We start from the raw sequence: 144142 nt of genomic DNA on the forward strand, positions 1-144142 counted from the left end.
CGATTAAAGTAAGTATTTACAGCTTTAAGTTATTAAATTGTAGGGTTGGGGAATATTTGAAAAATGACAAGTTTATGTCTTTTGCATGTGATGATTTTATGTTATCTGAGCTATTTTTTGTACCTTTCTAGATTTATTTATGTTACTTTTATTTTTGTGGTCCTTGTCGTGTTGGTCCTCCATATTAAAGCTAGGATTTTTATCGATTTGTATAATTAATTGATGGTGGGGTTTCATATCTTTATATTTTTATTGTTTAGGCCTTGAATACTGCTGATGTAGTCCCATTTTACCTTTTTTATTGTTGTTGCATGTGATTTTATCCAAAGAATGGTGGATAAAGTGAACTTGTATTTTAATTATGGGGGTGAGTGGGTATTAGAACATACACTGTCTTATACTAAGAAAGATGTGCATCTGTTGAGTGGTTATGAAGTAGACCACCTCTCTTATATTGATTTGTGTAAAAGAATACACTGAAGTAATAGAATTTGTTGAGGTAAAGCAGTTAATATTTATTGACCCATCTGAGAGGTATTTTTTATTGGATGGGGATGAAGGAATAGGAAGCTTCAAGCCCTAATTAATAATGGTTTCACTAATGTATAATTATTTGGTGTTGACCTTTTGGATGATACTCTAAATGTTCCTGTATTTACCAGTTTACAGCAACAGATAGTGTACCTATTGCTGTAGCTTCTGACTGTGATAGTAGTGAAGATGATACAGATATTGAAAGTGTTGATAGTGATTATGATAGTGATGCCCTAGGTTTATTTGAGAGGCAGAAGAAGTGTGAGGTAGCTGACCAACTTGATAGGTATAAAACATTGGAAAAAGATATGACTTTCAAAGATCTTGCTGAAGCTAAGGAGGTTATTAGTTATTATATTGTTTCTAATAAGAGGGGCCTTCAGGTAGATAAGAGTTATAGGAGAAGACTTAGATACAAGTGTCAGATTTGGTGTCAACTTTTTCTTATTTTGTAGTAGGATTATTTAATACACTTCTATTTAGTTTTTCGTGCAAGTTGAGATCTTTTTTTTAGCTAGTTAGTCTTTCTTTTGGTTATGAATTTTTCTGAAAAATTGAAAAGAAAACAAACCATATGTGCGCATATCATCAAAAATGGGCATAATTGCGTAACAAACTCACATGCGCAAAAGGATCCATTCTCCCCCCCCCTCCCCTTCACTAATCCTTACCCAAAGGGACAGTTCACGCACAACACGCTCCTGACGAGAGCTTTTCCGTTTGATTCCCCAATCTTAAAAAGAGAGTGCACACACAATTAGAAAGGGGAGGAACACAAAAAAACAGAGGGAAAAACAGATCTGAAAAGAGAGCACAATAACGTAGCCCAGATCTCCTTCTTCACTCATCTTCCTCAGCCTCTAAGTAGGGGTGTCAATGGTTCGATTCGGTCGGTTATTTTATAAAATTTGTATCATACCAACTTTTCGGTTATTCTATTATGTATAACCAAAATTAGACTTTCTAAAATCGTCCTAATCATGTTGGTTTCTCTTCGGTATCGGTATCGGTACGGTTCGGTTAATTTTCGATATTTTTTCAATGTCCTGTGAAAAGTCATTAGTAGAATGCAATAACATAGGTACTTTTATAGGACTTAGCAAAACTCTTTAGATATTTTTACTGTTTAAAGGGTGGTAAATTAAGAAAACATGAAAGATGGCCAGAGTATAGATCCATCAACTATTCTACAACAGCGTAAAGGAACCTAAGCAAAGACACAAAAAATATAAATCACACGAGTGGAAAGATACTAACCAAGTTAGAACTCAAAAATAAAGTGTATAGAAGATTAAATATTAAAAACAATAAATCTAAATTATACGAAAGGAAATATATTCAATACATTGTAGTTTGCTACTCATAATCGCTATAATACTTTGTGTCTTGCTAGTGAATATGCTGAAAATAATTTAGTCTCAGTAGGAGTAGCATAATAGGTTTGAGAATTATGATTTTGAGTTTAATTACTTATTGGCTTATAATCGTTCTCATAATTCCAAGGCCCAAGGAAAATATTTACAGCTTTATTATTCTAAAACTTAACATAAAATGTATTTTTCACATGTAAATTTATTCGGTACGTTTCCGTATTTTTTTGGTTTATTTTTATAAAATAAAAAAGCTACCCGAATTAACGAAATGATTATAGATTTGTATAAAAACCTATGATTTTATTTAAAGGAACCTAAAAATCGGTTCGGTACGGTACGATACGGTCAGTTTAGTCGATTTTTAAATATACATTTACACCTCTAAGGTCACAAAAAACCAGCCATGAATTTCCTTTAAACTGCCCAAAACGCAGCCTAAACATCCACTGAAAACAAACCCCAAAACCACCAAAACTCAGCTCCTTTCTTCCAGCAAAAACTACACCAAAACACCTTGAAATCAGTCCAAAATAAAGTCACAAAAATCCCAGCGAAAATAAGCCAAAAAGACCTCAAAATATGCTCCAAAAACGAGCTGAAAACTTTCCCCAAAACGAGCAGCTGCTTAACACTTTAACCCCAAAGTAATACTAAAATCTCCCGTGAAACAGTCCTAAAAAGCAGCAATATCAGCCCCGAAACCCGGCTGGAATTGATCCCGATATCAGCTCCAAATATCCACCAAATCTTGTTATAAACAGTTTCTCTCTTCTAGTTTTCGTCGCTGGTCGAGATTCGAGTTTTCCGGCAGGTTTCGAGGTTGCCGGGGAGGTCCTGTTTGAGTTCGACAGTTGTTATATCTTTTTTGCTGCAACTTTTGAGTGATTTGCATTTTGTTCACTATTTTTTGCTTTGATAATGTGTCATGTTAGTTCATTGCTTTCTGTACATTAATTGTATAGTTGGTTAATTAATTTTTCAAAACAAGTTTAGTGAGGTTTGATTAGTAGAACTTAGAAGAATTTTTGGGTCCATGTGATTTAAGATTAAAGAAGGTAAAAGATGAATTGAGAAATGGACGGTTAAGGCTAAGGGTGGCAAGTGGGCCAGTCCAGGCCTGAAATCGCGGGCCAAACGGGCTGAACGGGCCAGGACCGTTTGGCCCGATTTTAGTGGATCTGGGCCGGTCTCGTGGGCCGGTCCTATGATTTGGGCACGCTAGGCCCCGGACCGGTCCCTTAGCGGGCCAAACAGTCCCAAATTTTTTTTCTTTTTTTAAAAAAAAATATAGTCGTTGGGCTGTCAAAAATAGCCGTTGGCTATTTATAAAATAGCCATTTAACCCCCAATATAAATAGCCATTTAACCCCCTAACTTTATTTTAACCCCAAATTTTTTATAATTATACTTTTTTCCTATTTTCAACTATAAATACCCCCTCATTTTTTCTTACAAAATCATCAATCTATCACAATCTCTCTCTAATTTCCTTCTATAATTGCTACTATTGCTTACTTTATTGTTACTAAGTGTATAATATATAAGATATATTCGATACATATATATATATAGTATATATATATATATATATATATATATATTATACAGCTTATATATTATACACTTAGTATATATATACTTTTTAGTAGTAATATGTAATGACCAAAGTATGGTATTTTTTAGCTAGTATAAATATGGAATGATAGAAGATCAAGTTTTAGCTCAACTCAGTTTTAGTTGAAACTGTAATCTGAGTTGAGCTAAAACTTAATCTTCTATCATTCCATATTTATACCAGCTAAGAAGTATCATACTTTAGTCCTTTAATGTTACTACTAAAAAGTATATATATATATATATATATATATATTATATATATATATATATATACTAATATATATATATATATATATATATATATAAGCTATATTCGATAAGCTATATATACATCTTATATACTATATATAAGATGTATATATAGTATAGTATAGTATATATGCTAAATGAGATGTATATATAGTATAGTATAGTATATATCCTAAATGTATAATATATAAGTTATATATAAGTTTTTTATATATATATATATTTAACATCCTTTTGTCTCTAATATCTATTTAATTTTTTTTTAAGAAAAAAAATCCGTTGGGCCCACTTAGCCCATTTAGCCCGCGGGCCGGAACCGTTTAGCTCGGGACCAAACGGTCCCGGTCCCGGTCCCGGGCCGGTCCCTACAAAAAGACCGTTTAGCCCGGAACTGTTTGGCCCGTTTAATTTGGGACCGGCCCGGGACCGGGACCGTTTGGACCGGCCCACTTGGCCCGTTTAAGTCCGGAACCGGCCCACTTGCCACCCTTAGTTAAGGCAAATGAGGTCGTAGAATATTTGGGTTATATCGAGAAGCAGATTATGAATTCGGGATCTGTTTAGTTACATATGAATTAAATTTGGACTCGAATGAGTTCATTAAATTTGGCGCAGCCCGACAATAATAAGAGGCATGAAAGCTGGCCCATTTTCTATAATAAACTTCCATAACTCTGTGCCTCACAATAATCTCAAAACTAATTTAGGAAAATAATTCATGAACACAGTTAGTGTGATGACCCAAAAGGTCATCTTATGTTTTAGAACTCGAATCTGTGCTCTTAAGCCTTAAAAAAATCTCATTTTACCCTCCTCGATTTGCGTGCGTAGTCCGGGCAGATTTTCGGAAAGCTTTTATGTTTAAAACTAATGAAAATAAGAATTTTTGCCTTAAAAGTTGATTTTAGTTGACTTCAGTCAATATTTTTGGTAAACGGGCCCAGATCTGTGCTTTGACGGTCCCACTAGGTCCGTATCGAATTATGGGACGTGGGCGTATTCCCGGGATCGAATTTGGAGGTCCCTAGCTTGAGTTATGATTTTTTGATGAAAATTAAAAGTTTGAAAATTATTTATTTTTAAGAATTGATTGATATTTGACATTATTAGTATCGGGTCCGTATTTTAGTTTCGGAGCCCGGTACAGGTTCATTATGATATTTAAGACATGTCTGTGAAATTTGGTGAGAAATGAAGTTGATTTGACGTGATTTCAGACGTCCAGTTGAGAATTTAGAGGTTTTAAAGTGTTCTTGAGATTTTCATTTGAATTGGTGCTAAATTTAGAGTTCTAGGTATTATTTTGGCGATTTGATCGCGCGAGCAAGTTTGTATGATATTTTTAGACTTGTGTGCATGTTTGGTTTGAAACCCCGAGGGCTCGGGTGAGTTTCGGATAGGCCACGGGATGTTTTGGACTTTGGGAATCTGATTTTTTTCTGCAGAGTCTGTGTTCTGGCATGTCCTTCTTCGCGTTCGCGATGGTACTCTCGCGAACGCGAAGAGTAAATTGGGCAGCTGAGGATTTCTTCTTCGCGAACGCGAAGGCTTAGTCGCGAAGTGATGGGGGCGTTACCCTTCGCGAACGCGACAAGCCCATCGCGAACGCTTAGTATTAGGCACTGGGGAGGGGGGAGTCAGCCTTTTCCCCATCGCGAACGCGAGCAATGTCTCGCGAACGCGAAGACTAGGGAAGGGCAGCCTACGCGAACGCGAGCACTGCCTCGCGAACGCGAAGGCTTGGCAACCCATACACTTCGCGAACGCGGCAGTGTTCTCGCGAACGTGATGAACATTGTCGCCCAGCACTTAACAGAATCCAAAACGGAATTTTTTCCAAAAACTCATTTTTCTCAAAAACCAAACGGTGAGGGGCGATTTTTCAAGAGTCATTCCTTCCCCAAATTATTGGTAAGTGATTCTAAACCATCTTCTTTCAATTACCCATTACATTTCTTGAATTTTCAACCTAAAATCTAGACTTTTCATGGTAGAATTAGGGGTTAGGGTAGAAAATAGGGATTTCAGAAATTTGGGGATTTAGACCTCGATTTGAGGTCGGATTCCAAAACTAATTACATATTCGGGCTCGGGGATGAATGGGTAAATGGATTTTGGTCCAAACCTCGGGATTTGACCAAGTGGGCCCGGGGTTGATTTTCGACTTTTTGGAGGAAAATTTGGGAAATCTGTAATTATTCATTAAAGTTGATTCCTTTAGAAATGTTTGATATTATTGAGTCATTTTTGAATAGATACGAGTGGTTTGGAGGTGAATTCCAAAGGAAAAGCTGTGATTGAGAATTAAGTGGTCTTCAGAGTGAGGTAAGTGTTGTGTCTAACCCTGACTTGAGGGAATTAGGAACCTTAGACTACTTGCTAAATGAAATTCCTGTGAGCGGTGAATATGTGAGGTGACGAGTACTTATGCGCCGCCAATTTACCTGTTTTTTCATGTTTCTCAGTTTTTCTTATATTGTCTCATTCCTATGCCTAATTGCTATGTGTTAAATTAGTGTTGTTCAATTTATCGTTCTTATCATGTTTACGGATTTTCTGGTGATAATTGAGTTTTTATTTCAAAGTTGAGATTGATGTTATGGAACCAAATGTTGAAGTAAGGTTTGTACTTGTTATTCTATCTCCCTGTTGATATTTATGCATTGCATTATGGTAAGGGAGAGTGTTAATGCACGAAGGGTGATGCCGTGCCATATTGTGAGTGTTAATGCACGAAGGGTGATGCCGTGCCATATTGTGAGTGTTAATGCACGAAGGGTGATGCCGTGCCATATTGTGGGTGTTAATGCACGAAGGGTGATGTCGTGCCATATTATGAGTGTTAATGTACGAAGGGTGATGCCGTGCCATATTGTGAGTGTTAATGCACGAAGGGTGATGCCGTGCCATGTTGTGGGTGTTAATGCACGAAGGGTGATGTCGTGCCATATTGTGAGTGTTAATGCACGAAGGGTGATGTCGTGCCATATTGTGAGTGCTAATGCATGAAGGGTGATGCCGTGCCATATTGTGAGTGTTAATGCACGAAGGGTAATGTCGTGCCATGATATGAGAGTTAGTGCACGAAGGGTGATGTCGTGCCGTTTCTATTAATTTTATGGTGAGATTGAGAGTAAAAGCACGAAGGGTGATGCCGTGCATTTTTCTTTACTGTATTCACTATTCCTGTTGATTCATGGTATATTGACTGCTCCGGTGATCATTTTGTTGTAGTTCTTTATCTTGTATTCCCCTCAGTATGTCTCCTCTCCCCACATTTCCTGTTTAGTTCTTCATTCCTGTTATTTGCGTATACACTGTTAAATTGTACAGGTTGATTGTAGGTGCCTTGCCTTGGCCTCGTCACTACTTCGTCGAGGTTAGGCTCGACACTTACCAATACATGGGGTCGGTTGTACTGATGCTGCACTCTGTACTTTCTGTGCAGATTTTGATACCGGCTCAGGTTGATCGAGATTTGCTATTGGTCCGCTGTCCGGAGACTCAAGGTAGATCTGTCGGCGTTCACAGACCTTGAAGTCCCCGTCTATCTTTTTATGTCCTACTGTTTTCGTTCATTCGGACAGTTGTATTTTTTTCAGACTATTACTTGTAGTAAATTCTAGAATGCTCGTGAATTGTGACTCCAGATCTGGGTGGTAGTAATTAATACATTTTTATGATATTCCGCACTTATTATATTTTATTTTAGTTAATTATTGTTATTTACTGAATGGAAATAAGGAATTGGTTTAATGATTCTCTAACGTTGGCTTGCCTAGCAAGTGAAATGTTAGGCGCCATCACGGTCCCGTCGGTGGAAAAATTCGGGTCGTGACAGTTAGTTGTTCTAAGCGCGATTAATAAAATGATAATTGCAGTTGTGGGTTCGGTTCCGGTGTCACAATTGTGAGTTTCAAATAAACTCATAATTATTTAAAATATATAATTAGAAGAGGTAATGCATAAAAGGTTTTAAAATATGTATCCTTCGAATGAATCAAGCCAAGTGTAATTTGTTACGCGAAGAACTCGGGTGTGCCTCACATCTTCTTCCGGGTTAACAGAATTTCTTACCCCGTCTTCTGTGTTTCGCAAACTTAAAAACAGAGTCAAACTCCCTTGAATTGGGATTTAAAATAAATCGGTGACTTGAAACACCGTAATCAATTATTCCAAATGGCGACTTTAAAACATAAAATAAACCAATCCCATTTCAATAATGTCACTTTAATTGGAAAAACTCCTTTTTCCCGAAAAAATAAGGTGTGACAGCTTTGGCGACTCTGCTGGAGAAAAGAACTTAGGATCATCGGTTCAGGGTTCAGAATTCGAGCTTAGATGACTTTTATTCTTGGCTTGTTGTTTATTATTTGATTTTACATGTTTGGGCCTAATGTGCTAAATGCTGCTATTTACCGCTTTGATATTACCGTGAACTGTATTTAAATTGTTATGTCACCTTACTTCTCTCTGAGTCTTCTAAATCTTCTGGAAAGCGTGCGTTTCACGTGGCGTGATTTGCAATGTGTACAAAACGAGTGCACGACATCGTGACTTGTTTCAAATAAACTCTATAATTATTTAAAATATATAATTAGAAGCGATATAGAAGCAGTAACGCATAAAAGATTTTAAAATGTGTATAGTCCGAATAAATCAAGCCAAATGTAATTTGTTAAGCGTGCCTCACACCTCCTTTTTACGGGAAAAGGAGTTTTTTCACTTTAAATGACACAATTGAAATGAGATTATTTTAATTAGATTTAAAGAGTCGTCACTTGGAATAACTATTTACAACGTCTCAAGTCGCCATTTATTTTAAATCCCAAATCAAGAAAATTTTGATTCTCAAGTCTGCGAAATACAGAAGATCGGATAAGAGATTTTGTTAATCCGAGAGAAGACGTGAGGCACCCCCGCATTCCGTGGTTTTAGTACGGTCGCTTTATAATTACACCTGGCTTAATTACCGATTATTACATATTTTGAACTTATGTGCATTTTTACCTTTTACCATTTTTATTTGCATATTTTAATCCGTTTTAGGCATTTATGAAATTTATTTAAACAAGTCACGATGTCGCATACTTGCTGTTTTTATACACATCGTAAATCGCGCCACGTGAAACATACCCATGATTCACAACGTGCTTATTTCATTTATTTGAAGTTATTGGTCAGGTCACGCGAACGTGCACTTGGGTTCGGGATTACGTGTCGCAATTATGCCACATGAGCCGTACCCACAACTGCAACGATTTATTTAATTAGCGCGCCTAAAGCAACTAACATGTATGAGTTATTTTCCTAAACTACTTTGAAATTATTGCGAAAGACATAGATTACGGAATTATTGTAGAGTAGCATCAAGCGGATTAATTTTGGAAAAGTATGTTAGCTTTGTTATTAAAGAAGAAAGGGGCAACAGCACATTATCATGAAAGTGGCCTGGCAGATGACTTATTTGCCTCATCAGTCCATTTATCAAATTCGCTCAAACTAACAGACCATACTATTTTACGAAATGGGCCAGCAAGATTTCACTCATTTGAGCCCAATTGTTTCTTAGAGGCTTAAACCAACAGACGGCCCTCTAAACTTGAAAAACTAATCATTGACCCAATTAAAGTCTCGTGACCCCAATTAACTACCTCAAACTCACTGCTATCCAAGTTCTAAACAGAATTTAATTTACAATGAAGCATTCAAAAATTCAGAAATTTCGCATCAAAGATGCATTAACAGAAAACCAAACAAAACACATGGAAAACAATACATGAACAAACAAAAATTTAAAAAGAAAACGACAAAGAAATTCGAATAAGAAAGGTAAGAATGAACCTTTATACTCAACAAATAATCTTGTCATCAAAATACATGAATCCCAGATATTATAACCCGGATAAAGAACTCGAACAAGACCCGCGACAGGAACACTCGAACGGCGACCTCGACGGACTGAACGTGGGTGGTCTTACACAGCTGAAACAAAGTTCTGCTCGTCGACAAATATGGTGCGACGACTGTTTTCAGGGTGGTTTGGTGTTGCGTTTCAGCTGGTTTTTGGGTGACGTTTCAGCTACTTTTGGAGCTGTTTTTGCTGGTGGTTTGAGGTTGTTTCAAGGTGGGAAAAGAGCTGGTTTTAGGACTGTTTCGCAGCTGGGTTTGGCTGCAGTTTTTTGCTGGGTTTGGGGTTGTTTTCAGGTGTGTTTGGAGCAGCTTTAATGGCTGCGTTTTTGGGTTGTTTTAGGTGACGATTTTGGTGGTTTAGGGACTGTTTTTGGGCAGTTTTCGGGGCTGGTTCTCAGCTGGTTTTGGGATCGATTTTAATGGAGCTTGAGAGGGTGTTTTCAGGAGGTCACGGGGCTGTTTTAGGGGGTGCTTTGGAGCTCGTTTTGCAGCTGTTTTAATGGAGAAAGGGGGCTGGTTTCATGAGTGTTATGGAGCTGAGTTTTTGGGGTAAAGAGAGCTGGATTTTGGAGAAAAATGGCTGCTGATTTATGAAGCTTTTGAGGTGATTTAATGGAGGAAGAGTGAAGCTTTTCTCTGCCTGAATATGCAGCTGCGGCACTGCCCTATTCTCCTTGGATTTTTTCTAATCTCATCTGTCGTTGCTGTTTCCTACATCTTCTCTTCACTTTCTTCTACCGCAATTGAGGCCGCATCCACAATTTTTCCCACATCTTTTCTTATTGACTTTACAAGCACAACTATCAAATAAGCAACGACAATTCCACGAGCATACACATGTCACCTCAGATAGGTCTACTAGGCACACCCGTTATTTCTTTTTATAGTGATTTCTGCAGACTTTCTTGTTGCATCCACATGCATCCCTACACAGCATCCCTACACATCATGCCGACTAACTTACAGGACACCTCAGTCTGACATCACCCCACGTCATCCAACACGTACTCTGGTATCCACAATTACAATGAGATGATATCGAGCTCCCCTCTCCGACCGACTCTTGCAGTTTGTTGATCCTAGCATCTAGCTCTTTTTCTACTTCCTCAAGCCTCATTGGCTCCTCTCTTAACCTTTCAAGATCATCTTCTTCGTCTGACTCTGTTGCCTCATTGCTCTCCGCATATGATGAAAAGGGCATATGGATAGGTGGAGGAGAAGTCCAGTCATCATCATCGTCTACAGTTTCAATGGCTTTTCCCTTCCTTTTTGTATCCATCGAACCTAATCTACAATGGGTAATTTTAAAAGAAAGAAAAAGCGAGATAAAGGCTAAATTAGCTAGAAGAAAGGGTGACTTTATCTGGCTTTTCCTTTCTTCTAAAATCACCCATTGCAGATTAGGTTCGATGGATACAAAAGGGAAGGGTAAAGCCATTGAAACAGTAGAGTCAAAATCTTCCTCATACGATTATTGGACTTCTCCTCCACCTACCCATATGCCCTCTTCATCATACTGCAGTACGCCACTGCAGGTACGTGCCTTTCAATGCGGATCCAAGCTCTGATGAATGGTATTCTCTCGATGAAATTATCTACCGGAGCTAACCCACCTGTGGAAGTGAAAGCAGATTTTGGATCAGTCATGGGTGTGCTAAAGAAATATTTGTTGAGCAAAAATTCCAAGCACTGATTTGCTTTCTCAGTTTTTAACAGGGTAAGTTTGTATTATGTACTCCTATTGTTGGCTTTTGGTTCTTCTTCGTCATTAAGTTGCCATGTAGAAATGACCGGATGGGATTTGTTTGTTGGCAGAGTTGGGGAGAGAATGACTCTAAATTTCTTTTGAGAGGACTATGAATTTGAGTTATCTTATGCAACTCTTTGAGTGTAACAGTCTGCAATTTGAATGTTATTTTAGCATTTGCATTGCTTTAGAGCATCACAATAAAGCTTAGTTTTTTGAATAATGTTATAATCACTATCTTAATTAATAAGAAACAGTTTCTGTTATCTAAACTAACAAGCACTGTTTTTCAGTAATTTCAATGCGTTTCTAGACCTATTGTTCAGTATAGAGAACAGGAAAGCAGGAGATATAAAACCCTTTGATGGTATAACCTGTCTTTTGAAGTTCTTGTATTTCCAACACCAAGTGCTTGTAATAAAAGGCAGACCTTTCTCTGACAAGGAAATCATGTTTCTCTTAAAAAGTCATTTGCCACGCTGAACAAGATATTGCCACCTTAAAGAGGATTCACTTTAGATACTGCAGCTAGAACTGATATCTTATCTGATTTGTATTTCTTGTCTCTTTTATGTGTATACTCTTGCCATGCCCGGAAAGCTCTTGTTTGGCAATAGTTAGTAACACTACAAAATCCTAAATCTTGAACCGACACCGGTATTACCATTCACAAAACTCAAGTTTCTAGTGCACACTCTATGTCTCACATATGCCACGTTGGGTTGTAACGTATTGGATGTCGTGATTATGGGGCTGTAATCTGCATTGTCATAGGAATGTGTTTGAACTGGAAATCGGGTGTAGATTCCATTTATCTTCTCTTCATTTGTTTTGAGGTAACTTATTTAAAGTTGTCTCAAATTATATGACCATTTCTCAAAATCAAAGCGGATTTAGCTAAGATCGTGACAAATGGAAAATAAAGAATCTAAAATAGTTGAATTAAGGCTTAGATGTTATTTAACCTACATTTAGTCCCGTGTTTGTCAAGAATCTTCTCATCTGGTTAGTGGTTAGAGACTTGATTGACCGTGTAGGAATAAGTGGGATTTAGAGCACCCCTACTCTGAGGGAGCTTCTAATTTGTCTTAAAAGACAATTTATTTAGTATTGGAATGAAATGGACCTTAAATTTGCAGAATGAATATAGTAGATTCATATAGTAAATTTAGGTGCAGTTAATTGATTGACACACTTAAAAGGTTAATTTGTTTTTTGCTTAAGTAGTATTACGCTAAACCCAGAGTTAAATTGGATATAAGAAATTTCAATCTTGAAAGATCTACTGTGGAATCCATATTTAAAGATCTCAGAGAGTTTAATAAAGGTAGTTTGAGGAATGTTGAAGAAACACTTTTGTTCTGGTGATGGTTTCCACAAGTCAAATTGTATACAACATTGACCCGTATTGACTATCTTCAGGATTTTGTTTTGATGCAATATATTTCATGGTTTGGTAATAGTCAATCATATAAATGACCCAATTTGACATTCATGGGGTACTGTGCAGTAGGCCAGTTATTCTTATGCATTGTTACGTTCTATCATAATTTGTTCTGAAGCAATCCTTGTGAATGATTGAGGCCTATTTTCCTTTCTCATCTAAATCCAGTTCAGATGATGGTGGACTATTTGGTAAGATCAGTCTAACCACTATGCTGAACACCTCTTGCCTGCAAGTTTTACTGGATATTGCAAATTACAATTGCTTGGATCAAGAATGTGTACTTGATGACTTTTTAGGACTGCATATTGGAGTATTAGACTGAAAGTGCAGGCTGACAAAGAAGATGATGAGCTGAAGGGTAAGCATTCAAATCCCAACATGACTTTTTGTGTGAGGAAAAGTACCTGGTGTTCTAGCACCGAGCTATAGCCCTGTATTTTTTATCCTTCAACTTTCAGTTGCTGAAGGATCGAGGCGTGCTTAATTATCTGCACTTCATGCTGGAAGCTTGAAGTAGCTTTTTTGGTTTCCCTTCATTCCTACCTATATCTAATCCAACACAGCTGTTGGAGTATAAAATTTATGTTATTTTGCTTTTCAAAGCATCGCCATTGAGAATGGAAGGCTAATTACTCTTTAGTGTCAAATCACAAATGATTGCTGCTTTGCCATCATTTAGATAAAGGATAATAAAAAAGAACAGCAGAGCTGTCAGATATGAGGTTCTTTTTGTTGATCTACAAATAGCTCCTCGAAAGTTGCTGATGTACATTTAGGAGTTCCATTTTGAATTTATTTCTTTTCATGCCTTTTGTCTCTGCATAAATGCAGATTTCTCTCTACGGTGAGAAAAATATCAGACATTCTTGACGCACTGAGCTTGTTTTGTACAATAGGACCAAGCATTAGTTCCTCTCAGATCCAACTCTGGTCCCACAACTTTATGCTAAGCATTGATCTTATATTTAGCCTTATGAAGTTCCATTCACTTTTCGTTTTGCACATACATAAGAATAATGAGAAGGGCACATGATCTCAAAATAGCCTCATAATATCCTAACATTTGTTTTGGTATATTTCCAAAGCAATATCTTTCTCCAGAATTAATTGATAGCTGAAGACCACAATGATATTGTGTTCTGAACAAAATTGTGGCCATTGTACAAAGCCAGCTTAACGGCACTTTTGACATAGTTATCATGGCAATTGAATACGTAGTACTTCCTTTGACATCTAAAAAGAAGTTGTCTTTGATTTCAAATGTTATTATAACTGGCTTTACTTCAGTGCTGCATATAGTGCAGTATTAACTTCTTGTTGACAGGCTTTTCATGCAGTGCTATTCGCTTTTTCCAGGTGCTATAAGAATTGAATGTTGATATCTATCTGATTTTGGAATAAATGCACAAACAACAAATTAACGTGATGTGTTGACTGTTTTTTGAGTTTTCTTCGATGTCAACATTTGAAGAAATGAGTAAATTACTGTAATTTTAGACCCAATACTTTCATTTTGCTTATTATCTATTCATTTTGCAAGGTATATCTTCCCCTACATGCCTGGCGGAGAAATTGTGGGAGGAGGTGGGGCGGCGGGCGGCCTCTTCGCGAATATTTTCGTCGGCAGGGCGGCGGTGGTTTTGGGGAGGGATAACTGCGTCATTTGTGAGGCGGTAGCTTTGATTGGATTGATGAAATGAATAATGTGATTAGATTTAGAAGGGGATTGGTGATGTAGTTGGGGAGGAGGAGAGAGGAAAGAAGATCTGAGCATGAAAGAAGCCGCCATCAGTCCTTCGCAGGCCTATTCGAGATCATGCCACGTACCCGTGGTCCGATCTAGCGACTATATATATTTTGTATTTATTAATAAACTAGAGTGTTTACCTTTCTTTTAGAAGTGTATGGGAAGAGGGTATCGTACTGAAATGAAGGTCTCAATTAATTTTTTTTAGCTCTTTACAAATTTATTTTTAATTTTATGATCCTATCTATTTTTTTTTTATATATGAGAGATTTATTTTTACACGTAAGAGATCTATTTTTTACACATAAGAGATCTAAAAATATTATTTTCTTAAATTTAAAATTGTAAAGGAACATTATGTACATTTCTATAAAAGCAAGGTTTTTTTAACGCTTTAACAAATGTCTGAACGCCTTTATGTACCAAGGTGCCAGTGCGGCAAAGGGTGTGTTATCTCCGGAATCATCGGCATAGGAAAGTATATATTAAGTCACAACAATTTAAATTGTCTTACCATGGTCTCGTCGAGCTCCTGAATATAATCTTCCGTCGCAGCCATATCAGCATCGCACAAATGGGCCTCCGTGACGGGCGGGGATGAAGCCTTAATAAGAAAATTAATAAAGTTATGGAAAATAAATGAGAAAAGAACAAAACAAATTTAAATTTAATACTAATAAAAACATACATGCGCCTGTGATGATGAGCCATAACTCAGCCGGCGCCCACTATCCAAATCTCGGGTCGGCCGATCCTCAGCAGTGGTCGATGAACCTGGGAAGTATGCTTCCCAATCCTCTCCGGTAAGGTCTGTGCCCGTGATCAATAACGGACCTGACGGGGTCACCTGCGAAGTCCCTGGAGTGAGCTGCATCCCAAGGCTGTATGACGGCATGCTGGTGGGATACTCGTCCGGCTCATGTAGGTCACCCGGCAGATCAGCACCAACACCATAAATAGGGGCTTCAACGCCCCCTTGCTGGGGACCACCTCCTCGCCGCCCACCACGACCCCGTGCAGTAGCCCTGCCTCGTGGGGCAGCCCTACCTCGTGGGGTACCCCTACCTCAAGGGGTACCCCTGCCTCATGGGGCACCCCTCCCTCGTGCGATACCCCTACCTCGCTGGTATTGCTCTGGCGCCACATAAGCAGGGTCGTGTCCTAAGCGCTGATCCTCTCGAGCTTGCTGCAGTATCCGGACAGCCACCTCTGCAACCTGCCGGCCGTAATCGTGCAAAGCGGCCGCTCCCTTGCCAGCATGCTGCTGCATCTGCAGTCCCATCTGGTAGACTATATGTAGGCCAATAGCCTGCACAACGTATAAAATATAAACTACAGAACACTAAGTTATAGTTATATAATTAATAATAACAGAAAACATACCAGGGCCTCATGCCGCCCGGCGTATGGAACGTACCGACCGCTAGCTTGATGAATGGGATTCCCGACAAAAAGTCGGGTAACGCGGCGGTACCAGGGCATATAGAGCTGAATAGTCTCTGTCTGGATCTGTGAGGGGGAGGGGGGGATTAGGTCAGCTCGGTCATCCCAAGTATGGACCTACGCCTCTAGCCATGCTACATATGCATCGTCCGCCCTGGAACGATCATCCCGCTGATAATGTGTGGCCTCCTATGTAGGCCCCCTCGGTATATACTGCGGACGGCCAAACTGGTGAAGTACCCGCTCCGTGGCATGATGCTCCATAATATCAAGGCACATGAGCGGGACGGAAGTGCTCCAAATCAGTCGGCCGACTGAGCAATAATCGGGCAGGCCACCTATCAAGTCGTCGTTGTATGGCGTCCAGATGAACTATCAAATAACAATAGAAAACGTGAGTATGCGCAACACATGTGAAGCTATATCAAGTAAGTTTAGGTACACATTTACCTATGCGCCCTCCAGCATATACAACACATCCCTGCAAATAGGGGAGATTATGCCGAGCCTCGTAATCTCGTACATATCCACGCCGGAGAACACACCTCCTAGCTAGAGGGAGAAACGGAGGTGGTAGATCCGGAGGTAATGGTGGTAGAGGTGGCTGCAACTGCAGGAACGGCTCCCAGGCCCAAACCTAACATACAAAGTTGACGTAAAAATTAAGAAAAGTTTTGACTAGATAGAATTGGAAGCAATGAATAGAGTATTCGAATATGTTGTCGCCTGTAAAAGCGGCAAAAATCCACATACGTCATGCTGGGTGCCCATGCTCGCCCGGCACAGATGCCTGTACAAGTAGGCGAGAACAGCAGCACCCCAGCTGTACTGGGGTAAATCATCTAGCAGCTGAAGATGATGAAGAAATCGCAAGATGACTAGGTTCTCCAAAGTGTTCGGGAACAAGACCCCCCCAAACAGAAGGAGCAGCAGCAACCTCGTATACCAGTAAATATGCAAATCATCTGTCTCCCCGGTGATGTCGGGATGCAATATCTCCAAATGCTGTCGAATAGCTATCAAACTCATGCGACTGGCCCCTAAGAGTGCAGTCTCATCCTGTGGCCTGAAACCAGTGAGCTGCTGAAGCATGTCCAAATACTGCCCATGCGTCATCTCTCTCATGGCCTGAGGCAGTTCAACGGGTAGTCCATTAACAGGCATCCCATATAAAACCTCCACGTCCTGCAGCGTGATGGTGGCCTCGCCAATGGGCAGGTGGAAAGTATGCATCTCCGGTCGCACCGTTCTATCAGGGCCGTGATCAAAGGCCTGTCGAGTTGCAGCCGCCCGATCTCCAAAATCCTATAGAAGCCCGTATCCCGCAGGCGCTGGACTACACGGGGATGGAGATCTCTGTTGTGAGACCCCAGATGTTTCTCTCTTCTCTTACGTAATATACGTAACGTGACGTGGTTATATTAGGTATATATGATTGGGTATAGCACATTGGGAGAATAAGACTGAAAATGTGTGGTAATATCAAGGAACTAAACTAAAGCTTTAAGTTAAAGGAATCCCTTAAACAAAGGTTCATGGTTAAAGAAATGGCTCGGGTAGCACCCCGCGCGTTCGGAAGGTTTAAGTTAACTTGCACCTGTGGGTTAAGACTAAGAGTGTATAATATGCTAAGAATAATGTGTTATAAGGTATTATAATATCACACTGGTCACATGTTAAGTTTTGGAGTCAAGCAAGTTGCGAAATAAAGGTTGGCAAAAGTTATCGTAAATTTCTCTAATAAATTTTCTAAACTTTGGGTCAAATGTATCAGATCATTTCTCCCAATATATAAAGAGTTATAGGACCCACAACCTACCAAATAGAAGGTCTACGATTCTAGTTTTCAACCAAAGAAATCTCACATCAAACCGACATTGGAGTAAAATGTTATGTCGGTTTTACCGCGGACTGTCCGAGCTGAAATCGGGTCGCGAACCGGGTCGGGTCAAACAAGTGGTATAAGTCGGAAAATCCGACTTTTAAGACCCCAAAACATTTCATCTTCGTCCCAAAACAGTGAGAAAGCTTAAGAGAGGGTTTCATGGTGTTCTTGAGTGATTAAGGAGCGTTTTTAACGATTTCTATCGTTAAAGTTTGCCCCCGTGCCTAGAAGCGCAATCTCTACGCTTTGCAATCATTTTCCCCTTCTATTAGCTGTGTTTGGAGCTATTTTTGGAAGATAGGAAATTGTTGTTCTTGCTGGTTCTTCAGGATTTATACTTGGTTTGCCAAGATAATCATCTTGGGACTCTTTTATGATCGTTTTTACAAAGTTCTACGGGCGTTTCGTCAAGTTAGGGTCATATGGCAAATCTGCCGATTTAAACTCATTTATGAACTGTTTATAGGTGCGTATAAGCTGCATATATATAGTGGTTTTGAAGCTTAAGACGTAAGAAACAACTTTCATGAAGGAACTACAGGCATTCAGATATTCGTTGGAGAGGTATGTTAAGGCTAAGCTTCGTCCTTCCTTTTAGCACGAATTTTGGGAAATTCCTAAGACGCCAAATATGATATTTTACTATTCTGTTGCTAGAAAGACCTTCTGTGAAGGGCATTGGTATCGTAACTGAAGTATTTTCATGATGCTATTAGGTTGATATTTCACTCGTTCGGTTAAAAAGGGTATTCGACATCTATATATGTCATTTTGTCGGCTTTCTTAAATATATGTCCATATATATGAATTCTTATTCGTCTTTGGATTATGTGACTTAAAAATAAAGGCATTTAGTATTTGCGATCAGTCCTTCTTCCTTGTTAAAGTGTATTTTAAAATCTCTAAAGTGACACGTCGATTTCAAAATTCTCAAATATAATTTTTATGTTTAAACTACTAAAACATTTGATTTTTTTGAAATACTTTCTTTTACTAATTATCAAGAAATCAAGTATAAGGACTAAGTGAAGTACCTTAAGGTTTTTATGAACATATTCAGAGTTAAGTTATCTTTCTAAAAGTCGAGTTAAGTTTTCAAACTTATTAAAAAAGATATGGGGTTCCACGAGATATTTGTATGCGATACGAAGGTGATTATGAGATTATGAGAATAAGAGTACCAATGAGCCAAGGTTGGCTAAGTTCTTGTTATGGCCTATTATGTGCATTCAAAGTTCATATCATACATGACATATTATGCATGGACTTCGAGCTATAATCGGAGGTAAGGGGCCTATTTGCCTGAAAGACTATATATATTGTACAGATGGCCACAGGTTGGCAATATGATACCGGTTAGCTACCGGGAGAGACCGCCATTGCTAGCATTTGGTTGGGTATGTCATGCATTTACATCAATATATATGTATTCACGACATACGATTACACGAGCATACCATGCATATTTTATTACTATGAGGTCGGATGTCGGCCATGGAGGTTATCTGAGTTTCAGTGTCAGGTGGTATCTTTATTACCTTTTTACATCAGCTATGTATGATTCTAATTTCTGCCTTAGATACCAGTATATTTTTATTCGTACTGATGTCCCATTGCCTGGGGACACTGCATTTTTGTTTCGTGCGTGCAGGTCCAGGTAGGGACTCTGATCGACCCCTCCGCTAGGATTTCGGGGTTCAGCTGTGAGTTGGTAAGCTCCACCTCTTCCTGGAGCTTTCATAGGATGGTTACTTTTGTTGTACAGTTTGGGTATAGTTGGGGCCTTATCCCGACAGTGCTTATGACACTCTTAGAGGCTATTGTGGACATAATATTCTGGGTTTCTTTTTGCTGCTTTCAGTCTCCAGCCCATAGGCTTGGCATGTATATATAGGTGTGTAGGAATGTATGTCTTCAGTCGTGGCCTTGTCAGCCAGCTAGTATTTTATTATTTTGGCTTGTCTACCTATGTTTATATGGCTTATGGTTATTCATGTCATAACCTTACGGTCCAGGCTTAGTATTTCAGATGTTGTGCTGCCCGATCTGTTGAGCCCCCAGTCTAGATAGCTAGTATGTTTAGTGTCTAACTCGATCGAATACAGTATCGAGTGCCAGTCGTGCCTCCCCTAGTTTGGGACGTGACAAACTTGGTATCAGAGCAGGTCGTATCCTAGGGAGTCCATAAGCCGTGTCTAGTAGAGTCTTGCTTATGGGTGTGTTGTGCACCACACTTATAATCAGGAGGCTATAAGGCATTTAGGAATGGTTACATTTCTTTCAATTAATAGATCGTGCTATAGAGCGAAGTTATAAGAACATATGAAATCTAAATCGTGCTTTGTGTTTCCTATCTAACAGACTACCTATGCTCAGGAGATGGCACAGCGAGAGATAGGTATGGATTCGGGAGAAGGTACCAGTCGTTCCCCACCGGGTCAGAGGGATAGATTTCCCTTAAAGGCTCATAGTGAGTCTCCAGTACCCCTAGTTTCAGCTTCCCCAGCACTTGTTGGAGACCAGGGAGATGAAGTACCCCCAGCCTCACCAGTTCCATTGGTACCTGAGGCAGCTAGAGACACAATACCTCCAGCACCTATTATTCCCCCATCAGAGACTGGGGAGCAGGGGATGAGGGAGGCTCTTCAGTTGCTGACTAGGATGGTTTCTATTCATGAGCGACAGCTAGAGTCAGGAGCAGATGCCCGGAGAGATCGGATAGGAAGCTCGACGGTACGAGAGTTTCTTCACTTGGGCCCTCCATTATTTACATGATCCAGTTCCACAGAGGATCCCCAGGACTTTATAGACCATATGTATAGAGTATTGAGGGTGATGCATGCCTCCGTCACCGAGGCTGTGGAGTTGGCTTCTTTTCGACTACGTGATGTAGCCGTCCTATGGTATGAGGCATGGGAGAGATCTAGAGGACCTGATGCTCCGCCAGCAGAGTGGGAGGACTTCTCTGAGGCTTTTTAGCCCATTATTTGCCACGGGAGGTTCGGGAGGCTGTATAGAAAAAATAACACTTCATTTGTGTGTAATGTCGACATAAACCATGTTATACATGTATGAGGCAAAATATGTTTCTAGAATACCTAAACCAAGATAATATTATGGGAAGGATTCTCGAGTCGATGTTAGTCGAAGCGACCCAAGAAGCAGCAAAGTCCTTGGCCGAAGTGTCGATATGAGCCGTAGTCGAGATGTCAACAAGGGTCGAGGTCGAGGTTGAATATCGATGATAAGAATTGTAACAGCTAGTTTGTCAGGATAGGATATTAAAAGGGAATATTATAGTGAATATTCTCTGCACTTGTACTATTAGGGTTTCTTAGGAACATGTCCCATATATATAGAAAAAAGAGACAATGATAGGGGCATGTAATATTCATTTGTAAAAATACACTTTGACAAATAGATTTTCTCTCTCTTACTAAGATACAAATACCACATTTTCACTGAGATTCTTGTCTATATTATTTCATACTTTTCCATCTGATCCGAGAATAACTCGAATATTCAAGGATTTCTGTCACTCATCATTGTCATGAGGAACAACCATCTAGTTTATCCTTTATTGGGTGAACCATTCATCCCATTTACTTAAATATCATTTATTGTTATTCATTGCTATTAAATGCTACATTATTGCTCATGCTTTTTGGAACAACTATTGCCTATTGTTATCACTATTCGACCAAATTCATCTAATATTTATTGCACCATTGGAAGCTACATCTAGAAATATTATTGTTAACTAAGTTTAACCCATAATTACATAAATTTAATTATTTGAACTAAGAGTCATATTTTTGGTCAAACAATTTGGCGTCGTCTGTGGGGATTCCTTAGTTAAAACTTTTAGTTTCTTCTAGATCTACAACTAGCACGGGTCACTAACGTAAAAAAAAAAAAAAAAGAGCAAAAACAAGATCTCATTTCTTTGTGTACACAAATCCCAACATGGCAGGTAACTGAGAAGAAATGACGAGAATAATAAGTGACCTCCTAATTAACCTCATGAACGTCATCAACAAAAGCTGTGAAACGGAAGACGGAGACACGACGCCCAATGCTTCCACTAGGCGAGATGGGTCATCGCCCCCTCACTGCAGTATCACAAAATCTCGTGGTAAGGGAGCCTACACGTTTGTGGGTGAAGAGACGCCCCAACTGCAAAACATCTCCTCGAAGCGTGGCTAACTGAAATACTAACCAGCGTCCTCAACAAGCCCGCTCGGGATACGACAACAGAAAATGCAAGGACTTGCACAATACAACAAGCGGACGAGCAGTGCAACCAACCTTTTCCTCCAACGACATGTATTACTCACAATGTCATTGATATTGCAGGTGACACCATCCTTGCAGCCATTCTGAAAAGGATGGAAGAAATGGAGAATGAAAACTAGGCGCTCCGAGATCAAATGAAAGAACACCAAGAAAGGGTCGATAAAATATCGGGCGCCCCTAAGCTATTACCGAAGAGGGATGCCGGTCGGTTTGTCGAATAGCCATACAGTGATGACGCATCCCCACATGCTATACCAATAACCTTTAAAATGCTGCCCTACCTCAGGATATATGAAGGCAAAATCGACCATGAAGATCACGTGACTCGTTATGTCACAGCCGTAAAAGGCAACGACCTCGCCAAAGAACATGTATCTTCTATCCTGCTGAAGAAGTTCGGCGAAACCCTCACAGGAGGGGTATTAACCTGGTATTCGCAGCTACCAGCACGCTCCATAGAAACCTTTCAAGAAATGGCCAACAAGTTCGTAACGGCCCATGCCAGAGCCAAGAAGGACGAGGCGAGAGTGAACAACATATTTGCTATTAAACAATCTCTGGGAGAGGGACTGGGGGACTTCCTCGCCCAGTTCAACCGAGTAACTGAGTAAGGATGAATTTTCCAAACATGTCCGAAGGGATGACGGTCGCAGCTTTTCAGAACAGGCTGAGTAGGGATGGTTCAAGAGCAACGAGGAACTGTTGAGTCGGTTGATGAAGTACCTCCCAACCACTTGGGACAAAATCCATAATGCTTAATGTGCCGAGGTCCGTGCAGATGAGGACAATCTCAACGGGCCAACTTACCGAATAACCTCGGTACAAGCAGAATCAAGAACAGATCGAAGAGACAATGCCAGAAGAGATCATCCAATTCCTCGACCTAACAGGGAACGACATCAACCATATATCATAATGGACGACGCCCCCTCCATCCACTACGAAGAAGGTCCATCCAGACCAAGGACAGGAACCCATCAGAATGACATAGGTATGCCCCCTTATTATCTGCTCACAATTTTTGTGTGTCACCTACAGAGATAGTCTACACCCTGGAGAAGCTCGGGCCAAAAGTGAAGTGGCCGCCCAAGATGAGATCGGACCCTAACACCAGAAAATTTGACGTCCTCTGTGAGTTCCACCAGGAACGAGGGCACAAGACTGAAGACTACATCGCCCTGAGGCAGGAAGTCGTGAATATGTTACAACAAGGACACCTTAAAAAGCTGCTAAGCGATAAGGGAATAACCAATTTCGCCAGAGGACGCGAACATCAAGGGCCGCCTAAGCCACCCTCACCAGCTCGTACCATCAACATGATCCTCGGCGACGAAGCCTATATCAACAGTGTGAAGTTCACCACTACCCACAAAATCAAGCGATCTATCACCCGTGAACGGTACGACGAACTCGAAGAAAGTATCATCTTCGACAAGTCGGACACCGACGATTTGGCTTTTCCTCATAATAACGCCCTCGTTATTACTCTGCAAATCTTAGATACTGATGTTAAATGCATTATGGTAGATGACGGGAGCGGCGCATGCATTATCCATCCTCAAGTACTTACCCAAATAAAACTCGAGGATAAGATAGTACTGCGCTGCATCACGCTAACTGGTTTTAACAATGCTGTTGAACGGACGTCCGGGGAAATTACACTCCCCATTTTGGCCGGCTGCGTGACTCTGGAAACAACATTTCACATCATGGACCAAGAAACCGCGTAGAATGCCATAGCGGGGCGACCGTAGATACACCCCATGAAGGTCGTCCCCTCTAGCTTATACCAAGTCCTTAAATTCCCAACTCCATGGGGAATATTCAGCATACGAGGAGAGCAGCGTATGTCCCGGGAATGCTACCGCATTGCTTTAGACAGCACGACCACCCAACAAATGAAGGATAAAGAAAAAAGGCATAGCAATCAGCAGGGTCGAGGTCGGGGCATGACGAGATCGGAGAAGGCATCAAAGATCCCGACATAGTCGAAGCCGCAAGATCGACCACAGAAGACCTCGACCCCGTTCAATTAGATCCCAACAATCATAGCAAGAAGGCCTATATCGGTTGCAAACTTTAGGAACCAGGTAAATTCAGTCAATTCTTAAAAGCTAAAACAGATTTGTTTGCTTTCAGCCATGCAGATATGTCGGCATCCCAAAGGAAATTGCCATGCACAAATTAAACGTCGACCCCTTCCACCCCCCGGTGAGGTAGGTCAGGCGTAAATTCAACTCCGTAATCAATGATGCAGTGCGCGAGAAAGTGGAAAAACTATTAGAAAATGGTTCCGTCAGGGAGTCGAAGTACCCAAAGTGGGTCGCCAATGTAGTAATGGTTAAAGAGAAGAATGGGAAATGGAGGATGTGCGTGGACTTCACAGACTTGAATAAAGCATGCCCAAAGGATTCGTTCCCGCTACCTCACATCGACCAACTCATTGACGCAATGGCCGGGCATAAGCTACTAAGATTCTTGGATGCTTGCTCAGGCTATAATCAGATCTTCATGGAAGAGGAAGATCAGGAAAAAAACCATGTTCATCACCAACCAAGGAACGTACTGCTACAGGGTCATGCCCTTCGGACTAAAGAACGCGGGGGCGACTTATCAAAGGTTGGTGACAAGGATGTTCAAAGATCAGCTCGATAAAACAATGGAAGTATATATAGACGGCATGCTGGTCAAGTCCAAAAGGGGAGAAGATCACATCGACCATCTGAAAGAAACTTTCGACATACTTAGACAGTACGAAATGAAACTGAACCCGAAGAAGTGTGCATTCGGCATAGCCTCAGGAAAGTTCTTAGGTTTCCTTGTATTACAGTGAGGGATTGAGGTCAACCCTGACCAAATCAAATCCATCGAGGGGATACCTGAACTCTTGACCAACAAAAAAAGGTCCTAAGGTTGATTGGTCGCATCGTCGCCCTATCAAGGTTCATCTAGCAGTCATCGGATAGGTGCTATAAATTCTTTGGCATACTTAAGAAAGATAGCAACCTCCAATGGACTTCGGAATGCGTCCAGGCTCTGAGGGAACTAAAAGCATACATGTCGTCGTCGCCCTTGCTTTCAAAACCAAAGCCGAGGGAGGGTCTCCTCATTTATCTAGTTATGCCCGAGGTAGCTGTAAGTGAAGTCCTAATTCGAAAAAACAAAGGTACACAATCTCCCATATATTACATTAGCAAAATACTTGTCGATGCAGAGACAAGGTACCCGTACCTCGAAAAACTGGCTTTGGACATAGTCCTAGCTTCATGAAAGCTTACACCATATTTCCGATGTCACCCATCTCGGTTGTCACAACTTCCTCCCTAAGAAGCATTTTACATAAACCCGAGCTATCGGGAAGGCTGGCCAAATGGGTCATCGAGCTAAGTGAGAACGATATCACATATCAGTCGCAAACAGCGATAAAATCACAAGTGCTCGCTGACTTCGTCACCGACTTTAGCGCAAAAATAATGCATGAAGTCGAAAAGGAAGCCGTCCAAACTCCCCCCCCCCCAAACACAAGACCTCTGGTTTCTATACACCGATGGCGCATCCAACGCGTTGGGTTCTGGACTAGGACTCGTATTCGAAGTCCCAACAAGCGAAGTAATTCGCCAGTCTATAAGGTGCCCTGATATGACTAACAACGAGGCCGAGTATGAGGTCGTCATTGCAGGTTTGAGACTAGTGCTCAAGTATGGGGCAAAATGGTTAAAATTACGTTGTGATTCCCAGCTCATGGTCAACCAAGTCACAACGACCTTCCAAATCAAGGAACAAAGATTGCAAAAATACCAGACCGAAATCTGCAAGCTGCTGCCCGAGTTTGACGAATGCCAGCTCGACCAAATTCCACGAGCACAGAACGCCGAGGCAGATGACCTCGCTAAACTAGACACAGCCACCAAAAGCATCACAACAGGAGACAAAAACATGGTCCATCTCCTCAACTCATCGCTAGACCAAGTCGAAGTAAGAACCATTAACTTAACTTGGGAATGGCGCAATCGTATTATCGCATACTTGCAGGACGGCACACTCCCATGCGATAAAAAAGAGGCCAAGAAATTGAGAATGCAAACAGCTAGATATAGTATCCTCCACAACGACCTGTACAAGAGAACTTACGGCGGCCCTTTAGTGAAGTGCCTGGGCCCAAACCAAACTCGCCGCGTCCTTGAAGAAATCCACGAAGGTCATTGCGGAGCTCATTCCGACAATTGAGCACTGGTCAGATGCCTCGTGCGGGCGGGATATTACTTGCCCACTATGAAAAAGGAGGCCACAGATTTCGTGAAGAGATGTGAGCAATGCCAGAAGTACGCCCCAATGATTCACCAAGCATGCGAACACCTCCACTCGGTTATCTAACCTTGGTCGTTCATCAAATGGGGAATGGACATCGTGGGCCCCCTCCTAGTGGGGCGAGGTAATGTACGATTCCTTTTGGTTTTAACTGACTATTTCTCTAAGTGGGTGGAAGTAGGAGCATTCACCCAAATACCGGAACAGGAAGTAATCACCTTTATATGGAGAAATATTATATGATGGTTCGACCTTCCCAAAGAAATCAGCTGCGACAACGGACCCCAATTCATGGGAAAGAAAACCGCTGAATTTTTCGAGAAATGGCATATCAAAAGAATAATCTCAACCCCGTACCACCCCTTTGGAAACGGGCTAGCAGAGTCCTCCAACAAATCGATACTAAACATTATGAAGAAGAAGCTTGAGGATGCTAAGGGACTGTGGCCAGAAGTACTACCAGAAGTATTATGGGCCTACCGAACAACTCTGAAAATGAGCACAAGAGAGATGCCTTACTCTTTGGTCTACGGGATCGAGGCAGTAATACCAGTCGAGGTCGGAGAGCCTAGTCTAAGGTACTCCCATGAGAGTGGCGCAAGCAACGACGAGAGCAGAAGGCAAGAACTCGACGAAGTCGACGAACGAAGAGATATGGCCTATATAAGAATGATCGCCCAAAAATAGCAAGCAGAACACTATCATAACAAGAATGCAAAGGTTAGGCCGCTCAAAATCAGGGACTATGTACTTAAAGCTAAAACTCAAGCAAGCAAAGATCCCAGGGAAGGCAAGCTGGGAACAAATTGGGACGGCCCGTAAAACATCACAGCAAAAGCAAATAAAGGATCATTTCAACTAGAAACAATGGAAGGAAAGCTACTACTAAACAACTGGAATATCAGCCACCTCAAACACTTTAACTCCTTTTCATATTCAAAAAAGGAAGATGCCGTTTTAAAGCAAGTCACCTAGGTTCTTAAGAAAGATTTTTAGTTTTGTAAAGCGGAATTCTCCTTTGAATCAGGGTTCCAAACCTTCCCATGAGCTCTAGAATCTATAAATACCTTTTCAACTCAAGAAATACTAAAACTATTTAGAGTTGGTATTTCTAACTAAGTCGGAATGAGGGCTTTGGGCAAAGTGCAACTCGAAAGTACTTTACTTCAGTCCCAGTACTGAAAGACGTGACTTCAGGAGTGGATTTCGGCGATTCGTACTACCGAAAAAGTTTCGCTAACCGGTAGGCAATAAAATCAGCCGATAGGCCTTTCCATTCACTCAGATTTCTTCAGTTTCATCGATTTTGTCCGGATCCCACCTTTCTTCCAAAAAAAGGTAAGGAGAAGGATCTTTTTCAGTGGTTCCCTCTTGTTCCTGTTTAGTCCCCTTCATTTCGGAAGCTCTTTCTATTTCTACGTAGAGGGCTAAGGAAAAGCTAAAAATTCATTGGGATAGATGCAGTGCCAATTAATTTCTGCCAATTTCCGCGGTAAGTGCTAAGTACTTCGATTAATAGTTTGCAGGATTTCTAGAATAGGAATAAGCTTTTTCTTTAGAGTAAGACAAAATTCATTTTGACCCCGTCGTAGTTCTCAATTATTTCGTGGCACCGGGTGTGGCTGAACTACCTACGATGGGGGAGCTAATGCACATGGAAGAAGGTTAGATAAAAGAATATGTTCTTGCATCGCTTTTTTGTAGAAAGCTCGACCAGGGAGAAAAAGTATTTGTCCGAAGCCAAAAAGCCAAGCTTTGCTTTATCCAGTATCAAATGGAAATTGCAAGCAAATAGAACACCTTTCAAGAGTATCAATACCATCGCATGAATCGTAAATGCATGGTCTTCTTTGACCCGCGGGCGCGAATCGGTAGCTGTGAAACTAGCTCTGGCTTGATGACTACTTTACTTTTAGCTTTTTCCTGGGGCATAGAATCTTCCTTCTCTATGCATGGGTTATCCCTTGATCGAATAATTATAAAGTCAAAAAATAGAGTTCTTTTCACTTTAACAACTGTGCTTTTTCTAACAACTCGAAAGGCGATTCCCCCTACTATCTACAACTCCATACGCTCTCTCAATCTTATTATCTTAGTAGCATGGAAGTCACAATAGTTATATCAGAGTAAGCTAGAAGATGACCAATCCCACCCCATTGGTATCGAGTCTGATGTGAGAGGCGCTTAAAAGGCCGTTAAGGCATTAGACTCAGGGGTGAACTCTATGTTATGGCCAAAGCCATTGCTTCTAGCAATCTGCATGGAGCCAACAACTGGAGGGGACAATGACAAATCCTCAATTTCATTTTGTCTAAGATGCTCCATTGTAATCACATAATTGAATCGGGTCTCATCCCTTCGATTCCTCACTGCATACTATAATGACAAGGAAGAGAGCTTTATTGCGTGCTTCTTCGGGCCAAAACTGTTAAGGGCATTCCATCCAGCGTAAGCATCTGGATAATCTGGAATGCGACGTGGCATACCCGAAAGCCCTAAGAAATGCATAGGAAAGAAGGTCATATTAACCCCGAAAAAAATGATCCAAAAATGGATTTGACCTAAAGTTTCAGGGTATGTCCGACCAAAGATTTTACCTACCCAATAGTGAAATCCTGCAAATAAATCAAAAACTCTCAGTCGATCTAGAAAACTATAAAGAAAGGGAGGTTAAGGTTACTAAGTAAGGTCATCTGGTTAAGGAAAGCTCGGGTTATGAAATCGCTTAGCCGTTAATTAATTTAAAAATAAAAGAAAAATGAAAGTAGTAGTGAGGCGCCGGTACGGAGTTGCGTCAGCTGTGGATATAGACTAGGCTAAGTCTTGGCTCTGGTAAAGAGAAAGAATCTCTCCCTACCCTACTATGGGAAAAAGCACTTTCTATCCCCCCTCCCCCCTCCCTCGTGCTACAAAACAAACAAACTTTTCTAAGCATTAAAAGCAACAATATACCCTGAACCGGGAAAAGGCGATAACGACCCAGGAAATGGTGAAGTACGTGAATCAACACCCTCTTAGAGTCCAAACCTTTTAACATAAAAGAAAGAATAAGGGGCGATCATCCTTAGAGGAGAGGGGAGGCAACTTGGGATTCTAGGCAATTTTTCAATTGGCAGTGGTGCATATTGTGGTTGTTTCGGTACTTCTGCCAGCCTTGCACCACTATTGAGTAATTCCTGAGTCATAGCATCAATATGAGAAGGCCCTATGGAGTAAAGGGAAGCGTGTACGTTGACACACTCCCTGCCTTCCAAAGGTGCCTAGAGGACGGGCCAGATGCAGCAGAGCGACGATCGGGGAACGGGTTCCCCATGCTCAGCCTTAACCAGCTGGCACACTAAGCATTTATCCACATACTCAGTGACATCCCACTTCATACATTTCCACCAATAGTGTGGGTGGATCGTCCTGTACATCTTCGTGCTCCTTGGGTGCAGGAAAAAAAGTGAGCTATGCGCCTTCTCCAAGATATCATAGCACAGGTCATTGTCCTGAGGAACATATACTTGTCCCCGGAATAGAAGTGTGCCATCCCGAACGACCGCCCCCTAATTACTAGACCAACATGCTATAATAATGCTATAAACACCTATCAAAGATATGGCAAACAAATAAAGTAGCCATGTCTGTCGGTCTTCGTTAGTTAATTGTGTCAACAGAGGCAAGGAGTACCGTTGGACTATCCCACTAGCGATCCTACTTCAACGACCTTCTCGTAATACGTAAAAAAAAGTATCCAGGTTGAAACAATTATAGGTGTCAATGGATCGATTTCACTAGCAGGGCTCTTTCTAGAGGGGGACCCTTCTCATACCCGCCCTTACAGGAGCCTAACGGGGACGCAAGTGCAGGACTCCCCTATGCTGGGATGAAGTAGGGGAGAGACAGAATCTTGGGCCAGAGATTGTATAGGAGACCTCTTCCTTTGGTCAGGTTAGTACACGATTTCATCATTTACCTTGCGAGGATTCATCCTCGGTAAATGCGATGCAGTGAAAGACATTGCAGACTATGTGGCCGGTGACGAAAAAAATATACAGGTAGCTATCCAACTCCACTTTCTAACGAGGTTAAGGCATGACCTAGAAAACAGAAATAGCAAGACCTGGGGTCTCAAAGAACATTTGATAATAAAGATCCACTATTTGCGTTGTCGATGCTAAACTCACCGTTGTTGATTAGACTCGAAGTGGTTCAGATCGGCAAAGTAGGCATTAATACCTCCACAGGTTGACATCCGATCCAACCTAGTAGTAAACAATCCGCCAAAAACAACCAAAATATTCCTTGGTGAATCGGGCGAAAACTTGAACTATGTACATACATACTTTTAAAAAAGGGAACCTTCGATATCTAATCCCACGTGGAACCTGTCCTAAGAGTGGTTTTCGAGACAAAAACTGGTCATTCTGTGGGATCCGCGAAGGCAATCACTCGATGTTCCCCTAACCCAACCCGAGAATCGACCGAAGGGAATCGCAACATAGGAAATGTCCGCGTCTCATCGCAAGGCTCATTTTGAGTTGTAGGTCATAAGGCAGGCAGATTTATCTGATCAAGGGTCGGGGCATAAGGGTCCTGCTACTATCCAGGTGCGAAGAACCCTGGAGGCTTAGTTGCTTTTGCAGTTTATTCTAATCCCGGTTTTAATCCGACGCAAGTAATAGTCGCAACACCAGGAGCTTTCAAGGGAGGGGGCCAGGATCTCTCAGTTCTTGAGCATGTTGGGGGATTAGGCGGCAGTTGAAAGAGCTGCTCGAAAGCTTGACGAACAAGCGAAAAAATCCTATATATTCTATTTTCTTAGTTTAGTAAAGGGGGGAATACTTGCTCTTCTTTCGTTCTTGCATGATCATGAAAATATGAAAAACTTGGGCCTTCTCCACTACTTGACGAATTCATTCAATTGAACCCACACTCAAAGGAGGACCACAAGCTCGGGGCTCGTGTGGAAGGGCTCTCGCTCAACGGATCAAAGGTATGCCAGGGATAACAAGATGATGACTCCCAAGAGCTCTTATCGACAGAGTCATTTGGCACGTCGATGTCGACTCACCACATCCTGGGGTTGAAGAATGTCCCAAGGGTTCCTTCGGGTTTTCGCCTATTCAAGTGGTACGTGAGTTGGGTTTAGAACTTTGTGAGACATTTCGGTTCCTATCTACCGTTGGTGTTAAAGGGAGAATTATCTTTCCCGCTGCCATCTTCGGTGGATGCGCCCCTTAACTTAAAGGCGGATAAGGCACTAAGCCAACCTTTTAGATTGAATAAAGTTACTAAGCTAGTCACCTCACCTCTCTTTCTTACGCGCCATTATTAGTAGTAAATTATCAAACATGATGACTTATCGGCTTGAGGCTTCTTTTCATTTAAAGGTGAGTGGAAATTTCATAAGAGAAGAAAAGCTCAGAGAAGGTTCTTCAATAGTATGCCCGGTTCACGAGGTTCTACCATTGCAGGGCCGAGTTTCCACTTAGTGATCGGTCCGCTAGTTCACGCAAATCTGAAGAAGTTATCACGGACGATTGACTGAGTTCCCCTTTTTAGTTTGCCTTTTCCAATATGTGAGATGTGGGGATAAAGCTCCGAAGCAGGAGCTAAGACTTTCTAAATCCATATGGTATGATATGGATTTCAAGCTTCCTAACATGGGTTTGTGTGAAGCATGAGAACATGAGCAAGCTCAGCCTTTTGCTACTTGTGTGACCCTACCTCATGGCTTTCAGAAGGGCCTAAAGTGCACGATGATTTAATTTCCGACGTCCAATCAGTCTACTCTGCTTTACTACGCGCTAGGGAAAAAAGCGAAGCTCCTTCTTGTTGTGCCCGATCCCCAAAGCATTGAAAAAAATCAATCTCCCCTATTTGTTCCATTCTCAATGGTTAGTCGGTTGGCCAGGATGCTTTGGGTAATAGTTCGAGTAATACTTGAATGAGCCCCCCGAAAGCTTGATGCAAATAAACAAATTTTTGTTCTACGTCTCCGAGCTATATATCCCCGTTTAATTCTGGTGTTGAGTCTCCGCCACATCTATTTCATACCCGTTTGTAGCGGTTGGTTAGGACATGCCGGTTAGAACCTCTCTGTAGTTCTCGATTCTGATTGAACTAGGGAGGATCAGCATTGTTAGGGAGATTCTGTCTGTCGGAGGTTCGAGAATCTATGAAAGGACATCTAAGGCTAAGGTTACGAAGTAAAGGAAGTCCATTACTGAGAGAAGTGGTGATCTCATCTTGCTTGCTGGGAGAGGGGAAGCTTCCAGACCATCTTTTCCAGGCAGATAGCGAACGATCACTCAGCGGAATCGATCCTCTTTGACTGTACAAGAATGTGTGGAGCTCATCATGTCTGGAAGCATAAGAAAATGCTTACTTATCTCTTTACTCAGAGAAGTCCCTCTCAGAGCTATTCCCCGGAGATGTGTCTTCTTTCTCCTTAATCTGGGAATGAAGCCGTAAGCCGAACAGAATACAGACTTGATTGCTTATTTCATTCCATCTCTACTCCTGGAAACAAATCAAGATCAAGGATGTTAAAAAGTGAAAGTTTCCCTTCATGTGGCTCGTCTGTGATAACTTCTTCGAATTTGCGTGAACTAGCGGACCGATCACTAAGTGGGGATGCTCCCTCCAGCATGAGCGAACCCTTTCAGAACTGGTTAAGAATGGGCGGCACTATCCCAGCCCGGATCTAGCCAAGTTCTATTGATCATGTCCCATTCCCAACAATTGTACCTTGTCTTGGGGCGTCTTTGGCTTTACAATAGAAAGCTCGCCGGAGAAAGCCGCGCAGCAGTTCTTCCATACTAACTTAGCTTCCCGGCATTGCTATTGGCATAACAATCGGTACACCATAGGTTAGTCCAACCCAATCCTCTCGTACTAGGGTTGGCTCCTCGCAGTTCTCCCTTTAACACTAATGGTAGATAGGAACTGAACTGTCTCACGACGTTCTAAACCCAACTCACGTACCACTTGAATCATCGAACAACCAAACCCTTGGGACCTTCTTCAACCCCAGGATGTGATGAGTCAACATCAAGGTGCCAAACAACTCCATCGATAATGAATAGCCGGAATAGAATGAAGGAATGATTCAATCTTCCATCATTTCAGAGCCGACGCCTCCTTTTCTGCCTTTCTATCCATACTTTAAAAGAAAAAGCGTCCCCCAAGTTGTACTCTTTTTTTCCTCACTTGAGTTTTGTCTCAGTTGGGTTTTCCCAATGAGGTTTTTAACGAGGCGGCGAAGGGAACACTCCAAGTTAAAGCATGCGAAGTCAAGGTCGTGATCACTATTTCATTGCTCGACCTCTCACTATTCTCCAGATCGAACAATGAAGGAACTAGATGGACCGGGACTGGGACTGGAATGCCAGCCAACACCCAAAAATATGTAAATTTCTCCAAGTATGTAGCAAAAGCAACAATGCAAGGCAGTTACTTTACACTTATCATCACATCTTCCATTAAATTCTGGTTATGTTCGACCTCGCTCTAACTAACACCTACCGGCCCTCGGCCATAATTATATTCAGGTTATGTTCGACCTCGCTCGAACTAACAGCTACCGGCCCTCGGCCATAATTAAATTCAGGTTATGTTCGACCTCGCTCGAACTAACACCTACTGGCCATCGGTCATAATTAAATGCAAGTTACGTTCAACCTCACTCGAACTAATACCTACCGGCCCTCGGCCATAATAAAATACAGGTTATGTTCGATCTCGCTCGTGACCGGCCCTTGGACATAATTAAACTTATGTTATGTTTGACCTCGTTCAAACAAACACCTACCGACCCCCATCCATAATTAAATTCAGGTTATATTCGACCTGCTCGAACTAATATCCACCGGCCATCGACCATAATTAAACGCAGGTTACGTTCGACCTCGCTCGAACTAACACCTACCTGTAATGACCTGGACAGTCATTTTAAAATGTTGTAGATCCATTCCCCTATTTACTGCCCATTCTATGTTTTATAACTGTTATGTGATTTGCCAGGGTAGTCGGTTCGGTTCCGGAGAGATTTTAGAATGAATTGGAACACTTAGTTCCAAAGTTTAAAACTTAAGTTGTAAAAAGTTTGCTGGATGTCGACCTATGTGTAAACGACCCCGGAATAGAATTTTGATGATTCCAACAGCTCCGTATGGTGATTTTGAACTTAGGAGCGCGATCAGAATTTTATTTGGAAGTTCGCAATTAAATTAGGCTTGAAATGGCTAAAATAGGAATTTAAGTTTGAAAATTTGACCGGGGAGTTGACTTTTTGATATCGGGGTCGGAATCCAGTTCCAAATATTTTCATAGCTCCTTATTTCATTTATGACTTGTTTGCAAAATTTGAGGTAAATCGTACTTGATTTGATAGGTTTCGGCATCGAATGTAGAAGTTGGAAATTCTTAAGTTTTCTTAAGCTTGAATTGGGTGTGATTTATGATTTTAGCGTTGATGTGATTTGAGGGCTTGACTAAGTTTGTATGGTATTTTAGGATTGGTTGGTATGTTTGGTTGAGGTCCCTGGGGCCTCGGGTGAGTTTCGGATGCCCAACGGATCGATTTTTGGACTTAGGAGGTTGCTGAAGTTTTCTGGTGTCTGAGTTTTGGCTTCCTTATACGCGATCGCGTGGGGTGATCCACGATCGCGTAAGCTAGCTGGGCGAAAGGATGGAATTGTTCTTCGCATTCACGGACAGGGTCATGCTAATGCGTAGTGAAGTGAGGTGGTGCTTCGCGAACGCAGAGACAAGGTCACGTTTGCGTAGGGTTAAGTGGACCAAAGCTGGACCACGTGCTTTGCTCATCGCGAACGCGTGTGGACGTTCGCGATCGCGTGAGTCTGAGAGTCAGAGCATCGCGTTCGCATTGTGTTTTACGCGTTCGCGTAGAGTTAATCCCTGGGGCAGCAAAGTTGTTCTTCGCGATCGCATGGCTATTTCCGCGATCGCGATTAAGGAAATGTCTGGACAGTATTAAAGTTTCCAAAAATGGGGGTTTTGCCATTTTATCAAAAACTTGAGTTGGGAGCTCGGATTTGGACGAGATTTTGAGAGAGTTCCAGAGATATCTATTGGGTAATGATTCTACACTCCATTTTTGATTATATTCCACTAATCTATCATTAATTTCCTCTTTAATTTCGGATTTTGGGGTTGAAATTGGGAAAAATTGGAAGAACTTCTTCATCAAAGATTTCGAGTTTTGAAAGGGGATTTGTGGTCGGATTTGAGTAATTTTTATATGGTTGGACTCGTAAATGAATGCGTGTTCATATTTCGTAACCTTCGCCGGATTCCGATACGTGGGCCCCACGGGCGAATTTTGAGTGAATTTCAGATTTTATTGAAAAATATAATATTTTCTTATGAAATTGATTCCTATAATTTTTGTTGACTGTATCGAATTATTTTGGCTAGATTCGAGCCATTCAGAGTTGGATAATCGAGGAAAAGGCATACTCGTGGATTAAATTGGAGTAAGTCGAGGTAAGTGACTTGTCTAACCTTGTGTGGGGAAAATTTTTCCTAGGATTGGTATTGATGTGATAATTATAATGTGTTGAAAGTCATGTACACGAGGTGACGAGTGTGTACACGGGCTAAATGTGGAAGATTATGTCTTTAAATTGTGTAGAGCACTGTTGCATATTAATTAAATTATTTTAATCTGTTATATTCATCATCATTAATATATTTTTGTATTTTTAAATTTGCCTGACCTGTTCCTGCTAAGTGTTTTACCTGTTTAGTTGAAACTCTGTTTTCTTTTGTTCTGTGCATTACTTGAAGGATGGATTTCTTAATTTAAATATTATTTTTAAAAAAAGTATTTTACATTTAAAATTTTGATATTTAGACAAGGTGTTAAATTTGTGAAATATTATTTTTGCTGAATATTTTATGAGATTTTCGTACTCATTGTGATGGAGCCGCGAGCTCTTTATTATGGAAAATATTGTTCTTGATTTATTTTGGCATGAGTCGTGAGCTCTTTATTGTGGAGAAATATTGTTATTGATTTATTTTGGCAAGTTGAAATATTTGGACACTTGAGGTACAAATTATGATATACTGTGATATTGATATACATGGGGTGGTATAAGGTCTGGGTGTTGAAATGCATGCAGTGAGATAAGGGTGGCTTGATACGCGTGGCTAGTAGGGGAGCTACTAGAAGTCATGCGGTGTAATAAAGGTGGCTAAAACGCGGGATGCTATTTCGGAAAAAATATTTTCTTTAAAATTAAATGTGAAGGCTCCCGCGGTGATATAAGAAAATGAGATATTGTGAAATTATTTATTATTTTGGACTACGAGGCGGTACCTCGGGAGTGCCCTTATTGATATTTATTTATGGCCGCAGTTGCCTTTGATTATTGTTGTGTTTTCCTTAAAGTTGAAAATTCTGTTTTATTTCCGCGAGGTATTATTTGCCCTTATTATGTGCAGTTAAATGGTGACATACTATTTACCTGATTTATTTCCATTATTATTTTATTGTTAGTTTATTGTCAAACATGTCACCATGTCTTTCATTATTCCAGTAGGGCCTGACCTGACCTCGTCACTACTCTACTGAGGTTAGGCTTGGCACTTACTGGATACCGCGGTGGTGTACTCATATTACGCTTCTGCACATATTTTTGTGCTGATCCAAGTACTCCCTATCAGACCAGGCATCAGTGAGCTACCTGTGTACGGAGAATTCGAGGTATATCTGCCAGCGTCTGCAGACTCCGGAGTCCCCTTCTATCCTTATTATGTTGTTTTCTCTATTCACATTAGACTCTGATGTATTTCACCGGGTTTTGGGAATTTCTTTATGTACTGAGATGTTGAGATTTTAAAAGTTTTTAATTGTTATTTTAATTATTCCGCATATTGATAGGCTTACCTAATCTCATAGACTAGGTGCCATCACGACATCCTACGGAGGGAAATTTTGGGTCGTGACAAGTTGGTACGAGAGCTCTAGGTCCATAGGTGTTATGAGTCACAAGCAGGTTTAGTAGAGTCTCACGGATTGGTACAAAGACGTCTGTACTTATCTTCGGGAGGCTATGGAACTGTTAGGAAATATTCACTTCTTTGATTCCTTATCGTGCGCATTTGTTGAATTCGAAGTTCTAAACCGTTGTCTTTCTATTCTCTCACAGATGGTGAGGACACGCACAACTGGATCCGATGATCAGACACTCGTGTCCCTGTTGGAGCCGTAAGAGGCCAGGATTTGGGCATAGGCCGAGCCAGAGGTCGAGGAAGACCACGTGGTGCAGCCAGAGCACCTGCACTAGCTGCTGCAGCAGAGCCACCAGTAGCTCCAGTTGGAGAGCAGACACCTAAGACGCTTGTTACTACCCCTACACTTCAGGAGACTTTTGCCCAGTTTTTGAGCATGTTTGGCACTCTAGCTCAAGCAGGGCTAATTCTACTTGCTCCTGCCACATCTCAGGCCGGGGGAGGAGCACAGACTCCTGCCGCCCGTACCCCAGAGCCACGGGACCAGTTTGACCATGCCCCAGAGGTTATACTAGTGCAGCCAGTTGTCCTAGTTCGGCCTGAGGTTAGGACAGCAGTTTCAGAGGGGGAGCAGCTCAGGCTCGAGAGGTACAAGAAGTACCACCCTCCCATATTCAGCGGTTTAGATTCAGAGGATGCTCAGGGTTTTCTTGAGGAATGTCATCGTATCCTTCGTACAATGGGTATTATGGATTCCAGCGGGGTTTCTTTCACAGCATTTCAGCTTAGAGGAGCAGCTTACCAGTGGTGGCGGGCATACGAGTTGGATAGTACGGCTGAAGCAGCTTCACTCACTTGGACTCAATTCTCAAATATGTTCTTGAGGGAGTATGTTCTTCGGAGTTTTAAAGATGCATGGCACGCAGAGTTTGAGCAGTTGCGCTAGGGTTCTATGACCATGTCAGAATATGCGGTCTGATTCAGTGAATTTGCTAGGCATGCACCAGCTTTGGTTGTTACTATTCGAGAGCGGATCCGCTGATTTATTGAGGGGCTCCACCTTAGTATCAGATTCAGTATGGCTCAAGAACTAGAGATGGACATCACATACCAACAGGTGGTGTCAATTTCTAGGAGATTGGAGGGTATGCGGACTGGGGAGAGAGAAGAGAGGGAAACTAAGAGACCCCGAGATTCTTGCACATATAATAATTCTCGTGCCCCAGCTGCAGCCCGTCATGGTAGAGGCTATGTGAGCCGTCATATTCATTCAGTACTTCCAATTTCCAGTGGTATTCCGGCTACTCCCAGACCTCAGGTTCCATATTATGCACCGCCAGTGTCTTCTGTACATCCTGTATGGGGTGCCTTCAGCGGGCAGTCTAGTCGATCAGGCGCGAGCCAGTCCTATCAGCCACGTCCTTCGAGGGCTTGTTTTGAGTGTGGTGACACTCGTCATATCATGAAGGATTGCCCCAGACTTAGGAGGGGTGACCTCAACAGGCTTCTCATGCCATGATGACTGCACCAATTGCTACTCCACCTGCATAGCCAGCTAGAGGTGGAGGTCGGACAGGTAGAGGTCACCCTAGAGGGGGAGGCCAGGTCAGATGTTATGCCCTTCCTGCTAGGACAGAGGCCGTTAAATCCGATTCTATTATCACAGGTATTGTTCCGGTCTGTCATAAAGATGCATCAGTCTTATTTGATCCAAGCTCCACTTATTCTTATGTGTCATCTTATTTTGCCCCGTATTTAGGTGTATCCCGTGATTCTTAGAGTTCTTCTGTTTATGTATCTACACCCGTGGGTAAATCTATTATTGTGGATCGCGTGTATCGGTCGTGTTTAATTGTTATCAGTGGTTTTGAGACCAGAGCTGATTTATTATTGCTCAGTATGGTGGATTTCGATATTATTTTGGGCATGGACTGGTTGTCGCCCTATCATGCTATCCTTGATTGTTACGCCAAGACGGTGACGTTGGCTATGCCAGGTCTATCGCGGCTAGAGTGGAAAGGTACCTTGGATCATGTTCCTAGCAGAGTTGTTTCATTTCTTAAAGCTCAACGAATGGTTGAGAAGGGGTATGATGTGTATCTGGCCTATATGAGAGATGTTAGTGTTGATACTCCTACCGTGGAGTCAGTTCCTATAGTAAGGGATTTTCCTGACGTATTTCTAGCGGATCTTTCGAGTATGCCACCCGACAGGGATATTGACTTTGGCATTAATTTGTTACCGGACACTCAACCAATATCTATTCCACCATATCGTATGGCCCCAGCAGAGTTTAAAGAATTAAAAGAATAGTTACATGAGTTGCTTGATTAGGGTTTCATTCGGCCCAGTGTATCGCCTTGGGGTGCTCCTGTCTTATTTGTGAAGAAGAAGGATGGTTCTATGCGGATGTGTATTGATTACCGTCAGTTAAACAAGGTTACGGTGAAGAACAGGTATCCATTGCCACGTATTGATGACCTATTTGATCAGCTTCAGGGTGCCAGGGTATTCTCTAAAATTGACTTGCGTTCAGGTTATCATCCGTTGAAGATTCGGGAGCTAGATATCTTGAAGACTGCTTTTAGGACTCGGTATGGTCATTATGAGTTTCTTGTAATATCATTTGGGCTGACAAACGCCCCAGCAACATTTATACAGTTGATGAACAGTGTATTTTAGCCCTATCTTGACTCCTTCGTCATTGTATTTATTGACGACATTCTGGTGTATTCCCGGAGTCACTAGGATCATGAACAACACTTGAGAATTGTGCTTCAGACTTTGAGAGAAAAGAAATTATATGCAAAATTTTCAAAGTGTGAATTCTGGCTTGATTCAGTGGGATTTTTGGGTCATATAGTTTCATGCGAAGGGATCAAGGTAGGTCCGAAGAAGATTGAAGCAATGCAGAGTTGGTCCAGACTGTCCTTAGCTACAGAGATCCGGAGTTTCCTTGGTTTGGCAGGGTATTATCGCCGATTTGTAGAGGGTTTCTCTTCTATTGCTGCACCTATGACCAAATTAAAACAGAAGGGTGCTCCGTTCAGGTGGACTAAGGAATGTGAGGAGAGCTTCCAAACGCTCAAGACATCTTTAACTATAACCCCAGTATTAGTGTTGCCTACAGGTTCAGGGTTTTATACTGTGTATTGTGATGCATCGCGTATTGGTCTCGGCGCAGTGTTGATGCAAGACGGTAGGGTGATTGCCTATGCGTCCAGACAGTTAAAGGTGCATGAGAAGAATTATCCTGTACATGACCTTGAGTTAGCAGCTATTGTTCATGCCTTAAAGATTTGGCGGCATTATTTGTACGATGCCCATTGTGAGGTCTACACTGATCACCGGAGTCTACAACATCTGATTAAATAGAAGGATCTTAATTTACGGCAGCGGAGATGGTTGGAGTTGCTTAAGGATTATGATATCACCATTCTCTATCATCCCGGGAAGGCCAATGTAGTGGCCGATGCCTTGAGTTGTAAAGCGGAGAGTTTGGGCAGCTTAGCATACTTACCGGTAGCAAAAAGGCCTTTAGCCTTGGATGTTCAGGCCTTGGCCAATCAGTTTGTTATATTGGATGTTTTCGAGCCGAGCCGAGTTTTGGCTTGTGTGGTTTCTCAGTCTTCTCTTTATGATCGTATCAGGTAGCGTCAGTATGATGACCCCCATCTGCTTATCCTTAAGGATACAATTCAGCACGGTGATGCCAAGGAAGTCACTATTGGAGATGACGGTGTATTACGAATGCAGGGCAGGCTATGTGTACCCAATGTAGATGGCTTACGTGAGTTAATTCTCCAGGAGGCTCACAGTTCGCAGTACTCCATTCATACAGGTGCCGCGAAGATGTATCAGTACTTGAGATAACACTATTGGTGGAGGTGGATGAAGAAAGATATAGTGGAATATGTAGCTCGGTGCCTAAATTGTCAGCAGGTGAAATATGAGCATTAGCGACCGGGTGGATTGCTTCAGAAGTTAGAGATTCCAGAGTGGAAATGGGAGCGAATCACTATGGATTTCGTTGTTGGGCTCCCACGGACTTAGAGGAAGTTCGATGCAGTTTGGGTGATTGTGGACAGATTGACCAAGTCAATTCATTTCATTCCTGTGGTTACTACTTACTCTTCGGAACAACTAGCTCAAGTTTACATTCGCGAGATTGTTAGGCTTCATGGTGTACCGGTATCTATCATATCTGACCGGGGTACACAGTTTACATCACAGTTCTGGAGAGCCGTACAACGAGAGTTGGGTACTCGGGTAGAGTTGAGTACAATATTTTACCCTCAGACGGACGGACAGTCCGAGCGCACTATTCAGATACTGGAGGATATGCTTCGTGTGTGTGTGTGATGGATTTTGGGGGTGCTTGGGATCAGTTCTTACCACTTGCGGAGTTTGCTTACAACAACAGCTACCAGTCGAGCATTCAGATGGCTCCATATGAGGCCTTATATGGTAGGCGGTGCCGGTCTCCAGTGGGTTGGTTCGAACCGGGTGAGGCTAGGCTCTTGGGTACAGACTTGGTTTAGGGTGCCTTGGAAAAGGTTAAATTGATTCAGGATCGACTTCGTACAGCCCAATCTAGACAGAAGAGTTATGCGGATCGGAAGGTTCGTAATGTTGCATTCATGGTTGGTGAGCGGGTCTTGCTCCGAGTTTTGCCAATGAAGGGTGTGATGAGGTTCGGGAAGAAGGGCAAGTTGAGCCCTAGGTATATTGGGCCTTTTGAAATTCTTGATAGAGTTGGAGAGGTGTCTTACAGACTTGCATTACCACCTAGTCTCTCTGCAGTTCATCCAGTGTTCCATGTTTCCATGCTCAGAAAGTGTCATGATGATCCCTCTTATGTGTTAGACTTCAGTTCGGTTCAATTGGACAAGGATCTATCTTATGTTGAGGAACCAGTGGTTATTTTGGACAGGCAGGTTCGAAAGCTGAGGTCAAAGAACATTGCTTCTGTGAAGGTTCAGTGGAGGGGTCATCCGGTTGAGGAGGCGACTTGGGAGACTGAGCAGGATATGCACAATCGTTATCCTCATCTTTTCACCACTTCAGGTATGTCTCTATGCTCGTTCGAGGATGAACGATTATTTTAAGAGGGGGAGGATATAATGACCCGGCCAGTCGTTTAAAAAAGTTATAGCCCCATTCCCCTATTTAGTGCTCATTCTGTGCTTTATAACTGTTATGTGACTTTCAGGGGTAGTCGATTCGGGTCCGGAGAGATTTAGAATAAATTGGAACACTTAGTTCCAAAGTTTAAAACTTAAGTTGAAAAGGTTGGCTGGATGTCGACCTATGTGTAAACGACCCCGGAATATAATTTTGATGATTCCAACAGCTCCGTATAGTGATTTTAGACTTAGAAGCGTGATCGGAATATTATTTGGAAGTCCGTAATTAAATTAGGCTTGAAAGCTAAAATAGGAATTTAAGTTTGGAAGTATGACCGGGGATTTGACTTTTTGATATCGGGGTCGGAATCCAGTTCCGAAAATTTTTATAGCTCCGTTATGTAATTTATGACTTGTGTACATAATTTGAGGTAAATCGAACTTGATTTGATAGGTTTCGGCATCGAATATAGAAGTTAGAAATTCTTAAGTTTCGTTAAGCTTGAATTGGGGTGTGATTTATTATTTTAGCATTGTTTGATATGATTTGAGGACTCGACTAAGTTCGGATGGTGCTTTAGGATTGGTTGGTATGTTTGGTTGAGGTCCCAGGGGCCTCGGGTGAGTTTCGGATGCCCAACGGATCGATTTTTGGACTTAGGAGGTTGCTAAAGTTTTCTGGTGTCTGAGTTCTGGTTTCCTTATACGCGATCGCGTGGGGTGATCCGCGATCGCGTAAGCTAGCTAGGCGTAAGGATGGAATTGTTCTTCGCGTTCGCGGACAGGGGCATGCGAACGCGTAGTGAAGTGAGGTGGTGCTTCGCGAACACAGAGACAAGGTCGCGCTCGCGTAGGGTTAAGTGGACCAGAGCTGGACCACACGCTTTGCTCATCGTGAACGCGTGTGGACGTTCGCGATCGCGTGAGTCTGAGAGTCAGAGCATCGCATTTGCGTGGTGTTTTACGCATTTGCGTAGAGTAATCCCTGGGGCAGCAAAATTGTTCTTCGCGATCGCGTGGCTATTTCTGCAATCGCGATTAAGGAAATGTCTGGGCAGTATTAAAGTTTCCAAAGACGGGGGTTTTGCCATTTTATCAAAAACTTGAGTTGGGAGCTCGGATTTGGACGAGAATTTTAGGGAGTTTCAGATATATCGATTGGGTAATGATTCTACACTCCATTTTTGGTTATATTCCACTAATCTATCATTAATTTCCTCTTTAATTTCAAATTTTGAGGTTGAAATTGAAAAAAATTGGAAGAACTTCTTCAACAAAGATTTCGAGTTTTGAAAGGGGATTGTGGTCGGATTTGAGTAATTTTTATATGGTTGGACTCGTGAGTGAATGGGCGTTCATATTTCGTAACTTTCGCCGGATTCCGAGACGTGAGCCCCACGGTCGATTTTTGAGTTAATTTCAGATTTTATTGAAAAATATAATATTTTCTTATGAAATTGATTCCTATAATTTTTGTTGACTTTATCGAATTATTTTGGCTAGATTCGAGCCATTCAGAGTTGGATAATCGAGGAAAAGGCCTACTAATGGATTAAATTGGAGCAAATCGATGTAACTGACTTGTCTAACCTTGTGTGGTGAAAATTTTCCCTAGGATTGGTATTGATATGATAATTATAATATGTTGAAAGTCGTGTACACGAGGTGACGAGGTGACGAGTCTTCCCAACATAATCGTGGAAGATTATGTCTTTAAATTGTGTAGAGCACTGTTGCATATTAATTAAATTATTTTAATCTGTTATATTCATCATCATTAATATATTTTTGTATTTTTAAATTTTTCTGACCTGTTCCTGCTAAGTGTTTTACCTGTTTAGTTGAAACTCTGTTTTCTTTTGTTCTGTGCATTACTTGAAGGATGGATTTCTTAATTTAAATATTATTTAAAAAAATGAAGTATTTTACACTTAAAATTTTGATATTTAGATAAGGTGTTAAATTTGTGAAATATTATTTTTGCTGAATATTTTATGAGATTTTCGTATTCATTGTGATGGAGTTGTGAGCTCTTTATTATGAAAAATATTATTGTTGATTTATTTTGGCATGAGCCGTGAGCTCTTTATTGTGGAAAAATATTGTTATTGATTTATTTTGGCAAGTTGAAATATTTGGGCACTTGAGGTGTAAATTGTGATATATTATGATATTGATACGCATGCGGTGGTATAAGGTCTGAGTGTTGAAACGCATGCGGTGAGATAAGGGTGGCTTGATACGCGTGGCTAGTAGGGAAACTATTAGAAGTCATGCGGTGTAATAAGGGTGGCTAAAACGCGGGATGTTATTTCGGAAAAAATATTTTCTTTAAAATTAAATGTGAAGGCTCCCGCGGTGATATAAGAAAATAAAATTATTTATTATTTGGGACTACGAGGCGGTACCTCGGGAGTGCCCTTGTTGATATTTATTTATGGCCGTAGTTGCCTTTGATTATCGTTGTGTTTTTCTTAAAGTTGAAAATTCTGTTTTGTTTCCGCGATGTATTATTTGCCCTTATTCTGTGTAGTTAAATGATGACATACTATTTACCTGATTCATTTTATTGTTAGTATATTGTCAAACATGTCACCATGTCTTTCATTATTCCAGTAGGGCCTGACCTGACCTCGTCACTACTCTACCGAGGTTAGGCTTGGCACTTACTGGGTACCGTTGTGGTGTACTCATACTACGCTTCTGCACATTTTTTGTGCAGATCCAAGTACTCCCTATCAAACCATGCATTAGTGAGCTACCTGTGTACGGAGACTTCGAAGTATATCTGCCAGCGTCCGCATTCTCTGGAGTCCCCTTCTATCCTTATTATGTTGTTGTCACGACCCAAAATCTAACCATGGTCGTGATGGCGCCTATCGAGTTACAAGGCAAGCCTATTTCCCAAAATTTTACTACTAAATCGATTATAAGAATTTAATAAAATATTTAATTTTTTTAATAAACTAAATCAACTCTAAATATAATTATAGAAAATACAGAAACGAGCACCAAACATCGGGGTGTCACTAAGTCATGAACGTTTAAAACTATAAACTAAGATATATAAATTGTCTAACTGTCCAAAAGAAGAAATGACAAAAGGAGTAACAAGATCCTGCGGACGCTAGCAGCTACCTTGCAATCTCCACAGATAGCCGGCCTGAACTCAACGATCGCCGCCTTCTAACTCACCTGGATATGCACATAAAGTGCAGGGTGTAGTATGAGTACAACCGACTCGGTAGTAACAGAAATAACTAAGGAACTAAGCAGTTGTGATGAGCTAAATAAAACAGTCCAATTATTTATTTTCACAATTTAAAAATAAACAGAAATAAACAGGTAAATTCCATAACTCAATAAATGCCACAAAAAATTTTAACAGATAAATGCAGCAACAACACAAATAAATACAACCTCATAGCAGTGTCACTCCATCACTCATCACTCGCACTCAACACTCAACACTCAACACTCTGCGCTCACTGGGGGTGTGTACAGACTCCGGAGGGGCTCCCAAAGCCCAAGGGCTAAACACGCACAACTCACGTGCCATCATATCAATACCTGGATCCGCATGGTCAACTCACGTGCTACGCGGACAACTCACGCGCTATGGTATCAATACCTAGACCCGTACGGTCAACTCACGTGCTACACGAATAACTCATGCGCTATGGTATTAATATCCTCACAACCAGGCCCTCGGCCTCACTCAATCATTTACCTCACTAGCCTCACCATCATCAACAAATAAGGGAACACAACCCACATCAAGTATCACAGCATATTAGCAAATAATAGAGACTGAGGTAAATATATACAATAATTTCTATGACTGAGTACAAATAATGTGAGCATGAATAAAGCCTAAGCATGATCTCTAACATGAAGGCACACAAGTTCAACAACAAGTAACTACGTAAACACAGATAATGGCCAGGAGGCCTCACGGGATGGACCAAGTCTCAATCCCTCGAGGTATACACCCATACGCCCGTCACCTAGCGTGGGTATCACCTCCAAACAGTCACACGATATCAAATTCTCCAGGTTTATACCCTCAAAGCCAGAGTTAAAACTGTTACTTACCTTAACAGCGTAAAATCCTACTCTGGGATGCCCTCGTCTCTGGACTCGGTCTTCAAAAGCTCCAAATCTAACCAAAAATCAAAATACTACTATCAACATAGTCTAAAGAATCGAATTCCACAATAAAAACTACATAAATATGCCAAAAATCCGAAACCGGCCAAAAACCCGGCCCCGGGGCCCATGTCTCAAAATTAGTAAAAAATAGAAGAATAATAAACCTCGTCCTCTCCCGAGTCTAACCATATAAAATTTATCAAAATCGGACTCCGTTTGGTCCCTCAAATCCTCACTTAAACTCTCCAATACTCAAACCCCAACTCCCTCAATTTCACTTTGAAATCATCAATCAAATCTCAAAAACGAAGATGAATTCATGGAATACAACCAAAACTGAATAGAGAACACTTACCTCAATCCTTATGGTGAAAATCGCCCAAATCCGAGCTCCCCAACTCAAAATATGACCGAATGAACAAACCCTCATTTTATATATTTTTCTGCCAGTTATTCTACCTCGTTTCTCATACCAAACGATCCCGTAACTCACTTTTTATACCTCCAATGGATTCCTTGTGAAGTAGGCTTTTGAATATATATCTACTAGATCCCATCGACTTCTCAATCGGCCGTTAATTCTTCTTTGCCGACCAACGAGAGAGGTAAGGATGTGGCCGAGGAAGGCGAGGAGTCGGGGTCGGACATTGACGCGGATGACCTGAAGATGATGTAGGAGAGTTTTACCCAACTGGAGGTATGGTTGGAGGGGTCTATGAGGATGATTGCGATCCTTATGGACCGCGACTTGCTGAAGAACACGGAGAATGTGGTACCTGCTCTCGTCCCTCTTTGCTCCGACATAGAGGGTAGCACCCTCCAAGAATTGGACGACATCACCTTGTCGAGGAGTATAGCCGGTCTTGCTCCTAGGGTGCGTGCTTACTGTTTTGTCCCTCTCTTTTTTCCTTTGTTAGCAGGGACGTTTTCATGTTTGCCTTACTTCTTTTTTTGTTTTGTGTTTGCAGACTGTGGTTTTGAAGATTGAAAGCGCCTGAAGGGAGGAGAAGCGTAGGGAAATATTTGTGAGGTTGAAAAATAAATATTTCGAGTTCCGTGGAAAGTACCGGGAGTTCCGCAGGCGTTTTGGTGAGGGCAGCAATTTGCAAGCCCTTCGTGATGAGTTGAAGGAGAAGGATGACGAGCTGGTGAGAGTCATTGAGAAATGTAGTGTCCTTGAGGGGACGCTGAGGAGTAGGGAAGAGGAGCTTGAGGTCAGCAGAGTCATGGAGGCTTAGTGCGACGACCTTCAGGCACAAGTGGTCAAGCTACACATACAATTAGAAGAATGTCGGCTTCAGATGGAGGTCCTTAATAGTGAAATCGCCGAGAAATAGGGCGAGATTGAGAAGGTAGTCTTCCCATTTGGAGGCTCGGAGGAAATCACTGATGCTAGAGTTGGAGAATAGGACTCTCCGGGCCGAGCGAGAGATTGATCAGTCCACGGCGAAGGAAAAAAGGATCGACTAGAGGAGAGGATCGGAGGGTTGGAGAAAGACAATTCCCTCATTTGTGATCGGGTGGCCACTTTAGAGGCTGATAAGGCCCAAGTGTTTGCACAACCGTCTTCTTCTCATACATCAGAATTTCCCAACATTCCTCGGGACCAGTATGAAGAATGGATTCACGTCGAGGCTCAGTTGGACGTGTTTCGAGCTTTGCATAAGGCGGGGTCTGTTTCTGCGGTAGCCCTTGATGATGTTCGTGTTAAGGCCCGTGAGGCTCGGATTGCTTGTGGATATGATCCCGACGTGCCTGGGGCCGACAATGACGAGGGGGATGGGGGCATGAATCAGCTTGAAGAGAATGCCTGGTATGATGCTACATACCCTGAGACCCTGAGGGCGAAGATGATAGTGGTGAGGAGGATCAAGACGGCCTAGGCATCGATGGTCAGGGTGGTGAAGGTGCAGGGGAACATAATGGTAGTGATCAATAGTTTTTCTTCTTCTTTTTTGTGAACTTGTGTATTTTTGCAGGCTTTTTCACGAGCCTTTGTAAGAAAAATGTTTAAGTATGAAATGCCAAGGTTGTTTTCTGCATCTGTTTCCTTTCCTATGGTTTATTTTATGTACTTGTATATTTTTTCCTTCTGTTGTTTTGTGCGTTGAGACATGGCTGAGGTCGTCGACTTGTTTGGTCGTGACCCTTCGTTAAATCGCGGCTGAGAACCAATAGGTGTTTGTTCGAACGATGTCGAACATAACCTGAGTTTAATTATGGCTGAGGGCCGGTAGTATCACGACCCCAAATTTTCCTCTGTAGGATGTCGTGATGGCACCTAGTCTCTCAGACTAGGTAAGCCTATCAATATGCGGAATAATTAAAATAAAAACTTTTAAAATCTCAACATCTTAGTACATAAAGAAATTCCCAAAATCCGGTGAAATACAAGTCACAAGCTCTAAAGAAGTAGTACGAATATCTTTATACATCAGAGTCTAATGTGAATAGAGAAAACAAATGTGACGACCCGGTCGTTTGTTCTGAGAGTTATAGCCCTATTTCCCCCATCTATGCTTATCTATGTGTTGTTCAGCTGTATTGAGTTGTATGGAGTTGGTAGGTTTGGGTTCGGAATAGTTTTGGAGTGAAATGAACACTTAGTCTCTTAGTTAGAAAGCTAAGTTAGAAAAGTCAACCGGAAGTTGACTTATAAGTAAACGAATTCGGATTTAGATTTTTATGATTCAATTAGCTTTGTTGGGTGATTGTAGACTTAGGAGTGTGTCCGGAATGTAATTTGGAGGTCCGTGGTAGAATTAGGCTTGAATTGGCGAAAGTTGAAAGTTAAGAAGTTCTTAGGCTTGAATCCGATGTTGATTTGGTGTTTTGGTATTATTTTGGGTGTTCCGAAGGTTCGACTAAGTTCGGGTAGTGATATATGACTTGTTGGATATTTTGGTTGAGGTCCCAAGTGCCTCGGGTGAGTTTCAGATAGGTTTGAGTTGTGTTGCGCTCGTTTTTCTTATGTTTCGACGTCGTTTCTTCAAGCATAAATAATATCATATTAAACAAATAAGCTCCGATTTCTTTTTTTGATTGAAGCATTAGATCCGTATCGTAATTATGGACCCATAGCAAAAAGAATCGTCGAATTTGGACATCGTATGGAGATTTTATGGTCATTTTACTAAATATTAGGTTGCCAGATTTTTCAGATTAATTACGAACTTGCCACTAACAGCGTATTTAAAAATCTGCACTATTTGCAAATATTGAAACCAACATATCTCCTTCATTATAAGGTCAAATTGAGTGATTCAAAAGCCTAAATTGACTAGAACTATATCTGTTCTGCGGATGATCTCTCGGGGTGGAGTAGGCTCTGGTCTGCTCGGTACCTGTGTTTGACTCTGTAACTGGGCTATTGCTACCTGTTGAACTTGCAACATTTCAAAAATCATACGCAAGCTGATTCCATTTTCCTCAATGTTATGGGTGTCTCGAGGTGCAGATCGAGTGCCGCCATGAATGCTATTTTCAGGTTCAGAATGTAGGTTCGCCTCAATAGCCACATGCGAGTTGATGTCTAACGGTACTTCGATTCGAGCTCCAAAGACGTTGATCAGGTTGTTGTTTTCATCTTGAAGACCAGCTTCGTTGTCTCTAGGTAAGGCCATTTGATTTAATCGTTGCTAATTCGAAATTCAATATACTTTCGGAAATAAGCGCAAAATGGCGTGTTTTTGCGGATTCGTATCAAATAACCACTGTTATCCTTAGCCCCATGGTGGGTGCCAAACTGTTTACCCGAAAATCGGATAAAGTTGAATTTGTACATGGTTCTAAAGATATGTGGTATAGCTTAATACAAATCGTAAGGATAAATAGAATCTTAAATACGGATACTAAATAAACAAGGTTGGAAAGAAGATAATTTTTAGGAATAAGCAAGATGAATCGACATATGAAGCTTAAAGGAATAACTCTTCAGTATTATGATGCTTTTGTTCCCATGTAAGCCAAGAAAAACTTGCCCCTTATAGAAATAATAACCATCCCCTTTATAGTAGAGGGATCTTACTTTAGATATAATTAAAAATACATAGTGGGAGACCCATGATAAATCAGCTTTTCCATAATTCCTGCCAAGATTCTCTCCTCTAGTGAAACTAAGTGCTTACGAGTGCAATTCCAAACCTCAGGGAAACCATGGACGTTGGCTACCACGTCTTCGTTTCTAACGAAAAAGTAGTTTAACCAAACTTGGCGATTAGCATTATCGTCCATCTTCACCACCAGGCACTTGCCTCCTCGGTGGCGATGGTTTAACATTGTCCCCCTGTAAAAGCTAGGGGCGAACAGGTGTATCAAATGCCAAAGTGAGAGCTCGACCCCAGCCAGCTCGACAAATTTAGTGAGCATCCTTGTAAGCTTGTAGAGGTATGAGGCGAGCTGGGCTGGGCAGACGCCGTAATAACGGCAAAATTCCTCCGCCAGCGGAAGGAGAGGTAGAGTGTCGCCGACTTGGAAGGGGTCGGCATAGAAGGCACAGTATCTAGGATGATGAACCTGCATCGTATCCCACCCAGCCAGGATTAATTCGAGGTGATCGGGGATGCCGTACTTACCCCTAAGTTCTCCCAATTCATTATCTGTCATCATTGACCGAAAGGCCCCAGGGTCGACATCAGTGGACTTCGAGAAATCAGACCTGATGTCAGGATTGCGAGGAATTATCTCCTCCACCAAAGGAAAGCCTCCATCCTCGACGGCGGCAGGAGCATTCCCCTCATGAGGAGGGAGCACCATCGCTAAAGGGACTGGCTCACTTCCCTCAGTAGACTCGGAAGGTACGTTAGTCATGTTTTATCGGAAGAAAAAGAGTATCAAGTAGTAAAGAATCGAAAACAACGAAAGCATCTGGAACAGAAAGTGTTAAGTCACAAAGAAGAAAGAAAGAGATATGGAGTTTCGGAGTAGAAGGTGTAAAACTTCAAAATTACACCCTAGCACATCTATTTATAAGAACCTGGGCACCAAAACCGAAAACGGTTCATCATTACTGGCACCGTAACCGAAGTGGCAGGTTCAATCAAAGGACGCACGAGAAACGAAGCAACGCATTGGGAAAATACGTCACAATGACACATGACGTCATCTTAATTTGTGGACAGTCCAACTCCAACAAACCGATCGAGAAAATCGAGAAGTTTTGAAATAGGTGGTCTGCATAGGGCCACGTTGCTGACTCACCATGACCACCACGACCTGAACTGCTCGCTCAATTATTTCTACCATAACGAGCAAATCCGCTCATCGACCCCGCCTGAAGCCGGTCTCAATAAGCGGAGGGATTAACTGTATGGCAAAATCTATCTCTAGAGTACCTAAGCCAAGATAATATTATGGGAAGGATTCTCGAGTCGAGGTTAGTCAAAGTGACCCAAGAAGCAGCAAAGTCCTTGGCCGAATTGTCGACATGAGCCATAGTCGAGATGTCTACAAGGGTCGAGGTCGAGATTGAATATTGATGATTAGAGTTGTAACGGCTAGTTTGTCAAGATATGATATTAAAGGGGAATATTCTATACACATGTACTATTAGGGCTTCTTAGGAACATGTCCCATATATATAGAAAAAAGAGATAATGATAGGAGCATGTGATATTCATTTGTAAGAACACACTTTGACAAAAAGATTCTCTCTCTCTTACTAAGATACGAACACCACCTTTTCACTGAGATTCTTGTCTATATTATTCCATACTTTTTCATCTGATCCGAGAATAACTCGAACATTCAAGATTTTATCTGTCACTCATCATTGTTAGGAGGAACAACCATCTAGTTCATCATTTATTGGATGAATCATTCATCTCATTTACTTAAATATCATATATTGTTATTTATTGCTATTAAATGCTACATTATTGCTCATGCTTTTTGGAATAGCTATTGCCTATTGTTATCACTATTCGACAAAATCCATCTAATATTTATTGCACCCTCGGAAGTTACATCTAGAAATATTATTATTAACTAAGTTTAACCCATAATTATATAAATTTAATTATTTGAAGCTGTTTAACTTCATATATGCACCCTTTGAATCCACATGACCTGTTTCTGAAGATAATTACGGTATGTCGCATCCAACTGAGACACATGGGAGAATGAAGATTTTTTTGTTAATAATGTAACCCTAAGCCACTATTAAAATATAACCAAAAATAAACAGCAATATAAAAATAAGTTGTTACAAAAGTTCAAGACGACATAAAATTCACTTTCTCAATTTTCAAAAACTTGTTCTTGAAAACATGCAGGGAGAGTCAACATATATCACTCGAAGAGTCAGGGCGAGGGAGACTTAAAATCACACAAAGCAAGGATGTATAGGGGCATACATACATTGCACTCTTTCTCATTATACTCTTGGATAGCACAGTTAGCCAGTTCAATCAGTACCCCATAGTCGTTGTGGAACTTGAAATCCAGATATGGTGTTATTGGAACAGTCGGACCGGGACAGTCAACAAATTCAAAACCCTGTCAAACAAGCCAACAACGATGAAACCTATCCGCCAAACTGGAAGAAAGAAGAGGGATTATAATGGAATTGGACAAATCTATCCAATTAAAATAAATAAATTCAAATACAGGAAAGTAAAATAATGTCATAGGAATACAAACATAATAAGAATACAAACATTCGTCTAAATCATATTTCATGGAGAATGAAACCTATTATCGGGGGGGGGGGGGGGGGAAGGAATAGAAATAACAGGCTTTTACGGCTTGTTTGGATGGTTGTTACCTATCGTATCGTATCATATCGTTTGGATAGTTGTTACATATTGTTTCGTAATGTACCGTATTAAATTGTTTTGAGAATAAAATATTTAGATAGATTGTATCGTTTGTCATCATTTTGTAATGTCACACACCCACAATATGAAGAATAAATTTGTAATATTACAAAAAAAATAAGGTAAAAGGTAGAATTATTATATAAAAAAATAGAGTAAAAAATAAAATAGGATTATTTAATAAAAAAGAATGCCAGGATAAGGAAAAAAAGTAAGGTAACGACACGACCACACTAATAAGTAGCAATCAAAACAATTATTATATTAGCATTACATGAATCATAGGCTTTTCAATTAGCGGTAAGCAAAAAAATACATGTATAAATCCATGACATATAAATAAAGCACATGAATCAAAGGGTTGACCAAAAATTGAATGACAGAACTTTAATAGGAAAACGAGAGAAAGGGAGCAAACATTGGATTCTTCAGTTTGATGGTGGTAGTTGAACCAAATTTGTTCAAGAGCAAGGCGATGATCTTCAGGCAAATCATCATCATCAGAGAGGTAATAAGAATAATCGGAGGTTGGGTTTAGATTGCAAATGCAAACGCAGCATCCTCCTCCTGGGTGACAAAGCTGCGGAAGATCCATCTGAATGCATGGAGAAATGAAATCCTAATGGTGGCTGAGAGATGAGCCTTTGCACACACTCTCTTTATACCAACTTTACCTTTAAAATTGGGGAAATTAAAAAGACGGAGTTATGGCTTGTGTTTTGAAACGGCGCAAAGACGGAGTTGTGGCTTGCATTTTGAAACGACGCTTTTATTCCTCTTTCATTGTTCTTAACGGAAGTACATGTAATTGAGTATTCAGAAAAGGTGCCTTTTTGAATTAAGTGTTGTATTAAAATGAGAGGATAAATCTTTAAAAAAAGAGATAATAGATAAATCTTTTTCCTGGCAAGGTGCCAAGTCACCTTTTTTAGGCCCTCAATTATAGATATATAGATCGTGGGAACAAATCCAGCATCGTCTTGCTTCCTAATTCTTCATGTGGCAAGTGGCCAATTCATAAAAAGATTTTCTTTGGAAATGAATATAATTTGCACAACTTTACCATGTTTGTTTGGCTTATAGTATAAGAAAATTGTAATCTCCGTATAAAAATTCTCATTACTTGTATAGCGTTTGATTTTTGCGAGATAAGATTTTCCATACCTACAATTTTCATGAAGTTAATATATCGTATTATTTTCGACATTAGACACCGCATAGGATATTTACACAGTTTATCACAGATTTAAACGTTATATTACTTGAAAAATAAATATCGGTATAGTAACTTACACACACACATTCATATATATATTTATATATATATATATATGTCACGCCCGACCTCGAGGAGCGCGACCGACGCTCAACCGAGATAACCCGGTCGAGCAAACTTGTACAATACCTTCTACCCGAACTCACTCATGAATAAAGAGGAGATATATTTCATTAATTAGACAACGAGGAGGATCATGTGAACAACACCAATTCGTTATCATTAGTTACATCGTTTATAAGTTTCAAAATACATACACTTTCATAGTTTGAAGTGGAACAAGCGGTACAAATACAACATTACTAGTTTGACCTTCGCAGCACCAATATACAACCCACATTATGTCTACAGAGCCTCTAATAGATACAAAAGAGTACTATGATAGTGCCGGCAACAAAACCCCGGCTATATCTCAAAACATAATACACATAGGACAAAAGATACACGACCCCAAAATGAAGTGGGGCTCACCAAGTCAGTTGGAAAGAGGGTGTACCGCTATCACTGATCAACGCCGCATGCTGTGGAACCACCTGCATCCATTAAAGATGCAGCGCCCCCGACAAAAAAGGGCGTTAGTACATATGGAATAGTACTAGTATGTATGACTAAACACCCTCTCATTAGAACAGGTAACAATACAAGGAAGAACAGTCATAAAATCAATGGAAGCCTCAAGCAATACTAAAACATCAAGTTAGGAGCAAGAGTAGTTTTCAAGTAAATTTTCATTATTTTAGGTTGGGAGATCTTAGCACCGATATACCATCGTGATATTAGCACGGAGTCCGATCACGGCCCGATCAGCTAGGCCGTCTCACCCAAAGACATCAACCACAATCACAATCACTATCATGATTTCAATCATTATCTAAATCACAATTTCAAGCACAATCACCACCATGTGTGCGGTATGGCATCCAATCACGACCCGACCGGCTAGACCGTCTCACCACAATGTGTGTGGATCGACATCACCCTTTTCTAGCAATTATCTCATCCCAATAAAGGGGAATATTCTCATCACATCAATCTCATCCCAAATAGGGAAATAATCACAATTCACTCCTACATTGGTACGTTTAGTTTCGGGGTTAGGCTATTTCAACCTACCCTTCCTTGGTGACTAACGATACTCCCAAAGTGTTTATTATTTAAAGGATTTATAATGCATTTCAACATCTTTTACACGTTTCTCAGTTTCATTGGCACTAGTGGCTCAAATGTAATATCATTCTTGACACGTTGGTCGTATTTCATATTTCATGCTCACCTCTTCACTTTCAAACATCATCACGGATCATAAACAACAAAGCATTTCTATTCAAGACTTTGAGTACGCGTGTGAGCAAATAAAAGTCTTAAGCACATTGAGATTTCTACACAATTTGGCATAATAGCTTTCATTTGAAACACGACTTGAAGTCATAACATTTAGATACGCAACCCATACTTTGAACACATTCTCAAATAGTAACATAATATGACAAGAGCATTTGGAATATATATTGAACATATATCTTTTGAAACAAAGCTTTCTCAGAATAGTCAAGGTATAATGAATAACTCGAGACATACAAGGACATCAATTCTAAGAGAGAAGTTTAGCCAACATACCTCGCTTTGAGCTTCCTTAAATTACTACAATCTTTCGGAAATCTTAGCAACTTCGATCTATTTAGAAACATAACAAAATTGAATACAAATTAGGAAGGAGTTCATGGTTCCAGCTCATTTGAGCATTTTATCAAGCACTAGGTGGACATTATGATTTCAAGGTCCTCCTATGATGGATTCCTTCATCTCACTGCCCAAAGTCTACCCAAATGAGCTCAACAATCTTCACACAAATCTTAATATTATATTGCATGCATAATGAACAACTCCCACACCCAAGAATTGCTTTTCTCATTACCTATTTTCAATTAAATCCCAAAATTAAAGGCTAGGGAGTAGAATCTTACCTCTAGGACGAAGACCTAGTGAGTTTTCCTTGTGAATTCTCCAACTTTTGAGCAAGAATTGATGAACAATAAGCTTAGGAGCTTCCCCTCTCACTCTATGGCACTTCCTCTCTCTAGAAATATCAGACTTTCTCTTTACAAATGGTCCCTAACGACTATATTTCGAAATAGGGCCGGGTTATGAAATTAGAAAAAATGAAACCCCGATGCAGATCTGTGGTCGCATAATGGGTCGTATAATACTTCTGCGGTCCGTAAAATGGACCGCATAATGACCCTCCGGATCTGGGCATTTCTGTGCAGGTATGCGACAGGTCTGCGGTGCGCAGACCAATTCGGTGGTCACATAAAGGACCGTAGAACCTCCTTCCGAAATTTCTAATGCTGGCTTCTGTGACGGATGTGCGGCTCATGAAATAGTTATGCGGTCGCATAATGGGCCGCATAATGGTTCTCAAAATTTGCTCAAGCTCTGCTTCACTCTGCGGCCCAAAAAGTAGTTCTGCGGTCGCATAGTGGACCGCAGAAATGTCATGGCCTGCAAAATGATTCCTTCAACTCCCTCGGCGCCACGAAACCTCGGATTTTAGGTAAAATTTTACGGGCATATATATATATATATATATATATATATATATATATATATATATATATAGTGACAAAATGTTGGTTTTACACTTTGAGGTAAGATAAGCCTACTCAGCATGCAAAAAACTAAAACGCACGATAAGGGTCGTAGAATGTTTAATTAGCAGGCCAGTGAGCTTGTCACTCTCATCGTGCACGCATAAGTTACAAACATGGTTACTTGCTCGATATTCTGCTCCGAATTAACTCCACAAAGGTCACAAATCTCATAGAGAGAATTACCATTATCGACGTGGCTGGGACCTGCTCTGAAAGGCACCTACATATCGGAAAAATTGTGGGAGGAGATGTGACGGCGCAGCTCTTCGCGGATGTTCTCATCCAACTTGTAGGGTGTTCAAACCGAATCGAAAAATCGCACCAAATCGATTAAAAAATTTGATTAGTTGGTTTGATTTGGTATTGAGTAAAAAAAATACGAACCAAACCGACATATAAATATCTAATTTTTATATATACTTGTAAGACTTCATATAGAATTTTCTTTAAAAAATATTTGAGATCCTCTCGTGAGATGTAATATTTAATAGAACTATGAAGTGCATCCATTTTTATTTACTTTAAATAGTAGATTATATCATCACTTTCTTATCAAGTGTTATTGAAATGCATTAATCTCTTTGCTCTTTCATATTCGTATGTCAAGATCTGTTAAATTTTTATATATTTTTTGAATTTGAAATGGTATTTCGATAATTTTAAAATTAAATTGAACATATCATTATTTAGGTTTCATACTGATTTTTATGTCTAATTATTAAATTTGGTTAATCTTAAAAGTGCACTTGAATGAAAAATTATTATTAGATGACTAAGAAAATAACTATCATGTATTACTAAAACAATTCTCCCATAAGAATATTTTAATAGATCATATGTTTGTCAGTTTTTTAAATTTTTACTTAACATATATTCACTTATCAAAACTTTATCTATAACATTAACAAAATAAGATTGAAATAATATCCATATAACAAAAAAAATACGAAAAAATCGACAAAACCAAATCAAACCAAACCGATATAGGTGTTTTGGATTGATTTTGATAAAAATCGAAACCGAACCAACCCAGTTCATGTACACCCTACCAACTTATATGCAAATCCTTTGATATCGTAGTTTTACGAGCAATTTTTTACGCACAAAACCTTATACAAGCTTATACCTTTTACACACCTTTAAAATGTTTCAACCAAATAAATTTTAAGTTTTGACTTCTCCATAGACCATACTTGACACTGATGAAGTATTAGGAAAATAATATTTTGGAAATTAATACTACTAATTTATTATGTTTTGTGGATCGAGAGGCTAGGTGATTATTTTATTATATTTATTTTTGTTATAATCTCTGCATAGAAGTAGATAATTGTAGTTTGCTTTCCGTAAAAGAGGATCACAGAAGAAGCACATGCTAAACCTCGATAGCTACATTAGATTTCCAGAGAGGAATCAACTCAGCGGTTGGTTCCGTCCAAAACATGAAAGCATATCAAGGGGTAGAATCATCTTTTATTTTTTTCTCCAATAATATTCTTTCAACTTATTCTGTTACTTGGTCGAGCGATTGTAATGTAATAAGTGCAATCTATTTAATACTTTATACGTGAGACTCATATTAATGTTTGAATTTTATTGAAAATTATAGATCAGTGACACTTTCTTTTGTTTCTGAAAAACATATACACAACCTTCCCATAAACATTTTTCTAAGACAAATAGTTATCCAGATGCAAGTTTTTCCCCAAAAACATTTCCCAAAAATCATTCCTGAAAATTCTCCTCCAAAACCACTAACTTTCACATGTCTTCTTTTTTCTTTCACATGTTCAAACACTATTAGAAAGACACTAGTCTCATTGTTCTATTTGTTTGATACTATTTTCTTATTAGTTCGTTAAATAATAATAATAATAATAGATTTTTATATTTCCTTACTAAAAATCTTTATAATTATAAAAATGTTATGACATATGTAAGATTATAAATTTCAACATTCTTACGGTTATGCATATACTATATCATGTTTAAAATCATAAATTTTAAAATATTCTTTGTTTACATTGTCAAACAAATTAAAACAGAGGAAGTACTATACGATTCAAGTGTGATTGGGCTGCAAAACAGTCCGAAAATGACCTCAAACCACTCCCTAAAACCAGCTCTTTTCCCACCTTAAAACAACCTCAAACCACCAGAAAAACAACTTCAAAAGTAGCTGAAACGCAACACCAAACCACCCCAAAAACAGTCGCCATCACACCATATTTGTCGACGAGCAGAACTTTGTTTCAGCTGTGTAAGACCACCCACGTTCAGTCCGTCGAGGTCGCCGTTCGAGTGTTCCTGTCGCGGGTATTTTGATGACGTTGGGAGTTTCATGTTTTGATCTATTGAAGAAGATTATTTGCTGAGTATAAAGGTTCATTCTTACCTTTCTTAGTCGTTTTCTTTTTAAATTTTTGTTTGTTCATGTATCGTTTTCCATGTGTTTTGCTTGGTTTTCTGTTAATTAATGTATCTTTGATGAGAAATTTTTGAATGCTTCATTGAACATTAAATTCTGTTTAGAACTTGGATAGCAGTGAGTTTGAGGTAGTTAATTGGGGTCACGAGACTTTAATTGGGTCAATGATTAGTTTTACAAGTTTAGAGGGCCGTCTGTTTAAGCCTCTAAGAAACAATTTGAGTGAAATCTTGGGAGATGTGAACAGGTAGTCAGTAATAACACATGTATTTACTTTTAAGCCATTGTTTTAAATATATTTAGTTTTTAGCCACTGCTTTAATAAAATTTTACCCGTCCGGACGAAAATACCCTTCTGTTATATAGGATTTCGCTGATGCATACGCTCCTTATTTACGATCAGCAGCAGCTCAAACTTACGTGCAGAGAATTGTTGTGATCGTCCAAAATTGCAGAAGATTCTCTTCCGATTTCAAACTTTCACTCTAAGTTCAGAATTCAACTTTCTCGTCCAAAATTCACTATAAAATTACAGTAAGTTCTAAAGTTTCAGATATCTCTATATGTTTTTGTGTGTTTGTGTGGATTTTTATTTCGTTACTGAAGAATAAGATGTTAGGAATTTGATTTTTTTTTTCTTTTCTGTATTGATAACATTAAGGACATCGCGTCCTTAACTCTGTGATTGTTCTGTAAATATTGAGGACATAATGTTAAAGATTTGGTGTCCTTAACATGACTATTGTTCTAAAAAATATTAAGGACAAAGTGTCCTGTGTTTTGCAACTTGTATTAATAAAGTTAAGGACACGATGTCCTTAACTTCATGACTGTTGTTCTAAATATTAAGGACATAGTGTCCTGTATTTGCAACTTGTATTGATAAAGTTTAGGACATGATGTCCTTAACTTCATGATTGTTGTTCTAAATATTAAGGACATAGTGTCTTGTATTTGCAAATTGTATTGATAAAGTTAAGGACACGATGTCCTTAACTTCATGACTGTTGTTCTAAATATTAAGGACATAGTGTCCTGTATTTGCAAATTATATTGATAAAGTTAAGGACACGATGTCCTTAACTTCATGACTGTTGTTCTAAATATTAAAGACATAGTGTCCTATATTTGCAAATTGTATTGATAAAGTTAAGGACACCATATTCTTTACTTTTTCACTGCACACATCCAAGTTAAGGACACTATGTCCTTAATATTTTCACTGCACACATCAAAGTTAAGGACACCATGTCCTTAACATTTTCACTGCACACATCAAGATTAAGGACACCTTATCCTTAACTTTTAAAATGCACACATCAAAGTTAAGGACACCATGTACTTAACTTTTATAATGCACACATCCAAGTTAAGGACACCATGTCCTTAACTTTTTCACTGCACACATGCAAGTTAAAGATACCATATCTTTAATATTTTGACTGCACACATCAAAGTTAAGGACATAGTGTCCAGTTTTTGCAACTTGTACTGATAAAGTTTAGGACATGATGTCCTTAACTTCATGACTACCGTGTAAAAATTAAGGACATAGTGTCCTGTTTTTACAACTTGTACTGATAAAATTTAGGACATGATGTCCTTAACTTCATGACTATTGTGTAAATATTAAGGACATAGTGTCCTGTATTTGCAACTTATATTGATAAAGTTTAGGACATGATGTTCTTAATTTTATGACTGTTGTTCTAAATATTAAGGACATAGTGTCCTATGTTTTGCAACTTGTATTGATAAAGTTTAGGACATCGTGTCCTTAACTTCACGATTGTTGTATAAATATGTCCTGAATTTCCCATTTTCTTGACTTGCAGGATGAATACAATATGTATAGCTTTTAATGGTAGACGGACTGCAGACTATAAATATCTTGATAATCAAACAAAGCTTGTTCTAGTACCTGAGGCAATTCGATTTGAAGATTTCATTAACCAGGTCTTTGAAGTTATTGAATTGGATAGAGACAAGTTTGAAGCAATGATATGGTTTGATGTCAATCTGGGAACAAGTAAGGGAATGCTTTTATCCAAAGATTTAGATCTTCACACATGTATAGAGTTACTAAAAAGTCATTCACTCTTCAAGGGCTGTCGTTTCATTGTTGATGTTTCGGAAAGAGTTTTTGGTTCTACAAGCACCTTTGAACATGTCAATACAGAAACTCAACAAGACAATCAAGATAAATGCCAACAAATAATGGAAATAGATGTGGTTGGAGCTCAACCAATAACTGAAGAGGTGCTTCAAATATTTGATTCTATTCAAGTGGAAGGACAAAGTATTATAGAGATTGACAATGAACAAGCTTTGGGTATTCAAGTCTTAGAGAGTGCACCAGTAATAGAAGAAGTTGCTGAAAAAACCTTTACTCAACTAACTAGACGAAGCTCAAATTCGAAACAAAAAGAATCTCCAACTACGATATTAAGAGAAAATGCTTCGTTGGATGAAATAAAAGTGGGATCAATATTTGACAAAAAGAAGAGTATAATTAACTATTTTTCGAATATAGCAATTAAAGGACATTTTAAATTCAAGGTTGTTAGATCAAGCTCAACAAGATATTCGTTGAAATGCAATGATGATAGGTGTAGGTGGTGTGTGCGTGCTTTCAGAATTAAAGATTCAACACTCTTCAAGATAGTAAAGATTGAGAAAAATCATGACTGCTCAGTTAACACTATGAAAGCTGATCAAAGGCATGCCACTTCAAAGTTGATTAGTGGTTACATTATCGACAATCTTCGAGACCAAAGGTTTGAAGTTACACCAGCCTTTGTCATGGCAGAAATGCAAAAATTGCATGGACTAGACATTGGTTATCACAAGGCGTGGCGTTCTATTCAACGTGCTTCAGCTTTAATAAGAGGAACTCTTGAAGAGAATTATGAATTATTATCTTCATACTTGTATATGATGAAAAGTAAAAACCCGGGAACATACACTAACATAAAAATAGACGACAATAACAGGTAAAGAATCAAAAAGAGTTTATTAGTCTGTTTTATAAACTTTAGGACATGGTGTCCTTAACTTGGATGTGTGCAGTGAAAATGTTAAGGACATGGTGTCCTTAACTTCGATGTGTGTAGTTAAAAAGCTAAGGACATGGTGTCCTTAACTTTGATATATGTATTGTAAAAGTTAAGGACACGGTGTCCTTAACTTGGATGTATGTAGTGAAAATGTTAAGGACATGGTGTCCTTAACTTGGATATGTGCAGTGAAAAAGTTAAGGACATGGTGTCCTTAACTTTGATGTGTGCATTGTAAAAGTTAAGGACATTGTGTCCTTAACTTTGATGTGCGCAGTGAAAAAGTTAAGGACATGGTGTCCTCAACTTGGATGTGTGCATTGTAAAAGTTAAGGACATGGTGTCTTTAACTTTGATGTGTGTATTGTAAAAGTTAAGGACAAGCTGTCCTTAACTTGGATGTGTGCAGTGAAAAAGTTAAGGACATGGTGTCCTTAACTTGGATGTGTGCATTGTAAAAGTTAAGGACATGGTATCCTTAACTTTGATGTGTCCATTGTAAAAGTTAAGGACAAGTTATCCTTAACTTTGATGTGTGCAGTGAAAATGTTAAGGACATGGTGTCCTTAACTTGAATGTGTGCAGTGAAAAACTTAAGGACATGGTGTCCTTAAATTTGATGTGTGCATTGTAAAAGTTAAGAACATGGTGTCCTTAACTTTAATGTGTGTAGTGAAAAAGTTAAAGACATGGTGTCCTTAACTTTGATGTGTGTAGTGAAAATGTTAAGGACATGGTGTCCTTAACTTTGATGTGTGCAGTGTAAATGTTAAGAATTTGGTGTCCTGTATTTTTAACCTTCTATTAAACTGTATTTTCAGGTTTCTTTTTATGTTTTATGCATATGGATTATCAATAGCTGGTTGGAATCATTGTAGACCAGTGATTGCTGTTGATGCAACCTTTTTGAAGTCAAAATATCGTGGTGTTTTAATGATTTCAGTTTCAAAGGATGCAAATGTCACGACCCAAAATCTAACCATGGTCGTGATGGCGCCTATCGTATTACAAGGCAAGCCTATTCCCCAAAATATTACTACTAAACCGATTATAAGAAATTAATAAAGCATTTCAACATTTGAATTTCTCATAAACTAAATCAACTTTAAATATAATTTTAAAAATACGGAAATGAGCCCCAAACATCGGGGTGTCACTAAGTCATGAGCATCTAAATCTATGAACTAAGAAATGAAATTGTCTAACTGTCAATACAATCCAAAAGAAGAAATGATAAAAGGAGTGACAAGGTCCTGCGGATGCTAGCAGTTACCTTGCAATCTCCACAGATAGTCGGCCTGAACTCAACGATCGTCGCGTTGTAACTCACCTGAATCTGCACATAAAGTGCAGGGTGCAGCATGAGTACAACCACCTCAGCAAGTAACAGAAATAACTAAGGAACTGAGCAATAGTGACGAGCTAAGTAAAACAGTCCAATTATTTATTTTTCACAATTTAAAATATAAACAGAAATAAACAGGTAAATTACATAACTCAGCAATTGCCACAAATAAGTTTAATGGATAAATGCAGCAACCACACAAATAAATACAACTTCACAACAGTGCCACTCCATCACTCATCACTCGCACTCAGCACTCAATACTCAAAACACTCAACACTCTGCGCTCACTTGGGGTGTGTATAGACTCCGGAGGGGCTCCCAAAGTCCAAGCGCTAAGCACGTACAACTCACGTGCCATCATATCAATACCTGGATCCGCATGGTCAACTCACGTATTACGCGGATAACTCACTCGCTATAGTATCAATACCTGGACCCGCACGGTCAACTCACGCGCTATGGTATTAATATCCTCACAACCAGGACCTCGGCCTCACTCAATCATGTACCTCACTAGCCTCACCATCATCAACAAATAAGGGAACACAGCCCACATCAAGTATCACCGTATATTAGCAAATAATAGAGACTGAGGTAAACAGGTACAATAATTTCTATGACTGAGTGCAAATAATGTGAGTATGAATAAAGGCTAAGCATGATCTCTAACATGAAGGCAAACAAGTTCAACAATAAATAAACACATAACCACAGATAATAGCCATTAAGCCTCACAGCCTCACGGGACGGACCAAGTCTCAATCCCTTGCGGTGCACACTCACACGCTCGTCACCTAGCGTGAGTATCACTTCCAAACCATCACACGATATCAAATTCTTCGGATTTATACCCTCAAAGTCAGAGTTAAAACCGTTACTTACCTTAACAACGTAAATATCCAAATGCTCTGAATCTATACACAATCAGTACAATACCATCAATATACATTAATGGAATGAATTCCACAAAAAAAACTATCAAATTATGCCAAAAATTTGAAACCGACCAAAACCCGACCCCCGGGCCCACATCTCGAAATCAGTCAAAACTGGCAGAATAATAAACCTTGACCTCTCCCGTGTCTAACCATACCAAATTCATCAAAATCCGACATCGTTTGGTCCTTCAAATCCTTAAATTACTCTCCAAAAATTTCAAGTCCTAACCCCTCATTTTCACTAATTACAATGACTAAACAACGGAAAATCACTATATATACAAGTATTAGGGCTCAAGCAACTTACGTCGTTGATAGCCCTTGAATCACCCTTCAAAAATCACTCCAAAAGCTCCACAAACCAACTTGAAAATGGTGGAAATGAACCAAATTCGCGAAGGGTTCTATTTATGGTTTTTGCCCAGGTTTTTCGCACCTGCGGGCCCTTCATCGCACCTGCGCTTCCGCATCTGCGGACACAGGTGCGCACCTATGCATTCCACTTAACCAACCAGGCTTCGCACCTACGGCAACCTCCTTGCACCTGCGAGCCCGCAGGTGTGACCCACTCTTCGCATCTGTGACCAAGACCCAGGCCTCCATCTCCGCATCTGCAAGCCTCCCACGCACCTGCGATCATCGCACCTGCGGTTCCCAATCCGCAGGTGCGGACACACCAGAACAGCAGCTCCAGCTGCATTTTCCAACTTCCAAACTCCCCGATACCCATCCGAAATCATCCCGAGACCCCCGGGACCTCAACCAAAAATACCAACAAGTCATATATCAACATACCAACTTAGTCGAACCTTCGAATCACTCAAAACAACGTCAAATCATCAAATTACCCTCGGATTCAAGCCTAAGAACTTCTAAATTTCCAAATTCAACAACCGATATCGAAACCAACCAAACCACGTCCGAATGACCTCAAATTTTGAACACACATCACAAATGATATTACGAACATACTCCAACTTCCGGAATTCCATCCCGACCCCGATATCAAATTTTCCACTGCCGACCAAAATCGCCAAATTTTCAATTTCACCAATTCAAGCCTAATTCTACCACGGACCTCCAAATCATATTCCGGGTGCGCTCCTAAGTCCAAAATCACCTAACGGAGTTAACGGAACCATCAAAATTCAAACCCGAGGTCATTTACATATAGATCCATATCCGATCCACTTTTCTAACGTAAATTTTTAAATTATGAGACTAAGTGTCTCATTTCACTCCGAGTTCCTTTCGGACCCGAACCAACTAACCCGATAAGTCATAAATCAATTGCAAGACATACATTATGCAGTAAATAGGGGAACCGTGTTATAATATTCAAAATAATTGGTCGGGTCGTTACAGCAAATAATCAAATATTTCCACTAGCCTTTGGAATTGCACAATCTAAAAATAATAATTCCTATGAGTGGTACTTTAGTGAGTTTCGCAATGCAATTGGGAGCCGTGATAATTTAATTTTTTTATTGGACAGGCATCAATCTATTGCACATGGCATTGCAAAGGTATATCCTGAAAGCCACCATGGGATTTGTATCTATCATTTGGAGCAGAACCTAAAGCGAAGAAAAGTGAAAAGTGAGGTCATAAAACTTTTCCAAAGTGCTGCAAGAGTATACAGGCGCAAAGAATTTGATCTATACATGTCAGATATAGCAAAAGTTGATAAGAAGAATTTTGACTACTTGATGGAAGAACCACCGGAAAGGTGGGCACGTTCTTGTAGTCCACGACGAAGATATGACATGCTCACAACAAACATAGTTGAGTCAATGAATTTTGTTCTATTAGAAGCAAGGGAGCTGCCTATATTAAGAATGATGGATTTCATCCAAGTGAAGCTGCAACGTTGGTTTTATGAAAGAAGAAATGAAGCAGAAGGAACTTTTTATGACGTTTTTTGTTGGGTAGAAAGGGAATTGAAAAAAAAGATAGATTTAGCTTTTACTTTAAATGTAAGTATTATGTTCTTACTTTAGCTTATTATTTTAATGATAATTTAACATAATGTACTAACTTATAGTTTTTCAACTTTGAAGGTCTTCCGTGTTGATTCATGGCGTTCTAGAGTTAAGGAAGAAGGAATTACTTTCTTGGTGGACTTAAACAAAAGAACATGTGATTGTTTTCAGTTTCAATTTAATGAATTACCATGTATATATGCAATTGCAGCTATTGAGAAGAGAAACATCAAGAAGTCCAATTTCTGCTCGGACTGGTACTTAAAGGAATCTTGACTGAAAACATATGAAAGACAAATACATCCTGTAGGACATACGGATTCTTGGATTGTACCAGAGAGTGTTAAGTCACAAATTGTTAAACCTCCAGATTTCAAAGTCCCGCCAGGTAGAAGGCAGAAGAAAAGGCATATTCCAGCTACTGAATCATCAAAAATAACATTCAAATGTGGTCGTTGCAGAAGAATTGGTCATAATAGAACATCTTGTATATATTCTCCGGCAGTCCATCCATTTTCAAGGAAGCATAGAGAATAATAGATATATCCACTTATATTCTATAAATTGGATTCATTTATATTATTTTTATTTGAGCAAGTAAACATTAGCAGATGGTTATATAAAAGATATCCTGAATTTTTAAAGTTTCTTTGCGCTTACGTGCTCTTTGTTTCTTTTTCTTTTTCTGGGAGTTTAATTTACCTTTGTCGGACCAATTACTGTTTATGAGATTTTATTCTTACCGTAAGTAAACAAGAAAGTTCTTTTCTTTATATAATTTGACGCCTGCAGCTTGCTACATCTTTATTTTTAAAATCAGATTGGTACAAGTAAAACTTAAGGACATAATCTTTTAAAAGTACTGAAAATTTCAAGTATGAATCTAATATTAAGGACATAAATTTCTAAAATGTCCTTAACTTCTGAAAATCTCAGATTATTGTCTAAATTTCCAGAAGTTCAGGACATTTCAGAAAAATATGTCCTGAATATTATTTTCATCCTTCAACAAATCATGACGTTTATGAACATTATGTCCTGAAGTTCTACAACAATTAATGTATATTTTGCTATATTTCTACAGATTTAATAAAAGACTGGCAATTTAAAATGGACAAATCAGTAGTTATAAAACTTGACATCTGCAGCTTGCTAAACAGATCTTGCTATATCTTATTTTTGAAATGAGATTGGTACAAGTAGATTTCAGGACATAATTTTTTGAAACGTCCTGAACATTTGAAATATGAATCTAATATATAGGACATAAATTTTTAAAATGTCCTTAACTTCTGAAAATCTCAGTTTATTGTCTATATTTCAGAAGTTTAGCACATTTAAAAAAATATGTCCTGAATATTATTTTCATCCTTCAACAAATAAGGATGTAGTTAACAGATTCTGAAATTCTACAACAATCAATGTATGTTGCTTTAAATTTCTAAAAACTTCAATCAATTTAATCAAAGATTGGCCCTTTAAAATTGTGAAAAAATAGACAAATCAATAGTTAATAGAAAGAAAGAAATTCATAGCACGATGCCTTCATATTACTGCTGAAACTATAATTTAGCATAGCTGTGACCAAAAAATTATGCTATGCAAACAAAATAAAGTGCCTTGTGAATAATTTACAGGATATTTCAAAATTCATATGTATTCTTTACAGCAATTTTATACCAATTCCACTATAGCTGACATTCTTTACAACTACACTACAGCTCCTTTGCGCAAGGAGTTTCATTTTCACTATCATAGTTGTCACCGACATTTTCTGATGGTGTATCATAACCAGAATTTCTTTTTTACTTTCCATGTGTCCAAAGATTTGCTACAAGTTCTTTTCTGAAGTTTGATGTCCTCAGGTTGGAATTTCTCCACATCCTTTCCCATCATCAACAACTCCATATACTTGATTAGGAATGCAGCACAATCAGTCCTAAGAAAAATGTAAGATATGGAGTCAATTAAACAATATCTTTAATAAAATAAATCTAAAATACATATAAATTATATAGCAAATGACAATACGTATGATCCAGTTTGGTGTGGTGATCTTTGCCACTGAATATCAAATTTGTTGAATGCATTTCCAAAAGACTTGTGATTTTTCTCAAACTGTGAGAACTTTAGCAAGTGGGGGATCATGCGTGCATACATTTCAATGTGTTTCATGCCTTGCTCATATGGCTCACTATATATGGAATCGTACACATCAATCTTTCTCTCATTCAAGTCAAATACCCCCCAAAAAAAATGTGTCACAGCATCATTATCTTCTGAAGGAAGCCGACATGGAAAAACGATTTTCTCAACCTCTGTCCAAGCAATTCCACATCTACGATTGTCACCCCACACATATGGTGTGAGAACCAACTGATTATCATCACACCAAAACTCATCTGAAGCATCTTCATTGAAATTCGTATACACAATTAGCATATAGTTATCAAAAAATATATATGTAGTTGTGCAACGAAAAGGATGGGCGCAAGGGTGGTAGCATTCCTTCTTTCTCAAATAATACAGGGCAACGTCAATATGCTTTATAAAAAGGCAAAAAAAGAAAAAAATTCATCAGTCATAAATAATTAAAAAATAATAAATTAAGAAGAAATAAAATAAATGCCTTGTGAATTATCAAACCTTATTATCAAGTACAAAGCTACTATCTGCAAGCTCAAGGAAGAACATTTTGCTATTGATTTTTTGATGGTACAATTTATATGGATTATTTCTCACACCATTATCCTCAGCATATATATCAGTTTGTCCCCTGAAAATTTTGAAAATATCAAAGTTAGAAAGTTTATAAGTTAGTCCTCAATTCCTAATTATTCCTAATTAAGGACACTTGGTCCTGAACTTACAGTAACAATATCATAAGTTTAGGACACTTGGTCCTGAAGTTAGAGTTGCAAATTCAAAAATTAAGGACGGGTAGTCCTTAACTTACAATTACAAGTTCAAATGTTAAGGATACTTGGTCCTGAACTTAGACTTACAAGCTCATAAATTAAAGTCATGAACTTAGAGTAACAAGCTCATAAGTTAAGGACAATTGGTCCTGAACTTAGAGTGGAAGTTCAAAAATTAAGGACACTTGGTCCTGAGGTTAGAGTTGCAAATTCAAAAATTAAGGACATGTAGTCCTTAACTTATAGTTACAAGTTCAAAAGTTAAGGACACTTGGTTCTGAACTTAGACTTACAAGCTCATAAATTAAAGTCCTGGACTTAGAGTAACAAGCTCATAAGTTAAGGATAATTGGTCCTGAACTTAGAGTGGAAGTTCAAAAATTAAGGACACTTGGACCTAAAGTTAGAGTTGCAAATTAAAAAATTAAGGACAGGTAGTCCTTAACTTACAGTTACAAGTTAAAAAATTAAGGACACTTAGTCTTGAACTTAGACTTACAATCTCAAAAGCTAAGGACACGTAATCCTTAACTTAGAGTTACAAGCTAAAAAATTTAGGACATTTAGTCATGAAGTTAGAGTTGGAAGCTCAATACACTTAGTCCCGAATTTAAAATTACAAGTTCAAGACACAAATGTAAGCAATTAAGAAATAATGAATACATTTAGGGACTTACACTTTTTTGCGACCTTTCCTTTTCTCCTTGCCCAACCACCCAATGAATTTCTTCAATAAGTTTTCATCATCTTTGGCATAATGAAAAATACATGTACGAGTATATTTTGATTTTATCCAACCCGTATACTTGTGAGTATTTTCATTGTGCGCCATCGATGTTCCTCTTTTTCTTTTCTGTTCAAAATGAGATTTCAATTGCCAACTAAGCTTCTTATTCCTTTCCCCTCGACCAAGCTCTTCTTCAACATTTCCTTCAACCTCCATAGACAAACCCTCATCAATACTCATTTGTGTAGTCGGAGGAGTAAGAGTAAGAATAGCAAATGATGGACCATCAAAACCAATACTATCTCTCTTCCTTTTTCTAGTATATTGGTTAACGGCTTCATTTTTGTTTTGCTCTGCAAGCAACACTACATATACATTAGTTTGCTGCAAGTCGTCAATTCTATGACAAATTGTCAAATGAAGAGACAAAAACTAAGGACATAATTTTTTAAATGTCCTGACAATTTGAATTATGAATACAATATTAAGGACACAATCAATACCTGTGTTGGTCACGTTGTCTTCTTGTATTTCTTTAACAGACAATGGATCTGACATATTGATTGTATTTTCTTTATCTTGTAAATGTTCTCCATGTTCTTCGATTTCAAGTTCACAAGATTCTGCAAAATATTTATAGGAGCTAACACAATTAGTACTAGTTACTAATCTTTGATTAAAACAAACATGTATAAGATAAAAAAAAAACTCCGTCTAACCTTTTGCAACTGTCAAGATCATGCGAGTTAAATTATTATCTTGACTAGTATTTTTTTGGCTTCCAATATTGTCTGTAAGAGAGAGAGGTGTAGAGATATCATATGTTCCTTCTATACATTTGCAAACAATCTCACTTATGCTTGTTTCTTAGGTATTTTCTATGTCTTGAGATTGTCCTCCACTTCTCTCTTTTGAAATTTCATCATCTTGATAATCTACTCCATCTTCTTTCCTTGCAGCTTCAAAAGATTCTGTAACATTTATAATTAATACTTGTTACTAATAGTTTACTAAAACTAACATTCAACATATCATGAAAATTTCATCTAACCTTGATTGGCATCATTTTGATTTTCAAATTTCTCTTTAAGTGAGAGAGGTGTAGATAGATCATATATTCCTTCAACACATTTGCTTACAATCTCACTTATACTTGTTCCCAATGGATTTTCTAAATCCTGAGATTGCACTCCAGATTTACAAATTATTTCTGTTACTGTCTCTTTTGGATTTTCCTGGTCTTGACATTCCATTCCATTCAACTGCATCTTTGCTAATTGGAACACTAGGTTCTCTCTCTGTGGTCCTTTCATGAGATTTTTCAAGAAGAAGCTTCAATAAAGTATCAATCTTTGATCCTAGGTTTTTCTTTAAAGCCTGTGAGATAGTATTTAAAATAAGAATCAGAATGTTAGCTGCTTATAAGTTACGGACACTTGGTCCTTAACATAGAGGTACAAGCTCACAAATTAAGGACAAGTGTTCCTTAACTTAGAGTTACAAGAACAGAAATTAAGGACATGTAGTCCTGAACTTCGAGTTACAAGTTAAAAAGTTAAGGACATGTAGTCCTGAACTTAGAGTTACAAGTTAAAAAGTTAAGAACAGGTAGTCCTAAACTTCAAGTTACAAGCTCACAAATTAAGGACACTTGATCCTTAACATAGAGGTACAAGCTCACAAATTAAGGAAACTTGGTCCTTAACTTAGAGTTACAAGCACAGAAATTAAGGACAGGTAGTCCTGAACTTAGAGTTACAAGTTAAAAAGTTAAGGACATGTAGTCCTAAACTTAGAGTTACAAGTTAAAAAGTTAAGGACAGGTAGTCCTAAACTTCAAGTTACAAGCTCACAAATTAAGGACACTTGGTCCTTAACATAGAGGTACAAGCTCACAAATTAAGGACACTTGGTCCTTAACTTAGAGTTACAAGTACAGAAATTAAGGACAGGTAGCCCTGAACTTAGAGTTTCAAGTTCAAAAAATAAGGACATGTAGTCCTGAACTTAGAGTTACAAGTTAAAAAGTTAAGGACATGTAGTCCTGAACTTAGAGTTACAAGTTAAAAAGTTAAGTACATGTAGTCCTAAACTTCAAGTTACAAGCTCACAAATTAAGGACACTTGGTCCTTAACTTAGAGTTACAAGCATAGAAATTAAGGACAGGTAGTCCTTAACTTAGAGTTCCAAATTCAAAAAATAAGGACATGTAGTCCTGAACTTAAAGTTACAAGTTAAAAAGTTAAAGACATGTAGTCCTGAACTTAGAGTTACAATCTCAAAAATTAAGGACATAGTGTCCTTAACTTAGAGTTACAAGCACAGAAATTAAGGATATTACCTTGATGTCATTTTAAATCCTTTTTCTGATAAAGCTATTTTTTGATGTATTCTAGTACATTCTGCCTCCATATCCTTTTTGAACTTCTTCGATAATCTCTGAATCAAAAATCATAAAAATAAAAAAGTCTCTTAAGCAAAAATAAGCAAATAAAAAAGTAATGGTATTCAAAGACAGAAAACCTACGTTAACAATTTCCTTAAGCAAGACTTCATCAAATTGTGTTGAAGGCATTAAACTTTGATCTTGAGACAATGGCACATGCACACTAGTGGGCTCCGCATCTACTTCAGAAGAAAGAAATGGTACCATCTCGAGCAACTGATATAACTATTATATAAGGAAAAAAAAATGTAAGTATTCGGAACTAAAACACATAAACCAAAAAATAGCTAGTAATCCTATTAATTTACTTTTTTATTATGGAAGTACTTTTTACATAGGGTGTCATAATGTGGAGATTTCATATCTGAATAACATAGCATCCGAGGGAACCCACATTCTCTGAAGTTCACAAATTATTTTTCCTGAAAAATTGGAAATACTTCCATAATTCAAACACATAAGGCGAAATAGAAGCCAAGTATAGTATAACTGTCCTTCTCTTTATCTTTCTCTTTCTCATTCTCATTCTCATTATCTGAAGTATTTTGTTTGGGCTTCAAGCAACTCTTCAATGATTTTAGTAACTTTTCATAACAAAGAGAGCCCCAATTGAAAGAAGAGCAGAGTTCATCGTCATCTACAATTTTCATTACCCGCTCAGACACATTCCGATTCTTGAGCTTCCCCATCAACACAGATTCAACAAAATAAATTATTGCCAACTTCACCACATCGTCATGGCTGCCTACAAATGATACAGTTATACCATATGGGTGACTAGTAATAAAATGCCACAAATCGCCTAACTCGATTCTATCCTTTCCTGGGAAGTAGACTTTCGAAAGCTTATTCTCTCTTTCAGGTAAAACTTTGAAGTCCACTGAAGAAGAACATTTCAACCCAGTAATTATCTGGGACGCTTCACGTATAAACTTTACTTCATGATCAAAAACCTTGAATGTCATTGAATGCGAGTCATTGCTTATAATTTTTGAAAGCAACACACAATGAATAAGTCTACCACAGAACTTCACATCTTGTAATCGGAAAAAGATTCTGAAAACACCATCCCTCAACTTCTTCCATTGCGTGTTCGACAAGAAACTTTTTATTATTTCTTTATACTGAAAATCTCCTTTCCAATAGCTCATCGAATTACGCCAATCATCAAACTCGAAAACACGATCTCTTTCCATTAGCACACTTCAAAGAAGGAAATAGAACGTAAACATTAGGAGTATTTTTCTGAAATGTCCTTAATATTTAAACTACAAAACTAAAATTCAGGACCTAAATAGATACATCTTTAATAGAAGAACAGTAAACTAAAATTAGCTTACAAATTCTTAGGACTATTTTTCTGAAATGTCCTTAATATTTAAACTAAAATTCAGGACCTAATTAGATGCATCTTTAATAGAAGCACAATTAACTAAAATTAGCTTACAAATTCTTTGGACTATTTTTTTAAAATATCCTTAATATTTAAATTAAAAAATTAAAATCCAGAACCTAATTAGATGCATCTTTAATATAAGCATAATTAACTAAAATTAGCTTACAAATTCGTAGGACTATTTTTCTGAAATTTCCTTAATATTTAAACTAAAAAACTAAAATTCAGGACCTAATTAGATGCATCTTTAATAGAAGCACAGTTAACTAAAATTCTTAAACACAATTAGCTTACAAATTCTTAGGACTATTTTTTCTGAAATGTCCTTACATAATCAATATATTGATTGAACCACAAACAAATTTCAATACCAAAAGATTCTCAATAACTTTCTCACAAAAATCCGCACCTTATTTCTCAGCGAATCAAGTTATAATCATTATTTTGGACATTTCACACATACATGATGACAAACACAGCATTGATCATGATTAGAGATATACAAAAAGAAAAATGCATAAAAGCAAAATCAAGCTGGTTCGCTGCAGAGAAGATGACAAAGGAGAAGAGATTAAGTTGGACAAAGTATACGCAGAGAATTGCTGTGGGCTGGGCAGAAACGATATTGAGGAAGCGAAATTTTGCTTATGAAATTTTGGCTCTAAACTTAAATCGAGAGAAGAGAGTTGCATACAGGAACAATATTGAGGGAGCGAAATTTTGCCTATGAAATTTTAGCTCTGAACTTAAATGAGAGAAGCGTATAAAGGAAGGGTTTGGGAATAAAAGAAATAGAAGAAAGTGTAAAAATATCTTTTCATATTAATTTTAATAGAGTAGTGGCTATTTTTGTTCAATATTAGAATTGGTGGATAAAAAATAAATACCACCTTATTTAGTGGCTACCACACGCCATTTTTACTGAAATCTTGCTGGCCCATTTCGTAAAATAGTATGGTCTGTTAGTTTGAGCGAATTTGATAAATGGATTGATGGGGCAAATAAGTCATCTGCCAGGCCACTTTCGTGATAATGTGTTGTTGGCCCCTTTCTTCTTTAATAACAAAGCTAACATACTTTTTTAAAATTAATTCACTTGATGCTACTCTACAATAATTCCATAATCTATATCCTTCACAATAATCTCAAAGTAGTTTAGAAAAATAACTCATACATGTTAGTTGCTTTAGGTGCACTAATTAAATAAATTGTTGCAGTTGTGGGTACGGCTCTGTGGCATAATTACGACATGTAATCCCAAACTCAAGTGCACGTTCGCGTGACTTAATCAATAACTTCAAATAAATAAAATAAACACGTTGTGAATCACGGGTACGTTTCACGTGGCGCGATTTACGATGTATATAAAAACAACAAGTGTGCAACATCGTGACTTGTTAAAATAAATTCCATACATGCCTAAAACGGATTAAAATATGCAAATAAAAGCGGTAAAATGTAAAAATACACATAGGTTCAAAATATGTAATAATCGATAATTAAGCCAGGTGTAATTGTAAAGCGATCGTGCTAAAACTACGAAATCTGGGAGTGCCTCACACCTTCTCCCGGATTAACAGAATTTCTTATCCGGTCTTCTGTGTTTCGCAGACTTAAACAAAGTCAAAATTTTCTTGATTTGGGATTTAAAATAAATGGCGACTTGGGACGTTGTAAATAATTATTCCAAGTGGCGACTCTTTAAAATTAAATAAAATAATCTCATTTCAATAATGTCACTTAAAGTGAAAAAATTCCTTTCCCCGTAAAAAGAAGATGTGATAGCTCTGGCAACTCTGCTGGGGAAAAGGTTGTCAGTTTGTTGGTTTACAATGGGGAGTCACGAAAATAATTCAAGATCACTCTATCATCTTCTCAACCAATGGAATAAGCACTGCTATTGTTGATCTAGTTAAGGTCACGAAAAGGCAAGTAGACAAGTTGGTGGTGAACAATGGAGGCAATTGTTGGTTGACTTTTACCAGGTTTGAGCAACAGGATATGCTTTGTGTGAAACGATCTGTGATGATAGGGAGATATGAGAATTCTTCCAAGTATTTTGGCAAATTGGTTGCTATGAAATTTCTCATGCCGCTATTCCTGAAATTTGATAGCCAATATTGAGAACGGTTTGATCAAAAAGTCAAAATTTGAGTGCAGAATCCAAAGCAATCAAAACTGTTGAATGCCATAGTAATGCGGATGTGCAAGTCCGTGGCTAAGATATCCCCTAACAACTGGAAAGTCACTCCTTTTTTAGCCAGGGATGAGTCTTGGTAGCTTATTTTGTCGTCTTTTCTATTATCTAGGTTATCCGGGGTTGTAACCCACATTTCAGTTTGTTTGTCTTGTCGTCAAATCCTTCCATCCGTTATTCAATGAAATACAGTTTGTCCTTTTGTGTCATTCTATGCTTAGTTCTTTCGCTGCTAGTTCTAGTAACATGACATGCATGCGGAATTTTTGGCCAGATCTTAGAAAACTGATTTAGTCTTGAATTAGATAACTGAGAAAAAGACACTTTTGATGGTGAATAAAGAGTCGAAACACTTTGGAATTAAGCTCGGGTAAAATTCAAGTGGAACTAAAATAGTCATACCCGTGGAGGTTAATGATCTTTACCTTTAAATCATTGTGCAGGTCGGGTTTGAGGAAGTATCAATTGAAGTTTGGTGGAAAGTTTGACATTAATGGATGGAAAGTGTCTTTCGACCACGATACACCAAGAAGACAGACATGTTCATCAATGTTGTAATCGCGAAATGATACTATATTTGGCGTTCTCGAGGCTGGGAGGCCCTTTTTTTTACTATCCAAACACTCCATACCCTTCGTTACCCCTTTTGAGCTTGTGTTATTTTCTTTGACCACTCTCTTTTGGAATCAAGTTTCGAGTTAAATGAAATAAAAAAAATGAATAGAAAAGTCCATGGTCCAAGAGTACAAACTGGGGCAATTCTTAGAAAGTTTAAATTTAAAAAAAAAAAATCAAAGGTCCATACCCCTAGAAAATAGAAGTTGGGGCAACTTGTTTTGAAAACAAAAAGAAAAAAGAAAAAAAAAAGAAATAGAAAGAAAGGTGAAAAATAAAATATAGTTAGGTCGGATGTTTGAACAACGTTTGACCTGATTCCTTTAAAAAAGGATATGTAGGCAGCACGGTTCGATCCAACCAAATAAGAGTCAAAAATTTGAAAAAAGAAATCCAAAAAAATCCCCAGTATCTGAAGCTGGGCCAAAGATTTTATTTCACTTTTGAAAGAGTCGATTCCAAGAGTTGTAAGTCTACAACCCCCTAATTTTAAGTCTACTTTGAGTCTTCATGCCGTCCTTTCTTTCCAACCCTATCCAAAAACCTTCAAAATAAAGACCTCCCGATATGCCTTCAAGAATGCCAAGAGAAGCATGCAATGAGCAACGGTTGTCACGCGACATAGAACACTGTCAAGTTGTTCACACAAGAAAGCAAAAGAAAAAGAAAAATAAAGAAGTAAAAATGAGAGTCTTACTAGTGAAAACTTTCACGGGCACTGTAAAACGACGATAAGTAGAGATAAATAAATGAGAGAGGATTTTGTATTTTCCTTTTCGTTAATGTAATTTTCTTTCATTTGGATGTAACAAACTAAACCGCAAACCGGATCCTCGACGGAACCTCACTCGACCATGCAACTCATCATTCCACCACTCTCCTTGAGTTACATACGACCTGATTCCCTTATAATCCGGAATATGTAGGATGTCCAAAACCAGGACTCAGTTGCACTCTCTTATTTTATTTTCTTCTTTTAAAAAAATAATAATAAATAACGGTTTGATAAAAAATTAGTTATATCGCTCATCTTTTTTTTCCTTGAAAACTCTTCATGTTTTCAAGCGGATTCATTTCACGTGACGTGATTTACAATATGTACAAAACAACAAGTGCACGACATCGTGACTTGTTTCAAATAAACTCCATAATTATTTAAAATACATAATTCGAAGCGGTATAGCAGTAATGCATAAAAGGTTTTAAAATATATATAATCCGAATAAATCAAGAAGTGTAATTTGTTAAGCGACCGTGCTAAAACCACGGTACTCGGGTGTATCTCACACCTTCTCTCGGGTTAATAGAATTCCTTACCCAGTCTTCTGTGTTTTGCAGACCTAAACAGAGTCAAACTTCCTTAAATTGGGATTTAAAATAAATTGATGACTTGAAACACCGTAATCAATTATTCCAAGCGGCAACTCTAAAAAATAAAATAAACCAATCATATTTCAATAATGTTACTTTAATTAGAAAAAATCATTTTCCCCGAAAACAGGAGGTGTGACACAAAGAAATTCCCAGACTTCGATACAGGATTCCTCCAAATATCTTTGCCTTGCAAAAGAAAACGCCAATTCTTTCTTTATTTACACTACATGCATTTATAATTTAACGGATCATATGGCCTCTTACAAATGGACAATTAATGCCATTTGACCACCTCGTACATGGCGACGTCAGTGTCATGAATATTATTGCACCAGCTCGTTATAGCAAAGACTGCAGTTAAATTGCCAGAGGCACGAGGAAGTGACACCAATACTAAAATCAGATTAGAAAAATGCAAATTCGTCCATAGAACTACCATATTGCACCAGCAAACGCTATCAAAGAGCAAAAACATGATACAAGTATGAATAAAAAAGAATTTCACAAACAACCACAGATTGGTTAAAATTTTGTCGAGAAAATAAACACCTGAAGAAGAAAAATATAAGGCAGCACGCCAAAGAAACACCAAAGAGCTTACAAAAAAAAAGAATCTATGATTATGAAAACCAAAATAACTAATTTGACATACACAGGAGCAGAACCATTTCAGCCAGCAGGCGGAAATTGCAGCTATTTTATCAGCCAGCAGGACTTTATGCACCAACACATGATCCATGCAATCTACTGTCAGAAACTACTTTCACATATCAGCAATTGCGCCACCAAGCGATGCAGGTCATCAACCAGCTGGTCAATACTCTCTTCCCTTATATGGCGATTCCTGTTGGCATCAAGATAAAGAAAGAAAGCTAAAGCTGATAGTTTGTTATTATATTATCCTTATACCAGCAGAAGCATCATCAGATAAATGGGAAATTCCATCATATTGCCAGTGTGAACTTGCTTATATTGCTAGTCCCAACTCTTGATAAAAGAGGAGAGAGTTGTAGATAGACAGCGTGAAGCTAGCCAATCTATGGTGTATCCTTGAAATGCAAAATACATTGGGACATGCTCAACTAAGCACGTGTTAGATTGGCATTTGAGTCCTATGTTCATTAGGAGTCTTTGGCCTTGTCAAAGGACTTATTTGCCAACAAGGTAGAGAATTTCTGGTGCTACAAAAACTAATTTTGTTTTATCAAATAGGACTGAGACAGACCAAAACAGAATACTTCGAGTGCAAGTTCAGTGACGGAACTCATGAAGCAGGCATGGATGTGAAGCTTGATACTCGAGTCATCCCCAGGAGAAGTAGTTTCAAGTATCTCGGGTCTATAATCCAAGGTAACGAGGAGGTCTCACATTGTATTGGTGCGGGGTGAATGAAATGGAGGCTCGTATCCGGTGTTTTGTATGATAAGAATGTGCCACCGAGGCTTAAGGGTAAGTTCTATAGAGTGATGGTTAAGCCTACCATACTGTATGGGGTTGAGTCTTGGTCAATCAAGAACTCCCATGTTCAGAAGAAGAAAGTAGCCGCAATGAGGATGATGAGATGGATGTGTGGGCATACCGGGGGAGATAAGATTAGGAATGAAGTTATTCAGGACAAAGTGGAAGTTCCCCCCGTAGAGGACAAGGCTTGTCCGGGAGTCAAGGCTGAGATGGTTCGGGCACATGAAGAGGAGAAAGATAGATGCTCTTATTAGGAGGTGTGAGAGGTTGGCCATGGTAGATCTGAGAAGAGGTAGAGGTAGGCCAAAGAAATATTAGGGAGAGGTGATTACGCAGGTCATGGCGCTGCTTCAGCTCACTGAGGACATGACCCACAATAAGAGAATGTGGAGGTTGAGAATTAAGGTAAAAAACTAGTAGGTAATCGAGAGTTCCAAGTAGTATCAGTAGCACTCGTGTATTTTCATATTCTTCGATCTCTATTAGTTGACTGTTGTTTTGTTCGCTTTGTTTATCTTCTTTCCCTGTTGTTACTATTTGATGCTACTTTTCCCTTCTTTCCCTGTTGTTGATCTTGTTGATCTTCTTGATCTTGGCGCTGCTTCAGCTCACTGAGGACATGACCCACAATAAGAGAATGTGGAGGTTGAGAATTAAGGTAAAAAACTAGTAGGTAATCGAGAGTTCCAAGTAGTATCAGTAGCACTCGTGTATTTTCATATTCTTCGATCTCTATTAGTTGACTGTTGTTTTGTTCGCTTTGTTCATCTTCTTTCCTTGTTGTTACTATTTGATGCTACTTTTCCCTTCTTTCCCTGTTGTTGATCTTCTTGATCTTGGCGCTGCTTCAGCTCACTGAGGACATGACCCACAATAAGAGAATGTGGAGGTTGAGAATTAAGGTAAAAAACTAGTAGGTAATCGAGAGTTCCAAGTAGTATCAGTAGCACTCGTGTATTTTCATATTCTTCGATCTCTATTAGTTGACTGTTGTTTTGTTCGCTTTGTTTATCTTCTTTCCCTGTTGTTACTATTTGATGCTACTTTTCCCTTCTTCTTCTTCTTCTTCTTCTTCTTCTTCTTCTTTCACCTTTTCTTGAGCCGAGGGTTTATTAGAAACAACCTCTCTATCTCACCAGGTAGGGGTAAGGTCTGCGTACACCCTACTTGTGGGATTATACTAGTTATTATGTTGTTGTAAATTGGACTGAGACAAGCTTAAATGGAGTGACATAGATAATGAGAATTCATATGACCGACGACAACAACAAAAACTCCAGTATAATCCCACATGGTGGGGTATGGGGAGGGTAGTGTGTACGCAGCCTTACCCCTACCTTGTGGAGATAGAGAGGATGTTTCCAATAGACCCTCGGCTCAGAGAAGCATAAGCAATATGACAGACGACAACTTGCTTGATATTAAGGTGTAGATAGTGTTGTGGTATTTTTGTGGAAAATTCCTCTTAAGCATTGCCTACTATGTTAAGGACCATTATGATCATTAATTCATTATCAAGCAAGGTACCCAAAATTGACTTTTATCACAATGAGAGCTATAAAAATGGCCGGAAGACTGCAAGACCGAAAAAGTAAAGGGTACATGCCAGAAAAAGATTCTTACAGGGGGGTAAGTTGGCATGTAGACAACTTGCCGAGGGTGACCAATCATCATCTGCTGTCCATACTGCAATCAAAGGAGGAGATTTTAAACATTATGCAATCCAATTCAATATAATAGGCAGAACGACTAGTGCATTGACCAAATCTCTCCAAGATTACAGGCAGAACAACCAGCACGTACTATGGGCAATGACCAAAAAAAGGACAAACCTGAGGTCCATTTGGATGAAAGTATGGCTGCGGTGCAGGTGTAGCCTGTGTATTAAATATAACAGGCTGATGTCCAGCATACGATGGACCAACCTGCAAATAGTACGTTAGCAACATTTAACATCAGAACACTCTGCCCCACCCTCCAAAAAGGAAAAAGTGAGAGATAGAGAGAGAGAGAGAGAAGCAACAGCATGTCCAGTTCACAAAGATGCAAACAGATTCTTTGTGAACTTCACCGGCTATCCAGCAATTTGAAAATAGCTTGCAATTCAATCTTGCATCTCAGTTCCTTAAGAATACTCCAAAAATCTAGTCTAAAGAGGATCTCACTAATCCCTAGTCAACAGAATTGCATCCATGATACATTAACCTTTAAAAGATGGAAAAGAATCAATTAACGACACAAAAAAACAAGGTGACTGTTACCCTTTTACCGTTTACTATACGTAAAACTCCAAAATCAAGTGTGCTTGGGCGAAGTACTAGGCCAGATGACCCTTCGGAAGTCCTTGTGTGGCATCCCTCAAACTTAGGCCACGCTGCTGGTCTTAAGCCCAGATAAAGGACGAGGTTATGATAGGTTCACTGTTATTTTTGTGCTCTTCTCGGTGTAACAATAAACTACTGATTTTCAGACCATTATGGTGAACATATTATGTAATATTTTTAAGATTCAGTTATTCCACTAAATTACCATTCCTAAGAATCATTTGCAACTCCGTACCATTTCACCAAAAAAAAAAAAGGAGAGAGAATCATTTGCAAGTAGAGTTGGACAATATATTTCATTTGATAGAGTTGGACAGATGTAGAATGAAATACCAGTATGGAAACTGCCTATCCCAATGAAACCCAGATCATCAAGACTAAACCATGCTTGGCATCAAAAGTACCCAGCCAAGCCACATTCATAAAAACGAACATTCATAAAAGCAACACCAATCAGTAATAATACATAAAAGCATCATTACCCCAATGCCCACAGACATGCCATGCATGTGTGGCATAGCAGCCACCCCAGCTGGATAGTAGAAGGAATTATCAGACACTGGAGATGCCGGTCTTAAAGTCGTTTGAGATGGGACGAAACTCTTCGCATTGGGATTAAATTTAAATTCCTGCCAGAACGTTCAACAGAAGCATAACTAGATTGCTTAAACTAAGAGCCCATCAAAACTTCATGAAATGATTGCTTGCTGATAGTCATCCTTTGTTGAATAGAAAAAGGTATCAAAGAAGAAGTCTTACCTTAGCATGTGGATTCAATGTGGATTTTTCTGAGGAAAATGAACTCACTGAAGAGCTACGTGACAATCCATTGCTAGATGCAGCACCTGCTTTATCAATAGATGATAAAGCAGAACTACTAGGTCTGACACAAGAATTAGCAGATCGGGCAATGTCTTGACTCTTGAAAGACGCAACAGGCCCCTTTTCACTAGAAGAACCTGCGATCTTATCCTGGCACTTGAGAGGAGCAGACGATGTGGAGACATCCGCAGATGATCCACCCTTATCCGACGTTTCCTTTTTCAGTCGTGATGACTTGGAATCTACATGTAAAAACCTTAAAATCAACAGAGATGCAATAAAATGAGGCAGACACACATTTTTTAAACACTTAAAAGATGAGCGAGAAGGGGATAAACTATAATTAAAAAGGGAGGCTAACTTAGTTCACCATAAAACTTTCCATTAAAAAGAGTCTCTTTAAGGAGCCACTAGCATCCTTGATTCTCATGATATACAAGTGACGCTACCAGGATTAATTATATTACCTATTTTGACTGCTCAGTATACAATACGTTAAAATAGAAGTTTTTTTGAGATGTGCAAAAGCTACAAGGAACCTAGCATCATTGGAAGCTTACCTAGCTAGACCTTCACCAACCACCACCAGCCATTCTTTTAGCTGGTGGGCAGTAGATCAGAACATTGACGTGGTAAAAAATTTTTTTTTTTTTTTTTTTTTTTTTACTGATGGCGAAGGACCAAAGTCACATGCTCAACAATCTTGCGGCAGACAACAATTTTTTCTTTTAGATGAGTATAACACCCTAATATTAAAATATCAATTTCTGAGCGGAGCTATTTTGAGGGGGAAAAAAGCGAAGAGAAGATGATAGGATACAAGTCAACTAGCAGCAATGTAGCAAGAATGGAAATATTTATAAGAAACCTATCCTTAGGAGTTGCAGGCATGGATATTTGACTAGTTGAACCTCAAGAGAAACTCACCTTCAAGTATTGATGTTTGAGCCTCATCAGCTAACTACAAGAAACAACGAGTACTGACCATGAGAGTTTTTCCAAGCAAGAAAAAAAGAAATAGATTTTTAATGAAAGCAATAAGCATTTAAGGGAGTTAAAGTTCAGCTACCATTTGCATTCTCATCTCCTCATCATTGCAACTAGCTCCATCATGTTCACTGAAGGTGATCTTATGCCCCCTAAAGGAATACATGGTCAGAGCAATAAAAATTTGATAGCTAAAGGGGGTAAGAGTTTATTGTATTTAAGCTTTCTCTTTTAAAAGTAGAAAACATGATAAGAGAAAGTAGACTTGTCAGACTAGGTAGAGAAGAACAGTCAGAATGTCAGAAAGAAAGACTGTAACAACCTGCTCTCATCCATCATCGAGGCACTTTGAGAAACATGTTTAGCTGATGACTGTTTGCTATGATCATCATAGTAAGTCTGATAGACATTCCTGCTGGTACTCAACTGAGAAGATTGCAATTCATCCTACAGACATAAGGCAAGACTAACACTGGCGATGTGATCTTAAGATACAAGCAGAAAATCAAAGGCATAGAACTAACACATGAACACAGACACTTTAAAGACCTCTTTTATTTTTGTATTTTTGATATTGGTGGTATACAAGGCCAGTTTGCGCACACCTCAACTAGTCAACCGCTTACCTGCTACCTCCCACCAACACAGGTATGGGGCAACTCTATAAGCTTAGAATGATGAAAAGAAATCACCTAACATTTCTTTTCCTCTGTTGGGATTTGAATCCTAGTCTCCCATTCATTAAAACTTCATTGACCGCTAAGTCACATCTTTGGGTGCCACTTTAAACCATTTCATTCGATCTATGAAAGTTAAGAGAAATTTCTTGCTAGCAGGACTTATGTCTAAAAGGCATGGATAGTTCTTGTATTTGCCAGCACTTTCACAGCATTACTCTGCGATAAAGTTTCCAACTAGTTGAGACATTTGAATAGTTAGAAAACCATCTTCCTACATCAGGTATATCCCAATTAAATGCCTCAGTTTGTCGAAAATAAATTAAGCACAGACATAAAACCTTACCTAGCAATACATTGACACAAACGTATAAAGTTTTCATTCCACAAAGGAATAGTTTATGCAAGACACAATGAGCCTAAATGAGCATACCCATACCGTATAGGAAGATCTTGATGAGAATTCTGCACCATCAACAACTTTCCCAACACTCGTGCCAGTGAATGTTTCATCATTACGTGAATCCACCAGTATGTCCTCACAGTCATCATATCCACTATCATCAACCCCTCTAACAACTGCTGAAAATCTGGTTTCTTCATCAACTTCAAGGTTCCCATGAAGTTGAATTCCTCTCTCCTGTGAAAATATAATTCCAAAACAAGTGAAGAAAATTAAAATCAAAAGGCAGAACAAGAACCATCAGAGGATGGAAAGAAAACCAAGGATTAACGATATCGGTGTTCTCAAAAGCAGAAAGCAAAAAAGTAACAAGACTCCTAGGGGTTTAAGCGAGATGTGAGTGAAGCACGCTTTGAAGTTAAGTGCAAAATTTACAGATGATGCAAAAATTCCCTAGCATATGAGAATCAGTTCTTATAGCATCAAAATAGTAATTAAAGTTACCGAATTCAATATCTCATAAAAATAGTGAAATAATAAATTCAACCGTTCAAATAAATACCATTAAAGTGTACTTCAGCAAGCTCACAAGAAGATAACTTCAATTACAAATTTGATTTTTTATTTTTTATTTTCAACTAGAAGGCCATAAAAAGTTAATTTGCAACATCAATAACATATATAATAGTTTTAGTAACATTAGTAATAATAAATTTTAAATAGCAAAGAGTCATTCTTATTTGATATTTTTGACAAGGCAAAGGGTCACTTCGTTATTGCCCTAGCATTCATCCTATAAATCAAGAATTGGAGAACAAAAAATGAAATAGAGAAAAAGGGAAAGGCGAATAGAACAATGAATCATATTAAAAATAAGATGCAAAGAAAGGTTGTTGCAAACCAGTGAAGAAGAAAAAAGACATGAAGAGAACACTGAAGTGTATCTGGAAAGGCGTCCTAGTATTCAGATAGTAAACAGCACCATTTACTATTCTTTTTATCTTTTAATGTCAAATTAAAGATGCGACTTCTCGCTCGGATCGCTTGCGCCTTACTATCGGACGCTCACGCTTCTTTGAAGTTGCTTTGCTTCGCCCATGTAAAGTAAAGACCCCTCGCTTTCATTGCTCATTGTTGCTTTACTACGCACATGTGAAGCGAGGACCCCTCGGTTTCATTACTCATATCTTTAAGCAACAGAGCTATCATGTTTTAGAACATTGCACAAGAAAAAGGTAACGATGTAAATCTCACCTCTGCTAGATGAAGATCACGTGTTTCCTCACCCTCAATTTCCCTAGCTATTCTTAAAGCTTCTTTTTCCAACTCCCTCATTTGAGGACCTTTCTCAAGCTTTGTAGTATAAAGTTCTTCATTGAATGTGCTTTTTACTCCAAATAGTGTTTCATTGACCTCAAACTGATCCCAGCCCCTGCAAGCACATATTCAGTGACATAATAGGTGAAACACATTGTCATATTGGTAGACAGCCGGTAAACACTTGCTAAAGAAACATAATTCACAACTAGCAAAAATTTGACACCAGAGGGGAAAAAGAAATCTTATAGGCATGTATCGCTACTAATTGAAGAATACAGCTGTGGAGCAACCATTCCAAGCAATCATCTGGCACCACTAATGAGCAGAAAAAGAGCACCAAAATCAAATTTGACTATCAATAATCTTCAAATTAAGAAGTAGAAGAGATCTTTGAACACAGGAAAGGCGCGGGTTTCTCCCCTCTGTAATAGGCAGCTCAAAGGAAAAGCAGAACATAAGCATGAACTAACGATTTCCACCACATTCTACCTAGAGACATCAGAAAAGGATTTGAATGATTTCGGAAAGGGTTAAACATGAAAATTTTCCATGTCTAATATCCTGCACAGTTCAACTCAACTCCCTACTCCAGAAAACATTGAATTCGGATATGCTTAGGGTTATGGATATTTAATTCACGCGAAGGGTGGGAAAAAAATGAGAGTTCCTAATATTTCACTTTCCAGGTTGAATATTTGGCCAAGAAATGGGGGAGAAGGATAGACTGGAGAGACACGGCCAGGGATAAAAAATCAAGAACAGAGGGAAAAGGAGGCCTCTTTAATGGAACTTCTGCAACATCCAAGAAATCTTGGGCTTACAAACAAAACAAATACTTCAAGAAGGATATTCATCTCCATGGACCCATTACGTTCCTTCTAGGCTTCTACAACAAACATACCCAGTGCAATCCCACTTGTGGGGTCTGGGGAGAGTAGTGTGTAAAACAAAACAAAAACTAATACTTTCGTTCCTCCCTCTCCTCCCATTCTTTCTTTCACCTTCTCCCCTTGCTTTTGTCCTTTCTTTCATTCCAAAATATCTGTTAAAAGAATTTCTAAAGAATGGAAGAAGATCACAAACAACTTCCAAAACAAAGGAAGTAAACAGCGGTCTAAGGAGAGAGAGAGAGAAGAGTCAAATCAATAAAATGCTTATGTGAGTATGATTACCTCAAGAAAATCAAACAAAATCCCACTTGAAGTTTAACATTTTCAGCACGCAGAAGGGTAATTAGGAATGGGTAAACATCAAAAAAAGATGGTAACCATAGGCAGATTCTTTTCTTGAATATTCCATTGTAATAGTCAGTTTACCCAAGAACACAGGATATTTCTACTACATGTTGATAAATCATGATCCCTTTTTTTGGTTTGGGGGGGGGGGGGGGGTTTGAGGGGGGGGGGTTTGGTGATTAATTTCATCATAGCTGAAAAGTTAAGTACTTTTGACAAATATCAGATGAACAAAACTAGTTTGATCTAATAACCTGTTCCAGTGGCCATCAAATATGTTATCCAGTTCAGGACATTCAAGAGCATCTTCGTCAGGCACCCAACGTTCCAACTGCCTCTCTACCTCAACATGCTGGGACTGTGATATGCATGAATCTGTCAAAAGCTCCTGCTGCTTTTCCCGCAGCAATTCGGCTTGGAAGACATCTAAAGTTGCAGGTACACCCTATTCCAAAGCAATAGCCCCATTATTACAGATTTACCTAACAGATAGACAGCCATAAAATCTGATTCTATTTATATCTTAGTCTTGCATGAAATGCCACCACAATCTTATATCACAGCGTCAATTGTTTGGTCGATCATTTAAGAACTATATCAAAGTTAGAATTTTTTACCAAAGTAAATAAAATAATTGCAAGCAAAAATCATAAAAGTTACACACAAACCTTTGCGATAACTTGCACAAGCTCTTTACCCGGTATTATCAAAGTCTTTGTTGGAGGTTTGATCAAAGATTCAGGAGTATTCTTCCTCCCCTGGGAACCATCTTTTATCAAGTGGGCCATTTTCAGAATAATACCTGAGCAAAGTTCAATGATAGAAGCAAACGTCAAATGCAAAATAGCTGAATACATGACAGAACAATGTTCAGGGTCATCAATACTGGATAAAATAAAACAAAAGAAATCTAATTTTAATTTTCCAGACATACCAAAATCTTTGTCAGCATTTGTTGCATGAAATATCCCTGAAAACACGGATCCGTCCAGTATCTGTACTTCAACTTCATGTCCAAGAAGACATGTACTAAAATAAACTAGTCGATCATGTGAAAGGCTTTCATATGCTCCCCTTTTACCTGAAATTCATGGCAGTTAAGAATTAAGGATATGAAGAAACACAGACAATTCTAAGTTAGCAGCTCTCAGCCTCTCACCTACACCTGTCAACCTGCTGGAAGTCGTTTTTGTAGACTGCGTTCTACTCTCCAACCTTGTACCCATTTCTTTTTCGCCTTTCCGACGACCAAATCCATTGGCAAAAGACCTTGGCTGAACAGCTTGCTGCATATTGTTCCCAAAAGATATCAGCAGGATGCAGTTCAGCTCAACTTCAGTCTATATACACTGCAGAGGACAATACACCAATAAATATATAGTCCTTGCTCTAGAGATGGAAATGCTAGTTAAGCATATTCTTCCTCGGATATGGAATATTATCTATCCACACACCATGTTTGAGCAGAGGGTATGGGATAGTATTACGAAAAAACAACTATACAAATGACAGCCAGTACACTAAGCTCCCCCTCTAATTCTAAAATCCTGGAGAAATCTTGGAGCCCAAATCAATTTTTCCCTATTCGATATGAAAACCCTAACCCCAAAGTCTTTAAAACCAACCCACATTAAGTTCCCTTTCCTGTAATTTACACGAGATGCAGTTGATAGTTATCACATCAAGTTTACCCATGAAAGAAGACATAGAAGCAACAAGCACAATCAAACAATATTCAAGATATAAGCAGTGTGGCATACCAAGCACGAATTGGCAACAAGAAACAAAACAACCCATAAGATATCTTCTATAAACCGCACAAATTTACTGTCAGACACTAAAATGAAGTATACAAAAACGGAAAAAACTGGTAATCAAATAAAAAATTCAGCTTAGAAAATAAGCAACTTTCATTGTGCCAATCCAAAATTGATGATCCGAAAAATTGAAAATAGACCAGCAAAGATCTTAAAAAAGGAACACAAATGAGAGTAGTACACATTTAAACTGATATGAGGTTTTTCAATGCTAAACTTTGCGAGTAACAAGACTGGTACTTTTTGAAGACCTTAATGTAAATCTCTTTAAATAAAAATGCTATAGACTGCAAAGAAAAGATCAAATTGTGCATTAAACATTGTCAGGGAAGTAAAATCTTGGCTAACCAACTGAAAGCACCTGAGAAAAACATATAAGCTGGAGTTGTAAAATCCTATTGAAATCACGGACCTCCAATCAATCTTATTTTATTCAGTATAAAAACCCTAACCCCAAAGTCTTTAAAACCAACCCGCATTGGGTTATCTTTTTGTGCAACTTACACGAGATGCAGCTGATAGTTATCACATCCAGTTAACCCATTAAAGAAGACAAGAAGCTACAGGAACAAACAAGTAAAACATCAGTGTGGTGTACCAAGCACGAATTGGCAACAAAATATTTAATCCATAAGAAATCTTCTTTAAACCGAACAAATTTGCCATAGACAATCAATGAAGTATACGAAAACAAAAAACACTGGTAATCAGATAGAAATTTCAAACTTCGAAACAAGATAAGCAACTTTAATTGTGCCGATCCATTAGATGATCTGATAATAAACATGCAAATTTGGTAAGTACGGATGAAGAGACTTACATATAAATAGATAGATAGATACAGAGAGAGGGGGGGGGGGGGAAAGGTGGCGATCCTGGCGATGAAGAAACGGGATTGATCGGAGATGACGACGCTCTCTGTGTAAAAAACAATTGAAGGATGAAACAATAGTCTCTGGCGGGTCTACCGCTACTGATAACCCAACTTGGACCAGAGAGCGACTCAATTGCCCGTTTTATTATATGGGTTTCGACCCAACCCAAGACCCGATATCCGTTATATTTTCTCCTTGCATTTCCGATTCCGAATTGGTTTCCTGATCTTAGCTACTCCTTGTTACCGTTTAAAGTGGTAAACCACATCGCAAATAAAAGGATGTACACTTGATTGTTATTACTACTTGAAATGTACGGAAATGAACGAAATTAAATAAAATAAAGAAATATTTAAGGGCGTGCTTTAGCATTAATTAGACATTTAGCTTTATAATGGCACATGATGATTTAAATATTTGTTTATATGAATGAACAATAAAAATTAATTAATAAGAGAAATTTTATGTATAATAACACAACAATCATCTAAATGCCGAAAAAATATTATTGCATTAGCATAATACTTGAATTTAAAATAAAAGGACATCATCAAAACTTACACAAATGATCGATTTTGTCATGTTAGTTAGATAATTACTCTCTCCGTTCACTTTTACTTGGCACGTTTTGACTTTTCACGCCCCTTAAGAAATACTAAATGAAGTACATAATTTACCATGATACCCATATTAATTGATGCATATTTTATTGGATTTGAGAAAAGGATTTGAAATGAGTAATAAATACTATGGGTATAACAAGAAAAAAAAATTATCTTCTCTTGATATGCGTAAAGTGACAAGTAAAAATAAAAATCTATTTTTAGTATACATGCCAAGTAAAAGTGAACGGAGGGAGTATGTATTATAGTTTAAAAGTATTTAATGTGATGGTGTCTTAAAGAACACTTCATTGTGGACAATATTTTATGTTTCATCCTAATGCTTTGGTTGTTCTGCCTTAACCAAAACTCTTGTTGCCGATCTTGATATCCCTCTTGAAAGTACAACATACAGTTGTTCGTGCAAAAAAAATATTGCGGTAAATGTAGTCCAATATTTAAGATGTTTGCCCTTGTGCTTTATTTATTATATTTGCAAAACATAAACATACTAAAAATTATTTTCACACAAATTTAAAAGGATATTCCTTAGTTTCGGAAGACGAAAGTTGAATTCAGGGATAAAAATATACTTAGAAGCACATTGACCAGTATCATAATTTTTGCATGTGTGACGTTATATATTGTCAAAACTTCTATATATCATTTGTGTGCTATTACCTAAGTTATTCGGCGTATTTAAGTTTTTCAGTAGCATGACGGGCATATTCTTTAAAATCAACATATATACAATGGAAGATCAACTTAGTCTATTATATATATGGTGACACTAACATACGTAAGAAATAATAAACTTGACAACAAACATGTATGGTAGAAGGTCGTTTGGTATTAAAATATTTAAGTATTCTTCTTGGTAGTAATTATTGGTATCATTTTCTGCTGAGCCAAAAATAGAAAAATATTTTATTTTTATTATAAAATTTTGCAATCAAAATTTTATTTAGTTGATCAGTATATTCATTTTCGCTAATTAAGATATCTTTTTAATTGTATCATTTGGTTTGCTCAAATTGTGTTTTAATCTAATGATAGAAATATTTCTCTTATTAAATGCACTGCTATTACCATTGGGATTGATAACCAAGTATTCAGAAAGAACCAAATCATATTTTATTTGGTACTCTTATTCGTTTCCGACATTGACATGAGTGGGTTGCTCTAGTGGTGAGCACCCTCCACTTCCAACCAAGGGGTTGTGAGTTCGAGTCACCCCAAGAGTAAGGTGGGGAGTTTTTAGAGGGAGGGAGCCGAGGGTCTATCGGAAACAGCCTCTCTACCCTAGGGTAGGAGTAAGGTCTGCGTACACACTACCCTCATCAGACTCCACTAGTGAGAAACACACTACCCTCATCAGACTCCACTAGTGAGATTATACTGGGTTGTTGTTGTTGTTGTTGTTGTTGTTGTTCGTTTTCGATACGAAGCAAGAAGACACTTAATATTGAATATGTTCTTATTTTATATTTCATGTCAGTTGAATATTTTTTATTTGAGGCCAGATGTCACGACCCAAAATCTCACCCGTCGTGATGGCGCCTATCTCAATACTAGGCAAGCCGACAATCTCAATAAACCACATGTCTTTTAAATTTGAAAGCATAATGATTTAATTTAGCGGAAAAAACCTCACAAGTACAAATATAATTACTCCCAAAACCCGGTGTCACTGAGTACATGAGTATCTAATATGAATACAAGTCTGGAAAATACGGTCTATAATAGTCTAAGACCAAATACAATAAATAAGGAGATAGGGAAGGAGATGCAAGGTCTGCGAAATACGGCAGCTACCTCAGAATCTCCGGAAAATCAACTGTGCGAAAAATTTAACACCCGCTATGTCCGAGAATACCTGGATCTGCACATGAAGCGCAGGGTGTAGTATGAGTACAACCAACTCAGCAAGTAACAATAATAAATAAGGAACTGAAGATAGTGACGAGCTACACAGTTATAGTTCACTTACAGTAATTCCAGCAAAGAATAGACATAATTTCAAATCCAGCAGTTTAAGTCAAATCAATTTTATACAGTTCATGTTCATGTAATCCGGATATAGAATCTTTCAGAGAATTTTACAACAATGACAGATAGCAACTAAATGCAACAACAAATGAAAAGCAAGTACAACCTCTCAGGCAACAGTCACTCAACTCGTCACAACAGCTCAACCACTCGGCTTTCAGCCCTCAACACTCACACGTAATGGGTACCCGCACTTACTGGGGGTGTACAGACTCCGGAGGGGCTCCTACAGCCCAAGCGCCATAATCCGCACAGACAACTCACGTGTTGTACGGACAATTCACGTGCTATAATATCCTGCACGAACAACTCACGTGCCATATATCCTTACCTCACTGATAGTTGCTTGGCCTTACTCAGTCATCAACCTCTCTAGTTTCTCGGGCTCTCGAAAATTACAAAGATCAACCCAAACAAAGATAAACATAGTGAATCAACAAATATCAAGAAATATTGAGGTATGATGCACAAGTAAAATCTTGACTGAGTACAAGACAGTAATTAGCAAATAATTCAACAAGTACGCGACCTCTGTGGGTCCCAACAGTACTATCACATAGCCCAAGCATGATTTACAGTCAAATTTCTTCAACACAAAGAGAGCATATAACTAACAATAAGTTATTCAACTTTACAGTTTTACGGGACGGACCAAGTCACGATCCCATCGGTGCACGCCCACACGCCCGTCACCTAGCATGTGCGTCACCTCCAAAATAATCACATGACACAAAAATCCGGGGGTTCATACCCTCAGGACCAGATTTATAACTATTACTTACCTCAAAACATGAAATTCTTTACTCTGTTATGCCTTTACCTCGCAAATCGGCCTCCGGATGCCTCGAATCTAGTCACAATAATTCGATTCAGTCAATAAAATTTATTGAAATTAATTCCATAAGGAAATACTAATTTTCCATAAAAATCCGAAATTTAGCTCAAAAATCGCTCGTGGGGCCCACGTCTCGGAACCCGACAAAAGTTACAAAAACTGAAAGCCCATTCTACCACGAGTCTACCCATACTAATTATACAAAAATCCAACCTCAACTCGACCTCCAAATCATCAAATCTTATTTCCAAATTTCTAAGTTCAAATCTCTGATTTACACCTCAAAAACATGTAATCTAGTTGGACTATTCGATGATAATTCAATATTATGGAGTAGAAATGATCACAAGAGACTTACCTCAAGTTTTCCTTAAAAATCTATCAAAAATCGCCTCGCCTCAAGCTCCAATTTGTTAAAAATGGCGAATGGGACGAAGTCCCATGCTTTATAATTCTGCCCGGACAGCCCTCGATCCTGCCTCGATCCTGGGCCTTCAATCATGTTACTCGATCCTAGCCCTCGACTCTGGCCTTGATCCTTGCCCCTCGACCCTGCCTTCGATCGTGGCTTCGATCTTGGGCTCGATAATGGCCCTCGACCCTGCCTTTGATCGTGGCTTCGATCCTGGGCTCGATCATGGCCCTCTATTCTGGGAGATTCTGGGCTCGATCTTTTGGGCTCGATTCTGGGAGAAGGAATTTGCAGCAGCTATTTTAGTCCACTTTTTGATCCATTAACCAACCGAAACTCACTCGAGGCCCTCGGGATCTCAACCAAATATACCAACAAGTCCTAAAATATCATACGAACTTAGTCGAGTCTTCAAATCACATCCAACAACACAAAAAACACGAATCACGCATAGATTCAAGCCTCATGAACTTTAAAACTTTCCATTTCTACAAACAACGCTAAAACCTATCAAATCACGTCCGATTGACCTCAGATTTTACACACGAGTCATAAATGACATAACAGACCTATTAAAATTTTCGGAATCGGATTTTGACCCCGATATCAAAAAGTCAACCCCCCCGATCAAACTTTCCAAAAATTCAACTTTCGGCATTTCAAGCCAAATTCCACTACGGACCTCCAAATAATTTTCCAAACATGCTCTTAAGTCCAAAATCACCATAGGAGCTATTGGAATCATCAAAATTCAAATCTGAGGTCGTTTACACATAAATCCACATCCGGACAACTTTTCTAACTTAAAATTTTTAAATTATGAGACTAAGTGACTCATTTCACTCTAAATTCCTTCCGGACCCGAACCAACTAACCCGATAAGTCATAAATCAATTGTAAGGCATAAATTAAGCAGTAAATGAGGGAACAGGGTTATAATACTCAAAATGATCGGTCGAGTCGTTACATTCTCCCCCTCTTAAACAAACGTTCGTCCTCAATCGGGTTTAGAATAATACCCGGAGTCTCAAATAGGTATGGATATTTATTCCGCATCTCCTGCTCAATCTCCCAAGTAGCCTCTCTGACTGGCTGGCCTCTCTAGTGTACCTTCACTGATGATATGTTCTTTGACCCTAACTTTCGAACTTGCCGGTCTAAAATAGCCATCGGCTCCATATCATAAGTCAAATTACCATCCAGCTGTATTGTACTGAAATTCAGAATATGAGACGAATCCCCGACATACTTTCGGAGCATGGATACATGGAACACTGGATGAACACATGATATACTAGGTGGCAAGTCAAGTTCATAAGCCACCTCTCCAATCTTCTTAAGTATCTCAAAAGGCCCAATAAACCGAGGGCTCAAATCTTCCCGAACCTCAACACACCCTTCATGGGTGAAATCTTGAGCAGAACCTTCCCCCCAACCATGTAAGTAACATCACGGACCTTCCTGTCACCATAACTCTTTTGTCGAGACTGCGCCATGCAAAGCCGTTCCTGAATCACTTTAACCTTCTCCAAAGTATCCTGAACTAAGTCAGTACCCAATAGCATAGCCTCACCCGACTCAAACCATCCAACCGGAGACCGACACCATCTCCCATATAATGCCTCATACGGAGCCATTTGAATACTCGACTGGTAGCTGTTATTGTAAGTAAACTCCGTGAGTGGCAGAAATTTATCCCAAGAACCCCCAAAATCAATGACACAAGTGCGTAGCATATCCTCTAATATCTGAATAGTGTGCTCGGACTGTCCGTCCGTCTGAGGGTGAAATGTTGTACTCAACTGAACCTGGGTGCCCAATTCTCGCTGAACTGCTCTTCAAAACTGTGATGTAAACTGCGTGCCCCGATCTGAAATGATGGACACTGGCACACCGTGTAGGCGAACAATCTCGCGAATATAAATCCCAACCAACCGCTCCGAAGAATAATTAGTACTAACTGGAATAAAATGCACATATTTGGTCAACCGATCTACTATCACCCAAACAACATCAAACTTTCTCAAAGTCTGTGGGAGCCTAACTACGAAGTCCATGGTAATATGTACCCACTTCTACTCCGGAATTTCAAGTTTCTGAAGTAATCCGCCCGGTCTCTAATGTTCATACTTTGACTGTTGACAATTTAAATACCGAGCTACAAATCCAACTATCTCTTTCTTCATTAACCTCCACCAATAGTGCTGCCTCAAATCCTGATACATCTTCGCGGCACCTGGATGAATAGAGTGCCACGAACTGTGAGCTTCCTGGAGAATCAGCTCACGTAAACCATCTACATTAGGCACGTATAGCCTGCCCTGCATCCGTAATACACCGTCATCTCCAATAGTAACTTCATTGGCATCACCATGCTGCACCGTCTCCTTAAGGACAAACAGATGTGGATTATCATACTGGCGCTCTCTGATGCGATCATATAAAGAAGACCGAGAAACCACACAAGTCAAAACTCGATTCGGCTCGAAAATATCCAATCTAACAAACTGGTTGGCCAAGGCCTGAACATCTAAGGCTAAAGGCCTATCTGCTATCGGTAAGTATGCAAAGCTGCCCAAACTCTCCGCCTTATGACTCAAGGCATCAGCCACCACATTGGCTTTTCCGGGATGATAGAGAATGGTAATGTCATAATCCTTAAGCAACTCTAACCACCTTCGCTGCCGCAAATTAAGATCCTTCTGTTTAAACAAATATTATAGACTTTGATGATCGATATATACCTCACACTGGGCACCGTACAAGTAATGCCGCCAAATTTTCAAGGCATGAACAATAGCTGCTAACTCAAGGTCGTGGACCGGATAATTCTTCTCATGTGCCTTTAACTGTCTGGATGCATAGAAAATCACCCTACCGTCTTGCATAAGTACTGCGCTGAGACCAATACGCGACGCGTCACAATACACAGTATAAGACTCTGAATCTGTAGGCAACACTAATATTGGAGCTGTAGTCAAAGTTGTTTTGAGCTTCTGAAAGCTCTCTTCACATTTATCCGACCACGTGAACGGAGCACCTTTTTGGGTCAATTTAGTCATAGGCGATGCAATAGACGAGAAACCCTCCATGAAGCGACGATAATAACCGGCCAAGCTGAAATTTTTTTGAATCTTAGTAACTGAAGATGGCCTGGGCCAACTCTGAACTGCCTTTATTTTCTTCGGATCCACCTTAATTCCTTCACTGGACACTATATGTCCCAAGAATGCCACCGAATTAAGCCAAAACTCACACTTAGAGAATTTGGCATAAAGTCTCTCCTCTCTCAGCCTCTGTAATACAATACCCAAGTGTTGTACATGCTTCTCCTGGCTATGTGAGTATACCAGGATATCATCAATAAATACTACGACAAATGAATCAAGATATTGATGGAATACACTATTCATCAAGTGCGTAAATGTTGTTGGGGCATTGGTTAGCCCAAAAGACATTACAAGAATTCATAGTGGCCATAACGAGTTCTGAATACCGTCTTTAGAATATCCGAATCCCGAATTTTCAACTGGTGATACCCAGATCTCAAATCAATTTTGGAGAACACCCTCGCTCCCTGAAGCTGGTCAAATAAGTCATCAATACGCGGCAAAGGATATTTATTCTTAATTGTAACTTTGTTCAACTGCCTATAATAAATGCACATCCGCATAGTACTATCTTTCTTCTTCACAAACATAACCGGTGCACCCCAAAGTGACACACTAGGCCTAATAAACCCCCTTTTAAGGAGTTCCTGAAGTTGTTCTTTCAATTCTTTTAACTCAACTGGTGCCATACGATACAGAGGAATAGAAATGGTCTGAGTGCCATGCACCAAGTTAATACCAAAATCAATATCCTTGTCGGGTGGCATACCCGGCAGGTCTGTAGGAAATATATCCGGAAAGTCTCGCACGACCGGTACTGCATCAATAACAGGAGTATCAGCATCAACATCTCTCACAAAGGCCAAATATGACAAACATCCCTTTCTAACCATACGTTGAGCCTTCAAATAAGAAATTATACTACTAGGAACAAAATCTAGAGAATCTCTCCATTCAACCTTTGGCAACCCCGGCATTGTCAACGTCACAGTTTTTACGTGACAGTCCAGAATAGCATGACATGGAGACAACCAATCCACACCCAGGATTATATCGAAATCAACCATACCAAGTAATAAGAGATCAACTTTAGTCTCCAGTTCCCCAATAGTTACGACACACGACCGATACACACGGTCCACAGTAATAATATCGCCCACCGGTGTAGACACACAAACATGTAAAACTAAGGACTCACAGGGCATGTCCAGATAATGAACAAAATACGATGATATATATGAATAAGTAGATCCAGGGTTAAATAATATAGAAGCCTCCCTGTGGCACACTGATATAATACATGTGATCACTGTATTTGAAGCAACAATATCTGGCCTAGCAGGAAAAGCATAGAATCGGGCCTGACCGCCACCTGATCGGCCTCCCCCTCTTAGGCGACCCCTAGCTGCATGACCCATACCCTGAGCTGGGTGGGTGGGTAGTGTAACTGCTAGTGCTGGTGTCGTTGGTCGAGAACTCAACTGTGGAGCCCCACTCAACAACCTTGGACAATCTCTCTTGAAATGACCCAATTCTCCGCACTCAAAATAACCCCTCCTCTGACGGAACTGCTGCTCCTGATAACCCAAAGAATTACCTGTAGAAGCCTGAGCGGACGAGGCATGATGAGAACTCTGCGCTTGTAGTGCACTGAATAAAGACTGGCCTGAGTGAGCACTGTAAGAACCGTGGCTAGCTGATGCACCATGATGAGCTGGACTAGTCGCCTGAGCGTGTCTGAAAGAACGACCCCTATCGCGGTAAAATTGCCACCTAAAGGAACACCGCTGAAATCACCTGAACCACGAGGCCTCTTAGCCTCCCTCTCAACTTGTTCATGACTACAAACTATCTCAATCCGACGAGCAATGCCGACCACCTCGTCGAAAGTAGCACCAGACACTCTCTATCTAGTCATGAGTAATCGTAGCTGAAAAGTGAGGCCATCTATGAACCTCTTGATCCTCTCCCTGTATGTGAGAATCAACCAGATAGCATGATGGGCCAATTCTGAAAATCTCATCTCACACTGTGTCACGGACATATCACCCTAACGAAGTTGCTCGAATTGTTTGCGTAGCTTCTCTCTGCGGGACTGAGGCACGAACTTCTCCAGGAATAGACCGGAGAACTATTTCCAGGTAAGGGGTGCTGCACCGACCGGCCTACACCTCTCGTAAGCCTCCCACCATCTGAAGGCAACCCCCAGAAATCTGAAAAGTAGTGAACGAGACCCCACTGGTCTCTAGAATACTCGTTGTCCGAAGTATCCGTTGACACTTATCCAGAAAACCCTAAGCATCCTCTGACTCAGCACTGCTGAATGGTAGAGGTCTAAGCCTCTCAAATCTCTCAAGTCTTCTCTACTCATCATCTGCCATAACAGGAACTACCGGGGCCTGAGCAGCTGCAACCGGTTGGGCTGATAGTGCCTCCGGTATATGAAGTCCCTACACTACCTGGTTTGGAGTACGGGCAACAGGGGTATGAGTACCTCCCCCGGCCTGATAAGTGATAGGTGCGGCATGTGCCGAAACCACCTGAGCAAGACCAGTGCAAACTGTCAATATCTGGGATAAAGTCTCCTGAAGGCATGGAATCTCAATAGGCACAGCTGGTGCCTGAGCTGGTTTCGGCTCAGCTATATATGGAATCTGCTCCTGACCTGGAGCAACTGGTGGTACTAAAGGTGTGGGTCCAATTGTGGTACGAGCTACACCTCGACCTCTACCTCAGCCCCGGCCTCTACCACAGCCCCAGCCTCTCGCGGCCCTAACTGGTAGCACTGGTTGTTGACCGTCTGATTCGGTAGTACGTGTCCTCACCATCTGTGAGAGAATAGAATAATAGAAATTTAGTTTTCGGAATCAACAAATTCGCATGACAGAATATCTGGGATAAAGTCTCCTGAAGGCATGGAATCTCAATAGGCACAACCGGTGCCTGAGCTGGTCCTATCGGCTCAGCTATATATGGAATATGCTCCTGACCTGGAGCAACTGGTAGTACTAAAGGTGTGGGTCCAATTGTGGTACGAGCTACACCTCGACCTCTACCTCGGCCCCAGCCTCTACCACAGCCCCAGCCTCTCACGGCCCTAACTGGTAGCACTGGTTGTTGACCGTCTGATTCGGTAGTACGTGTCCTCACCATCTGTGAGAGAATAGAATAATAGAAATTTAGTTTTCGGAATCAACAAATTCGCATGACAGAATACAAGAAAGTGAAATTTTCCTAAGGGTTCTGCAGCCTCTCGAAGATAAGTATAGACGTCTCTGTACCGATCCGCAAAACTCTACTAAACCTGCTCATGACTCGTGAGACCTATGTAACCTAGGCTCTGATACCAACTTGTCACGACCCAAAATCTCACCCATCGTAATGACGCCTATCTCAACACTAGGCAAGCCGACAATCTCAATAAACCACATGTCTTTTAAATTTGAAAACATACAACAACAACAACAACAACCTAGTGAAATCCCACTAGTGAGGTCTGGGGAGGGTAGTGTGTACGCAGACTTTACCCCTACCCCAGAGAGAGTAGAGAGAGTAGAGAGGTTGTTTCCGAAAGACCCTCGGCTCAAGAAGATAAAAAGAGACAATATCAGTATCACCAATAGAAACCATAGGAAAAATAACATCATGAAAATGAAAAAGTAGATGCAAAGCAAACGCGATAGATAATACATAGAACTGACACTATGGAAAACAAAAGAGTAGTAAGACACAACCTTGCCACTAGTTGACATCGACAAAAACCCTACCAGACTAGCCTCACAAAAGGTACGAAGTAAAGGAGGCTCAACTATGTACCTCCTAACCTACAACTCTAATACTCGACCTCTACAACTTCCTATCAAGAGCCATGTCCTCGGAAATCTGAAGCCTTGCCATGTCATGCATGATCACCTCTCCCCAATACTTCTTAGGCCGTCCTCTACCTCTTCTTGTGCCCTCCAAAGCCAGCCGCTCACACCTCCTTATCGGGGCATCTGGGCTTCTCCTTTGTACGTGTCCGAACCATCTGAGTCGCGCTTCCCGCATCTTGTCATCAATGGGAGCCACGCCCACCTTCTCCCGAATATCTTCATTCCTAATCTTATCCATCCTAGTGTGTCAGCACATCCAACTCAACATCCTCATTTCTGCTACTTTTATCTTCTGGATATGTGAGTTCTTAACAGGCCAACACTCAACTCCATAAATCATGGACGGTCTAACTACCGCTTTGTAAAACTTACCTTTGAGTATCAGTGGCTCTCTCTTATCACACAAGACTCCAGATGCTGACCTCCACTTCATCCACCCACCCCAATATGGTGTGTGACATCCTCGTCAATCTCGCCTTCCCTCTGGATAACCGATCCAAGGTACTTGAATTTTCCACTACTTGGTATGACCTATGATTCAAGCCTCACTTCCATGCCCACTTCCCTCGGCTCAGTGCTGAACTTACACTCCAGGTATTCCGTCTTCATCCTGCTCAGCTTGAAACCCTTAGACTCAAGGGCCTGTCTCCAGACCTCTAACCTCTCGTCAACACTGATTCGTGACTCATCAATCAGAACTATGTCAGCGGTGAATAACATACACCATGGCACATCCCCTTGAATATGGTGTGTTAACACATCCATTACCAGGGCAAATAAGAACGGACTGAGCGCAGAACCTTGGTGTAACCCCATAACAACTAGAAACTGCTCAGAGTCGCCTCCTATAGTCCTAATCCGAGTCTTAGCCCCATCATACATGTCCTTAATTTCCCAAATGTAGGCAGCCGGCACGCCTTTTGCCTCTAAGCATCTCAAGAGAACTTCTCTAGGAACCTTGTCATACGCTTTCTCTAAATCAATAAACACCATGTGCAAATCCTTCTTCCGCTCCATGTACCGTTCTACCAACCTCCTAATAAGGTGTATAACTTCCGTAGTAGAACGACCCGGCATGAACCCGAACTGGTTGTCGGATATAGACATTGTCCTCCTCACCCTCGCTTCAACCACCCTCTCCCAAACTTTCATGGTATGACTCAGTAATTTGATACCCCTATAATTATTACAACTCTGGATATCACCTTTGTTCTTATACAACGGAACCACCGTACTCCACCTCTACTCTTCCGGCATCCTCTTCGTCTTAAAAATAACATTAAACAATCCAGTCAGCCACTTCAAGCTTGCTCTACCCACACACTTCCAAAATTCAATCGGGATTTCGTCTGGACCGATCGCTCTACCCCTACTCATCTTACGCATAACTCCCACGACCTCCTCAACCTCGATGCGCTTGCAGTTCCCAAAGTCACGGTGACTCTCGAAATGCTCCAGTTCACCTAGCACAATATCCCGATCCCCTTTTTTGTTCTGAAGTTTATGAATGTAAGTCTGTCATCTCCTCTTAATCCGAGCATCTTCTATCAATACTCTACCATCATTGTCCTTGATGCATCTCACTTGGTCCAAATCCCGGGCCTTTCTCTCTCTCGTCTTCGCCAGCCGGAATAACTTCTTCTCTCCGTCTTTTTTCCCCTAGTTCCTCATACATACGGCCATAGGCTGCAGTTTTAGCCTCCGTGACCGCCAGCTTTGCTTCCTTCCTAGATAACTTATACCACTCCATGCATGCCCTCCTCTCCTCCTCACTTGTGCTCCCTACTAATTTTAGGTATGCTGTCTTCTTCGCTTCCACTTTACCTTGGACCACTTTATTCTACCACCAGTCTCATTTGTGCCTACCAGAGACACCCTCGAGGTCCCTAACACTTCTCTCGCAGCTTCCCTTATACAGTTTGCTGTCGTTGACCACATAATGATTGCGTCACCACTGTTCCTCCAGGCTCCCACAGCCGACAACCGCCCCTCCAACTCCTGGGCTTTATCCTTAGTCAAGGCACCCCACCTGATTCTCGGCCGTCCGCGGTCGAACCTTTTCCTTCTCTTTAACATAATACCAACATCTATCACTAAGAACATCTGCTGCATCGTGAGTATCTCACCCGGAATAACCTTACAATCCTTACACAACCCTCTGTCATACCTCCTAAGGAGGATATAGTCAATATGAGTCGTCGCCACAGTATTTTGGAAAGTAACTAAATGATCATCCCTCTTCGGAAAGCTAGAGTTCGCAATCACCAAACTAAAAGCCTTAGCGAAGTCTAACAGCGAAGTACCTCCTCAGTTCCTCTCCCCAAAACCGAAGCCTCCATGCACCTCGCCATAGCCGCTTGCGGTCGACCCAATATGACCATTGAAATCCCCTCATATAAATAGCCTCTTAGTAGGCGGTACTTGACACACAATCTCATCTAACCCCTCCCAGAATCGCAGTTTAACTTCCTCATCCAAGTCCGCATGCGGGGTGTAGGCGCTAACGATGTTTAGGGTGCACTCTCCAACCACCAACTTAATAGTCATCAATCTATCATTCACCGGTATAACCTCAACCACTGACTCTTTAAGTTCCCCATCTACCAAGATACCCACACCATTCTTACCCTTCCGGACTCCGGAGTACTAAAGCTTATACCCGTCCGTATCCCTCGCCATAGACCCTACCCACCTAGTTTTTTGGACACATGCTACATTGACCCTCATCTTCTGAAGGATCTTTGCCAACTCTATAGACTTACCCGTCAGTGTACCTATGTTCCATGACCCAATTCTCAACTTATAGGCACCCTTGTTCCCCTTACCTCCCTTTCCTGCCTTCCCACCCCCTAACCATTGCCTTACCCCCCGCTCCCCCCGAGGACATGACCTTACTCGGCCATCCCAGACCCTAGCCACTATACCTACGACAGACTAAAGGAAATCACTAACACATACTAAGCAACAAACCAGAGTAGAAGAAGATATATTGTAACTACAGGCACGCTAATATGGTGATTAAACTAATACGAACTAAGATGGCAGCAATTTAACTAACACAACGAAGGGAAACAACAAAATGGGAGGTACCAACTCCCGCAATTAGAACCTGGAATTGTTTTGGTCTACACGGCGGCATTGCGACCACCTTGCACGTTCACGTCCAACTCCCGCGTCGCCCCTTATTGACAGTCGCCCGGACTGTTCTTCACTTTTTGTACACGCACGTCCCGCTCACCGCCAAAAGCCACCGAGCCTAACTTGAAATACACACAAAACACTACGAAGCCAAACAAAGGGGGAAGGGCTGTCACCGCTACCACGGGTGAAGTCCCAACCGTAACAAAAAAGCGCAAATAAAAGGTAATGAAGAGGAAAGGAGCAGAGAAAGGGAGGGGGGATTACCCGCAACTAAGAATTAAAAATGAAGAAGAAAAGCAAGAGGGAAAAGGGCTAATATTGCTGCCCGGCGAAACAGCAGTCGCCGGCAGTGTTGTTGATCTAATAAGTATGGGAGTGGGGAAGAGGGAAAGAATAAAGAGGAGAGAGAGGAAGGGGAGGCGTGAGAGATGAAGGGGGAGGGGGGCTTACCTGTCGGTGGGGGTGGTTGCCAGCGTGGGGTGGTCGCCGACTGCCTGTGAGTGTGTGTTCTGGTTTTTGACTGTTGGGGAGGGGATGGAGCGTTTGGCAAAGATCGTTCGCAGAGAGGTGGTGTTATACATATAAAAAGGTATCAATATATAAGTTAAGAAATGGAGAGAAACTAACCCAATGAGATCTACTTCTAACAGCGGAGAAAACATAATGATTTAATTTAGCGAAAGAAATCTCACAAGTACAAATATAATTACTCCCTAAACCCGATGTCACTGAGTACATGAGCATCTAATATGAATACAAGTCTGGAAAATACGGTCTATAATAGTCTAAGACCAAATACAATAAATAAGGAGATAGGGAAGGAGAGGCAAGGTTTGTGAAACACGGCAGCTACCTCAGAATCTTCGAAAAATCAACTGTGAGAAAGAATCAACACCCGCTATGTTCGGGAACACCTGGATCTGCACACGAAGTGCAGGGTGTAGTATGAGTACAACCAACTCAGCAAGTAACAATAATAAATAAGGAACTGAAGATAGTGACGAGCTACACAGTTATAGTTCACTTACAGTAATTCCAGCAAAGAATAGACATGCTTTCAAATCCAACAGTTTAAGTCAAATCAATTTTATACAGTTCATGTTCATGTAATCCGGATATAGAATCTTTCAGAGAATTTCACAATAATGACAGATAGCAACTAAATGCCACAATAAATGAAAAGCAAGTACAACCTCTCAGGCAACAGTCACTCAACTCGTCACAATAGCTCAACCACTCAGCTCTCAGCCCTCAGCACTCACACTAAATGGGTACCCGCGCTCACTGGGGTTGTACAAACTCTGAAGGGGCTCCTACATCCCAAGCGCCATAATCTGCACGGACAACTCACGTGCTATAATATCCTGCAGGGACAACTCACGTGCCATATATCCTTACCTCACCGACAGGCCCTTGGCCTTACTCAGTCCTCAACCTCTCTTGTCTCTCGGGCTCTCCGAAATCATAAAGATCAACCCAAACAAAGATAACATAGTGAATCAACAAATATCAAGAAAGACTGAGGTATGATGCACAAGTAAAATCATGACTGAGTACACGACAACAATTAGCAAATAATTCAACAAGTACACGACCTCTGTGGGTCCAACAGTACTATCGCATAGCCTAAGCATGATTTTAAACATGATTTACAGTCAAATTTATTCAACACAAAGATAGCATATAACTAACAACAAGTTATTCAACTTTACAGTTTCACGAGACGGACCAAGTCGCGATCCCTTCAGTGCACACCCACACGCCCGTCACCTAGCATGTGCGTCACCTCCAAAATAATAACATGACACAAAAATCAGGGGTTTCATACCCTCATGACCAAATTTATAACTGTTACTTACCTCAAAACGTAAAATTCTTTACTCTGTTATGCCTTTGCCTCGCAAATCGGCCTCCGGGTGCCTCGAATCTAGTCACAATAATTCGGTTCAGTCAATAAAATTTATTAGAATTAATTCCATAAGAAAATACTAATTTTTCATAAAAATTCAAAATTTAGCTCAAAATTCGCCCACATCTCGGAACCCGACAAAAGTTACAAAATCCGAAAGCCCATTCCACCACGAGTCTACCCATACTAATTTTACAAAAATCCAACCTCAACTCGACCTCCAAATCATCAAATCTTATTTCTAAATTTCTAAGTTCAAATCTCCGATTTACACCTCAAAAATATGTAATCTAGTCGGATTATTCGATGATAATTCAATATTGTGGAGTAGAAATGATCACAAGGGACTTACCACAAGTTTTCCTTGAAAATCTTTCAAAAATCGCCTCTCCTCAAGCTCTAATTTGTCAATAATGGGGAATGGGACGAAGTCCCCTACTTTATTATTCTGCCGAGATAGCCCTCGATCTTGCCTCGATCCTAGGCCTTCGATCGTGTTCCTCGAGCTTGGGCCTCGATCCTGACCCTCGATCCTGGCCCTCGACCCTGGCCTTCGATCCTTGCCCTCGATCATGGCCCTCGACCTTGCTTTCGATCGTGGCTTCGATCCTGGGGTCGATCATGGCCTTCGACCCTAGCTTCGATCCTGGGGTCGATCATGGCCCTCGATTCTGGGAGATTCTGGGCTCGATTCTGGGAGAAAGAATTTGCAGCAGAAGGAAATTGCAGCAACTATTTTAGTCCACTTTTTGATCCGTTAACCATCTGAAACTCACCCGAGGCCCTCGGGTCCTCAACCAAATATACCAACAAGTCCTAAAATATCATACGAACTTAGTCGAGTCTTCAAATTACATCCAACAACACTAAAAATACGAATCACACATAGATTCAAGCCTAATAAACTTTGAAACTTTCCATTTCTACATACAACGTCGAAACCTATCAAATCACGTCCGATTGACCTCAAATTTTGCACACGAGCCATAAATGACATAACAGACCTATTAAAATTTTTAGAATCGGATTTTGACCCCGATATTAAAAAGTCAACCCCCGGTCAAACTTTCCAAAAATTTAACTTTCGGCATTTCAGGCCAAATTCCACTACGGACCTCCAAATAATTTTTCGAACACGCTCCTAAGTCCATAATCATCATACGGAACTATTGGAATCATTAAAATTTGAATCCGAGGTCGTTTACATATAATCCACATCCGGTCAACTTTTCTAACTTAAAAGTTTTAAATCATGAGACTAAGTGACTCATTACACTCCGAATTCCTTCCGGACCCGAACCAACTAACGCGATAAGTCATAAATCAATTGTAAGGCATAAATTGAGCAGTAAATGGGAGAACGAGGTTATAATACTCAAAACGACCGGCCTGGTCGTTACACCAGAAGTATAACTTGGCAAGCTAGCCTTTACAATCTCTGTTTTTGTCGATTTTGGAACTGGTAGTATTTGACATAAAACAAAAATAAAGAAGAGAAAGAAAAGGAAGTTTTTTCTTTATTTCAATCCAAATAAGAGAAAAAAGAAACTACTCAAAAATGAAAGTTAGATAAAGAAGTCTTTGCTACTTCTTTCCTCGGCTAATGGAAAAAAATTCTTCTTTTTACCCTGTCTCGCGCCATCCATCTCCAAATAGTAAATGCGCTACTGAGCTCAGATGTTCGCTTAAGATTTGCTTTCTGCGCGTGCTGATGTGATGATAATTCAGAAACTTTTTTGCAAAAAAGAAGGGCCATGTTCCTATGGGTTCACGTGCTTACTTTGAATAAAGATAAATAAAAAAAAATAGATAGGCGGCGGAGTCAGATCTTGGAGTAAGCTCCTTTCCATGGGCAATCTACTCAAGAGTTTAGGCCCCTAATTCGGTCTATGTTTGGGCTGCTGCCGTACTCAAAGCCCAATGGGGAGGGTGTCGAGAGCGAGGATCCATTTTCTGCATCTCGAGTGGTTTAGTAACCCGCATTACCTTCCAAACCATTAATTTTTTACCAAACGGTTTATTAATATCCAATATATCTCTAGAACTTTGTTTGACACTTAGCCATAAGTGCTTCATCCCATATTGTCAATTTTGCTTTCCTTATAAATTTAGCACCATTGCTCTGCTTTGATATATTTGTGATGGTTATTTAAGTTGTTTGAAGATGTATATCAAATTTAAAGTGGGTAGCCTCACAATAAAAGCGTAGTTGGTACACCACTTGCTATTATTGCTAACAATGTCATGCCTCTTGATATGATATTTCCAAGTAATGTGTGACATATAAATATTATTTTGATTTCGCTAGAGGCATCTACAAAGAATAATCCCGTTATAGCAGAGTCGTCTCTTTATAATATAGTCTTGAAAGCTTGTTCTTGTTTAGAATTTACCTTTGATTGTGCTTCCTTAGACACTTGTATAGCATTTTGATTCTTAATAATATATTAACCTTTTTACTTGGTGTTCTAACTCTCTTTTTATGGAATAAATTTATGTACCCTAAGATTTTTTTTAACTTGAATACGAATTTTACTCATATAATGAATTTAAAAAATAATTGAATTGGATTCTCTTGCTAAATAATTAATTAAAAAATTTAATTATTTGATTTTAATATAAAAAATATAATTTATTCTATATTGATTCAGATCTTAATATTAGTTCATATCCTGTTTTGAATATTTAATCTTAATTACTATTTTATCCACCATAAATTTTATATTCAAAGAGTAAAAGATTGATATGACATTTTACTTTTAGATTTTTATGTTTGTATAATCATTAGTGGTATTGACTCTTACCTACCATTTTTTTTCTCTTTCTCACACATTTATATTCTCAAACATTTTCTTAGTTGTTGTTTAATAATTGGGTATTTTTTAATATTACACGAAAAATTGATAAAAAATATTATTTGAGTAGGAAAATAATTCAAATATAATATAAAAATATATTATCGTTGGGGTATTTTTTGTAATCAATTTTAACTAATAATGCAGTCCATTTAACATTACTTTTTATTTTGTATTGGACATTATGCAGTGGTAATATATTGTCAATACGAAGGATTCTGATGAAATTGATTTTATTAAGCTTTCCTATATTTTTTTAATAAGAATTTAATAGACAAATTTTATTAATTTTAAAATCTTAAATATTAAAAATTAGCATAGAAGGCATTGTAGTCCAAACAATAAGTTATTGCAGTTATGCTTGTCACACCTCCTTTTTCCCGAGGGGATATGAGAGTTTTTCCAATTTAAGTGACATTATTCGAAATGAGATTATTTATTGATTCAAAGTTGCCACTTGGAATATTTTTGTGGTGTCCCAAGTCACCGGTTTATTTTAGAATCCCAAATCGAGGAAATTAACTCTTATTTATGGTCTGCGAACATAGAAGACTGAGTAAGGAATTCTGTTAACCTAGGAGAAGGTGTGAGGCACTCCCGAATTCCGTGGTTCTAGCACGGTCTCTCAACTATTAATAATTGGCCTAATTATCTGATTTAAAATATATTTGAGACATATTGTGCATTTTTACCTTTTAAACCGCTTTTAATTATTTATGGAATCTGTTTGAACAAGTTGCGATGTCGCACACTCATTTGTTTTTGGTACAAATTGTGAATTGCGCCACGTGAAACGCACCCGCGATTTACAATATGTTAATATTATTATTATTTGAAGTTATGGCCGGGTCACATGAATTGCGCACCCGAATTAGGGATTATGTATCACGACTATACCACGGGAACCGTACACATAACCGTGATGATTAATTACGCGCCTAAAGCAAACTACGATGTTTATGGGTTTAAATGTTTTCCTAAGGTTTAAGATTACATGAGGATGTCTGGAATTATGGAGTTATTTGTGGACAAAGTCTGCAATTAGCTAAATCGAATTCGAACTATTGACGAGCCAAGACTTCCCAGTCATTTAAATTTGTTTATAGTTTGAATACATTTGGGACTACTCGAGTTCAAAAGAGGATAATCAATTAATGATGAAAGGGATATATAACTTGAGGGACAGTAATATTAAACCTCATGTTCTTTCAACTTGGGCCCAGAAACAAGCCCTATGTATTATTGTAAATAGAAGAATTCATTCAATCCACACATCAAACCCCTTACTGGCATCATTATGCTGTAAATAAAAGGTATGAGCGGTTCGTTTCTTACAAAATAAGAGAAAGAAAAAGCCAGACACTCTAATAGAACTTTTATGAGATAATCAAATACACCCTTAATATCAAACCCGTTGATCATGGCTTAGAACAAAAATCAGTGGCCATTTTTATATTTACAACAATCAAATGTTCTCAAATAGCAACTTAATAGTATCTTGAAATTATAATGAAGCTAATTACCAAACTATTAGTATTGATAATAAAACTAAATCAACGGCCCTACATGCTTCATTACCACACATAGCTTAGCCATCATTCAAGCAAAAAACCTGTTCTATTTTAAAGCTCATACTTAAACAAATTATGAGAATGTCAATGATTAGAGCTAAGAATTATCATGTGAGTAAAGCCATTAAAATGCAACTCAAACCAACTTGTGGACAGATCCATAGTTGTTGACCTTCAAATCCATCATTAGACCTTAATTTATCATAAAAAGCAAGCTCAGATTTCCAGCAGTTAGTATTTTGAATAGAGGCAGCATGTATTTGACCATGAGATATGTAGTTTGAGATCTAACTAAACATGTGAAATCAACTACAATTTCAGCCACAAAATTACTAAGGAGACCATTTGTCCTCAATCATGCAAATCCATAACAAGTTTAAGGTCTAAAGCATATCAAAACTAACATTCATTCACGTTTACAAACAGGAATAGTCAATTTACGCAACCACAACAAATAACTTTAAGGAATAACTAACATTTAATTGCAAATCAAACAGAGGTACATGTGCAGCGAGATGTGTACCTAAACTTGCAAATGAAGCTGAATTTTGCCAAGTAAAGATCAAGGAGTATAGCTAACAAAGAGCTCAAAACAGAGCAGCAACAGAGATCACGAGGACAATTTGAATCCCAGATGAACAAAAGAAAACAATAGCAGCAATTAAACCAGCAATTTCTTCCAACCAAACCAAACTTTGAACTCAGAAATGATGCCAAAATCCCAAAGTGACTAGAAGCAGTTTTCAATCTTTATATCTCTCTGATTTTTGGAGTGTTTTTAACAGCTTTTTAAACTCAAATTTCAAAGAAAAACCTAAATTTCTAGTAGTTGTGATCCTTTTTTGTCTAAGACTGTGTGTGCTTTTTGAGTGAATATGCTGAATATTAACCTCCGTGTATGAGGAGTATAGGGTCCCTTTTATAGAATGTGAGAGTGCAAGATGATAGGAATGAGAGAGAGTGAAGGAATCTGCCAGCCTTCCCTTAAAATCAGGGAATTGACATCTTTTCAAAATAGAAAATGGACAGATGTCCAATTTCTTAACAGATTGGGACAGATGTCCTTGTTTCTAGAAACTTCTTTTATTCCCAGAACCTATGAACTTCTGAAAAGTTCACTCTATTCTCTATTAACCCAAATATTCAAAGAATTAAGCCAAATGACCAACAAGCTTAGGCCCAAACTAATTGGGCTTTCTATTTGTCAAGCCTGACAACTCATCAAGTTCCAAAACTAAAACAGCCCAAAAGATAAAAAATAAACAAAACAATTGATTTTGAACAATTAAAGCTAACACTATAAAAATGATAAATATAAAGAGTTTAATATGACAAAAACTAACTGAAACATTAATGAGCTATGAAATTAAACTTGTTAATTAGCAAAGGAATCTAAAAATCAGTGATTAAGCTAAAATTAGAGAACAAATAAAACATAGACAATCTACTAATTAATCCTAACTAAATTCCTGAATTAATTAAAAATGATTCAATTAACCTAAACACATGCGATTAACTAATCGAGGTCCTGCAATTGAACTGTTAATCTACTCATGCAAACACGGAATCGAATAGTATGCAAAGTGTCTAACTAAATTGAATAAAAATGCAAAACAGATGTTCAAGAAAATTATTAATTCTGAACAAAAGAAAAGGATCACGGAGTTACCAATTGAAGCCGTATAAGAGCTAATAATAAAGAGACTGGGAATCGACATCAACTCCGATAAACTGAACAAACTCCGGTGGCCGTGAGATGAACTGAGACTAACATCAATCAATTGCTCTCATCAAGAGCAATCAATTGATGTAGGTTTTGAGTTTAAACTGGCTGGGGTCGAGGAGTAATTAGAAGAGGAAGGATTTAGTTTTTTTTCCAGAATTTCCAGATCCGAAATTGGAAGGATTTGATAGGGGTTTCGGAAAGTTTGATGGTGAATTTGGATTGAGGGTGAAGAGAGGATTATAGGGTGTGATTTTGAGGGGGTTTGGAGTAGCGTCGCCGCCGCAAGCGATTTCCGGCGGCTACAGACGGCGGAGGTGAGAGAGAGAGGTGAGGAAATTTTGAGGTTAATCTCTAGGGTTTTGGGGAGGGGGGTCCGACATTTTAAAGGGGAAATAAGATCAGTTCCAGTCGTTGGATGGTGGAAGATCAACGACTGGGATTGGCTTAGGGCAAAACGGGGTCGTTTAATAAGGGGGAATTGGACCGGATTTTAAAAGGGAGTTGGGCTGGGGGAGAAGAACGACTGGGCCTCTGAAATGGCTGGCCCAGTTGTGAATGAAGAGAAAATAACCCCTTTTCCTTTCTTTAATCTTTTCTCTTTTTGACTTTAAATCATAATTAATTAAAAACCTAAATTGAGTCCTAAATTAATATAATTTATAAAATTAAAATTAATTATCTATTTCTAACATTAAAACAACTAATTAACTTAAAAACTAAAGAAAAGAAAAATACTAATTTTAAAGACTAAAAGCAAAATATGTAAAAATTGACCATTTTTGCAATTTTTTGCTTAATAATGCAATTACTCTTGTAATTAATTCCTAAATGCAAATAAACCTAAAATGTTATACAACGAATATTTTAGACAATATTTGGGTATTTTATTATAATTTTAGAATATTAAACATGCAACTAAATGTAAACAACAATTAACAAGAAATTCCTAAAAATTATATAAAATTTAAAATAATTAAAAACAAATCTATATTTTTTTTTTGTGAATTTGTAGGAGTATTTTTTCTTCGGGCAAAAATCACGTGCTAACAGCTGCCCCTCTTTGCTCGAGAACATAAAGAGTTTTCGGGCAAAGATAAAGTGAGCAGTTGCGAGCAATATTTGCCAGCTGGATACTCCATGGGAAGCATTTTGAAAAGGTTTGACCGAACCTTACTTCGGAGGTTGCCTACATATCCTTGGCTGTAAAGAAATCAGGTCAGTATAGTTTTGGATGTTTTGGTAGCCGGGACTACCGAGAAGCTGTGATTTCACTGCTGTTGTTGCTGTTTAGTGCTTGCTGAACTCTTTATCACACCAAAATCAAAATGAAAAACTAAACTAACTAAGCCTATCATCTATGAGTTACAAGATTCCTATCTATATTTTTCTGAAGCTTGATCTTGAGTCTTGGCTGGTTCCCCACGCAGACTCTGATCTGAATTTTGATGCTAGTTAGCTACAGGTGCTAGTTCATTCTTCTTCAACTTTTCGAATCAAGGCGGGACATGCAAAGCCTGTGACTTCTGTCATGTCTTGAGTGGTCCACATCTTTTCTCCGCTTCAGCACTTTGGATTCACTTCTTTTCTTTTCTTTTCTTTATTTCAGATTGAGACGTCTTCTTTTGGTCATCTCGAACCCGTGCCTCAAGGTAAAACCTTCTCAGACACCAAAACAAGACGAACGAACGAAATATTTCTACCCCAGCTTTCACTAGGAAACTTTCGTGAGTTATTTGCAACAAAACTCTATACTACTTCATTATTGAAAGCAAATAAAAGGTCGGGATTATGTACCCTTGGGGAAAATAGAGACTAGGGAATGGAGACCCTATGTCTAAAATAAAAGCAACTAGGGAGTGGAGACCCTATGTTGGAAAAGTGACTAGGGAGTGGAGACCCTATGTCTAAAAATAAAAATCAACTAGGGAGTGAAGACCCTATGTTGGAAAAGCGACTAGGGATTGTAGACCCTATGTCTAAAATAAAATCAACTAGGGAGTGGAGACCCTATGTTAGAAAAACGACTAGGGAGTGGAGACTCTATGTTGGAAAAACGACTAAGGAGTGGAGACCCTATGTCTAAAAATTATCAACTAGGGAGTGGAGACCCTATGTTGGAAAAGCGACTAGGGAGTTGAGACCCTATGTCTAAAATAAAATAAACTAGGGAGTGGAGACCCTATGCTGAAAAAGCGACTAGAGAGTGGAGACCCTATGTCTAAAAATTATCAACTAGGGAGTGGAGACCCTATGTTGGAAAAACGACTAGGGAATGGAGACTCTATGTCTAAAAATCATCAACTAGGGAGTGGAGACCCTATGTTGGAAAAGCGAATAGGGAGTGAAGACCCTATGTCTAAAAATCATCAACTAGGGAGTGAAGACCCTATGTTGGAAAAGCGACTAGGGAGTGGAGATCCTATGTCTAAAAATTATCAACTAGGGAGTGGAGACCCTATGTTGGAAAAGCGACTAGGGAGTGGAAACCCTATGTCTAAAAATTATCAACTAGGGAGTGGAGACCCTATGTTGGAAAAGTGACTAGGGATTGGAGACCCTATGTCTAAAACAAAATCATCAACTAGGGAGTAAAGACCCTATGTTGGAAAAGCGACTAGGGAGTGGAGACCCTATGTCAAAAAATCATCAACTAGGGAGTGGAGACCCTATGTCTAAAAATCATCAACTAGGGAGTGGAGACCCTATGTTGGAAAAGTGACTAGGGAGTGGATACCCTATGTCTAAAATAAAATCATCAATTAGGGAGTGGAGCCCCTATGTTGGAAAAGAGAATAGGGAGTGAAACCTTATGTCTAAAAATTATCAACTAGGGAGTGAAGATCCTATGTTGGAAAAGAGACTAGGGAGTGGAGACCCTATGTCTAAAAATCATCAACTAGGGAGTGGAGACCCTATGTCTAAAAATCATCAACTAGGGAGTGGAGACCCTATGTTGGAAAAGCGACTAAGGAGTGGAGACCCTATGTCTAAAATGATAACCAACTAGGGAGTGGAGACCATATGTCTAAAATGATCACCAACTAGGGAGTGGATACCCTATGTTGGAAAATACAGCTAGGGATTGGTGTACCCTATACTGCCATGATTTTGAACTTTCTCTTTTTTTTTCTTTTTTTTCTTTTTATCATTTTCATCATCATTTTTCATCATTTTTTTTTTTTTTATTTTATATTTTATTTCAGAGAATGAGTAAATGCAGGAAAGAATTTTGGAGGAGACTTCCCTTTTTGGAGTTATTGCTACAAAGCTGTTTCTAGCCCTTGCGCAGTTTCTTTTTTGTTGCACCTGCTTCTCGCAAGGTTGCTTTTGGACTGCACCTGTTTTCTATTTTTTTCAAACAAAGGAAAATTTGTTAGTTTGAAACAGTGGTTGGTTTTGTGGCCTTGAATGTTTCGGTCACTTGATCTCGGCCCTTTCAACTGCAACTGGTTATTTCCTGAATACTGATTGCATTTCTGACCTTGGAGAACCTCTAGATTTTCCAGACTTTGCCATGACGATTAGTCACGTGGGACTTAACCTTTCAACTTTATTTTGCCTTTGTGGGCATTTGACTTTGATTTCCTTTCTTTTCAGGAGTTTTTGATTTCGAAACATCGGCCATCATGACCAGTGGGAGTCGACTCGATGCACCTGCCGAGGCTGGGTACCTTCTTGAATGTTAGCTTGTATCAGACAAAATCCCTGTAAATCAATCTTGCCATCCCTTCTTTGTCTTAGTTCCGGAACAGAGTTAGATCGAAAGGTATTCAAAGAAAAACAAGCAATGAAATGGACAAATGAATTTAGATAAGAGGTATCCCTTTTGGGAAAAGGAAAAAAAAAAGACTTATCTGGAGTGCATGCGGACTTCAATGAACATGACATGCCTCTTGGACTGGATGCCTGATCTGTGTAAACCATCCAACTCTCAGAAATTCATCACAACTTTGCCTTGAAACCGAGAAACCTTACCCAGGACTATGCCGATGACAGTGACTGTGAGGATCCTTTTTTTGTTTTTCGATCAGTGGCGCCCTTTGCGGGTTTTCACCCGTTGACCTCTCTTATTTCTCTTCTCACCATCGCCTTATAGTGCTCTTTGCAGTTTTTCCTAATAAAACTCTCATTTTCAATGTCTCTGCTTGCCATCGCCTTACAGTGCCCGTGAGGGTTTTCACCAATAAGACTGTCTCATTTCATTTTTTTCATTTTGTTGTATCAGATCTAAGTAACTGTATCTTCTCATTTCGAAACTCTTTGCCGATTGATTAGAAGGACTTGAACAGGGTTTTGAGGTAAAAAGCATTTGGATTGAATTACAACCTTGGAACCTTTCAGGTGAACCACATCGTCGAACCATTCTAACTTCTGCCCCAGTTTCAACTTTTGGGGGAATTTGAATTTTTATTTTGGTGTGACTGAACCCCAGAGAGAGGCTGCCTACGTATCCTTTCGGAATCAAGTCGAATGTAGTTCAAGGAGCTTTTGTTTTTTCTTTTCTTTTTTTTTTTTAGCATTTTCAGGTTCCAAAGAGGGTAATCAAAGAAAGGGAACTGGCTCAAAGGGTTTGCAAGGGTTGGTAGTGTTTAGGTAGCAAGAATGAAAGCCTTCGTCATCCCAATCGGAGAGTATTAAAGCTGCGAAAAGGGTCAAACATAATACCTCTTGACCGCATCTGCATTGACAGTTGTTTCGGGGTCATTTCCTTCAATGTCTCCTAAGTACAACGCTCCTTTCGGCAACAATTTTCTTATAATTGACGAACCTTTCCAATTTGGAGCAAATTTTCCTTTTTCTTCCTCATGATGAGGGAAAATACGTCTCAGAACAAGTTGCCCCACCTCGAATTTCTTGGGCCGCACTTTCTTGTTGTAGGCACGGGCCATTCTTTGTTGGTACAACTGCCCGTGACAAACTGCAGCAATTAGTTTTTCATCAATCATAGTTAATTGTTCCAAATGGGTCTTGATCCATTTATCATCCTCGATATCAGCTTCAACAATGATTCAAAGAGAGGGAATTTCAACTTCTGCAGGTATTACAACTTCAGTGCCATAAACCAATAAGTAAGGCGTGGCCCCGACTGATGTGCGCACGGTTGTGCGATATCCTAATAATGCAAAAGGCATCTTTTCATGCCATTGTCTAGAACTTTGAATCATTTTCCTAAGGATCTTCTTGATATTCTTTTTTGCAGCTTCAACGACGCCATTAGCTTTGGGCCGATAAGGGGTAGAGTTACGATGCGTAATCTTAAATTGTTCGCATACCTCCCTCATCAAGTGACTGTTTAGATTTGCAGCATTGTTTGTAATGATAGTTTTAGAAATTCCAAAATGACAAATATTGTTGGAATGCATGAAGTCCACCACCGCTTTCTTGGTGGCGGCTTTGAAAGTGACTGCTTCAACCCACATTGTGAAATAATCAATGGCAACTAAGATGAATCTATGCCCATTTGAAGCTTTCGGCTCGATCGGACCAATGAAATCTATACCCCAGGCAACAAATGGCCAAGGTGCTGACATAGAATGTAATTCTGAAGGCGGTGCATGAATCAGGTCACCGTGTATCTGACACTGATGGCATTTTCGGACAAAACTGAAGCAATCCTTTTCCATGGTCATCCAGTAATAACCTGTCCACAGAATTTTCTTTGCAAGGACATATCCGTTCATGTGGGGACCACATACTCCCGAATGCACTTCGTTCATGATCTTTTCAGCTTCTTGGGCATCTACGCACCTCAAAAGATTCAAATCTGGAGTTCTTTTGTACAAGACTTCTCCACTCAAAAAGAAACTGCTGGCAAGCCTTCTGATAGTTCTCTTTTGATCTCCACTGGCCTGCTCGGGATATTCTTTTGTTTTCAAAAACCTTTTGATATCATGATACCATGGCTGAACATCTGGTTCTATTTCAATTGCATTACAATAACCATGCCTTTCTCAAATTTGGATTTCCAGCGGGTCAATATAGACATTGCCCGGATACGGCAGCATTGAGGCAAAAGTAACTAGTGCATCAGCTAACTCATTATGGAATCGAGGAATATACCTGAACTCGACGGACTTGAACCGTTTGCTAAGATCTTCCACATGTTGCATGTGATTTCTTGAGTTTCCCATTCACCTTGGGCTTGCCGAATGATCAAATCAGAATCTACCATGATTAATAATTCTTCCACATCCAGATCGACTGCCATATTCATGCCCATAATGTAGGCTTCATATTCAGCGGTGTTGTTTGTACAGAAGAAACGAAGCCGGGTTGTAGCCGGATAGTGGTGACCAGTGGGAGAAATCAAAATTGCCCCAATCCCGATACCTTTTACATTTACAGCTCCATCAAAGAACATTTTCCAAGCATTGGTGTCTTCTGGAATTACTTCAACTGAATTTACTTCCTCGTCTGGGAAGTAAGTACTTAGGGTTTGGTATTCATCACCAACCGGGTTCTCATCTAGATAATCCGCCAAGGCTTGAGCTTTCATTGCCGTGCGGGTGACATAAACAATGTCAAACTCAGTGAGCAGGGTTTGCCATTTTGCTAGCCTTCCCGTAGGCATTGGTTTTTGGAATATGTACTACAGAGGATCCATTCTGGTTATGAGGTATGTGGTGTAGGCCAAAAGATAATGTCTGAGCTTCTGGGCGACCCAAGTTAAGGCGCAACAAGTTCTTTCCAACAAAGTATACTTGGCTTCATAACTGGTAAGCTTCTTGCTCAAGTAGTATATGGCTTGCTCTCTCTTCCCGGTCACATCATGTTGCCCCAGGACACAACCAAAGGAATTTTCCAAGACTGTCAAATACAAGAATAAAGGTTTTCCTGGCTCGGGTGGAACCAACACTGGCAGATTTGACAGATATTCTTTGATCTTATCAAAAGCCTCTTGACATTCGTCTATCTATTTAATCGCCGCATCTTTCTTCAACAACTTAAATATGGGCTCACACGTGGTAGTAAGCTGAGCAATGAATCTGTTGATGTAATTCAATCTCCCTAGCAGACTCATGACCTCTTTCTTGGTTCTCGAAGTTGGAAAATCCCGAATAGACTTTATCTTTGTTGGATCTAACTCAATACCCCTCCAGCTAACTATAAACCCCAGAAGTTTCCCAGATGGAACTCCAAATGCACATTTAGCTGGATTCAATTTCAAGTCATACCTACGCAGACGCTCAAAGAACTTCCTCAAATCCTACACATGGTCTTCCTATGTTCTGGACTTAATGATCACATCATTTATGTACACCTCAATTTCCTGGTGCATCATGTCGTGGAAAATGGCAGTCATGGCTCTTATGTAGGTTGCCACGATATTTTTCAGACCAAATGGCATGACCCTGTAACAGTAAGTTCCCCAAGGTGTGGTGAAAGCCGTCTTTTCTGCGTCTTCTTCATCCATCAGAACCTGGTGGTACCCAGCATAACAATCCACGAAAGACTGTATCTCATGTTTGGCACAGCTGTCAACGAGAATGTGGATGTTTGGCAATGAAAAGTTGTCCTTGGGGCTTGCCTTGTTCAAATCCCGATAATCAACGCACATTTGGGTTTTCCCGTCCTTCTTTGGCACTAGGACCACATTAGCCAACCATGTGGTGTATCGGACCACCCGAATCACACCAGATTTTAATTGTTTGGTGACTTCTTCTTTGATCTTATCACTGATATCCGTTTTAAACTTTCTTTGCTTTTGTTGGACGGGTGGGTAACCGGGATAAGTTGGCAATTTATGTACCACCAAATCGACACTCAGCCCTGGCATATCATCATAGGACCATGCAAACACGTCTTTGAATTCAAACAAAAGTTGTATCAATGCATCTCTAGTTCTTTCATTGGCATGAATGCTTATCATGGTTTTCCGGACCTCTTCTGAACTGCTCAAATTAACTGGCTCGGTTTCATTTAAGTTTGGCTTAGGCTTATTCTCAAATTTTTCCAGTTCTTGATTTATTTCCCTAAAAGCCCCATCTTCATCATATTCCGATTCTTGATTCATTATTTAACAGTTAGATAGCATTTTAGGATCTGGGCATGAAGTCCGCAGGCATGTCATGTTATTTAAGTCCATATTATTAGAACTGAAAAGAAAAAGATAAGAAAAATCAGAATAAGGAAAAGGAGACATCCATTGACGATGAAATATTGATTCCATTTTATTGAATTGAAGATAGGAGGGTTTACATCAAAATTAAAGACAATAAAATAAAAACATTAGAGTTACACCATGGAATAACAAGTAATGTAGAAGAGATGTCAAGACTAGACTACCGGGACTCCCGTCTGATGGGGAATGGGGTAGCTTTCCAATTTTGAAGCTTGGCATTGGGCCCCATGTACAGCACCTAGGCCTTGCTCGTGCCTTCCCTGGGATGAACCATGTGAGATTCATACAACATTTTTTTCATGGCTCTACAAATATCCTCAATCGCTTCGGTCGTGAAGGCCTCTTCTTCTTGTTCTTCTGCATATTTGGGTTTAACGAATGACTAGGCGAGATACAGAACGTGCTGGGGCAGGACCCACCCATTTTTCTTGCGCTCATCAACCCATTTTCTGTCGACCTCTGTAGCTTGGAAACCTACGCCGAAGAACTTCTCATTGACGGTCGAAGTGATGGGCTCTGTGATGCCTTGTAGAGATACCCCGACCATTTTTCGGGCTTGTACCCATGTCTAATCATTTCAATGGCGACCATGACTAAGGCATTAGATAAGCAAGGTTGAGGAAATGGGGGGCCTTCTTCTCATTGGTCAGCGACCACAATTTCGAAGGCTTGGTAGACAATGTGCTCACTTCCTTCTCTAGCTTTGAGACACGGGACTGAAGGGTCCCTGTAAATGGACTGTTCATCCTCCCCATGGAGAACAATATCTTGGTTTTCATACTCAAATTTGACCATTTGATGGAGAGTGGAGGGCACAACTCCTGCAGCGTGAATCCATGGTCTTCCTAGGAGAAAATTATATGAAGTATCTATGTCCAGAACCTGGAAAGTCACTTCGAATTCCACGGGGCCAATGGTCAAAATCAAATCGATCTCCCCTATCGTGTCTTGCTTAACACCATCAAAAGCGTGCACACAGACATTGTTTGGTCGAATTCTTTCTGTTCCAATTTCCATCCTCTGGAGCGTAGAAAGAGAGGGAAAATTTCGACCCCGGACCAACCATCTAACATGACTCTCTTCACATAATAACCTTCGCATTTGACAGTCAAGTGAATGGCTTTGTTGTGGGTGGCTCCTTCTGGGGGCAAATCATCATAGCTGAAAGAAATCCTGTTGACTTCGAAGAATCATTCAACCATTTTCTCCAATTGTTCGACTGAAGTTTCAACCAGGACATATGCCTCATTCAATATTTTCAAGAGTACTTTCTGATGTTCATTTGAGCTCAACAGCAGGGATAAAAGCAAAACCTGGGAAGGAGTCATCCAGAGTTGATCAATTATAGTATATTCCGAAGTTTTCATTTTTCGGAAAAATTCTTCTGCTTCTTCAACGCTCACAGGCTTCTTGGGCGGAAACCATTTATCATTGTTCAGTTTTAACTTCTTTAGCTCTTCTGGGTTGTGGTACTTCCCAGATTGGTTCATTTCGTTCATTTCTCCCATAATCTCTTTCCCCTTATAAGTAACCACTGTTTTGTTTTAATTTCAGGGGAATGCAGTGGGGTTTCTCATAGGGCTCTGTGGTGTGCGGCTGATAACCACGAGCTCAGTCAGCCTTGGAGAAATTACCGGCCCCGCGCCACATAAGTCCCTTTTGGCACATATAACTTTGGCACATTCAACATGACTTTCCTTTGCTCAAATCTTTTGGGAGTATTCAACATGAGTTGTTCCTTCCTTGGAGGCCTAGGAACATATAGAATTACGTCCTTAGCAGGTGCTACCCCGGTTTTTGTTTCTACAGCTTTTTCTGCAACTTGAGGGATTGGAGTGATTTTCTTCTCATTTCTGGCTTGTTTCGCCACCACTTTAGGTCTTGCCTCTGAATCAGCAATGGTGATGATGGCTGTCAAGGCTGTATCAAACTCTTTATCATCACAAATCATTCCAATGACCGTCCCGTTATTGTGAGCTGATAATGGATTGTTAGTCACATTGGGGACTTCCTCGTCCCTCAACACCACTCGTTTTTGTTCTATCAAATTCTCAACTGCCCTCTTGAGAGTCCAACAATCCTCCATATCATGACCCTCACCCCGAATGATAGGCACACCTGGTACTGGGCCGGTATGATGGAGATTCCGAATTTTGCCAGTTTGGAGGCACAGGTTGCAATAGACCCATCTGGATTAATTTTGAAAATAGGCTAGAGTAGGACTTACCAATAGGGGTGAAGTCGTTTCTCCTGGGAGGCTCACGAGGGCATGTATTATGTTGGTAGTTGTTTTGTGGTGGACGGGGGTTATATGGAGCTTGGTGAGGATGGTTATTTCTGGGAGGTGGAGCTCAGTTTTGGTTGTAGTGTTGTTGTGGCCGTGTATAGGGTTGGGCATTCATCACCGCATAAGGAGGCGGTGCCACGGCATATACTGCATCTTGATGGGGGTAGTAGTGTTGTGGGGTTTTGGGAGGCAGGTAAGAATGATCGCGGGATTGACGGGGGCCTCTCGAACCTGAAGCCATCATGGTTCCTTCTTCCTTATTCTTTCGATTTGCTAAACCTCCCGAGCCATTCTAGATGGCTTGGGAGGTGGCTCTCAAAGCAGATTGACTTATGATTCGACCAGTTTTCAAGCCATTTTCTACCATTTCTCCGATTTTTATAGCCTCTGCAAAAAGTTTGCCCATTGCACGCATCGTGTTCTGAAAGTAATCGGCCTCTTGGTCCTGCAAGAAAACGTTGACCATTTCTGTGTCATCCATAGGCGGTTTCACTCTGGCTGCTTCCTCACGCCACTTGATAGCGTATTCACGAAAGCTTTTCGTGGTTTTCTTCTTAAATTGGTCAGGGAATTCCTATCTGGAGCTATATCAACATTGTATTGAAATTGCCGGATGAAATCTAGGGCCAAGTCGTCCCATATATGCCAATGGGAGATGTCCTAGTCCATGTACCATTTTGACACAATTCTCGTCAAGCTCTCCCCGAAATAAACCATCAATAATTCTTCTTTTCCACCAGCACCCCTCAGCTTGTTACAATATCATTTCAGGTGAGCGATCGGGTCTCCGTGCCCGTCGTACTTTTCAAATTTTGGCATTTTAAAGCCAGCGGGCAGGTGAACATGGGGAAACATGCATAGATCGGAGTACGAGACACTATTTTGGCCACTCAGGCCTTGCATGTTCTTCAGACTTTGTTTGAGGCTTTTCATCTTCCGAGCCATCTCTTCTTACTCGGGGTTTCTCACGGCTCTTTCTTGTTCCATGAGAGACTCAAACTGCGAGTGCTGAGGGTAAGAGTTTGGGGTAACATGAGCAGTGTCTAGCTGAAATTGCGGGACTTGAAAAGTGAAAGCTGAAGGCTCGAAGCATGTCTTGTGCACTGTTTGTTGTGCCGTAGTAGAGACTGGTGGTGCGGTGAATAATGTAGAAGGTACCCCTGAAAACGATGCCTGGGGGCGAACCTCAGAAGGCATACCGGTGAAATTGGCTGATATAATAGGGTACCCAAACATGATGAATGGGTTGGTTACGGGGATGGGGACATTGGAGGTTCCATTCGTCCTGGGAAGCTGTTCAGGAAATCCGGGGATTGTATTGGGCGATTCTTTGCCATTAGACCAAGCGTCCCACATTTCTAACATGCGGACGCGTAGCCTCCTATTTTCTTCAGCGGCTGCGGACTCTAACTGTGGAATAGCAGATACTGGACTATCCTCAGGATCAATAATTGGTAGATGACTTTCGGAGGCCATATGAACACTGCCTTTAGATCTCGTGAAGTAAGGATGGGAAGCCAGATTACCACAAAACCAACCACCTAAAACAGGACCTAAACTCATTTGCACACAGAACAAACTGGTTAGTTTGAGACATTTAACAGATAGGGAATCACATATTGGGGATGCAATGCACCTAAACAGTTAAACATTTCTAAATGTTTTTGCAACGGCTGTGTATTTCATCCCGGCTTTGCTATCTCTTTTTTCAAATTTCAAACCCTGGTTTCTTTTCCTTTCTCTTTGCTGTTTTTCGCTCTTTTATTTCTTCTCTCTTTTCTTTCCTTTTCACTCAATTTTCCCTTTTTCTTTCTCTCTATTTTTTCACTCCATTTCGGTTTATTTTTCACTCAAATTGTCTATAGCTATGATCGAATCTGATGAGGATTGCCTACGTATCATGACGCCACATGAATCAGATCATTACGTAGTTCATGAAATAAATATAGAATAAAAGAAAAGAAAATTTTGGGTTTTTCAATATTTCATTAAATAAAATCTTTTTGGGTTTTCTATTACAAAGACTTTGGAAATACTGATGATTAAACATACAAACTCAAAATAGAAAAATAAATAGACTTGGAAAAGATAAACAAACTCGAAAAGGTAAAATACAGACTCAAAGCCAAAAAAAAATAAAATAAAATAAAATTAGAAATACATAAGAGCCTCCAATACTACTCCGGGGGCCCGCGGGACATCAGTCGGTTTCGACGCGGGCCTGCGTGTAATCTCTTCTTGAAGGTACTCTAAATCAACCATCACCTGACGGACAAAGGTCATCACATAAGCAAAGAACATAGACCTGGTCATATCTTCGCATTCATGGCACTTCATTGCGACGTAATCAACGATTTTTTTAATCCTCATTTTAATGACACCATTTTCTTAGTCCAATTTGCTGAGATCGGGCCTCCAACACTGGCGTGGCCGTATGGTTTTGGTCTTTCAATTGCTGCATATCTTCTTCCAATCAGGAAATCAATATATAGCAATGCTCTATTTCCGCTTTGAAATCCTTTGTTTGCTGGAGCATTTCATTTTCAAGAGTGGTCAGCTTTTTCTTTAAGATCGTGACTCCTCTGTCATACTTTTGCTTTCATTGCTGAACAAACCTTGTCTGTTCTTCTATTTTTTTTGCCAATTTTGCCCGAGCTTTTGCCAATTCTTCCTCAGCCTTTGTCAGATCATCCCCGTAATCACACATTTTTCACCTAAGACTGCTTATGAGTCTTTCATCTTTTTCGCTTCTTCCCAGGTTTTCAGCGGCTATTTTCATCTTCTGAATCTAAGCTCGGGGGGCTTCATTTTCCCGAACCAATCTCTTCTTTTCTCCTTCACCTACAACATCCTGCAAACTACTATCAAATTTGATGTTTCTGATTTGATCTTTTAGTTTGCTTATGGTGGTCCGGTAATCATTCTCTTTGGCTAACCAAGCCCATTGTTCCTGCGATGTTTCGACAAATTCTTGGATATGAGGCCTTTTAGTCGGCCTTTCAGATTCATCATTTATCTCGACTCTCTTTCCATACCAAGCAACATAACCAGGTAATGTCTCGCCCCTGGATAAATCACGTACTCGGGTGTTTGCCCCCAAATACTGGCATTCACTCCAAATTTGGTGAACCACTTCTTCGAGAAATTGGCCATTGGAGCGGATCTCGACTACATAAGTACTAAGATCTTCATCTCTAGGAACTTTCTGGCATCTCGCAAGTTGTCTCGAAACCCGGTATGGGGCATAGGGCTGGATGCTTTAGAGACTCATTAGAAGGAAGTAGGGACCGGTGGCGGGAATGTAAATAATATCATCAATGGGAAGCCAACCCAATGTCCATTCTATCTGTTTTGCGGTTATAAAACGAAGGCGGGACATCCAATCTATGACCCCTTCCGGCATTCAAATCCTGTCAATCGTGTACCAAACTCTTCGATGCAGTTCTTCCCCATAGACCCGTAGTTCATGTATCAGGGACGGTGACAAATATGCTCGATCATCCACATCTGCAACAGCAGATTGCATCCCTCAAAGAACTTGACTCCGGCCTTGCAGGATGTAAGGGCTCGGTATATATCTGATACGATCATGGGTACAAGGGTGCTCTTGGCCTGGGTAGTCAAAACATGGACAACTCCAGCTACACGCAAATCAATGTGCCCGTCCTCCCTCGAAAATACTAAAAGTCCTAAAACTGCCACCATGAAGGCAAAACATCTGTGCGTTTCCCACTTTGATCAGTTTCCCTTACTGCAAAGTCCATTTTCTGGGTCCTCGAATCCCCTTAAATGCCCATACCGTTGGTATAAAAAGTGAAAAGTGGAAGCTCCACCTATTAGACTTTCAGTCTTGATCTGCTTGTTTATTTTCAGTAGGTCTAGAAACTTGTGGGGAGTAACGGTCCTTGGAGATATCAGATACTTGTGTCTTAAGCCCTCCATACTCCCGGCATAGCCCGCCATTTCTTCCAAGGTAGGTGTAAGCTCAAAATCTGAGAAGTGCAGAACATTGTGAGCGGGGATCGAGAATGACACTAATGCCTCTATCAAATCACTTCTAGGTTGAATTTTCAATAGTCCAGTAAGTGCCCCTAGGTATCGGTTGACCTTGTCTTGCCCTTGTTTTCCCAAGTCCTCCCACCACATGTGCAGTGCTAGTGGAATCTGATCCATAACCTTTACCAGTAAATTCTGAACAGTGCTCATTCTGCATATTTTTAAATTAGGGTGACTGGGTTAAAACATGTGAGTTTTGTTTGAAAACTGATCAGAAAAGATTATTTTTGCTTTCAATTTAAAATAAATCACGACTACTTTTGCAAATACGGCCCTTCAGCACTTCGGAAGGGAAGATTTTAGGGTTGTATTTGCTAAATGGCCAAAAATTAGAAAAAGGACCATAGGCGGCTATTCTTGCAAAGTCGACCTTTTGGCTATTTGGACAAAAACGACATCACCTAACTTTATTTATGACAAAATGATGACATTTCATATTTTGGTTATTTTTGCAAAAGCGCGGCTGGACCCGATGAGGGTTGCCTACGTATCCCACGTCCGGTGGGAATCAAACCTGCGTAGTTCGGTAAGTTTTGACGCAACGGAAAAATATGATGACCTTTTTTTTTCTTCAAAATTTCGGCAGAGTTTCGGGATTTTTTAAACACCAGGATTTTCAGAATTGGGTGATTTTCTCTCTCCTACCTCAATCTTGGTTTTTCTTTATTTTTCTTCCCTATTCTAGAAGCCGGTCAACATGCAAGTCGAAGCAAATAAATGTACAAGTAGCACATAAAATGCATCAGGATGGTCTTTTTATTTTGGGTACACCCGTCCTAGACGGACCCAACCCCTATGTTGAGTCCCCAAAGTCAAATGCACATGATGCAAACAAGCGTAACTACTAGGGATCCGACATGAGGTTATGTTATTCTAGGTTTAAAATCTGGGTGTATTGTTCTAGACTTGGCTTACTCGAGCGGACAACTCGAGCCGGGGGGAGGGGGAGGGGGGCAACGTACCGGTAACCAAAAGGCCATCCGATTTTGTAACTGATCTGATCCTCGTTCTAAATTTGGGTATGACACTAACAAAAAAGAAGTCACGCCAGCGTGCACTTCCCAGAAGATTTAGAAGACTTAGAGAGAAGAAGGATTTCGTAATAGTTTTATATACAATTCAGACAATATCAAAGCGGTAAAAAGCGATATTTTGTACATTAGGCCCAAACATGTAATATCATACAATCACAAGAAATCCAAGTATAACAGTTATTCTAAGCTCGAATTCTAAACCCTGAACCCTGAACCAGAGATTTTGGGTTCGATCCCTAGCATAGTCGCCAGAACTGTCACACCTTCTTTTTTCCGAGGGGATAGGGGAGTTTTTCCAATTTGAGTGATATTATTCGAAATGAGATTATTTATTGATTCAGAGTCGCCACTTGGAATATTTTTGTGGTATCCCAAGTCACCGGTTTATTTTAGAATCCCAAATCAAGGAAATTGATTCTTATTTATGGTCTGCGAATACAGAAGACCGGGTAAGGAATTTTGTTAACCCGGGAGAAGGTGTAAGGCACTTTCGAATTCCGTGGTTCTAGAAAGATCGCTCAACTATTAATAATCGGTCTAATTATCTCATTTTAAATATATTTGAGACATATTGTGCATTTTTACCTTTTAAACCACTTTTAATTATTTATGGAATCTGTTTGAACAAGTTGCGATGTCGTGCACTCATTTATTTTTGGTACACATTGCGAATCGTGCCATGTGAAATGCACCCATGATTTACAACATGTTAATTTTATTATTATTTGAAGTTATGGCCGGGTCATATGAAATGCGCACCCGAATTAGGGATTATGTATCACGACTATGCCACGGGAACCGTTCCTATAACCGTGATGATTAATTACGCGCCTAAAGCAAACTATGATGTTTATGTGTTTAAATTTTTCCTAAGGTTTAATATTACATAAGGATGTCTGGAATTATGGAGCTATTTGTTGACAAAGTTTGCAATTAGCTAAATTGAATTCGAACTATTGATGATCCAAGACTTCCTAGTCATTTAAATTCCTTTATAGTTTGAATACATTTGGGACTACTCGAGTTCAAAAGAGGGTAATCAATTAATGATAAAAGGGATATCTAACTTGAGGGACAATAGTATTAAACCTCATGTTCTTTAAACTTGGGCCCAGAAATAGGCCCTATGTATTATTGTAAATAGAAGAATTCCTTCAATCCACACATCAAACCCCTTACTAGCATCATTATGCTATAAAAAAAAGTTATGAGCGGTTGGTTTCTTTACAAATAAGAGAAAGAAAAAGACAGACACTCTAACAGAACTTTTACGAGATAATCAAATACACCCTTAATATCAAACCCATTGATCATGGCTTAGAACAAAAATCAGTGGCCATTTTTATATTTACAACAATCAAATGTTCTCAAATAGCAACTTAATAGGACCTTGAAATTACAATGAATCTAATTACTAAACTATTAGTATTGATAATAAAACTAAATCAACGGCCCTGCATGCTTCACTACCAGACATAGCTTAGCCATCATTCAGGAAGAAAAACTGTTCAATTTTGAAGCTCATACTTAAATAAATTATGAGAATGTCAATGATTAGAGCTAAGAAATAACATGTGAGTAAAGCCATTAAACTGCAACTCAAACCAACTTGTGGCCAGATCCACAGTTATTGACCTTCAAATCCATCATTAGAACTTAATTTATCATAAAAAGCAAGCTCAGATTTCCCGCAGTTAGCATTTCGAATAGAGGCAGCATGTATTTGACCATAAGATATGTAGTTTGAGATCTAACTAAACATGTGAAATCAGCTACAATTTCATCCACAAAATTGCTAAGGAGACCATTTCCTCAATCATGCAAATCCATAACAAGTTTAAGGTCTAAAGCATATTAAAACTAACATTCATTCACGTTTACAAACAGAAATAGTCAATTAACGCAACCATAACAAATAACTTTAAGGAATAACTAACATTTCATTGCAAATCAAACAGAGGTACATGTGCAGCGAGATGTGTACCTAAACTTGCAAATGAAGCTAAATTTTGCCAAGTAAAGATCAAGGAGTATAGCTAACAAAGAGCTCAAAACAGAGCAGCAGCAGAGATCAGGAGGACAATTTGAATCCCAGATGAACAACAGAAAACAACAGCAGCAATATCCAGCAATTTCTTTCTATCAAACCAAACTTTGAACTCAGAAATGATGCCAAAATCCCAAAGTGACTAGAAGCAGCTTTCAATCTTTATATCTCTCTGATTTTTGGAGTGTTTTTAACAGCTTTTTAAACTCAAATTTAAAAAAAAACCTAAATTTCTAGTAGCTGTGATCCTTTTTTGTCTAAGATTGTGTGTGCTTTTTTTTTTTTAGTGAATATGCTGAATATTAACCTCCGTGTATGAGGAGTATAGGGTCCCTTTTATAGAATGTGAGAGTGCAAGATGATAGAAATGAGAGAGAGTAAGGGAATCTGCCAGCCTTCCCTTAAAATCAGGGAATTGACATCTTTTTAAAACAGAAAATGGACAGATGTCCAATTTCTGGATATTTCCTCTCACTTTCATCTCTTTTCTTAACAGATTGGGACATATGTCCCTATTTCTAGAAACTTCTTTTATTCCCAGAACCTATGAACTTCTGAAAAGTTCACGCTATTCTCTATTAACACAAATATTCAAAGAATTAAGCCAAATGACCAACAAGCTTAGGCCCAAACTAATTGGGCTTTTTATTTGTCAAGCATGGCAACTCATCAAGTTCCAAAACCAAAACAGCCCAAAAGATAAAAAATAAACAAAATGACTGATTTTTAACAATTAAAGCTAACACTATAAAAATGATAAATACAAAGAGTTTAACATGACTAAACTAACTGAAACATTAATGATGAAGTTAAACTTGTTAATTAGCAAAGGAATCTAAAAATCAGTGATTAAGCTAAAATTAGAGAACAAACAAAACATAGACAATCTACTAATTAATTCTAACTAAATTACTGAATTAATTAAAAACGATTCAATTAACCTAAAAACATGCGATTAACTAATTGAGGTCATGCAATTGAACTGTTAATCTACTCATGCAAACACAGAATCGGATAATATGCAAAGTGTCTAACTAAATTGAATAAAAATGTAAAACACAGGTTCAAGGAAATTATTAATTCTGAACAAAAGAAAAGGATCACGGAGTTACCAATTGAAGTCTAAGAGCTGATAATAAAGAGACTGGGAATCGATATTAACTCCGGTAAACCGAACAAACTTCGGTGGCCGTGGGATGAACTGAGACTAACATCAATCGATTGCTCTCATCAAGAACAATTAATTTATGTAGGTTTTGAGTCCAAACGGGCCCGGGTCGAGGAGTAATTAGAAGAGGAAGGATTTAGGTCCCCCCCCCCCCCCCAGGATTTTCAGATCCGAAATTGGAAGGATTTGATAGGGGTTTCGTAAAAATTGATGGTGGATTTGGATTGAGGGTGAAGAGAGGATTATAGGGTATGATTTTGATGGGGTTTGGAGTAGCGTCGCCGTCGTAGGCAATTTCCGGTGGCGGCAGACGGCGGAGGTGAGAGAGAGAGGTGAGGGAATTCTAAGGTTAATCTCTAGGGTTTTGGGGAGGGGGGTCCAACATTTTAAAGGGGAAATAAGATCAGTTCCAGTCGTTGGATGGTGGAAGATCAACGGCTGGGATTGGCTTAGGGAAAAACGGGGTCGTTTAATAGGGGGAATTGGACCGGATTTTAAAAGGGAGTTGGGCTGGGGGAAGAACGAATGGGCCTCTGAAATGGCTAGCCCAGTTGTGAATGAAGAGTAAATAACCCCTTTTCCTTTCTTTAATCTTTTCTCTTTTTGACTTTAAATCATAATTAATTAAAAACCTAAATTGAGTCCTAAATTAATATAATTTATAAAATTAAAATTAATTATCTATTTCTAACATTAAAACAACTAATTAACTTAAAAACTAAAGAAAAGAAAAATACTAATTTTAAAGACTAAAAGCTATATATATAAAAATGACCATTTTTGTAATATTTTGCTTAATAATGCAATTACTCTTGTAATTAATTCCTAAATGCAAATAAACCTAAAATGTTATACAACAAATATTTTAGACAATATTTGGGTATTTTCTTATAATTTTAGAATATTAAACATGCAACTAAATGTAAACAACAATTAACAAGAAATTCCTAAAAATTCTATAAAAATTTAAATAATTAAAAACAAATCTATATTCTTTTTTGTGAATTTGTAGGAGTATGTTTTCTTCGGGCAAAAATCTCGTGCTCACAATGCCCTTTCCATATGAGTTCTTCCGTTTAATATTTTAGGGCTATTTTGGTATATTAATATTGTATTTATTCTTTAATTATAATATAGGCTCTCATTTTTTCTAAATGAGTTTGAAAAATATAATACATTCTTAAATTAAATTAGTATTAGGATATTATAATACGTTTTCAAATTAAATTAGTAATAGGAATTTTTAAGAAGTATATCTTAAAAGCAACAGGATTACATGACTTAAGATATTTACTTGTGCAATTTTATATGAATTAGACATCGAAAAAGTAACTATACTAATAGGATTCCTAAAGGTAATCATGTAGGATTCATAACGTGTAGTATTATGTCCTAAAACTAATAGGATTATAAGGCTAATATCTAGAATTCCGGTTATGTCATTTTATTATGAGTTATTATACTTAATATTATAAGGTTATTTTTGTAAACTGACATTGTATTCATACCTTTATAATAATATTAGTTATGAAGATATTATAATTGAAGGATAGTTTATGTGGTGGCAAATAATAAAGAGATTGTTCATATAGTAATTATAAAAACAATTCGTTATACAATGATTAATAATGATGGTGGGTGAAATTTAAAAATAGCCAGATTTACAAGTGGTAATTGAAAAATAGTCACATTTTCAAAAGTAATCCAAATTTAGCCACTTTTCATGTAAAGATAAATTTGAACGAAAATACTGTTCAAAATTCGAAAAATATTCCAGCATAATATACTGGAGTTCAAACTTTTTATATGTGAACTTACAGCATAATATACTAGTCCAGCATAATATGCTGGAAGTTCATACACATGTGTTCCAATCTCCAGTATATTATGCTGGAACTTTCCCTGTGCTGGAGTTCCAGTATAATATGTTCGAAGTTCATACACATGTGCATCAATCTCTAGTATATTATGTTGGAACTTTCCGTGTTGCAGCAAAATAATGGCTACTTTTTAATGACTTTATAAACACTGACTATTTTTCAATTACCGATCCAAAAACTGGCTAGTCCGTGCTATTTTTACGATTGCTATATATGAATTACTTACTTTAATATCTATGAACGTGCGTTGCATGTTAATAATTGCTAGGTTTTAGTTTTAATGATGAAAAAATATAATTGCTTTTGGTGTAGGGACTCAAGGAAATCAACCAAGATCGAAGTGCACAAAGCGAAACAATCAAAGCTGAAGGAAGAAATCAATCAAAGATTGATTGAAGCATTCAAAAAGAAAAGAAGCACTGACGATCCGGCGAGATAATCGATCCGAGATTGATTGAATAGTTAAAAAGGAAAAGAAGCATTGAAGATCCGGCAAAAAAATCAATCAGTAGCTATTACTGGAAGGACCCAGAATTAAGGAGCAAATCCGGCGCTATCAAGACTTAAAAATGGAAAGCTGTCAAAGTCCACACATCAAGGAAGAGTAACGAGAATTAACCTTATTCTTGGAAAGAATCAATTTCTTTCTAAGGATCAAATCTCTTGGGTTGGCAAATCTCTTCAGTAACGGTCTCCTACAAAGTATTTACGCGCAACCTTAAGTCTTAGAGAGACATACTTTGATCAAACTAATTACGCTCTCTTTGTTCTACTTCAAACAAACATTGTAGCTCTACTAGATCTGTTGTGTAACAAGTTAGAGAAGAAAGAGAGAAAAATACCGGTGAAGCATTGTATCAAGAAAAAACGAGTGACATAGAAACTGAGTTGTTGGTATAAACTACACCATTCACTTTGTACTCAAGAAATCCAATCACTGAAAGAGAACTCCCTTGCAACCCAAGGAGACTCGACTAGGATTCACATTGAATTCGAACCAGTATTAAAACTTCGGTGTCTTTAATTCCTGCACTTTACTTCTGCATTTTAATTCTGCACTTCTTATTATCTTGCTATTATATCTAGTCGACTAATTGGAAAACCAGTCAACTTATAATTATAAATCTTAAAATAAGCAATTCACCCCCACTCTTGTACTTTCAATTGGTATCAGAGCAAGGCTCACATTTTTCTTTTGCTTAACAGCTTGTGAGAAAAGATCATGGCTAATCAAGTTATTGTCGGAGCACTCTTCCAAGAAGAAACATCAAGGCCACCATATTTCAATGGACAACATTTCTCTCACTGGAAAGTGCGTATGGAAATATACGCAAAGTCTTATGATGTCAAGGTCTGACGAGTTATCAAAAAGGGGAACTATACTCTGCCGGCTGCTGCTCAACTACCTGTTGATCCTGAAGATATAGATGAATATATTGATGAAAAAATGGAAGTTATGCAAGTTAATTCTAAAGCAAGGAATATACTTTATAATGCTATAAGTGGTAAGGAATATGAGAAAATCTCCAGTTGCGATACAACCAAAGAGATGTGGGATAAACTTGAAGTTACTTATGAAGGAACCACTAAAGTGAAAGAAACCCATATCAACATGTTGGTTCATGACTACGAACTCTTCCAGATGAAAGAAGGAGAATCCATTGAAGAGATGTTTGCCAGATTTAGCAAAATCATTAGCGATCTAAAAGCTTTTGGCAAATCATACTCAAGCGATGATCAAGTTAGGAAAATTTTGAGAAGTCTACCCACTACTTGGCAGACAAAAGTGGTTACACTTGAATCACAGGATTTGAACAAATTATCATACGATGAACTTCGAGGAGAACTTATAGCCTTCGAGAAAACTCATCTCAAGAAAACAAACCAAGAAGAAAAGTAGAAAAAAGTTGCTTTCAAGGCTACAACTGAAAGAGCAGACAATGATATTGATGACGACCCTGAAACTCTTCAAGAAGAAATTGTCATGGTATCAAGGAACATGGATGGTTTAATGAGGAGATACAGGAATTCAAGAAGAGAGGATACCACCCAGGCGAACTAGGCAATATAATGAACAAGACAAAAATGATGGCAAATGCTATGAGTATGGAAGATTTGGGCATGTTCAAGCTGAGTGTCCTGATCTTAAAAGAAAGGTTTCCAAAGGTTTTAACAAGAACAAATCATTTGGAAGCTGGAGTGATGAAGACAGTTGAGAACATGAAGAGATAGCAAATCTATGTTTCATGACAATTCTGGAAAACGACATGAACAAACTCTCAGGGTGCTGGACAGATGATGACATTTCAGATAACAAATGCAAAGATGACAATGAGAATTGTTTCATGGCGCGAGGTGAAACAAGCGAGGTAAGATCTTATAATTGTGAAAGATGTAATGAATTGCAGGATATTCTTGACCTAACCTTGAAAGAGTCTCAAAAAATGATGAATGAACTAAAGAGACTCAACAAAGAAGTAAACGACTGGAAACTCAAGCCAGAAGTATGCGAAATTGAAAAAGAAGTACTTCAAGATGAGTTTCAAGAATTGCAAATGCAACTCAATGGCATGCGCAAATCCACCAGTCATAGTTCTGTCAAGTCAAACCAGGCGACTTACAAGTCAACTGGAGAAGGACCAGCCAGAACAAAGTCACTAGTACTAACACAAATAAAAGATCCAAAAATGGATCACGACTTACGTGTCACTACTGTAACAAAAGTGGACATAAATATTCTTTTTGTCGATTTCGTAAAGCAAATGTCTCAAGATGGATTTGAAATCCCAAAAACAATCCTGAGTCCAGTAATACTAACCAACAAGGACCCAATCAAGCTTGGGTACCTAAAAGGAAGTGATAATTATGTTTTGCAGGAACACCACAGAAAGAGTCGCAAAGGAAAATGGTATTTAGATAGTGCGTGTTCCAGTCACATGACAGGTGACAAAAACCTGTTTAAAGAAGTTACAAAAATAGACGGAGGAAATGTCAAATTTGGTGATGACTCAAAAGGAAAAATAGTCGGTACCTGAACAGTTCATTTCAATAATAACTGTGATATCACTGAGGTTTATCTTGTTGATGGAATTAACTACAATCTTCTGAGTATAAGTCAGCTATGCGACTTAGCGTATGAAGTAAAGTTCAAGAAAACAGGATGTGCTATTGAAGATGAGACAAGTAAAATAATCCTCCCAGGTAAAAGGTATGGAAATATCTATATTCTTGATGGTTTTAAAAATATAGATGGTCATATTTGTTTAACATCCATATCTGATGATTCATGGTTATGGCATAAGAAACTTGGTCATGCAAGCATGCATCTGATAGAGAAACTTTCCAAGCATGATTTAGTTATTGGTTTACCTAAACTCAATTTCTCTAGAAATAATGTATGTGATACATGTCAGATTGGTAAACAAACTAGAAACTCTTTCAAAAACAAAGATATTGTATCTACTTCAAAGCCCTTGCAATTGATTCATATGGACTTATTTGGACCCACTAGAACTGCTAGCATAGGAGGAAAATGATATGCCTTTATTATTGTTGATGATTACTCACGCTTTACTTGGGTGATTTTTCTATCTCACAAAGATGAAGCTTTGAAAAATTTTGAGATCTTCTGTAAAAAGGTCGAAAGAGAAAAGGGGTATCTTATTACAACAATTCAAAGTGATCATGGAGGAGAATTTGAAAGCAGACCATTTGAAGATTTCTACAATGATCAAGGATATACCCACAATTTCTCTGCTCCAAGGTCACCCCAACAAAATGGAGTTGTTGAGCGAAAAAATAGGACTTTACAAGATATGGCAAGAGCTATGATACTAGAATATTCGTTGCCAAATCACTTCTGGGTAGAAGGAGTAAGTACATCATGTCACATTCTCAATCGATGCCTCATAAGACCCATACTGAAGAAGAGTCCTTATGAATTGTGGAAAGGTAAATGACCCAATATAAGTTACTTTCATCCGTTTGGAAGCAAGTGCTTCATTCACAATAATGGTAAGGACAATCTTATAAAATTCGATCCAAAAGTGACGAAGGTATTTTTCTGGGTTATTCATTAAATAGTAGATCCATTAGAGTCTATAATAAACACACACTGTGTGTAGAAGAAACAGTACATGTTATCTTTGATGAAAATAACACTTCAGCCGAGAAAGAAATTATTGCAGGTGATGATGATCAAATTCAAAAAATTCAGGAGACAAGCAAATTCCAAGAGTCGACTAATAAACCTGATGGTGTAATGGAGTCAACTAATGAGATTAGCAACAGTCAATCAGAATCTCCGAAGGAGTCAACTACTCATACAAGTACAATTCGTCCAAATGAATGGAGAGGTGAACCAAAATATCCTCAAAAGTTTATCATAGGAGACCCAAGCGAAGGAATGAAAACCAGGGGAGCTCTCAAGAAGAAAGCAAACATAGCACTGATTTCCCAGATTGAACCAAAGAAAATAGAGGAAGCCCTGAAAGACTCAAGCTGGTTACAAGCTGTCACAACCCAAAATCCATTAAAGGTCGTGATGGCGCCGGACACCACTGTCAGGCAAGCCAACACTAAATAGTTAATTAAATTCTCATTTTAGTGTTTCTGAAAACGTAAATTTGCTTCAATTTAACTAGTAACAAACGAACTTTAAGAATAATAATAATATTTTCCAATTTCAATAATAAATATCCCTTAATCATCCCAGAACCTGGTGTCACAAGTGCATGAGCATCAACTAGGAAGATAAAATAAAATACAACACCTGTCCAGAATACAAATTAGATAGGAAAATACATAAGTAACTCTGAAGGGGACTCTGCTGGTTGCGGATCGTAGATGGAAATGCAGCTCACCTAAGTATCCGCATTTACCACACCTCTGCGCCCGCAAGACTGCTAGACATATATGCACCTGAATGTGCAGTAAGTGTAGTATGAGTACGTAAATCAACGCGTACCTAGTAAGTATCCCGCCTAACCTCGAAGAAGTAGTGATGAGGGGTTGACTCGGACGCTTACTATGGACAACGATAATATACCGATAATATGATGAATTATGGATTTTATAAGGCAACTGTAAACTCGGTAACATGAAGCAGGTAAATAATTCTATTGTTAATAGGGGATTTCCAAATTTATTTTCATCTTTTAACAATTTATATCTCCGGCCAATGAGGCCATATCAATTATCAATAATTCCAAAATAATCAATTATGTCATGCACAATCATGCTGAGGTCGTACGGCCCGATCCAACATAATATTAAACTGTGCACTACCGGAAGGTCGAATGGCGTGAACCATAGATGCATCTATTTAATCTGCCGAGGCGTTCGGCCCGTTCCTCGCAAGATAAACACATTCAAACAGTCAGTCAATAATTCATCAAGGAGCAATTTTCCAAGAAAATGGGATATCCTCTTTTAACGGTCAAGACAATGATGTTTAACCTTTTTGAAATTCATTTACCAAGTTCGATATGATTTAAGCAATTTAAATTGACCATAAGGTTACAAATATCGCAAGTATAGCATGCTTTTGGGTCCTACACTACCCGGACTTAAGCATAATAGTAGCTACGCACGGACTCTCGTCACCTCGTGCGTACGTAGCCCCCACAAATAGAAGCACGTATTGATTTAATTCACCTATGGGATTAGTTCTCTCTTACAAGGTTAGAAAGGAGACTTACCTCGCTCCGAAGTTCCATAGCCGTCTCCCAAGCCTTTCCAACAATTCAAACCGATGCCCAATGCTCCAAACTAGTCAATAAATGTACAAACCCATAAAAATATACTCTAATACTCACAACAATTCCCAACTCCGCTCAGAAAGTTGATAAAATTACCATCAGGCCCACGTGCCCGAATTCCGAAATTTGTTTTTGAAGATAAACATTACCCATAGCATTACGAACTAAAATATATAATTTGTTCTCAACTCCTTACCCAAATTCGTGGTCAAATTCCAAAAATACCGATTTCTAGGTTTTTCTTCAAAATTCCAAATTTCTACAATTTTTCATGTCTAAACCCATATAAACTCATGTATTTAACTCAAAATTGTGAAGAAAGCACTTACTCCATTATGATTGATGAAGATGGCACTCCAATGTGCTCCAAAATTGGCTCCCATGGGCAAAATGAAATGCGATAGAGCCAAACCCTCGTTTTAAAGAAGACACTGCCCAACCCCGACTTCCGCACCTGCGGTCACTTGACCGCTCCTGCGGTTCCGCAGGTGCTCCCCAACTACCGCTTCTGCGGTCTTCCGCCAGACCCCTCAGCTCCGCATCTGCGGCCCCCATCCGCTTCTGCGCCTTCGCTTCTACGTCTCCACGTGCGCAAGTGCGGTCCCGCTTCTGTGAAACTCGGCCGCATCTGTGGTCCCAGCCATCTCTAGCCTAAGCCGCTTCTGCGGCTCCGCACTTGCGGCCCTCACCTCACAGGTGCCGCAGGTGCGGTTATACCAGAAGACAGCAGCCTCAACACCTCCAAAAGGCTAAATTCAATCCGTTAACCATTCGGAATCCACCTGAGGCCCCCGGGACCCCGTCCAATTATACAAACCAGTTCCAAAACATATTATGAACTTAGTCGAACCTTTAAATCACATCAAACAACATCTAAATCACAAATCGCAACCCAATTCAAGCTTAATGAACTTTAGAACTTCAAACTTCAACATTCGATGCCGAAACCTATCAAATCACGTATGATTGACCTCAGATTTTGCACACAAGTCATATTTGACATTATGGACCTACTCCAACTTCCGGAATTGGAATCCGACCCCGATATAAAAAAGTCCATCTCCGGTCAAACTTCTCAAAAACTTTCAAATTTCTAACTTTCGCCAAAAGACCCCAAAATGACCTACGGACCTCCAAATCCACTTCCGGACACGCTCCCAATACCAGAATCACCATACAGAGCTATTCCTAGACTCAGAATCCCAAACGGACATCGATAACATTAAAATGCACTTCAACCCAAATTGATGAAATTCTTCCAAAATGCTAACTTCCACAATAGGCGTCGAAACGCTCCCGGGTCATCCAAAACCCGATCCGGACATATGCCCAAGTCCATAATCATCATGCGTACCTGTTGGAACCTTCAAATCCCGTTTCCAAGGTTGCCTACTTAAAAATCACACTTTAGTCAATTCTTCTAACTTAAAGCTTCCGAAATGAGAATTTTCTTTCTCAACCAACTCCGGATTTTCCGAAATTCTATTCCGAACACACGTACAAGTCATAATACCTGAAGTGAAGATGCTCAGGGCCTCAAACCACTGAACGACATGCTAAAACTCAAAATGACCGATCAGGTCGTTACACAAGCAATACAGGAAGAGCTAGATCAATTTGACAAAAAACAAGTGTGGAAACTGATGCCTAAGCCTGAAAATGCTCCTATAATTAGAACAAAATGGGTTTTCAAAAATAAGCTAAATGAGGATGGAAAGGTTTTGATAAACAAAGCCATATTAGTAGCTCAAGGATACTCACAACAGGAAGGAGTCGACTACGACAAAACCTTTGCTCCAGTAGCTCGACTAGAATCAATACGAATTCTTCTTGCATAAGCATCCTTTAAAAGATTTAGGCTCTTCCAGATGGATGTCAAAAGTGCCTTTTTAAATGGTTTCATTGAGGAGGAGGTATATGTAAAACAACCCCCTAGATTTGAAGATTCAAAGTTTCCTTACCATGTGTACAAATTGATCAAAGCATTGTATGGACTTAAACAAGCTCCACGAGCATGGTACAAAAGACTCAGCTCATTTCTTATTAATTTACAAGAGGTAAAGTAGACACTACCCTTTTTATTAAAAGATCATTGGGAGGTAATCTCATTATTCAAGTTTACGTTGATGATATTATTTTTGGTAGTGCTAATCCTCTTCTGTGCAAGGAATTTTCAAATCTTATGCAAAGTGAGTTTGAAATGAGTATGATGGGAAAGCTAACATTCTTTCTTGGACTTCAAATTCAACAATATGAAGAAGGAACGTTTATATGTCAGACAAAATACACAAAGGAGTTGATTCAGAAGTTCGGTATGAGTAATGCTAAAGCTATTGGCACACCAATGAGTCCTTCAACAAGTCTTGACAAAGATGAATAGGGAAATCCTGTTGATGAAACTAAATATCTTGGAATGATTGGATCCCTTCTTTATCTAACTGCTAGTCGACCAGATATTATGTTTAGTGTTTGTAAATGTGCCAGGTTTCAGTCAGCTCCTAAAGAATCACATCTGACTGCAGTAAAGAGAATTATTCGATATCTCATTGGAACTATTTCTCACGGATTATTATATCCACACTCTAACAATTTTAAACTAGAAGGTTTTTCAGATGCTGATCTTGCAGGTGATAAGGAAGACAGAAAAAGCACCAGCGGAACATGTCAATTACTTGGAAAAGCACTGATATCTTGGAACAGTAAAAAGCAAGGATTAGTTGCACTATCCATAACTGAGGCTGGGTATATCGCCATTGGACAATGTTGTGCACAATTAATATGGATGTCTCATCAATTGGGTGACTATGAACTATTCTTTAAACCCATTCCGATTTTCAGTGATAACTCTAGCGCTATATGTCTCTCAAAAAATCATGTGTATCACTCTAGGGCAAAGCATATAGACATTAAGCATCATTTCATTAGAGATCATGTTCTTAAGGGAAATATAGAGTTATCTTTTGTTGGAACTACTGATCAATTAGCAAATATTTTCACTAAACCTTTACTTGAAGACAAATTTTGCTTTTTAAGAGAATTACTTGGTATTATTTCCATTGATCATTAATATTAGGACCTATGTGATATTTTTATATTTTGTATGCCTAATGTTTAAACTTTGTCTTTTCATAGTCATTAATAGCGCCTCCGAATTCCCTCTTTTTTCCTCTCTTTTCACATCAGTTGCAGCGTTCAAGAAAGGAAAACCAATCATCACGCCTGTTCAACTGACACCCTTTCTTTTCCTGTACCAAATCGTCAGAAACCCCTTTTTTTTAATCTATGAAACCCTCTTCCAATCTCCATCGTTCCCATCGTCTAGAAACCCTCTCCAAACTCTCTTCAACCAGTTTCTTCCATGGCTAAACACTCTAAAAATCGCTCAGGCTCCACCAGGAAAAGTACTCGCTCCAGAGCAAAACCTTTTTCCCAGCCTCCAAAACAAGTAGACCTAGGGATCGACCACTCAGAAGGCTTTGCCTCATCTCAGGCAGAACTCTCAGATCATTCTCATCCTCTAGGAGAAAAAGCCCTAGGAAAAAGACCTTTGGAAGAACCTCCTGAATCCTTTACTCCAAAGAAATCAAAAATAGATCTCTCAAGTTCTTTAGAGTGTCTGACCTAAATTTTTGGGATTCTCCAAACAAGGATTTTTTTTATTGCTTTGAAAGACAAGCCAATCGCTCATGGCAGAGTAGTCGACTTTGATGACATGGAAGCCCTAAACTGTAAGGTAAACGATCAATTTGTTTATCAAGGCTGGTCAAAATTCTTTTTTGTTCCCCCTCCTAAAGTATATTAACCCTCAGTAAAAATGTTTTATGCCAATCTTATCTCTAGTAAGTCTGACAAGTTGGAATCCTTAGTGTTAGAAAAGCGCATCGTTCTTGATTGTGCCATGTTTGACTCAATTTGCCAGTGTAAGTGTTCTGGTTTTCCCATGCTTTTCAAAAATTCTTGGCCTGATGATTTTGAAATCACCTTTGATCAAGCAAAACGTTGTATTGCTGAGTGTTCATCTGAATCCCTCCCGAACCGTTAGGTCCAAGTGATGTTAGCTTTGAAAATCGTGTTCTAGCCCACATTATTGCAACTACTCTGCTCCCTCGTACTGGCTCCTTCTCCACCTTCTCTCAAAGAGATACCTTTCTTGTCTATTGCCTTGTGACCAAACTCAAGATCAAACTATCCTCCTGGGTCATAAATTTTATGATTGAAAGTACTGATGATCCCACCAATCTGCCCTATGGCATGTCCATCACTCACATTCTAGAAGCTCATAATATCTCTATCTCTGAATATCCCTTCATCTTTATTTCAAAATCTTATAATTCTAGGGCGTTTGCTAGTATAGGATATGTGTGTGTGAAGGGCTCCTGGGTTAAGAAATAGGAAGGTGAGGTCAAGCATGTTCAACCTGATTCAAAGACCAAAGCCTCTGTTTCCCATCACAGTCTTAGTAATCCTGACCTTGCTGAGAAACTGACTGCCATTGACAACCAGTTGACCACCATCAAAGATCTTCTTGCTGCCACTCAGTCCACTATTGGGGACATTCATGCAATCTCCAAAGAGACAGGGTCTGATATTTCAAAGATAAGGGTTGCAATTCTCAGAGTTAGGGAAAACGCAATCAAGGCATTCAAGGAAGTACACGATAGGCTTGATGGAGTGACTGTCTCAGCTAATGCTAGCTTTGATCAACTGAAGGAGGCAATTTGCAACACTCTTACTTATTTCTTGCGTCGTTAATGTGGAAGTTTCAAACAATTTTTTTTGCTGTGCTGTTTTGGACTGGATAACCAGTCGTTGG

General features: G+C 39.2%; 5 protein-coding genes, 3 long non-coding RNA genes and 1 pseudogene across 13 annotated transcripts; 4 read left to right on the forward strand and 5 right to left on the reverse strand.

Moving 5' to 3' along the window:
* The first annotated feature begins 9481 nt into the window (after positions 1-9481).
* LOC138907264 (uncharacterized) lies at positions 9482-13686 on the forward strand. The gene is made up of 2 exons (XR_011415071.1): positions 9482-11407; positions 13051-13686. It is a non-coding gene; the product is annotated as an uncharacterized lncRNA (long non-coding RNA).
* A 9480-nt stretch (positions 13687-23166) lies between these two features.
* LOC138908667 (uncharacterized) lies at positions 23167-23981 on the forward strand. Its single transcript, XM_070199349.1, has 2 exons — positions 23167-23242; positions 23290-23981. The coding sequence occupies exons 1-2, from the start codon at positions 23167-23169 to the stop codon at positions 23979-23981; spliced, it is 768 nt and encodes a 255-aa protein (XP_070055450.1).
* A 21686-nt stretch (positions 23982-45667) lies between these two features.
* Positions 45668-54813, reverse strand: LOC104107794 (uncharacterized). 2 transcript variants are annotated; one of them, XR_011414538.1, is made up of 4 exons: positions 54039-54774; positions 53163-53300; positions 46749-46815; positions 45668-45848 (listed from the first exon to the last, which is right to left on the reverse strand). It is a non-coding gene; the product is annotated as an uncharacterized lncRNA (long non-coding RNA). The 2 variants fall into 2 exon arrangements; XR_011414537.1 differs by lacking the exons at positions 45668-45848; positions 46749-46815 and having other exon boundaries at positions 53026-53300; positions 54039-54813.
* Positions 54814-60139: 5326 nt separating this feature from the next.
* LOC138908668 (uncharacterized) lies at positions 60140-67575 on the forward strand. The gene is made up of 5 exons (XM_070199350.1): positions 60140-60222; positions 61811-62968; positions 63853-63942; positions 66813-67293; positions 67378-67575. Exons 1-5 carry the CDS (start codon positions 60140-60142, stop codon positions 67573-67575), a joined length of 2010 nt encoding a protein of 669 aa, XP_070055451.1.
* A 6265-nt stretch (positions 67576-73840) lies between these two features.
* On the reverse strand, positions 73841-74587 carry LOC104102923 (uncharacterized). The gene has a single exon (XM_009610765.1). The coding sequence runs from the start codon at positions 74585-74587 to the stop codon at positions 73841-73843; it is 747 nt and encodes a 248-aa protein (XP_009609060.1).
* Positions 74588-79355: 4768 nt separating this feature from the next.
* LOC104102921 (polyadenylate-binding protein-interacting protein 4-like) lies at positions 79356-91163 on the reverse strand. 5 transcript variants are annotated; one of them, XM_070197839.1, is made up of 15 exons: positions 90840-91163; positions 89362-89551; positions 89137-89283; positions 88871-89004; positions 88457-88647; positions 86902-87079; positions 85684-85884; positions 84890-85014; positions 84650-84719; positions 84508-84541; positions 83518-83822; positions 83241-83387; positions 82267-82359; positions 82058-82120; positions 79356-79817 (listed from the first exon to the last, which is right to left on the reverse strand). In XM_070197839.1, the coding sequence occupies exons 2-15, from the start codon at positions 89492-89494 to the stop codon at positions 79788-79790; spliced, it is 1851 nt and encodes a 616-aa protein (XP_070053940.1). In that variant the 5' UTR covers positions 89495-89551; positions 90840-91163; the 3' UTR covers positions 79356-79787. The 5 variants fall into 5 exon arrangements, with proteins under 5 accessions (XP_070053940.1, XP_009609057.1, XP_070053939.1 ...); XM_009610762.4 differs by having other exon boundaries at positions 85678-85884; positions 90840-90970; XM_070197838.1 differs by having other exon boundaries at positions 85678-85884; positions 90836-90933.
* Positions 91164-102305: 11142 nt separating this feature from the next.
* LOC138908669 (secreted RxLR effector protein 78-like) lies at positions 102306-102791 on the reverse strand. The gene has a single exon (XM_070199352.1). The coding sequence runs from the start codon at positions 102789-102791 to the stop codon at positions 102306-102308; it is 486 nt and encodes a 161-aa protein (XP_070055453.1).
* Positions 102792-105556: 2765 nt separating this feature from the next.
* On the reverse strand, positions 105557-113326 carry LOC104102919 (uncharacterized). Its single transcript, XR_011415072.1, has 2 exons — positions 112920-113326; positions 105557-105835 (listed from the first exon to the last, which is right to left on the reverse strand). It is a non-coding gene; the product is annotated as an uncharacterized lncRNA (long non-coding RNA).
* A 22511-nt stretch (positions 113327-135837) lies between these two features.
* Positions 135838-142520, forward strand: LOC138908671 (uncharacterized; annotated as a pseudogene).
* The last annotated feature ends 1622 nt before the right edge of the window (positions 142521-144142 follow it).

This window comes from Nicotiana tomentosiformis, chromosome 3 (genome assembly GCF_000390325.3).
Source record: "Nicotiana tomentosiformis chromosome 3, ASM39032v3, whole genome shotgun sequence".
Classification (NCBI taxonomy): Eukaryota; Viridiplantae; Streptophyta; class Magnoliopsida; order Solanales; family Solanaceae; genus Nicotiana; species Nicotiana tomentosiformis.

What these genes read in the sequence shown, in the direction of transcription:
- LOC138908669 (XM_070199352.1), bottom strand. Translation starts at nt 102,791, where the DNA reads ATGGAGCGGAAGAAGGATTTGCACATGGTGTTTATTGATTTAGAGAAA.
- LOC104102923 (XM_009610765.1), bottom strand. Translation starts at nt 74,587, where the DNA reads ATGGAAAGAGATCGTGTTTTCGAGTTTGATGATTGGCGTAATTCGATG.
- LOC104102921 (XM_009610762.4), bottom strand. Translation starts at nt 89,494, where the DNA reads ATGCAGCAAGCTGTTCAGCCAAGGTCTTTTGCCAATGGATTTGGTCGT. An exon ending in AAATGCTGACAAAGATTTTG is followed by an intron (nt 89,005 to 89,136) that starts GTATGTCTGGAA and finishes AACTTTGCTCAG; the next exon opens with GTATTATTCTGAAAATGGCC. An exon ending in GCATGTCTGTGGGCATTGGG is followed by an intron (nt 82,360 to 83,240) that starts GTAATGATGCTT and finishes TACTATTTGCAG; the next exon opens with GTTGGTCCATCGTATGCTGG.
- LOC138908667 (XM_070199349.1), top strand. Translation starts at nt 23,167, where the DNA reads ATGGACGACGCCCCCTCCATCCACTACGAAGAAGGTCCATCCAGACCA. An exon ending in AACCCATCAGAATGACATAG is followed by an intron (nt 23,243 to 23,289) that starts GTATGCCCCCTT and finishes TGTCACCTACAG; the next exon opens with AGATAGTCTACACCCTGGAG.
- LOC138908668 (XM_070199350.1), top strand. Translation starts at nt 60,140, where the DNA reads ATGATTAGTTTTACAAGTTTAGAGGGCCGTCTGTTTAAGCCTCTAAGA. An exon ending in ATCTTGGGAGATGTGAACAG is followed by an intron (nt 60,223 to 61,810) that starts GTAGTCAGTAAT and finishes CTTGACTTGCAG; the next exon opens with GATGAATACAATATGTATAG. An exon ending in GTTGATGCAACCTTTTTGAA is followed by an intron (nt 63,943 to 66,812) that starts GTCAAAATATCG and finishes TTTATTGGACAG; the next exon opens with GCATCAATCTATTGCACATG.